At 42.2% G+C, this 144,179-nt stretch overlaps 4 protein-coding genes across 7 annotated transcripts in view; 3 read left to right on the top strand and 1 right to left on the bottom strand.

Moving 5' to 3' along the window:
* GCM1 (glial cells missing transcription factor 1) overlaps nucleotides 1-4,233 on the top strand; it is a 10,924-nt gene extending 6,691 nt beyond the window's left edge. The window contains exons 4-5 of the mRNA XM_077811580.1: nucleotides 1,252-1,380; nucleotides 3,481-4,233. Of these exons, the coding sequence (XP_077667706.1) occupies nucleotides 1,252-1,380; nucleotides 3,481-4,233 (882 nt within the window). The remainder of the gene's footprint in view (nucleotides 1-1,251; nucleotides 1,381-3,480) is intronic.
* A 19,759-nt stretch (nucleotides 4,234-23,992) lies between these two features.
* On the bottom strand, nucleotides 23,993-63,946 carry FBXO9 (F-box protein 9). 2 transcript variants are annotated; one of them, XM_077812640.1, is made up of 13 exons: nucleotides 63,584-63,946; nucleotides 60,997-61,074; nucleotides 58,353-58,502; nucleotides 55,689-55,746; nucleotides 38,498-38,597; nucleotides 35,398-35,528; nucleotides 31,406-31,520; nucleotides 30,113-30,231; nucleotides 29,721-29,811; nucleotides 28,591-28,686; nucleotides 27,416-27,509; nucleotides 26,111-26,265; nucleotides 23,993-24,582 (listed from the first exon to the last, which is right to left on the bottom strand). In XM_077812640.1, exons 1-13 carry the CDS (start codon nucleotides 63,584-63,586, stop codon nucleotides 24,474-24,476), a joined length of 1,299 nt encoding a protein of 432 aa, XP_077668766.1. In that variant the 5' UTR covers nucleotides 63,587-63,946; the 3' UTR covers nucleotides 23,993-24,473. The 2 variants fall into 2 exon arrangements, with proteins under 2 accessions (XP_077668766.1, XP_077668767.1); XM_077812641.1 differs by lacking the exon at nucleotides 58,353-58,502.
* Nucleotides 63,947-66,445: 2,499 nt separating this feature from the next.
* CILK1 (ciliogenesis associated kinase 1) lies at nucleotides 66,446-114,961 on the top strand. Of its 3 annotated transcripts, XM_077812637.1 has the most exons (15): nucleotides 66,446-66,996; nucleotides 67,744-67,793; nucleotides 76,027-76,286; nucleotides 81,006-81,060; nucleotides 82,585-82,706; nucleotides 85,002-85,081; nucleotides 88,886-89,018; nucleotides 90,211-90,382; nucleotides 90,999-91,166; nucleotides 93,118-93,432; nucleotides 94,411-94,601; nucleotides 98,541-98,692; nucleotides 100,930-101,058; nucleotides 109,947-110,060; nucleotides 112,520-114,961. In XM_077812637.1, the coding sequence occupies exons 3-15, from the start codon at nucleotides 76,186-76,188 to the stop codon at nucleotides 112,672-112,674; spliced, it is 1,887 nt and encodes a 628-aa protein (XP_077668763.1). In that variant the 5' UTR covers nucleotides 66,446-66,996; nucleotides 67,744-67,793; nucleotides 76,027-76,185; the 3' UTR covers nucleotides 112,675-114,961. The 3 variants fall into 3 exon arrangements, with proteins under 3 accessions (XP_077668763.1, XP_077668765.1, XP_077668764.1); XM_077812639.1 differs by lacking the exons at nucleotides 109,947-110,060; nucleotides 112,520-114,961 and adding an exon at nucleotides 102,201-102,286; XM_077812638.1 differs by lacking the exons at nucleotides 66,446-66,996; nucleotides 67,744-67,793 and adding an exon at nucleotides 75,488-75,607.
* Nucleotides 114,962-130,659: 15,698 nt separating this feature from the next.
* Nucleotides 130,660-144,179, top strand: part of LOC144262362 (glutathione S-transferase 3-like) — a 17,018-nt gene continuing 3,498 nt past the window's right edge. The window contains 6 exon segments of the mRNA XM_077812122.1: nucleotides 130,660-130,746; nucleotides 131,768-131,819; nucleotides 134,572-134,704; nucleotides 140,488-140,629; nucleotides 143,248-143,320; nucleotides 143,323-143,378. Of these exon segments, the coding sequence (XP_077668248.1) occupies nucleotides 130,660-130,746; nucleotides 131,768-131,819; nucleotides 134,572-134,704; nucleotides 140,488-140,629; nucleotides 143,248-143,320; nucleotides 143,323-143,378 (543 nt within the window).

Below are 144,179 nucleotides of genomic sequence, written 5' to 3'. Positions count from 1 at the left end.
AGGAATCTTATATTATCATTACTTTGTAATGCACCATAAACCATGAGGGCAAGTCTACACTGCACCTGGGTGTGTGCTTCCCAGCCTGGGTAGACAGGTATGGACTAGATCTGCTTGAGCTAGCGTGCTAAAAATAACAGTGTAGATGTTGTGACACAGGTGGCGGCATGGGCACGTGGGTGGGGGGGAGAGGGGTGTCAGGCAGGCTTGTACTTAACATCCACACTGCTATTTTTAGCATGCTAGCTAGAGCAGAGCTAGCGTGTGTCTATGCAAGCAGGGAGATGCTCTCCCAGCTGCGGTGCAGACATAGTCCTATACTTTAGAGTCTAGACTAAGCCCTGACCCTTACAGCTTCAGACATGCTGTTTTGATGTTACATCCTTCCCAGAATGCACCATCCAGAAATAAGGATTTCTTAGAGCAGTAAGGAGTCAGACCTAAGCATTTGTCTGTGGTAGCCCATCGTATACACACTATATTTTTTTAGCATTTAGTACAAATTGCTCAAACAGTTAGATAATCGGCCAGATCTTGACTGGTGTAAACAGATTTTTTGTAAAGCTTTACTATGACCCTTTGGGAAATTTGCAAGGGGGGTTGTTTTGTTTTTTTGTAAGTATTTATACTCCCATAAACATTGTGAAGTGCTCATATACTATGGTAAACATATTTGTTCTGACAACACTACGCTGTGTGGCAAGGTAGTGCTATTATCCACATTTTACAGATGGGGAACTGAGGCACAGAGAAGCTAAGTGACTTGCCTCAGGTCACAGAGGAAATCTGGGGCAGAACAGGGAACTGAACACATGTCTCTTAAGTCCAAGGCTAAGTTCTAGACTATCCTTCCTCTCCTCCAGGTCTTTGCACCTGCTGGGGACCTGGCCAAACATATTTTGTTTTAATAACTAACATATTGTATTTACAAACATGCTTATATCAAGTTAATTCTCAAAGAAATAGAGGTGGAAATAAATTTTCTGATTGATCATACCATATATATAGTCTTAGTTTTGAAAGATATGTGTGTGTTCATTAAAGAACTAATGGAACTGGCTACTCACACCATCAGCAGACCATCCTATTCCATTTTGCTGAGTTGAATACACCATGTGAGGTGAAAGGGTCTAACCCACTGGGCCACGCAGCCCCTACGTGGATTTTAAATATGTACCGTAAGTGCTGAACGCTTAAAGTTATTGCATGGGCTCTGTTTTTAACTTGAACTTAACCCATTCCTTTCTAAAGTCTAAGGGGGCCCATGATCACCCAAGGCCAGAAACAAAACTAGAAGCAGAAGCAAGAAGATCAATACAGAAAGCACATACAGCTGTTTCTCCCACCTCTCCAAGACTAAAAAGATGCCGGGAGGCTGAGGTAACTTTTATTATTAATATACAGAGGGCTCAACAGTCGCTTGTCCTATGTGCCATGCTGCTCAGGTTACCTGGATCTTGGGTGTGGGAGTCAGCAACCTTGGCACACGTACCACTGAATAAAAACTATGGCCAGATTCTCCCCTCCCTTAGAAAAGCCCACAGGACAGGAGACATCTGTCGTTTCAGCTTTCCCCTCAGAACTCTCCCCAGACTGTTGTGTTGTGGGGACTCTAGAGTGACCAGATGTCCCGATTTTATAGGGACAGTCCTGATTTTGGGGTCTTTTTCTTATATAGGCTCCTATTACCCCCGCCCTCTGTCCTGATTTTTCACACTTGCTGCCTGGTCACCCTAGGGGACTCTAACCCTGCAGAATGAGCTGGGTTTTACCAAAATAACCTGCAAATCCCCATGATTTGTAGCTATCAAGGATCCACTAGAGGCATAGGATTATCCATGTGCAGACTGTGCAGTAGCTCCAGGTCCCCTTCCACCACCACCACCTCCATCTATCTGCCCATGCTACTCCAAATGGGAGTTGTACTGCCAAGACATTCCCCACTTGCTGAAAGAATAGGTCTTATTATAACATGCCTGGAAGGAGAACTATAGAAAATATATGATCTAGAAATAAAATAATTTTCAGTAGAATGTTTTCAAACTTTTCCATATGGTATCAGCGGGTCTTTAACTAAGGCAGGGCTGGGCCCTAAAGAATGTACAGTCAGGGGAATTTCTTCATGCAGATAGTTCCAGAATACGTGAAGGGAGTTTCCCTGCGGCTGGGTCCATCAAGTCATAAAGTTGCAATAATTAAAAGGATGCAAAAGTAAAATGACAAAGAACAGAGGCCTGTAAGCACTAATAATTAAATATACACCAAAAGAAGGTGTTCTGCAAGGAATTAAACCTTGTAAAATTATAATCCAATAATTAGAGTATTTAAAGAGATTGCAAAACACCCAGAAACTCTGCTTAGCAGAATACTTCCAGTGTGCTGCACCTTCACTGAAGGAAACTGACATTTGTGAAGCTCTGAATTTTAAAGAAATAAAAATGTCAGCTAAAAATTAGGGGAAATACTTTTACAAATGTGTGAAGAATCATATTTACTGGGGTGAAAAAAAATCAACTTAAAATGTAACAACCATTTAAAAAAACCATCGTATCCAACTGCAGCAAAGCTCCATAGAAATAAGTAAATTAGCCTCTGTGATAGTAAATGTATTAAAACAGCAATTTCATTCACAATTTCATTAATTAGTATTATTTCAATACACTCTAGTATTTGATTCTAGGTACATTTTCTAGTAAGTCTTTGGAAGGACTTTGGAGGCTGAACTATCTATCATACTTATCTGGCCCCCATCAGCATAGCATCTGAACACTCCACCTTTAACGTATTTATTTTCACAACCCCCATATAGTACTATTACAGGGATCGGCAACCTTTAGCACACAGCCCACCAGGGTAAGCCCCCTGGCAGGTCAGGCTGGTTTGTTTACCTGCGGGAAGCGGTGGCCAGCACATCCCTCAGCCCATGCTGCTTCCCGCAGCGCCCATTGGCCTGGAATGGCGAACCACGGCCAGTGGGAGCTGCGATCAGCCAAACCTGCGGACGTGGCAGGTAAACAAACCGGCCCGGCCCACCAAGGGGCTTACCCTGGCGGGCTGTATGCTAAAGGTTGCCGATCCCTCTACTATTATCTCCATTTTACAGACAGGGCAGAGTGATTATGTGACTTGTCCAAGGTTACACAGGAAGTATGTGTCAGAGAAGAGAACCAAAGTCTTAAAAGTCCCAGACTAGCATCCAAACACCAGGGCCAGCCTTCTTCTTTCTCTGAACTATGATTTTCCTTTCCTGTTTATCATTTGGGGCCCCAGCTTGCTAAGATTCACCATTACAATCCACAACATTAACATAACGCAAGGAGAGAAGACATATAAACTCAGATACCTTTGGTACTCTGACTGGATCTGTTTTATTGTTTGCATTAAGAGAATTAATTGTTCTGGGTTAGTTATAAGGGTTTCTTTTTCTTTTTTGTTTGTTTTTGTTGAGTTAATTATTACATTTTATTTTTCTTTCTTAAGTCCCTGACAGGTGAGATGCAAAGTCAAGAAGCTTTGCCTTTACTTCTTTCCAATCAGGAAAATTACATATCTCCCTGTAGTTTTAATGGACATTTAATAGACAAAAACCCTCAAGAGCAAATAATAAATAATTGTTTGTCTCTTGCCAAAAACTATGGGTTTGGAAGATCCCCTTACCTAACAGAACACTCTCAGGACACAGGATCTAACAAATACTACGAGAAGTGCAAAGAAATTGGCAGCAGGGAGCATGGTAGCGGAGACCTGTCTGGACCGTCTGTGTGCAATATGTACGCTGACTATGGAGAGCCACAACCCTGGAATAAGAACACTGCCCTTGAAAGGAATCCATGTACTGACAAGTGTTGCAATGGTTCTGCTTTATCTTTGGCTGATCTGCATTGTGAAATCGTTTCTTCACAAAACTGTATGGACTCCAGTATCCAACATGTTCCCAATATACCACCTACAACAAAGGCTGGCTACCATCCTGCCAGGCCTAACACAGGCCTGTCTGGAGATGATTTTTATGAAGGGAAATTGCATGTGAATTACAACAGCAGCTACATCCCTTCCTCTTTCTACCATCTCTCTTCGGAGGATCCCTACCTCATTATGAACTCTGCACATCACCATCAACAGCCTTTGCCACTCACAAAAGGAAACGAATGGGACTTTGAAGAAGAAAGAAAATATACCAATCTGGATTACTGCAACAATGAACTGTTTTTTAGTCTCTGTCCTTTACGATGATCATGTTTATCATTTCCCCTCTTCCCTGTACCTGTAAACGTGGGCCTGATTCTCTGCTCTGTGTAACATGAATATAAAATGCAGCCTTTCTGATTGGGCAGCCCTCTACCCCTCACTCTACATAGGCATACAAAACTGTGTGTGGGGGGGTAGATAAGCAGGCTCAGGGAGCACAGCCACCCTGCACCTCCCTGCAGGCCTCTCCTCTCCCTTGTGCAGAAGGGAAGGGGAGCCATAATCCATCCCAGTTAAGTTACACCCCAGGGAATGATGTAGGGGATAATCTACTCCCTGTTTGTGGACATGTCCATTCATGGAGCCTCACTGATCTCTTCTGTCACCCTTGAATTGTTCTTAACATTAGCCATATTTCTTTTGCAAAACTTGCCCTACTTTTAGTTTAAGGTTGCAACAGTCCTTGACTACATATGTCCCTTATTCTACCCCACATTTAAATTATGCAAACTTGATTTTAATGGGAGCTATCAGTGAGCAGCACTCATGAAAAATCAAGTCAAGTATGTAAGTGCCTAAATATGGATTTTGCTGCCTACCTTTAGGTGACCAACTTTGAAAATTTTGGCAGATTTCTTTAAACTTCCTTTGGAGCATGTATCTTTTCAGCAGTTATATAATCTCTGTTGCTTTTTGGATTCTGTTTCATTGTTCTCCATTCCACAGCAAAGTGTACAGTATTTCAAAGCACTGTACTAAGCTGGAATTTAGCAGTGATCACTAGAAGAGACTGCTCTGGACCCAGATACTCTGAGGAAGTTCAGATCTAGATCCACATTTCCTGCTGGCTCCTGTTAATATAATGGGCTGAACCAAAACCCTGGATCCACAGACCCTTGGGCTTTGGGATCCAGATCCAAACTGTGTACTTTGAGCACATCTCTACTCTCTAGTCTTCCAAGCAATGCCCTGACAATATGTTATGATGTAAGATGCTATAAAGTTTTTATTGGTACTAGCTTGGGTCTAGAATATTACAAAATAAGTGGTAGTGAACATGTTATAGTATTCCACACAATGAAATACTTGGTGTCTCTCAAACAGGTTCAGTCTAATCATTTGTCTTTTGTTTGCATGTTTCCTTTCATTAGATTCTCTCTGCCTTTTCTACTTTGAAGTACTTTAGTTGCTATGGAAATGATACCATCAGCAGTAAGGGTGGAGTTTAGTGACATTTACAAGAGCAGGATAAAGTATATTTATAGAATGTTTCAAAATGTATATTGTGGTTTGTGAAATATAAGGGTCTGCAGCAGCTTTCATGGCCAGGTATGTTGTATAAATCTAATATATATCCCAGTGTGGTAGTCATCTTTTTAGGTGTTGGCTAATTCAGCAACCTCCCTGCTTAGTCTGTCAACCATTATCACCCCAACATATAATCTGGCACATTTTATTTTTATTATTCATCAAGTCTATCTGAAGATTTCTATGCTAAGTTTCATTAATGACAATAGCCACATTTATATTCAATAAGATAAAAATATTTAAGAAGGGTTATAAACCCTCCTGCTTCAGGACATAACCCAACAACTAATTGATGAGGATGAGGAAGGAGCTTTCTCTTGAGCTGGTTATTCTTTAACTGTTTCTACTGGGAATCTTCTTCAAAAGCTTCTAGTGCCAGTCCTTGCCAGAGTCAGAATACTGTGCTAAAAGAACCACTGGTCTGATGCTGTATTGCAGTTCCTGTGTTCTTTGCCACATCCTCTAAATTTGCTTAGTCGTTAGTACTACTCTTGTTGCTATAGCTAATACTTGGTATTGATACAGTGCCTTCCATCTGATGTTTTCAAATGCATCACAATATTAAAGACTTGGATTTCAGAAGATGCCTGAAGGGAAGTATTATTAACCCCATTTTACAGATCAGGAAACTGAGGCACAGAGTGGTTAAGTGATTCTCCTAAAGTCACACAAAGTCTGCTCAGATCTGCAAGCTCCCAGTCCCAAGCCATTCACTCAGCCTTTCCATACTCCTAGGTTGGCAGTCACACCACTTTCAGAATGATCAGTACCTGGGAGCACTACGCTGCCAACTTTGCAATTACTTGGCTCACAGTATGGAAATACGAGTCCCATGGGTGAGCCTTGTAAAGCACCATTTAATAGGGACATATATTGCAAAAAGAAACACATATTTCCTTGTTTCTACTTCCTTGGCCAACTGCCTCAGAGTTGGTTGCAAGTAAATTTAAATTTTCCCACACTTGTAGGGATCCAGTAGTGAAAATGGGAGCAAAATTTATTTTTTTGTCCTGCAACTAAAACAAAATATACTAAATGTTAAAGTTGGTCTGACAATAGAAATAGAGGCACCATGAGGACACCTGCTTGGATTGCATTCACCAGGGAACATCACAGCACAAGCCCTCTGCAACTTACTGTTTTTTACAGAAAATTGTTTTAAAGCTGAAAGGGATAGCTACATTGTTAGTAAATACAGGCAACAGAAATACAAGGAGGTTAGGGACATGGGTGTTTTTCAGGGACAATGCTGGGTTCCAGCTTACTGGGTACTCTTAGGATCAAAGCATTGAGCTACAGAACTGCTATTTAAGCTTTAATAAACATGATTATGTTGCAAGAATGCTCTCTCTGTGCTGAAATCCCTTAGTCTTATCCAAGAATGCATTGGACTCAGTATAAAACGTAGAATGGATTCTTTGGGTGCAGTCTCTTCTTTGATTGCTCCAAAGCAAGTTCTGGTCAGGACTATACAGAGGCTGTTCTAAGGATATTACAGACACCATCTCTACTGCCACAACACAGTGTGCCACGTGTTGCATACAGTCAGACTGTGAGTATCTTATAGATGCACAAATCTTTCACAACTTTTTAATCTTATGCAGCATTTAAAGATGAGACCCTAGGGACCAATTTGTTAGAGGGATCGATCTATCGTAGATACTTACATGACCCCTACTATCATAGTAGGAGTGCCTCACAATCTTTAATATATTTATCTTCAGGATACCTCTCTGAGGTAAAAGTACCGTTATCCCATTATTTACACAGGGAACTGAGGCACAGAGAGACTAAAGCCTAGATCCACAAAGGGACTTTGGCATCAGGAGTGGCCATTGCCATTTTGCCAGTCAGCTGAGGGGGAAAAAATTACACATCCAGCCAATCGGACTGGAGCAGAACCAAAAAAGAAAAAAAAAAAGAAAAAGAAAGGCAGAGTGGCAAAGCAGCTGGGCACTCCGTGGAAGTTGGCACCCAGGGCATCCACCCCTAGAATCAGCCCCGCTTGGCATTGGGACACTGAGCACTGTGACACCTAACTTTTAGGCCCCTTGAAAAATCACTGGACTCCACAGAGCCTGAGTTAGGTGCCTAGTCTACCTGTACAATGCTTAGGGGGAGAGAGACAATTCACAAAAGCCAGCATGCTAGGCAGAGAGCTGTCTAAAATACCCAATGGGAGCTGCTAACCAGAGGGGTGCGTTCTAAACCCCACCTGTCTCACAGAGCTAGGTGCCTAAATCTAGGCTGCAAGGAGGCACCTGTCTCCGCTTGCAGTCCCTAAACAGAAACCTCTTGCCTATGTTACCATTTGCCTTATAACTTTTAGCCCCAGGGTTAGAGCACTCACCCTATAGGTAGGAGACCCAGGTTTAATTCTCCTCCCACCTGCTGCGTGGAAAGGATTTGAACAGGCATCTCCCACACCTCTCAGCACTCAGCTAATCACTAAGCTATGGGATATGCTGATGTGGTGCTCCTTCAGTCTTTCCTGTGAAAGCTGGATACATTATTAAATAGTCATTGGAGCAGGGGCACTGGACCCTGGCTCTCCATGCTCTCAGATAGTGCCCTAACCATCAGGCTACAGAGTCATTCTCACGCTCTCTCCCTGGCCCAACGAACACACCTACCAGATCAGGCCAGGAAACACGATAGGCAGGTTTGAAGATCCTACTGGGCCTTAGGTGTGAGATAGGCATCCAGATGCCTAGAGTAAGGCAGCAAAGAGCATGCCCAGAGGCAGATATGTAGGCACCTAAGGGACTTTTACAGCCAAAATTTAGGCTCCAAGTGAGTTTAGGCTCATACAGAGCTAGGCAGCAGCTGAGCAGGGGGGTTTGTGGCTCCTATTCAAGCCTAGAACTGGGACTTGGGTGCCTAAATCTGGAGTTTGGGCACCTAAGTCCCTTCATGGATCCAGGCCTAAGTGACTTACCCAACGTCACACAGGAAGTCTGTGGCAAAAGCGGGATGTTGCTCCCACATCCTAAGCTAATGCTCTAACAACTGGACCATCCTTAACCTGATATCTACTTTGCACTTGAAAACAATTGCTCATGCAGCTGGATGCAATCAGGTGATTGGATTTAGAAATATTGCCCTGTGGAATGGCCACTGAGGCTGCAAACTGCAGTTGATTCTAGGGATAAGTTATAGGCTGCTTTTAAAATTTGGTCCCATTTCTGAAATTTTTGGAAAGAAACAAAATGTATCAATTTGCTGCTGATGAAAGGGAGTCTAACAGCACCAGGTGTACTCTGTCACAGCGGTTCTCAAACTGTGAGTTGTTAGATTTGCTAGGGCTTGGGGCTCAAGCAAAAGCCTGGGGGCTTCAAGCTGGGGTGGGGGCCTCAGGCTCTCCCTTTCCCCCCTGGGGTCATCTAGTAATTTTTGTTGTCAGAAGGGGGTCGCAGTGCAATGAAGTTTGAGAACCACTGCTCTACCATGTAGCTTGATCAAAGCATTTTACTCATCATAGCCTTTGAGAGCCTGGCTATTTCCATTCTGTCTGCAAATTGTGCTAACCATCAGTTCACGTGGTGGTTTGTCTTTTAGGTAATTGTGCACAGGGGATCAGGATAGGACCATCAAATGTATTTCACTTACGACTGTAAGCAAAGTTTAAAGTGACCCATGTGGCGTGTTTCGGAAGTGAAAGTGACTGGCTCCAAAACGAATACCAGCTAGTTCTTCTTGGGTGGGAGGATGGTGACTAGAATGTGGAGGGGAAGGTTGCATAGTGTTTAAGTGGAAAGGACTGGAATGTCTGTAAGTATAATAATCATTTGAAGCAAAGTAGAGATGGGCTTTTATTGCATCACCTAAGAACATTCTCAGTGGTTAAGAGCCTGATCTTGCAAGGTGCTGAGCACTCTAGCCCTGAATCAGCAAAGCACTTAAGCAGCTGGTTAATTCTACAGAATTTCAAGAACTGCTGCAGACCCCAAATACAATGGATCTTCTTGCAGAAAGAGACATTGAATTATCAAATCTACTCATTCAAATAGTTGATTAGTCAGAAAGACACAAGCAGACCCCTTTGCCTCATGACAGTACAGGTGCCTTTGCCTGTGGCAACTCTTTGTAGAACTATGTGTGATATGATGAATATTGGCAACTCTTCCATAACCATTGTGTAACATCAATACTCCACAGTTACTGCAAGTGATAGATCAAGTCAGTAAGTGTTCTAAATTGCATTTTCTGCACTGAATATAAAGGAATGGGGGTTTCATTGCTTCATTTATTACTAACTGAGGGGGAAAAAAAGTGGTTGTACTGTATTAAAGAGTTTGAAGGGTTTGTTTTAGGTGAGCCTGGTTTTCATTGCTCAGAACCAGTTACATTATAAACCAAACTCACCACTATGTGTATTACTTGGTAATTGTATCATAAACAACATTTTAAAGTCTGGTGTAGCTGAGGCTTGCCCAATGTACTTGTTTCTCTGAAGACAACTAGTGATAAATAAAGTTACCTGTACCACTAGGAATTTCTACTCACTGCCCTAACTTTTTATTTTGACTAAAAATGTTAGAAAAGCCAATCCCCCTAGGTCCTGGAAGTTTGCAATACATTTGCACTGAAGAGTAGGTTCCTCAGATTCCGCATACATGAAGAACAGTACCATGTCAACCCTGAAGTGGTGGTTGAGGCCAGAAACACCGTCCAGTGAACTGCTGATCTTGTTTGACTCTACAATAAATACTGTAAATGTACATGCCATTAAGAAATGATCAAGTGTTTCTCTCACCAACTCTGCAACTTCTCGGGTATTTGTGGAGACAGAGGCAGCTTTGTTGGCTCCTGCAGTCATATGCTTATTCAGGTACTCCCCAGGCACATTAAGAAAACAGCTGCTATGTGTGAACAGCTGTGAATTAACAAATGTCTATTAAAATTATTTTAAAGGCCTGTATATTTATCCTATCCCCATTGCCCAAACCCCAGACACATTAAGGTCAGGGGAAGGGTGTGGGAGAACTCTAGGCCAAGGAACCATGTGATGCTAGAATCCCAGTAACTATCTTCTGTGAAAGGAGGAGCCTAGTTCCCTGGGAGGTAAAAATTCCCCAGCTGAGATCAGCAGAAGCAGCACTGACTGCAATGGTCATTACACACCCATTGCCTCAGGACGTCTGACAGCAGCACCTGATGGCTGTTTGCTGAGGGAAAGGAGATGGGTGGAGGGCTGAGAAGAAGGCTGGAGGACACTCTGTAGAGAAGAGGCAGGAGACAGGGAGAGATTGGTTTGGGGGATCACTGAACTCTGAGACTAGGTATGGGTAAGTCTTCAATGGCAGGTGTAGATGAAGGCTAGAAAGACATTGTGAGAGTGTATGGGCACATATTGTGTGAAACCTTGGATGAATAATCAGGGCCTGTTTTAAATGGGTATAAAAAAAAGCAAGTCAATGGAGTTATGCCAATTTACAGCAGCGAAGGTGCTGGCCCTATCATTCTGTTACACATCCCCAGCTATGTACACTTCAGAACCGCCTCCCACCTCATTCTGACCTGCCTCATTTTCCCCAAAGTAGGTGCTCCTGATACCTCTACACTTCACCACTGAAGTGCCTCTGTCACCTCAGCACCCCCTCCTGTGTCCTGTCTGGCAGGAGATGTCTCTGGAGGAATGGAAAGTCCAGGCCCCTCCCTTCAGGAGCTGATGTCAGCAGGGAGGTGAGGAGACAAAGAGCAGCAGAACTGACCTGCTTGTCCCAGGCTGGGGGAATATTTTGTGGGTCCAAATGATGACTCTCTCCCTCTCTCTGCAGAGTCCGTTTGTTCAGCTAACATCATTCAAGGTATTCAGCACTTGAATGCAGGAGCCAGGTCAAGTTGCAAAGATCTGCAGAGAAGTGTGGGCCATGCACAGGGGATGCACATTGGTTCCCTGCTGGTGTGGGGTTTGCAAGCCCCAGCAGAGCATGCTGAAACAGCTAACTGAAGTATGATATTAAAAAAAATAATAATAATAAATATCTCCCACACACCTCTAGGGGCTACATCTAAAATTGTAGAGAGAAGTAAATCAACAAAAAGTAAAACTTAGCTGAAGCTAATTTTTAAGAAGCTTAATTAGCTGTCAGAAAGCTGCTCCTTAGCAGCCTGGCTGTGTGGATTAGGACACAGGAAAGGCAACACACCCTTGGAAAAGGCAGGAAAGCCAGAGACTTGCCCAGCTGATGTGAGCTAAGTTCTGCTTTTTTGTTTTGATTTTAAAGCATTTTAATTAACAGTAGGCTTGTTGCTACTTTAACAGAGGGGTCCTGGGTCATAAAACAGCCTTCAGCTAAACATACTGAGCACACATAGAAAGCCTTAATCCAGGTAGTGTTAAAGTTGCTGCCACACAACAGTCTTCTTGAACCTTTCTGGTACATAGGACTTCAAACCCCTAAATGTTAGAAAACCAGGTGAGGCTGAGTTAAGATCTCCCTCTCCCCAAAAAATGTTAGTGCTACAAATAAAAATCCAAAACCAAGTCTGCCCAGTTAACTGTTGTTTCACACACAACCCAACCTTAACCCTAACCCTGCTCTCTCCCAGGCGGAATGCCAGCATCTTGTATCAGTCTTTTGGGAGTGGAGAATATTTCTATTGCCATTTCCACACGATCAGAGTGAAGATTGGGTTGTATGTGAAGCAGCACCTTACCAGAGCTTTTTCTAGTGTGTATTCTGGCCTTTCCTGTCACACTAACATTCTTTCTGGAGCTTTGTGGGAAGATGTTCCTAGATCCCAAGGCCAGAAGGGAACATTGTGATCATCTAGTCTGACCACCTGTATAACAGACTATAGAACTCCCCCTCAAATAATTCCTAAAGGAGATTGGATATTTTTCTGAGCAATCTTGGTTTTAAAATGGTCTGTGATGAAGAATCCACCACAACTCTTGCTAAATTGTTCCAGTGGTTAATTACATTCACTGTTAAAAATGTTCACCTTATTTACAGTCTGAATTAATCTAGTTTCAAATTTCTAGTCACTGGATCCCGTTAAACCATTCTCTGCTAGATTTAATAAAGGAGCCTTCACTCATTGTTCCCCATGTATGCACTTACAGATTAAAGGGTGGCTTGATTACAGACTCAAAGAGAAGATGATCACTAAGCCAAGTTTTCTAATCCTTTAATCAGTCATTCTCTTGGCTCTTCTCTGAACCCTCTCCAATTTATCAACATCCTTCTTGAACTTTGGACACTAGAACTGGACACAATATTCCAACAGCAACCATACCTGTTCCAACTACAGAGGTAACATAACCCCTTTTACGAATCCAAGAATTGAATTAGTGCTTTTGGCCACAGTAACACCTCCAAGCAATGAGGTGCAGTATTGTAGTCCTTTTCTCAGCCCTGGTGCCCCCCTGAAGGCTGACCTTGGTAGGTCTTCAGTGGCTTGACCCTCCAGCAACGTCACCAAGGCCGAATGAACTCCATCAGGGGGGTACCAAAAAGCGCAATAACTAAATGTGCTATTTTACATTGCTAACATCTTCAGTCCCAGCTCTGGGCCCTTAAAATTCAGCACTTTGTTCAGGCTCCCAGATAAACCCTGTCCCCTTTTGGGGGTTCATACCACTTTACCTGTGGGGGAAACCCAGACCCACATACTATGTCAGGTTCCAACCCAGGGACCCCACACACAGTAGTCATATACTGCTTAGTCCCATCCATCACTGCAATTTCCCTGGGCTCCTTCCTACCAAGGCCCTTATTTGTAGTCCTGGCTTAGGGGCCTCCAGTTCTTCTCTAGTGCCAGGCTAGAAAGGAGTACCCTTCTTCATTCCTCTAATCCCAGGTAGGAACTGACCTGCTAAGCTCCTGCAGCTACTTTTATTTGAGCCTGCTGGGCTCTGATTGGCTGTTGCTAGCCCTTCTGGCCCTGAGAGGACCAGGTCACTCTAGCTCCTAAAATGGTTGCTCTAGTGAGGCCTCTCTCGGCAGGCCTAGAAAATCCAACTTTACTGCTCTTTTGCTCCTACCTCGCTGCTTCCCGAGGTGGAATGTGGCAGAACAATGCAGCCTCTATCAGGGAGCCAGAAAGGCCTGGCACATCCCATCCCTGTTGCACCAGGAACTCATGTTTAGCTGATTATCCACCATGACCCCCAAATCTTTTTCAGCCTCGCTGTTTCTTGGGATAGAGTCCCTCCAGCCTGTAAGTATAGCCAATTTTCTCTGTTCCTAGATGTATGTTTAGTTACCCCTATTAAAATGCATATTGTTTGCTTGAACCGAGTGATCCAGGCCGCTCTGCATCAGGGACCTGTCCACTTCCTTATTTATCCCTCCCCCAGTTTTTGTATCACCTGCACACTTTATCAGTGATGATTTTATGTTTTCTTCCAGGTCATTGCTAAAAATGTTAAACAATGTAGGGCAATGAACTGGTCTCTGCAGGACCCCCTTGGGGTCAATGATGAGTCCCCATTTACAGTTACATTTGAGACCTATCAGCCAGCTTTCAATCCCTTTAATGTGCGCTATGTTAATTTTATATCGTTCTAGGTTTTTAATCAAAATGTCATGTGGTTCAAAGTCAAATGCCTAACAGAAATCTAAGTATATTATGTCAACACGATGCCCTTTATCAACCAAACTTGTACTCTCAGCAAAAAAGGTATCAAGTTAGTTTGACAAGATCCATTTTCCATAAAGCCATGCAGATTAGCATTAATTACATTACCGTCTTTTAATTCTTTATTAATCTAGTCCTGTATCAGTTGCTCCATTATCTTGCATGGGATCAATGTTAAACTGACAGGTCTATAATTACCCAGGTCAGCCTGTTTACCCTTTTTAAATATTGGCACAACATTAGCTTTCTTCTAGTGTTCTGGAACTCTATGGTTTCCTAACATTTGGGGGTTTGAAGTTGTTCCTTCCAGAAGGAGGTGGGGAGGAGTAGGCAGTACTGAGCAGCAGTGATCTTAACTCCAGTGTTTCTTGTAAGTGAATGCATATTATAACTCATTTATTCCAGCCCCCTGGACATTTTGCTATTGTCCTCTAACTACTTTCCTGTTTGTGGTAATCTTTCTGGGAATACAGTGCCCAAAACTGAATGTAACATCCCTAGCATGGTTGCACCAAGTGACCTACTTTTCTCAACCTCAGTCATGCAAAGGTTAACTTTCCCATAACAACTGATGCAAACTCCTAGTTCGCTGATGTAAAACATTGTCAGGAAATAAAAAAGAAATATCCGCAAATAACAACCAATCTGGTGGCAAGCACAATTTGATGACATTTCACTTGCATTAGCAAGGCAACTTAAGAGAGGACCATGTCAGGGTGGACTCTAGACTGGTCTCAATATTCAGTCGTCCTTCAGACAAGTCATACATTTTTGTAGTTTTTCCTCAAAACAGTCTCCCATTCCTTAATGATTGTGCTTATGCTATGTGCCAACTAGTCTTCTCTTGCACTGAGAGGTGAATGGAGATTTCTAGAGAACACTCAGAGGGAAATATTGTCAGAATCCTGGGACAATATCTCAGTTTTGTGACAACATTCTGGCAACCATATAACTGCAAAATACCAGTACCCTTGAACTTGAAGCCTAGTCGAGAAACAGGCTCCTTAGAAAGTCACTTAGCCTTTCTGTGGGTAGAATTTTGCAAAGTGCCCAAGTAATGTAGGAGCACAAATCCCCATGGAAGCTAAGGGGGTTTGGCACCTAACTTCCTTAAGCTCTTCTGAAAATCCCAGCATGTGCCTCTGGTTTCTTGTCAGTAAAACGGGACTGATAATACTTTCTTCCCACTTCTGGGTGCTGTGAAGTTTAATTCATTTATATTTGTCTAATGCAAAGAGATCTTCAAGGCCTCATGGGGCAGCAGAGCAGGACACATTCTTAGTGTAAAATAATCAGAAGTGTTGGTTTCCAAAGCTCAAAGATCACAAACTGATTAGCATAAACAGTGCCCTTAAGATGAAATTTTACACTAGTGAAGTGTGGTAATCATATACATTTACTGTCCAGTGTATGATCTTGCTACCATAAAAGACCTCTTAATTAGAGCCCCTTGAAAACAAAGAAGTAAAACCTGATTCAAAACCTCCCTGTATAGTTACATACCCAGACAAACATTCATCTTGTCTTCATATTTTCTGTAGTTTTTCAGGTTCTTCAAGATTTTTTTAATCTATCTTTAAAAGGCCACACTACAGAAGGGAACTAACTTCAGATTGAACTTCACTTTTTGGCAACTTTTTATTCATATCATACAGACAGTTAAAAGAACAACCTTCCCACTGTTATTACCAGTAGAGCTGGGCAGGAATTTTTCAATGAAATGGTTTTATTCATCTCATAATGCCAGTTCATTGAAACTGACGCTTTTCAAGGAAACATATTGGTTTTGATGACAATTTTGTGGGGAAGGTTTCTCAGGTCCAGAGTAGAATTTCTGGAAGAGAGGGAAAGAGGGGAGCTACGGGGAGAGACCGACTGACTGACCGACCGACCGACCGCCCCGGAATAGCCAATAGCTCAGTAGTCAGAAAACTCACCTAGGATATGGGAGACCCACATTGAAGTCCTGCTCTGCCTGAGTGCTATAACCATCAGCCAAATTACTATTCTGGGCTACGTCAAAAGGTGTAATATTCATTCCATTGTGGATCAAAATAAAATCTTGAAAGCTCATTTTTTTTTTTTTTTTACAAAACAATTTTTGTTTTCTAGTCAGTTCTGACAATTTTTGCTGGGAAATGCAATATATCTTTAACTTAATGCTCTTAACTTTAACTCTCCAGCAGACCTGTACCTGTTTAGACACTCTCAGTTACTAATAGGAGCAACTAACAACAGGTTTGGGATATTGGACCCTCCCACCTGTACAATATTAAATTTAGAGGTTGAAGGGGATGTAAATCCAACCCACCAATATTCATAATGTTTATGTTTTCATGCATTGACATTGTATAGTGCTAATGCTGTATTGCCCAAAATAAATTCAGGATCTTTTAATTAATTTGACCTACAGGCTAGGCATAGCAGATGCTGGAATACTGAGTCCAGTTCTGGGTGCCATATTTTGAGAATGATGTGATTGAATTGGAGAGAGTACAGAGGAGAGCTACAAAAATGATAAAGGGTTTAGAATACCTGACCCAGAAGGAAAGGTTTAAAAAAACTTGGAAAAAGAAGAATGAGGGGGAAAACCTGAAAATAGTCTTCAGATATGGGAAGGATTATTATAATGAGGACGGTGATCACCTGTTTTCCATATTCATTGAAAATAGGAAGCACTGGAATAGATTTCCAACTGAGTTGTGGAATCTCCATCACTGGAGGTTCTAAGAACAGGTTAGCCAAACACCTGCCAGATATGGTCTAGGTATACTTGGTCCTACCCCAGTGGTGGTGGCTGGCCTAGATGACCTCTCAAGGTCCTTTTTAGCCCCACATTTCTATGATTCAGAGTGAGACAGGCCTCTGAGGACTGGGACGGCTGTGAAGATAGTGGGACAGATGGTAAATCTGCCTTGGGTGTTCATGGATTGTGGGGGCAGTCATCTGAGCTTTTTATGGGAGAATACTTATAACTAAATTAAGAAAATGGAAAAGCTTTAAGGAACAATCAGCCTGATAGCTAATTGCCCCAGCAATGTGTACTAATCCTTAAGAGAGACACGATGTGTGAGGTAATAGCTCTTATTGGACTAACTTCTGTTGGTGAGAGAGACAAGTGTTTGAGCTACACAGAGCTCTTGTTCTGTATGGGAAACCTACTCAGAGTGTCACAGCTAAATACAAGGTGGAAGAGATTGATTAGCATAAGTAGTTAACACATATTTTAAGGGAACATTCAAGGTGAAGAGGCCCTCTACACCCCTCCAGTCATAGGGGGGAAAGGGAGCAGGGGATGGGAGGAGGCACCTGAGCAGGGGAGTTTAGTGGGTGACAGGTTGTTGTAATAAGCCATAAATCCAGTGTCTCTATTCAGGCCATGATTTTTAGTTTTTAGCAAAATTATGAATTTAAGCTCCCAGACTTATCTTTTGAAAGTGTTATGCAGGTTGATTTCTGGGGGTAGGACTTGACATCCAAGTGTGTGGGCTGGGAGCTCTTGCTATTAATATAATAGCCTGGGACCAACATGGCTACAACAACATTATATACTAATCCTTACACCTATTAAGTCTACTCTGGGCTTTTACCCATGTTCTACCACTGGTGAAAAAGTGGGAATTGTGTGTCTGAAAAAGTCTAATGTAGACACTGTTGGTGGCCTAGTGCCCCGCCACCCCCAACCTCATCCTTTAACTTTTAAAAAATGTTTGCTGTTTTTTGCAATTAGGGATTTCTGTTTATTTGCTCCTTTGTATTCTGGTTTCTCAGCAGCTCTAGTATCTCTGCCTAACTGTGCATATTGGACCCGATTTGCCTCTCTCTCACACAGTTTGACAATGGTGTAACCCCACTGCCTTCAATGGCAGTTTCTCTTACTTTATACTAATGCAAAGGGAGAATTGTGCATTAAGACTGTGTTGGACTGACCCAAAATTTTGTTGCACTATATGCAAAGTAAAGTGTGGAGACCTTTTTGATTTCTGTAACTGGCTTAGCGGACTTTCGGGGGAAGGGCTTGACAACCAGAAGTCTGGGCTGGGAGCTCTCACTATTAATATAGTTAGAAGAGGGAGAATTTTGGCAGCTGCAGGGAGTTGTAGCGTTTTATATTTATTCCACTCCACTAAGGAGGAATGATAAGTAGGGAAGGGGTAGTTTTGGGCTGAGGGGGTTGCAACACCATGAGTACCCTAGCCATGCATTTTGCTCTCCATCTGGACACTTGGCACTTGCCTAGGGTTAGATCAGACACTAAGCCATAACTTGCTCTGTGATATCACTATTAGTGGAACATTCAATTATTTTCAAAGGAGGGGGGCATGAACAAATGTATATTTAGACTTTATCAAGTACCCTACAAAACAGAATTTCAAAGTTTGGGGTGCCACCTAGTGGCAGCAAAACCATATGCTCGGTTTGCAATGGCTCAGGTCAAAAAACAGCAGAGAGGGCAGTGTCCACTGCTGGATTGCAGCAGATGATTAAAACAGGACAATGCCAATTTACAAGTTGTGTATTGTAAACAAATTTCTTTGCCAATAACGTCATTATTAAAAATAAATAAATGTAAACTTTCTATCAGTCACTGGCTGGCTGTTCACTTTCTGCACTTCTTTCAGCTTAGCCAATCAAATATCAAGGAAAACAGTCTCGCTCTCAGGTCCTCAGTATGTAATGTTTGGGCTGTAAACAATCTAGGCGGGTGTTTAGTTTAAACAATATATGGATGGAAACATTTGTATTAGGTTGTATTTAACTAGATAGTAGGGTGACTGCCCTTCTTATTTTCCATCTAGGTCCCCCTCGCTCCTGTATCTGGGTACTTCCCATGCATTAATTGAGTTGCAGAACACCTCTGTGTGGTAGAGAAGTATTATCATCTTCATTTGACAATGGAATAGTGAGGCAGGAAGATTAAATAGTGTTCCCAAGGTCACCCAAAAAGTCTATGGCAGAGCTGCCTCCAGATTCCCAGTCCAGCAACTTAATCACAAAATCGCCCTTCTTTTCAAATACACAATGTCCCATGACCTATATCTTTTAAGGCTTGATACATGTGAATAGGTGAAAAGTATGTTTTCAAATGCAGTTATCTTTCAATTTGTGATTTTTGCTATAAACACTGTGTAATAGTTCCTTAAAACTCAGCTTTGTCCTTTATTTCCTTGAAATATAGCTGGTTACCCTTTTGACAGTGTCCCTTTTAAAGAACACATTTAGACCTTTTCTGACTGTGTATGGGTTAGGGTAAAGGGTTCCTAAAGGAATTTCAAACAACTTAGACATCTAAAACTATCTTGAGCTAAATCGTACAAAACCAGCAACATGTATTCATGTCCAAAGACTCCATTTAATGGTAGCTTCCAGCTTTTCTGTCCCAGCTGAAGCAACAGAATTGCTATTCCTCAGGATGGACTAGCAATTTTGAATTGATTTTAAAGGCTCAATTAGGGGCTACATAACAGCCCCATGGCTAAATTCCCAACAAGATAAAAGTTTACAGCATAGCATTAACTGCTCTCTTTCTTTTAGGTCAATTCTTGTGTAAGAGGTTATTTTACCTTGAAAAGCAGCCAGATTTATCCCGAGGCAGCAAAGCTGCCATTCAGAATTAAATGGAACCTGGAAAGTACTATCAAGTTAAAATTCACATTTAATTACATGCATTATTAACCTTATTAAAGTAGACCTAATTTCAAAAATCTTACTGCTCACTAGTTTTTAGAGTTTTTGCATTTTTTCTCCACTTGGGCAATGAAAATAAATAGTCTAGTCAGTTTTACTTTTGTTTAGTCGGTTTAATCATTTTCATGTCCTCTTGCACTGGTGAGCTGTTGCAAATGTTGTACTTACATACATTGCAGGGGAATATTTTTTGGTGGGTTTTTTTTGTTTTTTATCAAAACTGATTCCACTGAAACTTTTTTTAAAATTATGTATCCATTTCTATTGCTATTCTGTTGCTTGCTTTTAAAATTTGAAAGTGGGCCAAAGTAGACTTGATAATGCTCCCTTTAAAATGTTTTCATATTGATTTTTTTTTTTAATTGACTCAATACAGGATCTATGGTGCATCCAATTTCAGAAAGCTTTTGCCTTTTAATGCGATAAATTTGATTGGTACATAATAGTTGAATTAGCTTTTGCAATAAGTGTAATTTTTTATGTACAGGAAGTAACACTTAGCACTACTACTCAATGCTTAACATTTCACAAAGCACTACTCATATGTTAACTAATTAACCCTTGCACCATCCACTGAAGCAGGGTAACACTGCATATTTTACAAATGGAGAAACTGAGACAAAAGGATGGGATCTTCAGAAGAACTCCGCACTGGCCTAATTCATATCACATTACTTCCCAACAGTAAGTGGCAGAGCTAAGAATTTAGAAGTACCTAGGCCTGAATCCATAAAAGGCCTTAGGTGTTGTGATGCAGAGCATTGCAATGCCAGCTAGGTACCTAGAAAAATCACAGGGACACCACTGCAATACACAAAGTCTGAGGTAGGGACCTAAGAATGCAAGCCACAAAGCCAGTGTGCAAAGTGGGAGCTGCCCAAGGCAGCCACAGGGAAATGTGCACAAAAGGGATGTGCCCTAACTCCCACTTCTGACATGAAGAGAGGTACCTAAGTCTGAACTAGTGATCCATGAAGTGGGGGAAGATGGACACTTCACTGCCTAAATTGTGTGTAGGGCCTGAACTAGTAGGCTAGCCATATCTACAACAGCTAGGGACAGGCTGATGCAGGATGCCCAGTGGTTAGCGCACTCACCTGGGATGTGGGAGACTCAGTTCAAGCCCCCCTTCCACCTGATAAGGAGAAATTATCCTTTCAACAGGGATCTGCCACCTCTCAGGCGAAGGCTCTAACCACTGGACTATGAACTATTCTACCGTGGGTTTCTTCAATCTCTCCTATCAACATTGTTCCACTTAAATTAAATATTAATTGAGCCATCATGAATGACTCTACAATGAAGTGCAGTGGTGCCTAAAAATCTGGGGATTAGGCACCCAAACGCTTTTATGGATTTGGGCCCTAAAGTGGAGTCCTGTGCTCTAGCCATTAGAACACACTATCTCTACACTCTAAAGCAGTGGTTCACAAACATTAGCAAGCCAAGGACACCCATTTTGATTTAAAATTTTTCATGGACCTCCACGCCCCACACTCAGCCCCAGTCCTGTCCCCACCCCACCTCTTCCTGTTCCTGCTCTACCCCTGCCCCCCCACTTTGCTGCCTCTTTCCATCCTTCCCTCTGCTCCTTCCCCTCCTGCCCAGCGCCTCCTGCATGCTGCTGAACAGCTGTTCCCTGCTGTGCAGGAGGTGCTGGGAAGAGTAGTTGAGGAAGAATGGAGGAGCTGATCAGCAGGGCCCACAGACCCCCTGGAGTACCCTCATGGACCCCCAGGGGTCTGCAAACCACAGTTTGAGAAATACTGCTCTAATGGATACAAAGTATGCTGACTGTATAACAGAGTGGGACCACTAATTCATTTTATTCTCTATTAGATCTGTCAGAAATAGGGGAAAAAAAGCACTATGCAGCAAACTGTGGACAACCAGAGAACTTTCTCTAACATGTTTGAGTTTACCTATCAGGTTAACCAGTTGAGATTCAGTCTTTGCCCCCTGTGGTAAAGCATTAAGTATAAGCTTCCAGGCACTATAAAAATCCAGGTTCTTGTTCCTTTCTTGAGGAGAATCTTTTTGTGGACTAAACGCTGAAAAGCATAGATTTCCTTTAAGATATTGAATGTGGGTGTCACTGATCCAACCCATAATGATATATTCATAGGCACATGCAACAATATGTTCATTATCATTGTTATAACTGTCATCCCTCTGTTTGTTACACCCACTTATCACATCTTGACTAAATTCAGCTGGAAAGCCCACTGGGGGATGGCCCCTGTCTAGATGCTACTGATGTATAAGTAAACTTGAAAACCACATGTCCCTTCAGCATGTGGACTACATTTACTATTGTCCCTAACTGCTTATTTAACACATGAAGCCTTGAGGGCCAACTGTTTTGAAATACTAGATGTAAGAGCATATTGCCTTAATAGCTGGAGACCACACCATTGGATGTCAGAAATCTGTAGACAGTCAATAACATTATTGATTATTAAAAATACAGGACCAAACAGTCAGTATCTTTGCTTGAGTCACATATATACTTTAAATTCTAGCATGTGAACAAATATTAGTAGCCTTTGTTGCTGGCAAACCACCTTGACCTTCCCATATTACTAAATGGGGTGTAGCGGAGGCAGTACACTCCATTTCCCAGCTAGATGGAGAGAAGGGTCCTGGGGTTTCCTTAGTATGGAAAAAATGAGAACCTCTGCTGTAAAGTTGCACTAGTGATTAGATTCTGAAACTACACCAGGCTGTGGTTACGGTGCAACAGGACATGTGCCAGCCTTGAAATTACCCCCAGACTTAAGCCTCAGAAATGTATGTATACAAGAAATCTAACAAACAAAAGACCAGAAGCAGCAGGTAAATGTCAGATACAGGGTTTTTAAAGCCTCAGACTGTAAGCCTCAGATTGCTTTTATTGTACAGGCTATAAGACTCAAATAGGGTTAGGTTACATACGTTATTACACAGAGCATATGTGTATCAAGCTTGAAGTATCACTAAGCTTCCAAATCAAGAACTATTGAATATCACCTAAATAAAATGTTGGTATCATCTTTAACCTTTTTCATACAAGTCAAACTGATATTTCTTTATGTACAGATAGTATTTGCGGACCAGTTAATCAAAAAATCAGAGCTTTAACCATAACCCCTACAATGGATAACTTCATAACAGGCACTCCTAGTTTATGTACTGGACAGAACTTCATTATCTTGAAGACCAAAAACTGAGATTTTAAAGCAACTGATATTTTTACTTCTCTCAATCATAGTGTAACACAATGTCCTCCTGACTGAACAAAGTGTATTGTAGTCGCCTTACTGAATGCAGAATGTTTTACTATGTGAAAAAAAGTTAGTGACTTATGGGTACATTAAGAAATAGCAATTAATTGTTTGCAAAATGCTAATTTATTGATGTATTTTAACTGTGTAGCTCCATGCAAGGGTACACTTTACAAATTATGGAAGAAGTAAAGTTCTTTCAACAGCTTTTTTTGTACTTGCATCCTCTTTAATTCGTAGTCAGTATTTTAAAATGAGTTGTTCATAAGGTAAACTTATAAAGAATTACTTTTAAGAAAAGAAATCTTATATGAATCTAGCAGAACAAAAACATTTAGAAGCTTTAGTTGTTTGAGAACGCAAAGTACGTATTTATCATAAGCAGCATACAATATCTGCATCAAACCCCCAAGTTATATATGCAGGAGAAGCCGCATACAGTACCTGCATGAAAAATCCAAGGAACATATTTCAGGTACACATGGTACCTCAAAATCTGTAGCAGCCCCAGAAATTAACTTAATAAGAATGACAAATGCCCACTGAATTTACAGTTTCTGTAGCAGAGCTAGATGAAGAATTAACAACAAAATACAAACATGTTTGAGGGAGCCCTGTTCTCATTTGCAAAATTAAATCTGTACAGTGCGTACTCAAATTCAGCACACTAGTGACATCTGCACTATGACACCACCCCAGCAGAACCATGCACTAGAGGAGCCCTTCCCTAGACCACAGAGGAGAAAGCCAGCCATTTTCCCCTTGTGGCTGGCTTACAGATCCTGACAGTGGTCTGCCACCCTGAGATAGTAGGCTCTAATGGGCTGGTATAAAGATCAGATAACAATTATGGTGCAGTATCACCATGGTTTGGCTGAATTTTATGGTTGAACTTCACACTTTTTCAGGTTTCTTTGCACTTAATTTGTCATTTCTTTAAAGGCAAACAAAATACATTTACTTTAAAAGAAATTTATTTTCTCAAGTCACACACAGTTTTAAACAGATGTAGGACAACTTATTTCACATTTTGAGCCTTCACCAGAGCACGCACACACTAAGTCACATGTACAGTAAGTGTTTTTCTATTACAATTCTTCCTGGACTGAGATATCATTAAGGTGCATAGGCAGATGAAGACTCGCATTTTAGAGAGAATGGTTCATAAATCTGTATGAAAAATGACATGTAAAAACTTTTCATGTTATCAAAGTCTTTTCACAACATAAATGTGTTTAAAACAATTCATAAGCTTGATTTCAAAACAACAAAAACCCAGCCACCCTAAATCAAATAGAACATATTACCAGTATATATTCTTCCAAAAAAGATTCCCAAACTTTAAAATAAGTTTCAAATATATACAGATTTATAACTTAAGTGCTCATTTGCTCTAATCTTTTATCCATGCAAGAGTTGCAATAGGAGAGATGTTTCTTACAGAGGCTTTTCTGAAAATGCAGTAAAACTCTTCACTCGTGCAAAGAACAAAGGGGTGTACATCTTGTCAATGTCAAAAGCAGAGACTGCTGTCTCACCAGTAGATCTACAAAGAATGTTACAAAAGTGAGTTACGTTCATCAAATATAAACTGCCATTTAAATCCTTCAATCCTGTATTCAGGCGAGTGATTAGGAGTAATCCAGTATTTTCATAATGCGAAGTGTGCACAAAGCCCCAGACACACAAGCTAACCTTGTATATATAATGCCACTTCATGTTGAAAGTACGACTTGTATTTTGGCCATCTCCTGTTTATCCAGTATGTGCTTGTATTATTAATAAAATTATCACGATAAGCAATGGCACTCCACACTGAATTATACTTTCTACTCCTGTTATACGATTCATAATTTGGAATACAAGGAGGAGGATATTGCACTAGTAAAGAAGCCAGAGCTAGGAATGTTTGAAGTAAAAATACCATCTTTGCATGCTTCAGTGAGAATCATTAATCTATACTACAGTAAATATCTTATTAGCCTATTTAATGCTCATAGGGTTAGATTCCCAGTTATGTTCTCTAGCACATGAGGCTAGCCTCCTGACCTATACAGATTGATTTGTGCAACACTGTTGTTCTGCACCAGTATGAAATTTGCCTTTTGGCGGAAGTTAGGTATAAGGGCTATGCACCATGTAAGCCCTGTTTGGAGGGTTTAATTGGGAGCTAAATAGTGTTTAGCCACTGTGCTGTCCAACAAGTGAACAACTCCAAGAAAACACAATGTCACAGTGTAAGAGTTACTATCTTTAAGGATAAATCAGGTTGAAAATATCAACTACTTAACTTCCCTGAAGTGGAATTCCCCCCCACACATACACCATGGAGACAATCATTCTGCTCATTCAAGATCAACTGCAGGCTCACCGCACTAAGAATTGGTTCCTACACAAAACCTGAGCAGAAAACCTATACATGGGGAAGTATGGAAAGAGTTGGGGGGCATCATTCAGCATCAGGAACATCTGGGTAGCCAAGCTATGGCTACTGCTACTGTAGTCAATAGGCAAGAGTAGTGACCACAGCCCTCTGTGCCCCCACAACTCGAAAGTCTGTGTTAGTGGGTATACCACTGGCCATCTGCCCATATCTCTCACAGCCAGACATAGTAGTTGGGCACATTACTCCACAGCACACAGGGGGTTGGAGAGTATCCTTGCAGAGGCTCTTTGCAGCATACCCTGCTTTTAAAGATTCAGAAGCCCAAAGAAAAGGAGTAGCTCCAGAGAGCAGAGGTTTTCCAAAACCTCTTTACTAGGAACAAAAATATTGCTGCTTACGATCGCCGAGTACAGTAGATCAAATACTATTCACAAATCTTACTAAACTGCAAAAACTCCATGCCTTCATGTTAGGATATTTTCCCATACTTGACACATTGCCAAAAAGTAGTGATCCTGTAAGTTCTTAGAATGCTAACAAAATGCCAAACCAAGACCGTAATTATTTTATTTTAAAGTCATTTGTTTAAACCACAAAACTTAGCACATTTTATCATTGGATAAATCACTTCTTGCCTTATTACAAGCAAACATCTTTCCTTGCTCTTGTTCTCAGTTTATTAACTTACTTGTAAGTTATGTTACAAGAATGATGTATCCAAACAAGCTTGTTGAATCTCTGGCGGCCACTGGAACACAGCTGTAGTCCTACATGAAAACTGTGCTCTGTTTCTTGTACAGAAACACGGCGGAAATACCTGTATTTGTGGTAGTCAACTGGTTTCTGTACAATGAACATAAAGTTTAGTGACACACAAAGAACATACAGCACTACCATGGTTTACCATAACATTTTAAATAAGTGTGAGTACAGATCCTGAAACAGCAAAAACTCCATGCCTTCATACATAGGATACTTCTATTTACATTGCCAAAAAGTAGTGATCCTTTAAGTTCTTAGAAGGAAAGAGTGATAATAAAATGCCAAACCAAGACCATAATTATTTTATTTTCAAGTGATTTGTTTAAGCCTCAGAACTCTTAACACCTTTTACCACTTCCTTATTTAGTACACATCCTACACTATGTCTCATATATAGGAAACACTAGAATTAAGTAGTAATATTACTTGAAAAATTGTTTAACTTATACCAAGATACATATGGAGCAAGCTTTCATGGAAAATAAAATTTCTCAAACTCAATATAGGGTTTGAAAAAAACTGAGACTAAGTTACTTAGATGTACAACACCACAACCCTTGTAATTACTCTGACGCTACTTACTATAGGTGTTTCTTTTTTTGTGCAACATCTGTTGTTGCAAGTTATTCCCAGTTAAATTCTTGACCAGGTATTCATTATTTAGATTCCTTTATCTAATGCTGCAGAAATAAGTTTCACACAGATGAAAGGTGATGTCATAAAAAGGTCTTTGCTGCTCCTCCCACCTTTTTTCTTCTTCCTCTGGCTTAATTCTCATGCCACCATCTTGTGAGCTAGGGATATACATCTCTTTTTAAATTTAGCAAGGCTGTTATAAATTAACAGGCCTTGTGTAGCAATCAAGCTTGGGGAACAGTTGGCAGAAGAGGGCTTATTGGGGGAGAAAATGGTGTCTAAGAGCGAACAAGGTTATCTTACAGCAAACAAATAGCTCTGGCACGATATGTTGATGCAGAGAGACTGCTTTCTTGCTTCAGAAAGTAATATATTTTTGGAAGGAGACAAGTAAGTTGTTATATTTTACAAGTGCTCTAATGTGTGGTAATTTATCTGACATCACTTCATGCACCAAGTTGATTAGCGAGTCTTTGGTACAGTCACATCTCCATATGCTCTTTAAAGATACAATTGTGGGAAGCCTTAAGAAAAAAATCCCACTCTCCTTACCCTCTTGTTCTCTTATTTCTCTGTATTTTACTTTGGTACCTACCTCTTCCTTCTTCTTCATTAATACAGCAAATACTTTGGTTTGATTGTCCGTATCCTGGGAGAGGCGATAATGGCCAAGCAAGATTGCATCAGTTCTGGAAAGTTAAAGGGATGGTGTCAAGCATGTACTGTTAAGGATACTAGTTTTTATCTACGTTACAAAAACACCTAAGCATAAAGACTGACAATAGTTGTAAGATCTATTTTTCCTTCCTTTACTGACTTGCGTGTCCATTTTAAGGATGTGAACTTTTGGACCAGGGAATATTTCTGTGTTTTGTAAAGCATCAGGCCTGTTATTGGTGATGAATTATAATGTTGTTCATAAAATTGTTTTTTAGTATTTCTCTTAGGTAGGACAGAGTAGACCAGCTAGTCAGTTTTTTTACCCAATTTCTAGTTATTTTCACTTTCAAATTCTTATGCAATTGCTCAAAACTGAATTTTTTTTTGGAAATGCAAACACGTTTCCACAATAATTTAACAAGTTCCTGGGAACATTTCAAGGAGGAAACATCCTCCTTGATCCAGAGAAACTAATATATTTCCTTGATTCCTTCAACTCCTTCCTAAACGTTCACTTCTGTTCAGACAGCCTTTCACTGTTTGCCCTCTTTTCCTACTTCCTTGCCTTTCTTGGGGAAGAAGAAGAAGAAGAAGAAGAAAAAATCCTGAAATTACATGACCAACAGTGCATGTTTCTTATATCTATTCACTCTGAGTTTGTCCAGACATTGTCCAAGGTCTTGATCTTACAATCAGATGTCTGATTCCAGAATCAGGGTCTTAAATTGTAAGGTCCCTTGAAGCATGGACTCAGTCTTGTATTTCCCTGTAAAGAACTATGAATATCTGTGGCACAATAGACACAATAAATGATGTTTCTTTTGATCTTTTTACTAATCCTAAATTTAGAGGCTAACATGAGTGAAAACATGGTTAAGCACTGGAATAAATTGCCTAGGAAGGTTGTGGAATCTCCATCATTGGAGATTTTTAAGAGCAGGTTGGACAAACACCTGTCAGGGATGGTCTACGAAGTCCTGCCTTGAACGCAGGGGACTGGACTAGATGATCTTTCGAGGTTCCTTCCAGTTCTATGATTCTACGAAAAGCGTCCTTTTTCTGCAGGGTAAAAAACGGAGTGATGCAGACAAATGTGCAGTTTCAACATACCTTGCATTTTTAGTCCGTAAACGAGGAACAATAGATTGAGGATCCTCAGGAGTTGTTAGCATCATTACTTGACCATCTGGGAAGAATCTCATGTATCTGCAAAAATACAATTATACAATAAAAAACCTGGAAAAAGTAGTAGACGTTCTATGTTTTCCCATGGGAGCCCTTCACATAAAGGTGTAGCATTACAGGTGTTAATTCCAAGCATTTAAAAACAGATTTTCACGTTTTCAAAAACATAGAAACAGCTCAAACGCAACCAGAAGACCTGGTTTGGGAGACCACATGACCAAACTATGCAGACTTTTGCAAGAGCACAGAAGTTAAGAATTTTTGTTTAGACGAGGAATACAGGAAAGGAGCTACTGGCCAGAAGTCAAGATGAACCTTATATAAACTTTGGGAACCTTCTTCCTACCCAGTATTCACTGAGATAAATGTAATTAGCTCTTAACTCTCATTAATCTGAAGATGTCTGTTTGATAGTGCTTCTCTACCGTAAGTAGATGCTAAGATCAGATACCAAATCTAGAAAGACAGGCTGATACTTTCCAGATCATATGAACGATCATGAGATTGACAGATATCCTGTAGCTCATTTTAGACTCAGGAGGGGACAGCAGAGTAGAACAATTAGTTATATGAATAATGGAATGGAAAGGCTAAGAAAGGCAGTGAATGAGTAATTCGAAAGAGTTCAAAGGCACATTTTAAAAACCAGCCTTTAAATCTACTTGCTTGGTTATGAGTAAATTTAAAGGCAATTTTTATTTAATCTCATTTTTTTCTTTCTGAGCACTACTTTGATGGACACAAAGGAAGGAATGATTTGGGGAGAGGGAGAAATCTGTGGCATCTTTAAAGTTCCAGTTTTATTGACAAGAGCAAAAGGTACAACTGAGGAGGAAAATTAGTTTCTAAACCTACCTCTATTGACCAGATCTAACTGTATTCCTTATGGCCTTGATCCTGGAAATACTTACACCCAAGTAACTTTACAAACTAAGTAGTTCCCCTGAGCTCAACTGAACTATTAAGTGTTTGCAGTATTGAGATCTGTATTTGAATGAACAGTACTTGGAGAGAGGGGGGAAATACTTCCCTCACTCAGTTTACTACAGTTCTACCTGTAATATTCCACTTGGTGCCATGCCCTATAGAAACCATCAAGAGACTGCTCTCCTTGACGTATGTATGTTGTCTTGCTGATATACACACCTACAGAAATGAAGCAAATAAGAAAATAAGTACCTAAAAATGTAAGCATCTTTTAAAAGTGCATAAACATACAAGATTAAAAATTATGGCTGTATAGGTTTTCAGCTACATTTTTATTACCTAAAGAGGAGGAAGAAGTTTCTTTTAAAGATGACTGCATATTCAAAACCAAACTGAATTCAGATAAGGCCTAATATTTGTGGCACTATATAATTAGACAGAAATAAAAGATTATGCAACTTTTTTCTGGCAAAATCATATGTAACAATGAAGACATCTGTTTCCAAAAAATATTCCTTACCATCAAATCGAACACGGGGCCTTTCCAGAAACATTTCTCTCCAGGAGGTATAAGGAACAAGTTTATTACAGCTTCTGCCCCAAACCCTCAAACAGGCTTGATGCCAGATTTCAGGATCCCTAGTGAAGATATAAAAGCAAAAGCCACAGCTTTACAGTACCTTGCTGAACTCCAATATCAAGGCACAAAAGACAAGTGGGGAACTTTTAACAATGTAGTGGTAGATGGGATCTGGATAGAGTTAAAGGCACTTTTCTTAGACTGCTCAATTACTAAACTATTAAGCCACACAGAACTTGGAATCATTGAGGAGCTAGAAAGCCATTTTCTCATCACGAAGTACAACATATGATGCAGTGACAATACAGCAAAGAACTTTCTCTCTGTGGCAACCTGGCATTGCTCTGTGATGTCTACATGGTGAACAAAGTCACGCGATTATTATTTTAGGACTCCTCAACTCCATTTCACAATACGTCCTCTCTTTTGCGAGAAAAGCTACTCCTTGCTTATAAACATCATTCAAATATTACCAAAACATATTAGCTTAAATTAGACTAATAGCTTCTATCTATCCAGACATTTACACCACAATCATTGGTGTATTCGAGCACCTGATTAGTATTATCAGGAGTTTAACAAGGGACTACTCATGAATAAGGAGAGCAGGATTTAGCCCAATATATAGATTTAACAGCCTAAAAGCAAAAACATATTCTTAACACAGGCAGCTTTCCTCTGTGGATTCACTATCAGTCTTTATATAGCAATACTAATGCCACCAACCTCTTTTGTAGTGCTTTTTTATCAGCAGATCTCAAAGCACTTCACAAAGGAAGTCAATATCATTATTCCCATTTTACAGATGGGGAAAGTGAGGCACAGGGAAGCAAAAAGACTGGGTCAAGGTCACCAACAGGCCAATGGCAGAGGCAGGAATAGAACCTAGGGATCCTAGTCCCAGTACAGCACTCATCCACTAGGCAGCATTTTTACACACAAAATTGTATTTTTTGGCAATTTTAACTGTTTATACAGCAATATACAGTCTCTGCTCACGTTGCTAAGGTAAATTTAAACTGTATTCTCAAGAAAAATGACAATTTTATTAAGATAAGTGCCACCAGGAATTTTTAAATTTCCACATGACTTTTTCTACCTAAATAAATGTCTACACCTATAATCTTATACTTGTAACCAGTTTAAAGACTAAGATTAAGAAAAGCTCCTTATTCTCCACCCAAAAGAACATAAGGTGAATATCTCATTCTATGGATAAAGTTTCAATTATACCTGGCACAAATGTAAAATCCTCTACAGACCAGAGATAGCTGCTCTAATGACCTTAGGTCCAGATCACTGGAAACCACCCATCGAAAAATGTACATTAGCACTTCCATAGGCAGCACTGTGAACAGAAAATAATTAAGTGATCACATGGTAACATGACAATAATCAAAGAAATTATTTCCCTGATCCTATTTTTGATAGCTACCAAAATCTTGTTCTTCACAGAAAATTAGAGAACAAGTTTGACTGGGAACAGTCAACCAAAAATCTTACATAAAAATACATGATACACTATAAAAAAAACTTCACATAATATACAAATGTAAAGACATAACATGGTAACAAAATATTTTTTAGATGTGGTCTTAAAGACTACACATCTACATCTCTTTTCAGAGTACAACAGGTATATCATTGATTTTATGACAATTATTTCTCCAGAGGCTTTAATATATAGAGTTCTTTGTGCACATCACACATGTAAAGTAACATTTTATTTCTTAAACAACATTTTACATCTTGCGTGGAAGCCAAGCTGTGATGCACTCTGACCTCAAAAGCTAAGCAGGTTCAGGCAATTCAGTACTTGGATGGGACACCACTAGGAACATGTATAACCTGCAGGAAGTAGTGCTGGTGAATCAATACTGTATCACTTCTCCCTCTGTCAGTACTGAGCCAATAGGACCCAGGTGTCAGATGGCATGGTACTGGTGAGGACCCTTTCCAATGACGTTAAAAATAAATACATCAAGATCCTGACCAAAGTTACCGACAAGTGAGATACTAGGAAAATTCTCGTAAGAGTAAAGGTAGAGTAAGAAAATCCTGGGGTTTTAGCCAGAATTCCATCTACTTGCATTCCACCTCCCTAAATTTTGTCTGCCTTTTTAGCTGGATATAATCTTCTTTACTATTTAACTGTTACTGTTTAGAGTGTTGCTGTACACTATTAAGCAGTTGCTGCTTTCTACTGCCGGGGTTGAATGATTCTTAAATAACCTTTACACCTATTTCACAAAAGGCAAATGTGAGATTTATTCAGTCTAAACTGCCCTGAGATACTTTAATACAAATAGGTAGAGAAGTGTACCATTCACCAGTGACAGATGCTGTAGTTAAGGCTACAAAACTGTTTCCACTGAATTATAACTGTTTTTATATGTTAATTGCTTTTTTGGAAAAAAATTCTTTTGAATTGAAGTTTTTTGATATTTGGTCTCAGCCCTGGAAAAAAAATTTCTGGAAAATCTGGGCCAACAGCATTTAGCTATTTGAATAGTGAGATGGATAGGGAGAAAAAAACCACATTTTTATGACACCAGATTATTGGTTCATCTGATACAAACATCTGAACTTCGGAAGTTAAAATTCAACATGGAATTATTCCTAACTGAGGAGTCATGCCTTTGCTCCATTTTGAAAACTTTTCTTTAATTTAGTAGCACATACTTTCAAAATACCATTTGAAGCCTATGCAATTAAAAAAAACAGATATGCTAACAACTATACTGCTCCTATACCATTGATAGCTGTACACACATGCATGCTATAGATATACATGCATAGCAATACAGTACATAAACAGGCTCCAGTCCATCTTTGGCAACTTAAGTGCTTAAAGGTGCATTAGCTATAACTCCTTAGAATGTAATATGCTGCTTACACAGCTAAGATCTTAAAGAAGCTTAAAAATCTTGAGCCTTTGACAAACTGGTGCCTATGAACTTGAACAACACCAATGGTTATCATTTGATAGTCATCAGTCAGCCAAAGCATGTGAAACTGGATACTTATATTCTTTTCTAGTTTAGCAAGATCTAGGAAATCTAATGCAAAAACTTAAGATCGCACAAGTCAATTAAAAAAGATTGGAAATGTACATATCTTCCAACAGCTATGTTAATGCAGCCTTGTTGTAAATACGTAGTAATTTTTTTATTCCTGTTTTCTTTAACATGTTGCTGATTATGTTAAATATATGCTTTATGTAGACTATGCAACATGGTCAAGTGAACATGGTACCTTAACTTTTGACTTTCCAGACTTCTCTCTATTCAGAATTGTACAGCCATAACATTGCATTAATGCTGGTTTTGCATTTTGTTATAGAATTCTTGCTGCTTGCCCCTATCACAATGAACATCTTCACCTACTGTAGAAAGCTATTATTTCAAATGATGGGTCTACTGTTGAGAAAATGTACAATATTAAACTAAAGCTTTTTTAGACTTCTGGTGAGGAATGCTGTCCAGATCATAAATATCTTATTTGCTAAAAAAAAAAAAAGTCACCTATACTCTTGATGGGAAATAAAAATCTAGCATTTACGTTAAATAGTAGAAGTTTGATCTTCCCCTGCTGTCTTGCACCAAGAACTAATCATCACTCCAAAAAACAAAAACACACACAAATATATCTGTATGCTACTGCCATCCTTGATTAATCTAGTATTCTCTCATTCTCTGGGTCTCACTCACATTCTAATTTCTTTCTGTATGCCAGACACCAGTTATGGAAAAAATAATAGAAATACAGCTAACGCACTCTTCGCTGGCATTTCAGTGTTGTAAAAGTAAGGAAGTAGTGTTAGTTCAGGGCAGCGTCTTATGCGTTTACAGCATCTTGCAAACAGAGATCCTGAACTAAAGATTTTAGTTACTTTCAACTCTACTACGAGCAGAGCAGCGCAGCGCAGGAGAATAGTAAAATGCAGGAATAGCATGGAGACTGAGGTAGAAATACCAACAGGAGAGGAGGGCTTGAGGCTTTCCCCTACTCAGGCAGGGATCTCATGATAATATGGTATACAAAGTGCAAACTTCCAAATTCATTTGACAAAAAAAAAAAAATCAAGAAAAATGGTCTTTCTAAACGGTCTGAGTTAACCACAGAAGACAACAGAAATAGTGCCAAAGTTCTGCTGAAGTTCCATAAATTTACTCTATTTTGTTTCCTTAGGAGAAAAGAAGTGAGGCTAAGATTTTCGAAAGCTGACGAGTGATTCTGGGGAGCCAGAATGAGATGCTTCATAGGGATCTGATTTTATGAAAGTATTGAGCACCTACCCACTGAAAATCAGACCCCTCCTGAGGTGTCAAGCTGGGTGCCCCAAAATGGAGGCACCCAAAAACCACTGGCCATTTTAAAATAGCATGGCCAAAGTTTTTTAATCTGTGTGTGAATGGATTCATTTATAATAACAATTGTGAAAATGTTTGCTTTCACTGATACTCTCCATCAGCAAATAAAAATATCTACTTCCCATAAAACAAATCACTTTCATTCACATAATTGTAGCCGACTCATGTTTACCAGAAAAAGTGAAACTGTTCATTTTTCTAAACGCAAATTCACTGTTAAGGAAAGGTATATGGCAGCTTTTAAAAAAATATGCCAGAGGTACAATAATAAATGTTAAAAAAGCAATATTTAGGACCCACTCCTGCAAAGACTAATACATGTACTTACTTTTATGCACTGGATCCCAATGAAGTCAATAGGACTACTCACAGTATGTAGGACTGAACACCTGCTTATGTCTTTTCAGGATTGCAGCTTAAGACAGTCCTTCCATATTATATTCAAAAATAAATCAACATGTCAGCCTATTCCCTCTCCCAATCCCAACATACGGAACATAACTGTTAGAGGTAAGGAAGACAAGTAGCATGTGAACATTCTTCCCAGGGAACAAGCTAAGTGAATTTCAAAGTGAAGATCTGATCCTGCAAGCCTGCATGAGTCTGCCTGCATGGAGTAGCCTACAGAACAGACCAGAATATGTATGAAGAAAGAGCTGTTAAAACAGTAGATGAGACTGTTATACATCTGGTTATAATAATGAACAAACAGATACCTTGAGTCATTCACAAGAAAGTTCTTTAAATTTATATCTTAGAATAATAAGAAAAGACATTTTATTAAAGATGAGCTCAAAAATTTACCTCTAAGAATTCCTTCCTTACAAAGTTATGACATAATTAATCTCACACCTGAGATATGAGTCTGACTGACATCAAGATCAGGCTGACAAAGTTTGACTGAGGATTCCTGAAGAGCGAGCTGCTGCTGAAAGTAGGACAAAAGATCAGCCATCTTGCCATCATCATCACCATCCTCAATGCTAAAGTAAAGAAAAATAAAACAAAACCTGAGACTGGAACAAAACATGCCAACATCTAGTATTCACACTAACCTTTTCTTCACATTTAATATGGTTTCTGATTTGTACTTTGTAATTACTGTGTTTCTTAAGATCAAAGTATGCTACTAGATGACTGTTCATTATTATAACTAGATGACCTCCTGAGGTCCCTTCCAACCCTGATATTCTATGATTCTATAGTCATTAAGATTTCTTATCACATGATGATAATCTAATTTGCCAAGAAAAAAAATTAGAGGCCTAATCAGATTTATTTAGGTTTTGTTAAAACAAGGATGTCTTTTTAAGAGAGTATATTAATCGAAATATTTCTGTAGTTATTTTTCTTTTAATCCCAAACCAAGCAGTTTCGCTGTTTGGATTTTTACATTCACCTGCCGTACTTGCAACACAATCACTGAAGAACTGTACTAGTCTATAAACAGCAAAATATTTAAAGCAATTAATTTATTTTTGTCATCTAAGATGAACAGCACATAAGAAATAAAAGAGCAGCATTACCAGTGAAAAGTAAATTATATTTTTATAGAGCTCATTATAGTAATTATTGTAAGTATTTTCTTTTTTTGGGGGGGGGGGGCGGGGGAGGCGGGAAGAGTCACTTTTTACTTTTTAAAACTGATCGTGTCCCTTTGTGGCTTTCCTCATCAACATATTGATCTTGTAGAAGAAGTGGTTTGGACAAATCCTGTTATTTGGCATTATTTGGGAAATTAGTTTTATGAAGTAGTGAAAAAGATGGCAACAAAGACACTATGGCCAAGATCCAGAAAGGGACTTTGGTACTATGACACTGAGCATCTAACTTATGACACCTAACTTTTAGGTGCCTAGAAAATCACAGGACCAACACTGATCCACAAAGCCTGAGTGAGGCACCTGGGCTTCTATAGAAGCAATAGGGAGAAGCAAGTACCTTAAGCTTGAAAGCTTGTCTTTTTCACCAATGAAAATTTGTCTAATAAAAGATATTATCTCACCTACTTTGTCTCTCTAACAGACTAGAATGTCATTCTAACTCTCTCTGGCCCAATTAATATTATTCAATTAATGTGGAATAACTTCAATGATTGAGGGGGGTGAGGGAGGGGCATCAAAATACCCCATAGCCCAGTGATTAGGCAACTCACCTGAGAGGTAGCAGATTGCTGCTCCAATCCCTTCTCACCCTCAGGAGGAGGGGGTACGTGAACCAGGAATCTCCCACATCCTGGATGAGTGCCTAATCACTGGGCTAAAAGTTACAATGGAGGTCCTCCTACATGCCCCCCCCCGCAACCTGAGGGGTCCAATCCAGTAGGCACCCTCTGAGCATGCTCACTAGATCAGGCCCCACATGCCACTCAGGTGGCTGAACAACTATTTCCTCAGTTTGTAAATCAGAGTGCATGCTCAGAGACAAAAACTTAGGCACTGAGTGAGTTCAGGTGCCTCTAGGGTACTATGGGAGTTCTGTGGATTGTAGTGGTGCCTAAAAACAAGACTTAGGAACCTAAGTACCGTCATGGATTACTCCCTATGCTGAAGGGCTAATGAACATAATTTAATATGTTATAAAATGACATTACTGCAACATAAAGATTAAATCTGAGTTCTCTACAACAGGTGCAACCATTCTACACAGGTGTGTAAATACCCACTCAAACCACATGACTCTACCTAACCTTACTCATGAAGCGCTGCATATATTATTTTTGATTGCCCTTAAGACTAACAAGCTCTCTGTGAGAACACACAGTTTGTGTAGAACTTCCAGAAGCTTACTTATATTTCAATTTTGCATGTTTAGTTTAATTGGGTTTAATAAGAGAAGTGATGGAATTAAAAAAAACTCCAACTCCAGCTGAAAGAGCTAGAAAAGGATCTTTAAAATACTGTAAAGAGAAGACAGAACTCTGTTTTGGCCTTCTAGGCTTAAGATGGTATGGAGAAAGGGAGTGCTAATTGATCAAACAGCGTTCAATACTTACTTGTATTACTGGAAGAGATGACAATTACTACAGAACATTGTTAGAGTAGCTTGTTATACTTTTTTGCTGATGTGGCATAGAGAACTTTTTAGTTTAGAGAGCAGAAGCACTAATATTGCTAACAAATATTTCTAGAAAGGCATACACTCTGCAGATGTTACTTTAAAAAACAAATAAGGGGGCAGGATAAGAAAGTTGGCTCCAGCTGTGGTATCACTTGGAGTTGGGAAGGGGCAATAAGAAAAAAAACCAATCATTTGAAAGACCACATGGAAATTCATGTACTTATCAATACACTGAACTGACTAAAGGGGAGTCTCTCAAAGGGGAGGGAAAATACTAGGAATATAAAAGAACTTTATAAAACTCTACTCTATAATCTAGTATTTTTCTTACCTCACTGATGTGATGTTAATGGGGGTTCACTTAAATACCCAGATAGTCCTATACTTGGCTATTACCCTAAGAGGAAAATAAGTCTAACTGCTATATATGTACAAGCCTACAAGTGCAGAATCTTTTGATACTACAGTGTAACTTTCAAGAATCAATATGTCAGCTCTTACTAGCCTAAAAATGATCCTGCCTGTATAGCTTATGGATCTGAATCTCAGGGTAAAAAGTAATATGGTGGCTTCTGTATTTTTAAATCACCCACTAACTATTTTCTGCTAAATTATTTTAATCCCTCAATTTAAATTTGAACTGGCTCCAAACAAATTAAGAACTGCATCTCATTGTATTGTTTGGTATAAAATGTCTTCCCAGGCTCTATATAACTTTCCATAATGCATGCTACTAATTAAATTTAAGTTAAACAAAAAGATGCTTCTCAAACATAAGGTGACTATATTACAAACAGATAGGTGGCACCTTAATGAATGTCTTTGGATTAAAAACAAAATGTGTAAATTTGTGCATTCCTGTGCTGCTCAGTGGTAAACTTGTCATACTTACTAGCTCTTTCCAACACCATCACCTTCCGGAGACCACGTATAGGTGATCTTAAACTCTATATCAGGTACAAGTTGCATGGCTAGACGATAAAACTTGATGGCTGAAAACAGAGGTAATATTTACAACTTGGAACACATTTAATGCCTACTCTAGTGATCAAAATTGAGCTTCTCCCGAGAAATGACTTTAGCTGTAACTGTACTGTAACTAAGGCCAGGAAGGCTCTGTATCATTACACTTTTAAAAAAATTGTTTTTTTCTAAATGGCAAAGTTGCTCATCAGGGTGCCAGATTGGACACTAATCCCATCCCTCCCAGTTGTTTCTTTACTATCAAATTTAACCTAAAACAATTAGAATAAAAATGGTAATATTAGCAGGGAAGATAGGACCTATTTGACACACTTATCAGGGCTTGAAAATCCACTTGCCCCTTTTGTGGAGAAAGCTTTCCCAGACACATACCATCAGCTTCTACATAATTAATTTTAATTCAATATCTTCTATGGGCGTGCCACTTAAGGCTTGATAGGTAAGGGTGTTTTATACACTTAAATTTGATAAAGGCCTGATTTTTTTCCCAAAGGTGTTGGGCACCTAACAACTCTCTTCCAAGGTCCATAAAGTTTCTGTCTTTATGGCTGCGAAGAACTTTGCCAAATATGAACTGTGTGAAAGGATGACAGCAGGGCACTCGAAGTGTGCAGATAGATGACTCCAGTATCAGATGCTTTCAGATGCTCATAACTTTATCAAGCTACAGCAGAGTGAAAAGGGCTCCTATTCAGAACCCTGTAGGTATCAGTGACATAGACAAGGATCAGGTCAATTTCACTTTGTGGCTCAGTGGCAAAGCAACAGCAGTGAAGGCAGGCACTGGAGCTAGTCACTGGGAGGGATATCTCTTTTAAAAGTGCAGAGGCAGAAAAAAGCTGAAAGAAATAGAGAGGAGCAGAGACCATCCCAAAATCTTTGCAAGCAGCCATAAGGCTCTGCAATGAGATGGGGAACAGAGAATTCTCCATCTGTTTCTAGCATCCAGAGAGGATACTTCTAATTTCAGATATTTTCTAACCAAAGGCTCATAACCAAATTGAGTGTCCCTGAATATGAGTTGGGAAAAGCACCCTAGTAGGAATATTAGAATCTGCATCTCTTCTATTAACGGGGCATGGGGAGAGAGAGAGAAAGCAGGTTTATTTTTCAAGTGGGTATTGCCCTTAGGGAGTAAGGACCAACTCTAAAGGGACTTAGGTGTTGCAAGCCAGCATGGTAGCAGGGAGACCCCTAAATTAGCCAATGAGAGAGGTGGGTCCTAAGCCCCACCCTGCTCCTCTCACAGAGATAGGTACCTAAGCTCAGGCAGCAGGGAGGTGCCTATCTCTGCTTGTGATCCACACCTGGGAACCCTTCTCTTGGAATCAGATAGCTTATTTCTTGTGAGAACAAGTTAGGTGTCTGCCTTACTCCACACAAAATGGCTGAAGGAGGAGGTGCTGCTGCACACCTTATAACTTTTAGCCCAGTGGTTACAGCACTCCTCTGGAATGTTGGAGACCAGTTCAATTCCCCACTCTACTTGAGGGGGAGAGAGGATTTGAAAAGGAGTCTCCTACCTCTCAGAAGAGCACTCAAAGCAATGAGATATGGGATATTCTGATGTTGAGCTCCTTCAATCGCCGCCGTTGAAGTTGTTCCATTTTAAATAAATAAACGTCACTGGAGCAGGGGGACTGGAACATGGGTTTCCCACCTCCCTGGTGGGTGCTCTAGCACCAGGCTATAAAGTTATTCTCTCTCTTTCACACCCCACTCCCCTGATTTTGAATGGGACTCAATTGCATAGGTGGCCTCTGAGCATACCTAGCAGATCAGGCCTCATGGCTAAAACAGGTGCTACTCTGCCTATCTTCCCCCACTTTGTCACATTGGGGCTCAGGTAGTGAGGTAAGTGGGATTCAGGTAAGTGTCTAGACACCTAGTCTGAGGCAGCAGTGTGCATGCCCAGAGTCAGAAACTTAGGTGTCTAGGGAACTTTTAAAGTTAACATTTAGGTGCCTGCAAGGATTCAGTGGATCACAGTGGCTCCTAAATCTGAGGTTTAGGTGCCTAAGTACCTATGTGGAGCTGGGCCCAAGGCCTCTATATTTTGTATTTCTCTTTACCTAGAGGTTTAGTCTTTTAGCTACTGGGTGTCTGAGAAAATTTCCATGCCCTGGGTAAAAATGGACAGATGGAAAGAGAGAGCAGGGAGACTGGGTCTGGGTGGGATGAAGGGAGAAATAAGGGAATGAAGAGGCAGAAGGAAAAATGTTAACAGACATTGAAGACAAAGCTCTCTTCTTGCGTTAGTGTCTGCTTACAGTGTGAGAGATGGAATGCACCGAGCCAAAAGTGATTGACCAGTTAAGTTTAGCACATGTATATTCCACTTGTTTCTATTTTAACATTTCTTGAGTAAAGGACCAGGATTTATATAGCTCCACTTCTCTCTGGGGCTTGAGAAGGTGAAAGCCAGAGAAGGAAAGCCTGGCATGCAGGAGAAGGGAAGGAAAACATTGCTACTAAAACAACCTAGGAGGATATCCCAAAGATCAGAACTTCTCTGAAGTCGATGGAGAGATTGCAAGAACATGCTTTAGAGCAGACCTAGTCTTGATTACCTTGTGCACTATATCCATAGAGGGACTGTGTGGCAATGCTGAGCATTGCAAATCTAACTTTTAGGTGCCCTGCTGCCCAGTGTGATCTTTACCCTAGGTGTAACACCAACAGACTTTGGTTGCTGGGGGGCAGGCTCGAACCTGGAACCCTGGAGCTAAATGCATGAGCCTCTACTGCATGAGCTAAAAGCCACATGGCCCTTAAGTTAAGACTGTAGCAGACTCATTAATCTCTCTCTAAATGGCCTCGGTTCTACTAGTTGGGCCAGAGCACCACACCCAGGAGGTGTGTGGGTTACACAGATACCCAGGCTCCCTATACAATACATGGCGAGAGTTAGGTACATAAGGGATTCACAAAAGGCAGCAAGCTGAGCTGACAACCCGTAAGATAGCCAGTAGTTAGACGCCTAACTCTGGACCAGAGGGAGGTGCCTATCTCTGCTGCGGATTCACAGCTATGACCCCTCTTGTGGACGTAGATGCCTAAGCCAAGTCAACCCTCTTTCATCAAAAATGAGAGTGAGGGAGACCCTTTACTTTATTATAGCTAGGCTTGACAGGATTCAATTTAGATATATGTTGGTAAATGTTATTTTCAGCTGACATACTGAAATCGATAGAAAAAATATCCATTGGTAACAGCTGGCATGAGTGCAGCCTTCCCTGCACCTTGCACCTCCGTATCACCACCCCACTCTTTCCCTCATTAGCTGGGAGCGTGGGGACCATCCCCATTCAGGAGCTAACAGCAGAGTGGCCTCTCCAAGGGGCTTGTCCTCTTCCTCCTCACAGTCCTGGCTGGGGATCTCTGCTCTGCCTTACCATGCCTGCAGCCTTCCCTGTACCTTGTGCCTCCAGACATCAGGTGTCACTGGTTCTAAGGTCGCACTGTCATGGCCCCATTCCCTCATTCACCAGCTGAATGTATGTGGGGGCAGCCCCCAGACTGGAGCTGTTTAGCAGTGAGGTGGCCTTCCTAATGGCAGGAGGTTCATCCTCATCCATCATGATCCTGGGAGGACCAGGACACCTTCCTGGTGAGGCTGGCCATGTGGCCAGGCCAGGATCATTCAGGTGGGAAGAGTAGAAGCTTGTGTGGCAAAGTGCTACAGCAGCTGCCAAACAGTGCTAGAGTTGCAGATATGACTGATTAACACAGTGTATTGGAGTCAAAGTTCAGGAAGTGCACGAAAGCAATTACATTTATGATAAGGGCTCAACTGCACCAGTTCACTAACAGAGGGAAGGTTTGTCATTTTATGTCAGTAATGAATCAAAAGAAAAACCCTAGAGGAATACTGCACTGTATACCCTGACCTCAGATTCAAAATGAAAGTCTGGAAAAGAAGAGGAATTTTTGCACTGCAAAGTTTGTAAAACAGAAATCTCTGGAAAGGCAGATCATATTGTTGAACATTTGAACAACGTCTCATATGAAACTGAATGAAAGTCAAGCCATGCTTCAACAGAAGCCTGTTTGGAAGAATGAGAACATAGGAACAGCCATACTGGGTCAGACCAAAGGTCCATCCAGCCTAGTATCCTTTCTACCGACAGTGGCCAATGCCAGGTGCCCCAGAGGAAATGAACCTAACAGGTAATGATCAAGTGATCCATCCCCTGTCACCCATCTCCACCCTCTGACAAACAGAGACTAGGGACACCATTCCTCACCCATCCTGGCTAATAGCCATTAATGGACTTAACCTCCATGGATTATCCAGTTCTCTTTTAAACTCTGTTATAGTCCTAGCCTTCACAACCTCCTCAGGGAAGGAGTTCCACAGGTTGACTGCGCTGTGTGAAGAACTTCCTTTTATTTGTTTTAAACCTGCTACCCATTAATTTCATTTGGTGGTCCCTAGTTTTTATATTGTGGGAACAAGTAAATAACTTTTCCTTATTCACTTTCTCCACACTACTCAGGATTTTCTATACCTCTATCATATCCCCCCTTAGTCTCCTCTTTTCCAAGCTGAAAAGTCCTAGCCTCTTTAATCTCTCCTCATATGGGACCCGTTCCAAACCCCTAATCATTTTAGTTGACCTTCTGTGAACCTTTTCTAATGCCAGTATATCCTTTTTGAGATGAGGGACCACATCTGTACGCAGTATTCAAGATGTGGGCGTATCATGGATTTATATAGGGGCAATAAGATCTTGTCCATCTTATTCTCTATCCCTTTTGAAATGATTCCTAACATCCTGTTCGCTTTTTTGACTGCTGCTGCACACTACGTGGACATCTTCAGAGAACTATTCACGATGACTCCAAGATTTCACAAAAGAAGATAAAAAAAGGAAGAAACTGCAGATTTCCCACACAATCTGGTACAGGCACTGTATTTTAACGTGATTCCACTGAATGATGTCTGTGGTTTGAGCTTTTTATTAGTTCTGCTTCACAAGCCTGCACTTGCCCAGAACTTCCGTAGCTGGAAAAAAAAAATACCTGCCTGAAGTTTTCTCTCAGCCCCAAGCTTGCAATGAAGGATCTTTTGAGGGGTGAGAAATTCTCTTTAGTAACTGATGAAACCCCAGAGTTTTCTGGACAGCCAGCAATGAACATCGTTATTCTACACTGATAGGAATAAATCATTAATACTATTCTACTGAAAGCCTCTGTTTTTCTTCAGTGAGGATCGTTTGAATTTGGATCCAAGATGTTGCAAGAGTACAGCCAAATGTGGGAAAACAGTGTTAATCAACAGTGACTCTGTGATATACATGCAATACTTAGTAAAGGACATGAAAGAAATGTATCCGTATACGCTGCACATTCCATGTATTACTCATTGTCTCAGTTCTGGGTGACTACACCTGTTTTCCCCCTCAGTAGTCCAGCAAAGGCATCCACTCTCAGGCTTCCAACTCTCCTGGCCATCACTTCTAGTGGGTGGAGACCCCTATGTCACTCCCTTCTGACAGGAGTATGTCCAGGATGAACAATTCCCTGCCTTCACTGTATTATCCCCAGCAAAGACAGTTTGCCTAAACAGACCTGCCTGCTCTCTCTTCAGAGATAGTTAACAAGAGTAATTGAGACCAGTTGGTCCTTTCAATTCTTCCCTAAGGACTGGTGTCCTCCAGAGACCAGAGATCCTGTGTGTTTTTGCTGGATCATGAAGACCATAAATCAGTTTAAAATTAGGCTATTTATCCAAAAATCCCTTGTCTGTTGGTCCTTGCACAATCCAGTTTGAACTAGTATATGCGCACCTCTTCTAAGGAGTGGCTTCAAAGGGCTGATAACGGAGGAAGTACATTAGCATCCCCCTCCCTTCTAAAGGAATATACTATACCAAAACACCCATACACAATTGCATTTTTAATATAATCTACCCTGAAGATATTACCCATAATTCAATAAGGTTTAACTTAATTCAGTAAAATTTATCTTAATCCCATAAACTCTGTTCAGGACATTCTCATTCTGTCACAGGCATCTTTTGCATGTACCCATTAATCATGCAATCAAAGCTTACACATTCCGCATACTCAACATATTCATGGAATGTTTTCCAGCGATACTGAAAAATGACAGCAAGCATGAGCCCAATGGGTTTGCGGGTGCCCCTCATTTGTGTCATTATGCTGGTTTTCCTGGCTCAAGGCTGCAAAATTAATTCATATGCATTGGGACTGCATGACAGACTTTCTCAATAAAGAAGATGATACAATTACCTCAAAGAAAACAATGAAACTATGCCGGATGGTCAAAGACGCTGGAAACCAGTGAGATCTGTGCTGCAATTTACCTTGTCTTTGTTTATTTTGCGGGGGGGGGGGGGGGGAAGGAATCGATAGAGCTCGCTGGGAAATGGAGACAAATGCACCATGATACACTGCATTGATACACTGCTTAACTGTGATTTACAAGTTACTTCTGATGTAGATAATGCCTTAAAAGAAGTGGACCTCAAGTCAATGGGATTTAAATGGCAACTTCTTTCATCTGCAAAGCTGGCTTTTGCATCAGAATTTCAAAGCAAACTGAAGGCAACCATATCCACAACGTAGCCAATGGACTCTATGGAAAATAATCTCTTTTTGCCAACCATCTGTCCAGGCACAGATGTCATGCAATTTTAGCAACTATAAAAATATTCTGTGCATTTTTCCTTGCCTAGCAAAAGAGTTCAAACATGATTTTGACTTCTACATGACATGTGAAGTGCCCTTTGACAGTATAACAGCACTTGAATACTGGAAAACTGAAACCCAATCATTGGATTATGTGCACTAACAGTGCCAATAACTTCAACGTTTGTGAAAAGATCATTGTCTGTTCAGAAAAGTTCAAGACAAACGTTGCATGTGCCTCTGAAGACCGCCTTGATTGGCTCAATGTTCTGTACAACGGTAAGGACCTAAGTTTAAATTTGGAGAAGTTTCAAAATCCAGAACTGTCTGCTGCCTGTAGCAAAAAATAATTTTGCAGTCCAATACCTGTAACATAAGCCTGAGACTTTTGTGTGTGTGTGCACATGCTCAAACCTCCTAACTGTGGGAACTGAAGATTCTGGGCAAAATTCTGTGATTGAGGCCTGTCTACATCTAAAACTTAGGTCAATCTAGCTACATCTTTTAGGACTGTGAAAAATTTCACACCCTGTGCAATATAGTTAGGTTGACCTAACCCCCACTGTAGATGCAGCTGTGACCCAAGAACTTCTGGATGCCAACTGCCAGAGGGCACAGGGTACAAGTATCCATGAGTTCACCAAAAGAATGTCATAAGATCTCTAGTGAAAGCCTGTGTCACACTGCTCATCAGTATCATTGCAAACCATATGGACAGATGCTGTGGAAGAGGTTGGCTGGGGTGTGTGTGTGTGTGTGTAATACTGAAAAATACATTTTTCAGGTCTGTAACTAGAGATTGTTCACCAGATAGGTAAAAAGCAGGTTTTCTTTCAGGCAAGTAATGTTTATTTATCTGTTTAAATATAAATTAAATATTGTATGGTTCACAAGGGACATCCATTTACAATCTGAGCCAAATGCTCATGAAGGATTGTGAAATCTTCGAAGAGAAAATTTTACAGGAAGAAGTGAACCAGCAATGGAGAGCTGTTTACAACAAAGAACAATGAACTTTTGGGGGTATAATAAGGGGTATGGAGGTACATCCTCATTCCTTCAATCTGTGAAGACAAGCTGCTGGCAAGCTTGATCTTATGAGAAGGGATCTCAGTCAAACTGGTTGAAAATATGGGGGGAAAGGACTTGGGGTAAACTATCTTGTAGGAGATAGAAAAATGCCTTGTTAAGTTTGAGCTCTAGAAAGCATGTTTTGATTTTGTTTTATATGTAACCATTTGTTTCCACTATTCTCTTTATATCACTTGAATTGCTTTTCTCTGATAAACTTATTCTTGTGTTCACTATATATGTGCTGTGTGTTAAGCAAAGCAGTGACCCTGAGTTGAATCTCACAAGCTGGTATGCCTTATTCCTTTAGGAACAGTGGATCTAAGAATGCTGTGAGTACTCAGTGAAAGCGGGGCAGAGCACTCCAGAGGGATGCTCAGAGGACTGAAGGGTTGATGTGTGCCTATTATTAACCTGTACAGAGAGAGCAAGGCAGTGCTTGTTGCCTGAGGCTGGTGGTTTCAGGGAGGTGATTCACAGCAGGCACAGACAAGACTTCCTCATGCTAAGTGCAGGGGGTAGCAAGGTGTGTCACAACCCTGACTACCCTCGAGAAACACTGCAGAAGCTAGGTCTATGGAAGGATTCTTCCATGGATCTAGCTGTTGCCTCTGGGAGAGGTGAATTTACTACAGCAACAAAAAAATCCCTTCTGTAGTAACTGTCTTCGCTATTGAGCTTTACAGCAGCAGCACTGCAGCTGTGCTGCTGTAGTGCAGACATATCCTTAGACCAGTGGTTCCCAAACTTGTTCCGCCACTTGTGCGGGGAAAGCCCTTGGTGGGCCGGGCCGGTTTGTTTACCTGCCATGTCCGCAGGTTCGGCCGATCGCAGCTCCCACTGGCTGTGGTTTGCTGTTCCAGGCCAATGGGAGCTGCTGGAAGCAGCGCGGGTCGAGGGACATACTGGCCACCACTTCCGGCAGCTCCCATTGGCCTTGAGTAGCAAACTGTGGCCAGTGGGAGCCGCGATCGGTCGAACCTGCGGACGCGGCAGGTAAACAAACCGGCCCGGCCCACCAGGGGCTTTCCTTGCACAAGCGGCGGAACAAGTTTGGGAACCACTGTCTTAGACTTTTGAATTAGGCTTATTTTTTTTCCCCTGGACTTTTACTAGAAGGTTGTCTTCTCTTCAGTGGGTATTGGCATCTGGCCAGAGAAAGCTAAGAAGTTATATTGGACTGAGTCTCCTATCACTTACACTGATTAGCCTATTTTTAATGGAGGCAACAGAAAGGTTTGGAAAGATGGGAGTTTGATTGGGAAAAGCCAAAAGGACACAGTGGCAGGGGCCTTTACAACAGGGGCCTTTACAACAGAGTCCAGTTCAGATGTCAGCCAGTTCAGGACTTTAACTAGATTGTACAGCTGCCTCATGAACTCTTGCCTTTAAAGTGCCATTAGACAGTAGTTGCTGATATTAATACCTGAACTAGAGAAGGGTTATGTTGTTCAACTTCTTAAAATGCTATAGTACTTCAAAGAAACACTACTTCTATAATTAAAGTAGCGGGTTGCCTAGTTGCCATCCTTGCTTCTCACCCTGATTCAGGCTGAGCCCTCAATGCCACAGTTCCCAAACTACATTAGTAGTATGGTAATATCTCACCTTACTGGAACGAACGTAAACCTGGCTGTTACAAGAACTCCATGTGACACTACTATGCAGAACTGAGGTTTGTTACCTCTGCATGAATTAACTTTACCATATTTGGTTGGCATATAACCCACTAAACTACAGCTGAGATGAAGTTTGTCATTTTGACATGGTTCCATTAAGCAGTTGGCCAAGGAGCTGGAGTCAAAAGAAAAACAGCTAGCCCTATTAAAATAGTTGGACTTTTGACTGCTTTAGGGGGAAAATGCAATACTCTTCCAACAAGATTAGCTGACCAAAGGATCTTCTTAGCGTAAAGTATGGCAATGGCCTTTTAAAAAACACTACTTGATGTAAAACTCTTATACCACTCACAAAATAACTCTGAGACCTCTGGTGCCTGCTAGCAACACAACCCCTAACAATGAAGCAGGAGCCTTCTCTATTATCTCTGATGGAGAGGCTCCTGGAGTTCCCAGCAAAGATTTCCTTTACATACTTTCAGTAGGAAGTTACACAGGCACCATCCAATTGGAGATCTTTTTCCTTTATACATGCTTATGATGATCCAGAATCTCTCTCTAAAGTGGGCAGGACACATGGAATAAACAATAGTGATACAGATCAGCCTTGACCTGTAAGATCACAGAGGGCTAGGGAAATATTGTTAATAAAACCTCATCCATGTACCTTTAAAACTTATTGCCTGAGCAAAGCAAGGTCCTACACACACATCAAAAGCATTTCTCTGTTTGTATGTATGTAAGCCAGGGGTTCTCATACTTTTGTATTGGTGACCCCTTTCACACAGAGCCTCTGAATGCGACCCCCCCCTTATATATTAAAAACACTTTTTTAATTAACACCATTATAAATGCTGGAGGCAAAGTGGGGTTTGGGGTGGAGGTTGACAGCTCACGACCTCCATGTAATAACCTCATGACCCCTTGAGGGGTTCTGACCCCCAGTTTGAGAACCCCTGATGTAAGCGGTAATTTTAAAACTGCATCAAATCAATTCCAGAATTTCAGGGAATGTTCTAGGCACTACTGGTCAGAACTCCCTTGATTCTGGTGAAAATCAGAAAAGCCTGATTTCCACTAGCCCTGCAAGAGCAGAATTAGATCAGGTGGGCCCAATCAGTTAATTAGGCTGCAAACAGGGGCGCTTTAGGCTGGAGGCAGCTCATTAGAGATGCTCACCTGTGCAGGAAAAGATTGGGAGAGCCTATAAAGTCAAGTAGCAGGGTACAGGCTGGGGCTGAAAAAGGGCAATCAATCTCTGGGAAGAGTTAGGCGTGTTTGGGGGCTGTAGGGAAAGGCAGCAGTCACTCCCTGGGAAGAGTGTTCTTGGAGCTGGTACACCCAGGGAGAGAAGGGGAACCAGTCCAGGAAAAGAGCACTGAGGGCAAAGAGAGGAAGCCCAGAACTGCTGAGCTGAGGGTCCCTAGACTGGAACCCAGAGTAGAGGGTGGACCTGTGTTCCCTTACCAGCCACTGAGGTAGTGGTACCGGGGCAGTGAATGGGAAGACTGCCTAGGACTGTTGATGGACTGAACCCCAGAAGGGGGAATAGTGAGTGACCTAACCAGAGGGCTGAGTCACAAAAAGGATGCTATGGGTCCTGGAGTGAGAGAGGAGTTGCTGACCTGAGAGAAAGATAGTGATGCCTGTGACAGCATGCAAATTGTGGAAGAGCGTACCTACCTCTAGAGTTAATCTGCAGAGCAACTAGGAGGCAGCACTGGACCAGGGGTGAGTGGTGTACCCCATGACACTTGGATACAGGGGTGAGGCAATGGTCTCAAGTATAGGGTTAGTGGGCCCTTTGCTTCCTCCCATTTCCTCCCCTCGCCAGCCCCCTCTAAATAGAACCCTACTGATTTTGCTGAAAATTGAAAACATACTCATTTTCCACTCTTCACCAAAATCAATAGGGTTCTGACCTGTGCATCTCTTCCTTTGTTCATGCAGTACCCAGATATAGTTGTGCTGTGTTAAGGTTTTATGGTATGGTATTTGAACACCTCAGCTGGGGATCATATCCTGATTGAAGCATCTGGGTAATCATTCCTATGTTAAATAGCAAGAAGGATAAGTTACTGGAGCATTACTCTCCCTGAACATAGGAGCTAAAGTTACAGCAACCAGGAATAGAACTATAACCTATGAAACTTGAGGTCAGGTAAATCAAGTGCTGTATTAGATAGGAGCTATACTAATTACATGACCAGCAGTATGGGCTGTACAGGATTTTTTTTCTAACCTTTGCTTGTTCATGTTTATTAGTATAAACTCATTCTCTTCTGTTATTTGAATTTATTACTCAGTCTGGAAAGTATGAAGTCGGGTCAAAATAAAGACAACTATTATAACCTATTTATACTAGAGGAAGCTTGCTGGGAACCTGCCATAAAGCCCTGCTACTGTCTAGTATTAGAATCATGTTCTTGCAACAACCTAATAATCATTGTTTTAAATATGTCTTATTCAAATAGGAATGTCAAGCCCTAGTAGATTTTTACTGAAGGAATGCAGAGGAAAACTTGGACATACCAACTCAGGCTAAGTTGGAAAGTACGAAAACTTAGTAGATTTATAGTTGACTCTAATCAACTATTTTGTGGTTTCATTTGTGTACCAACCTTAGACCACCATGAGACAGTAACTCCTCAGTACATCTGAAACGCATTTTGGTGAGAGCTGCAGTCGACTCTTAACATTTCAAGGGCAATGTCACACCCCATACAAGCCCCATTTCAGGACCTCCTCCCCTAGTTAGCACATAAATGCTTTTCTTAATCATCCTGCCTTACGAAAACTAAAGAATGCACTGTCCAAAATTTCCCTTTCTTAGTGTAATACAGTAACTCCTCTGATTTGATTATCAACATGTATCCATTGACTGAGTCTTGAAAATTAGTACTCAGATCTTTAACTGGACTCAATTCAATAGGGTGTGAGTGGAGACAGCAGAGCACTGCCTGCTAGGCAGACAGGTTGCTGCATCTTCTGTCAGTTGAAGCTATCTTAGGGCAAGGCTTCATTCCTACATAAGTCACTGATTAGTTACAGAGGAAAGCATGAATTTTTTTTAAATTAAGAAAATAGGATTAAGAAGTACTGAATTGATAGCCTACACAGCTTTTTATCCACAGCAAATGTAGCATGGTCACAGGTTTGTCTTCCAGTGTAGCTCACGCTTTACCTAGATTCCTAGAGCAGGGGTTCTGAAACCTTTTACATGGCCTGGGTCACTTGGTGTGTTTCATGAATACTTCTAGTCATAATAGCACAGACCTCTTCTCCCATTATCAATCATAACATGTTTGTGGCAACCACAAAGCAGCTGCTTACTGGGAAAAGTAATATAGTAAAAAAACAAAGTGAACCAACACCAGCTCTCCAGTCTACCAGCAAGTCTTCCATTGACTGGTTATGGTATGCTGTTCTAAGTGATCCACTCAAGTTCAAACTTCTTGATCCCTTGTATAGCTAGAACTGTCAGAACCTAAGTAATCAATGTACTTTAATCAGTACCACAACTAGTTAAGGTTTTAGTGTGCTGTAGTGAAGTCTCTTTTCTAAGCATCTGGTAAAATATTCTACAGTGCCTAATCAAAAATCAATTACAATTGTCAAAATAGAAGTACACTTTAAAACTTCTCAACCATGGTTTTAATTTGCTAATGTGCAAAACTAACTTGCAAAGAGTCTCCTACTTACAGATCATTAAAGCTCTACTGTGACAGATGTGACCTGGATATTTGGCAACTGTTTAATGGTCTTACTGTGTTACCAGATGATATCTAAAAGATGTTGTTACTGACTCTACAAATGGCTCCAATTCTTATTACCAAGCTTCTGAGCAATCTGGCCCCCTGCAGTTATCTTGAGTCACTTACACTAGTGTAAATTCTCTAATGCAGGGATCTCAGAACTTTCAACACTAGGCATCATCCTCCATGTTAAATTGTTTCACTATTCCCATTCTCCCCCCCCCCCCATCTTGTTATATGCAGAAGAAATTGTTACAATAATCAACTGCAACTGCTAACTCTCAAGTTCTGAAGAGTAAACTAAGGCATCTTATACTCACCTCTTAAGAACTCATGAGCTTGTCTTTCGGAGGTGAGATTCCACGAGGTTAAACTATGTTATCTATCCACAGGTGATAGCCACTATTTTTGATCACCACAGAGAAACCTCGCTCAGAGCTACAAGACGGAAAGCTTTCAAGGTTTCTGCAGCTAAAGCAGATAGTCTATCAATGTGCTAAATTCCTCTTCAGTTAGGTGCAGGAACCAGTCTCAGGTCTGTCAGACTATCCTGCAATGGCACATTCAGCACTGATAAAACAGTCTTGTGAATAAAGGGGTTGATGGTCCACCTCTTTACCCTCTGTTGGGTACCAGGCTAGTCGTGCCATTGCTGGGCCTGAGGTTCACTCAGATTCTGACTGAATTTGATTGTTCCTGACCAGCTCCTCAGTTCCTTCTAAGTCTGAAACCAGGCTTCAAGTTTCAGGTTCACAAGTTTCTTCTTTGTGTCCAGAAGGCCTATTTATAAGTGTTAATGAATACTTCTACCTTCTCATGCAGGGAAAGAACAGTCATATTCTGCTCCCAGAGAAGAGTTCAGCTCATTTAGGTGACTGAAGATTCGTATGCAGTCATCTTCAAAAACTTCATATCTGGTATCCGCAAAAACTTTGATAATTGAGATAAATTTTTTGATAATTGAGATTAAAGATAATCCCTGCCCCAAAACACTCAGTCTAAGTAGCCAAACATAATGAAAGGTGGAGCACATGTTTTATTGTACAGAAAACCAAAACTCTATCTCATGAGTCACCTCACTTAAATGAGAGTTACCAGTAAAAGGAACCTGTCATCAGAACAATTCAAAGAGTCAATTCACTGGACAGCTTTTGATTATGTTTGCAATGCTTCCTGAAGGTCCAGGTATGGCTTTACAGGTGCTATTAGTAGCAACAGTTCAGTGTAGAAGGGGACATCCTGGCATTAGTTGCAATGGGTTGGAGCTCTCTGATCAGACTGCTGTTCTCACCTGTCATCACCATGACAGCAGCTGTAGAGTTTACAACAAACCATTCTCCTTGAATGTGGAAAGCTTTGACTGCTTCTTGGTACAGCTTTTCAAGAAAGGAAGTCTCCAACAGAACAGTCAAACATACCAGTACGGCAAAGACTGAAAGCTGTGCAGTACCAGATAGTGATTAAATCCTCAAACTGAATTCTTTAGTCAATTTTCCTAAGCTCTGAAAGCAACTGCTCAGGTTAGTTAGCCACATCACCCATACAGTGCAATTATATTAACAACATACACTTTTCAATGTGGTAGTCACTGTAAGCCCTATAGCTTATGAAGCCATGGCTGTTGCACAGGGAAATGTAACTTTCCGCAATAATATGCGCCTCACGCCAAAGGGGATGTGTGTGACACTTAGTTTAAATCAACACTTGCTGACTTCTGTCAAGGCCTCACGTTTATCTTTCAGTGAGTTATTTGATTTTAAATGCTGGAAAAATTTTGAAGGCTTCATGTTCTGAGACAACTTCAGGACAGTGTGTGCTGTAGTTATGAATTAGTGTACTTTGTGTCCTGATGTTCTGTCTCAAAGTGTGAAGACTTCAAAGATGCTGGGTCAACATAAAGCAGTTTTGGGGGGTTTTTTTGTTTTTTTTTTCTTCCCTGCGCTGCTCTTAGCTAAGGTGACCAGACAGCAAATGTGAAAAATTGGGACGGGGGTGGGAGGTAATTGGAGCCTATATGAGACCCAAAAATCTGGACTGTCCCTATAAAATTGGGACATCTGGTCACCTTATTCTTAGCAATCATTAGGACAAGCAGCAATGGGCTTAAATTGCAGCCAGGGAGGTTTAGGTTGGACATTAGGAAAACCTTCATAACTGTTGGGGTGGTTAAGCGCTGGAATAAATTGCCTACAGAGGTTGTGGCATCTCCATCATAGAAGATATTTAAGAGCAGGTAAGACAAAGACCTGTCAGGAATGGTCAGATAATACTTAGTCCTGCCATGAGTGCAGGAGACTGGACTAGATGACCTCTTGAGGTCCCTTCCAGTTCTATGATTAGAACAACTGTCACTGTCCTTCATGAAACTATCTTTAATTTGCTTGTTAGGCAGAACTTATCTCTACAGACTGAATGACAGATGCAACGGTAAAGTAAGGTTTAGTGTCCTTAGGCCTCAGCAATTACAGCTGACAGACTGTCTGCATGCACAGCTTAGATGCAGCAGAATGCAAGAAGTTTAATAGGACCTGTACCTTTTTTTTTTTTTTTTTGAGTAAATTCAGGCACACAAAAAATATAATTATAATACTGTTGGGAACGGAGGTTTGAGCAGTCTCCTAATCACTCATCCTGCACTAGACTAAATTGCAAATTGGAGTTCTCAGATTACAGTAATATTGTGGCCTTAAAAGGACATCACTAAGGACTAGTCTACACTAGAATTGCTACAGCAGCGCAGTTGTACTGGTGTAGCTGCAATGCTGCTAGTGCAGATGCTTTACGCCAATGGGAGAAAGCTCTCACTCATCAGCATAACTACTTCATCTCCCCAAGCAGCGGTAGCCATAATTCGGTGGGAGAACTTCTCCTGCTGACATAGCGCTGTCCATGCCAGTGCTTACGTCTGTGTAATATACATCGCTCATGGGGGTGGCTTTTCCACTCCCCTGAACAACTTAAGTTATACCAAAGTAAGTGCTCGTGTGTACAAGCCCTAAGGGTTTATCCTTTAAGCGTACTAAATAACTTTTGCAAAGTTTTACTGTCTCACCACCTGTGAGGTCCCTTTGCCCCAAGCCATTACATAATCTCAGAAGTTGTGACCCATAATGTAGGGAACCCTGACTCAAGTTCTGACACCCTAGTTGAGCAAGGTACTTAATCAGGTGCTTACCTTTAGGTATGCGTACTCCACTGACTACAGTGGGAATATCCGTGTGTTTAAAGATAGGCACATGATTGAGTACTTTATTTAATTGGGACTCAGGTACAGCTCTTTCCCTCCAACTATTCTGAACCTCCATTTCCAGAACTGTGCCAATAGGGGCAGGAACAGGATGGAAGGCTGTCTAAAGGTTGCCTAATTCCTTTAATCTTTCGTTACATGGGAATTTTCAATTTTGGGGGCAAACCTGACAAATTAAAGATTACCAGGTTTAAGTGTCAACCATTTAACACTAAGAAGGCATCTACTAGAAAGCTGTGAACATGTTAAATGTGACATCAGTTTTAAAAATACAGAAGCTAGTTTATGGTTAAACTGAAGATGTAACTGCATAGCAAAGAAAATAATTATTATGAGTTTTCCTGTTAAAGAAGCTGTACAGGGCCCTGGAAAAATTGCTCTAGATAAATTTTCTGTCTATTGAAACTTGTATGGATACTGCTAAAGATGGCAAAACATTTCCTTGCCAAAAGACAGGGAGAGACTCAGTGTTGTTTTTAGTCTGCTTGCATTCATAATTTTGCTTAATCTTAACTATAGTAATGAGCTTCTTTAGCATTACTGTCTGTTCTTTCTTAGGTTAATTTAGTCTTGGGAGTGCTTGAGTGACTCAAGGACTCCAGTTCTCAAATTGCTACTTATAATTCTCCAGCTATTAATTAGGAGCACACAGCTCTCACTATTTTACTAGCAACTAATAAAAAATGGCTCCTGATCAACCATATAGTAGTTTTCTAAGCACTAGATTTGTAATCTCAGAATTGCATGTTACCTTCATAAAGAGCCCCATTTTGTTCTTGTTCCACAGCCTTCAGGAACAATTCTCTTGCCTGTATAATAAATTACACAGAACATTTAAAAAAATTGTTACAAGCACCCAAGCAAATCCAGTTATCAGAATTTACATCCAAGTTGACAACTCTATACTATGAGGTGGTAAGGAGAATAGTAAAAGCACAATTGCATATAACACGGAAGTGACATTCAGGTTCTACTAACAACAACTGAATTTCTGAGCCAACACCAAGTCTGATCCTAAATCTTGCTTACACCAGTTTTAATTAAATCAAGGCATTACGCCCTTATAAATAAGGAATTACGTAACTTCTAGCACCACTATAGCTATGGTTGATATAGTACTCACATTATAAACCCATTTTCATAGGTTTCTAAACTAATAATTCCTTTTTGTTTTAAAAAGGAGTAACTGTGCCATATTTAACTTACCATTTGAATGGAAGCTTATCTCAGGAATGGACAAGCTTTCTAAACTTTTATTGCTTTGCAAAGAAGGATTGATAATTTGTCCATGTCACCAAAATTGGCAGGGGAGGATCTTCATTAACTTGTTTTAAAGTATCACACTTTTGCCTAGAGACACTTTGGCTCTAACTCAGTTTTGTTCTTAAAAACTAAAAAAAGTACAGGGCAATTCTGGAGTGCAAAGCACTTGTGAAAGCAATGCTCAGGAAGTGAGGCAGAAAGCATCTGGCTGATATTCAATATTCAAATCCATGGAGCTGACCTACAGGAGCAAAAGCACATCAATTGCAAATCCAGTCTGCAACAATAAAAAACAGTGGGAACTGCAAAAGAGTACTAAGTGATCCAAGAAGTCAAGAGTATTGTGGGAGCCATACGGCTATACTATGCTTGGAAAGAACTTTCACAAACTCAGTGAATAGCCAGAGCAAAAAGGGAAATGTGTGGAAGAAGTCAGGAGAGGCAGGGGAAGGAAGGCAGGAGGGCTCTTATTTTCTCTCCCAGTTAAAGAAAAAGGAAATTCCAGTTGAACTTGACCAGAACACATTAGTGATTGACCTAGTTTAGAAACTCTTTAGCTTTCTTAGCGTTTGTACATATTCATTACAAGATGATATGATTGACAAACTTCATGTCATTTTACCTCTGACTTCATTCAACTGGAACACATACATAACACCCACTGTTAAAGGAGGTAGGCCACTATCACTTCACAGTACATATATTTGGTGAAGGAGACAAAGCCAGGCATGAGAAGGAGGAGAAAAAGGGGATAGGGTTTTGAGGAAAGGTGGCAAAAAGTAAGGAACACAGGGCTAAATTCACAAATGGACTTAAGTGCCCAACTTCAACATTTTGGCACCAGTGGCCCTGCTCAGCTACCACCTAACCCTGTAAGTGACTAAACTGCCCCTACATTTTTGTAGAATAAGTCCTCTGGGTGCCTAAGTTTCTGCCTCTGTGCATGCATACTGCTGTCTTACTAAGCATATGGACACCTAAAATCCACAAAGCATGGGAAGATAGGAGTTCCTCTGCAAGGCCCAATCCAGTAGGCTGAACTTGGAATTCACCTATCAGACCAGGGCCCATTCAAAATCCTAGCCAGAGAGGAGGTGGTAGCAGCAGTACTCACCTTATAACTTTTAGTGCTTAAAGCATTCACCCAGGACATGGGAGGCCTTGGTTCAATTCTCCCCTCAGGCTGAAGGAAGAAAATGCCCTCAGTCTCTCCTGTTGAAGCAGGTGCACTTTGTATAACTAGTCATTGGAGCTTAGGTACTGAAACCCGGGTATCCCTCCTTCCAGGTGAGAGCCCTAATCACAAAACTATAGAGTCATTCTCTCACTCTCATGCAGGAGAGGGTTCACAGCAGAGAATCCCAAGCAGGAAGCAGCACATTCCTGCAGCCCAGACTTAAGCCTTAACTCCTTGGAAGGAGTGAGGCTTAGGACATACCCTGTCCTTGGCATCTCCCAATTCTTAGCTAAGGTAGCTCCTCACTCAATAGGTTGACTTTTGGAAATCCCATTCTTTGCATATGACTACACTTACAGCAGAGTACAGACACCACACACCCAGCTAGCATGAGTATAAACAGCACTGTAGACTGAGAGTACAGTTTAAGTGAGGAGAATGCCCTACACACCTGAACCTCCCCCTCCTCCCCCATGGTTATGTACCCTATGAGGGCTCGCTATAAACCCAAGCAGTGCCTCCTACATCTAAAATGCTATTTTTAGTAGTGTAGTGTCCCACTGCCAGAGGCTTTCCCTACTGCACTGAAAGGCTACAACAGCTACCCTCTGCCACAGTCCTTCTCTGAAGCATATAGCTCCACTCCACAGTGACAAGTGTGGATGCAGCCTGCCCTTCACTGTAGCAAGTGGCTACATGTGTAGTGACTGTACTCTACATAGCCTTAAGTACCTATCTCCCCTATGCATTGCATAGAGAACTTGAACACCTAACTCAAGAGTTTGAGAACCCCAAATCTTCTAGGCTCCTAAAAGTTAGGGACCACACCATCCCTTTGTGAATCTAGCATACAGAGAGGAAGTTATCTAACTGATCTTTTTCAGGTTTAACCAGAAACTAAACATTCAATGTTAAAAGCTAATGGAATGCTAACTTAAAGACAGCCCATTAGTAAATAAGTGATCTCTTTCCTACCTTCTCCTCTTTTGCTAGCTCCTGCTTTCCTTTGGTATCTATAGCCTTTACTCCAGGGCCTCTTGCACGTGGCACAGTTTCCAAACCACCAGAACTCATGCCTGGGGCAAGTTCAAAAATCCACTGAGCTCGAAACATCTGGAGCTCTGCCTAAAAATGCAGAAACATTAACTCCTAATAGGCTCTGATTTAGCATCTTCTGGGCAGACAGTACATCTCCTGCACAAGAGATTACATAGTCTCTACAGGTCTAATCTACAAATAAGAACTTTGAATATACCTTACACATACAACACTAGCTATATAAGGGTAAATATAGGGACTTCATTTAGCAAACTCAGGTGCAGATTAGAATTGGCATTTCCTTTAGCTTCACTTACGGTGGAATTACCAGAAAAAAAAAATCACACAAGGAAATGCTATGGCTTATGGACAATTTAGTTCCAACAATGCAATTACTTCTGTTTGGACAATTCAGTATGCAGAAGAAAATTTAGGTTGTTGCAAGAAGTGATCATGATGTAGCTAATTCTGGCCTAAATTCATAGAAACCATCTCACTGTCTTCTTTCTGAAGATGTTAGAATAAGTTTATTTGCTCATTCATATAGGGCTTAAGAAAATGTCAGCTCAATGTTTTAAATTAATCTCAATTTTATATAGCAAAACTGGTTTATTACACTTGTGAATACATTACTGTAAACTAGCTTTGATTACAATTAGGGCTGTCGATTAATTTTTTTAATTGCAGTTAATTTGAGTTAATCGCGATTAATTGTACTGTTAAATAAAATACCAATTGAAATTAAATATTTTTGGATGTTCTACATTTTCAAATATATAGATTTCTATTACAACTCAGAATACAAAGTGTACAGTGCTCACTTTATATAATTTATTAAAATATTTGCACTGTAAAAATGATAATAGTATTTTTCAGTTCACCTCATAAGTACTTACTGCAATCTCACTGCAGATCTCACTTACTGCAATCTCAACTTGCAATTTGCAAGTGTAACTTACAAATGTAGATTTTTATATTTTTTTTGGTTCTATAATGCACTCAAAAACAAAACAATGTAAAATTTTAGAGTCAGTCTACTCAGTCCTTCTTCTTGTTCAGCCAATCACAAAGACAAACAAGTTTGTTTACATTTGCCAGAGGTAATGCTGCCTGCTTCTTATTTTCTTCTGAAAGTGAGAACAGGTGTTCGCATGGCACTTTTGTAGCTGGTGTTGCAGATATGCTAAACATTCATATGGCCCTTCTTGCTTCAGCCACCATTCTGGAGGACATGCTTCCATGCTGATGTTGGTTTTAAAAAATAGTGCGTTAATTAAATTTGTGACTGAGCTTCTTGGGGGAGAACTGTACGCCTCCACTCTGTTTTTACTCACATTCTGCCATATATTTCATGTTATAGCAATCTTGGATGATGACCTAGCACGTGTTGTTTGATTTACGAACTCTGTCACTGCGGATTTGACAAAACGCAAAGAAGGTACCAGTGTGATATTTTTAAGATAGCTACAGCACTTTAACCAAGGTTTAAGAATCTGAAGTACCGTCCACAACGTGAGAGGGACGAGATGTGGAACATGCTTTCAGAAGTCTTAAAAGAGCAACACTCAGATGCAGAAACTACAGAACCCAAACCACCAAAAAGGAAATTAAACCTTCTACTGGTGGCATCTGACTCAAATGATGAAAATGAACGTACATCAATCCATTCTGCTTTGGATCATTATTGAGCAGAATCCATCAGCAGCATGGATGCATATCCTCTCGAATGGTGGTTGAAGCATGAAGGGACATATGAATGTTTAGCATACCTGGCATGTAAATATCTTGCAACGCCAGTTACAACAGTACCATGCTAACGCCTGTTCTCTATTTCAGGTGACATTGTAAATAAGAAGAGGGCAGCATTATCTCCCATAAATGTAAACAAACTTGTTTGTCTGAGCGATTGGCTGAAGTGGGACTGAGTGGACTTTGTAGGCTCTAAAGTTTTACATTTTAATTTTTTAACGCAGTTATTGTTTTGTACATTTGTAAGTTCAATTTTCATGATAGAGACTGCACTACAGTATTTATATTAAGTGAACTGAAAATACTTTTCAGTGCAAATATCTGTAATCAAAAATATAAAGTGTGCACTGTATACTCTGTATTCTGTATTATAACAGAAATCAAATATTTGAAAATGTAGAAAACATCCAAAAATTTAAATGAATGGTATTCTATTATTGTTTAACAGTGCGATTAATTTTTTTTTATAGCTTGACAACCCTAATTACAATCATGGTTATAATCTGAATTTGTAGTTTGGGGTATGCATGGGGTTTTGTTTGTTTGTTTTTAATGGGGAGGGCAATGTTGTATAAAACAATCGTGAAGTCACCATATGATGCTTCCCTCATTGAAGTGTGCCTTAAGTGTATATTTGAAAGTATATTTTAACCTTAATTCCAAGGTTTTTTTGTATTAATATGTGGAAACCAGTACCATAGGAAAAAGTATCATATTGCAGAATGTGCTTTTACTCATAGGATGGCTTAACCTGCACCATATCAGCATTCTACTATGGAAGAAAATGCCAACTGAACTTAATTTCAAAATGAGAACATAACTTTAACCATACCTGAAGATTTGCTTCACCAGGCCCTTCATTGTCATCAGCTCTTATCAGATCAGAGTGACAATCTTCTTCAGCTTCTGCCTAATAGAGAACAGTTAGACATGAACATGTAGTCTGTATATGTACATCTACTATTCTGATCTGTGCAAACTGCACAAACTCGTTACAAAAAACATGTTCCCCCTCAAAACGTCACTATTGACATCAATATTTGGCTAAATTACTTTTTATGTTTATTGGCATTACCTGTTACACTAAGCTATTGAAATGGATAATGAAATAAGCATTTTGCATTTCACTTAAACTGGGTAATGCAGAGTCTAGCTAGATGTCATTTGCAGTTTTACATGCATCAGTGCACTGCTGCAATGTTTGGACTGAAAACACTGTAGGGCAACCTAACTCAATAAAAAGAGGACTTTGAAATTTCACTTATAAAAACATGTTTTAGACAATTGACTGCACCTTGTACTGCCTTCTCCCAGGTAAAAATCAAGAGTTCAATATAATGGAGCCACTTCTTATTTAAACTTTTGTTGCTGAAAGGTGTGTTACAGAAGCAGTTTCTATATTAAAGAGAAAAGGAGTACTAAATGCATCCGATGAAGTGAGCTGTAGCTCACGAAAGCTTATGCTCAAATAAATTGGTTAGTCTCTAAGGTGCCACAAGTACTCCTTTTCTTTTTACTAATAACTAAGACATACAGAGTTTACATTAATCTTCCATTTCCTATAATACTGAAACAAACAGCCACAAGGAGAAACATGGCACTAGTAAGTCAATTTGTTACTGGCTGTACAGGTCAAAAATCTAAAAAATACCAAAAAAAACAAAAGACACACAGCTGGGTCACTTTAACTCCCGTTTGCTTACAAAGAACATGCCACATTCCAAAAGCTTGTTCACTTTCAGAGCTCAGTTATCACTGTCCTGCAAACCAGCACTATACAGTGCATTCCTGAGATAATACAGCAGACTACCAGTTACTGAGGAAAGTCCACTGAAGTTTTATTGTAGCCAAGATCTGAATGAAGACCTTCACAGACCCTGTATTAACCATACAAAGTGAGCCTCCCTGAATCAGTAAGTGTTAACATGCTCAACTAATCTACAACAAAAGTCACCCCTCACACCTTTTCATAGCTAACATACCACCTTTGGGTTTACACGGACTTTAGGCAAAAATGACATCATTAGTCTTCAAACCGGAACAGGCAGGATTTTTTTCCCTCCACCTATAATGTCACAGATTTTAGAGACAGGAAAATCTTTGACCTTGCCCTGTCTATTATTTCTGCTGGTTAATATTTTTACCTTTCTCCATGTATCCAATGAGCATTATAATTCATATCTGCTTAGAAAGAGCTCTGGGAAGATTAAGGACTTTTCACAGGATATTTCCTTACAGATAAGACCTGTTACGCACAAATATTTTTCACTCCTTAGCCATCAGCCAAAACCAACTAGACCTCAGATCAGATCCAGCCAAAGGGCATCTCTACTGTAAAGAGCCAGCTAAAGAGCACATGGGAAACATACACAAGTTAGTGTAGACTATCCACCCAAAGGTGAGGTTAAAGCACAGAACTGAAAGCCTGGTGCATGGGTTCTTCTTAGCTCCATAAAACTATAAAACCTTGCCTGTTTCCAGTAAAATGGAAATAATCTCTGCTCTGCAGAGATACAAAAGCTTAGTTGCTGGGGTAAAGTGTTTTAAGATCTTTTGATTGCTACTACCAGCACAAAGTAATGGCACGTCTAGATAATCTGATCATTGGTGTCTTAGAAATTCACATGGAGGTGCAGCCATCTTCCCTGAGAGTGAGGGGCAGGAGGACCGGGAGCAGCCGAGACCCTGGCCCAGACGGATCCCTACTGCTTCGCACAGAGCCATGCAGCAGGCTTGACCTATGCAGCAAATAGTTCCACCAAGCAGAGTCCTGGCGTCCTCGGCTCTTCAAAACAGCCCTGAGACTTCATAGTCTCTGTAAACCGTTTTATTGATATCATCATATACACATCCACGGATAATTCTAATGAATACTCAGCCGACAGCTGTGAGTATGGAGGAGCGGGGCTGTCCTGCTTCAAACTGGGCTTGCAGGGCCCCTCCTCTGCTGCTTTGTGGCAGGCGCAACAGCCTGACGCCACACTGCTGCCCTGGGCACAACGTGATGCCACGACGCCACCGTCCCCCAGTACGTGGCACTGGGATTTCCCCCCTCCGGGTGCGCCTGGTCCCCGGGGAGCTCGTCCGACAGGACACACCCCACAAGAGCCAGGAGCTGCGGGGCGAGGCCAGTGCAGCGTTAGCCCCCGAGACTCACACGGCGTCACGACCCCAGGGAGAGGCAGGGGCCCGCTCACACCGGCGCTGGGAAGGTCCCCAGTGGGGCGGAGAGCGGGGCCGGGCTTCCACCGCGAAACACCCGCACACCCACCGTTGACGGTTGCCAGGGACGACCCCTGCCCTCCGGCAGCCAATGACAGCGGCCGCCTCGGGCCCGTGCCCTGCCCCCAGCTCCCTCCCGCCCCAGGGCCCGCACTGCAGCAGCCGCCAGGGAGCAGGCAGGGCCGGGCGCTGCTCACCATGCTGCAGTCGGTCAGGCGGCGCTGTCCGGGGGTCCTTGCCCCCTGTTCGGTCCGTGTCTCCCCCCCGCAGGGTGACTTAGCAGAGTTCTCGGTCGGAGAAGCGCACCACGCAGCGGGAGTAACTGCGAGCCCTGCGTACGGCAGCCATCTTCCCGGAGAGTAAAGGACAGGAGGACCGGGAGCAGCCGAGACCCTGGCCCAGACAGACCTCAAGAGCACTGAGAGAAAGGACAGAGCGTCGCCCTCACGACGCACGGGCCGCTTCACTATGGGGCGTCAGCCGTGAGGACTGCAAGTCCCAGCATGCAATACACCATTCTGCCTGGTTTCTCTCTTGGATCAAGGTGGAGCGTTTCCTCCTGGGCAATGTAGTCTCCTTGGGCCACTCCGCTCGAGGAGAAGCATTGCATGCTGGGAATTAAATTGTTTTTAACAGGCCAATCAAATGGAGAGGAAGCACAGACTGCTAGGAAGTATAGTCTCTCATGGGCTATTCAAATAGAGATGGGAGCAGTGGCTGCTGGGACTTGTAGTTCTTGCGGGTTGTACGTACCCCTGCAAGTAGATTTCAGAGTAGCAGCCCTGTTAGTCTGTATCCGCAAAAAGAAAAGGAGGACTTGTGGCACCCTAGAGACTAACAAATTTATTTGAGCATAAGCTTTCGTGAGCTACAGCTCACTTCATCAGAGGCATGGTAGGGCGCTAAAGACGGGCGCTGCTGTTTGCTGCTCCGTGTTGTAATGACAGTGTGTTTCTGCTAGGCCTAGCCTGGTGCATTGTCTGCCTGCCCAAAGATCAGGCCCAGGCATTATTGAAGACTATATGTAGAATTACTCAGTGTGGCCCAAAGAATAAAGTATAATACCTTAGTAATACAGCATCAATGTCAACCAGTAGAATCTAACGGATATAACAAACTTTATGATTGTATATGGATTGCTTCACCCACCACTGACATGCAGCCATCTCTGGGGTGAAATAGGCAGCTGTCTGACAATGCTACTCAACAGTGTAGTATCCCACTCCTAAACTGGTGTCAGATAGCCCTGACATCTGTATCATGTGAACTCCTCTCCTCCTCTTCTGCACAGGAGCAGAAGTCCCTGTTTTCTAATAGCTTCTGATGCAGGATCATGACCAAGCAGACTTGTAAACTTCTACTTTAAGTAGCATAGGGAATCTTAGGGAGGTAGAAGTGACTATCTGTTCACCACACAAGCATAAACACTGTATACACACATATATATGTCTTCCCAAACCCATTTCACTTGTGGTCTGGGAATAAGGTTGAGAAGTTTCCACTTTAAAGGAAAATGTTATCAAAAGTTATGAGCAAGTAAAAATATTAATTTAGAACCTGATCATCCTTCAAATTGCAATCCACTGCAAAACTTAAATAGGATACAGGGTTCTAGGACTAAATTTTGCCCTTTGTTGTACCAATGCATCTTAGGGCAAAGTTTGCTTTTTACAGTGGAAGTTCTTTGAAACCCAAATGACCTAATTATATCATTACTCTAGCTGGTAATACAGGAAGCCTTGTCTTTAGCTCTGACTCAAAATCCTATCCTGCTTCCCTCTAAGTCAACAGCAAAACTCCGAAGTCCTCAGTAGGAATGTGACTGAGAGCCTAAAGCTTATTTCTAAGGCTCTGATCATGTAACTTTTTTCATGCAGGATGACCCCTATAACCGCACACAGCCCCACTGACTTCTCTGGGGCTCCATATGGGCACCAGGATGTATCCATGTGGAACAAATTGCAGAATCCAGGCCTAATTTTGTTAGTGCTAAGTATATTTAGTAATAGCCAGGCTTTATATGGATTTTCTCTCTTGAGAACTTTAAAAAAAATTTCAGCAAAACTCTCCAGGTCACCTGTTATTTAAAAATAATAAATGTAGTGGTGTCTCAATTAGCCAAATGTCAAAATGAGTAAATTTGGATAACAGAGGTTTCTAATAGCTGTGGAAATTTTCAGAGTAAGTGTAAATAGACCTCAGGGGATATGACACTGTTTTAGACAGCTGAGAGTTTTGGATAACTGAGGAGCAGATAACAGCTTTGCAGAACTGTCATGAACATATATCATCCCACACACAAAATATACTTGTGTCCTTCTCAATAATAAATATGAAAACATTAATTATATTCTTATATTCTTTTTACAGATTACACCAAGTGAATGGGCTAGTAGAATTTTGTAAAATTGGGGTATACAATTATATACATAGTTGTGAGACATTACAACAATGATTTAATGCCAGATTCTTCCCTTCAATAAGCATACACTACTCCTATTGGCTTCACTAAGAATTATGCATGCTTATTTGCAGGCAGAATTTGACCATTTTTTGTTTTAAATAAAATAAAATTAAATGCCGCAAATATGTTGAAATCTGTGTCTGGGATAAAATCTAACTTCTCAAATCTTTAAACCACTTTTCTGGAAGTTTTATCACACTTTTAAATTAAGGCAGTTTGAGAAAGCCACTGTGAAATAACTATTACTTCATGTCACTGAGTTATATTAAGTCAGACTTTTTGAATGTATGTATTCCACTACAGAATATATTGTTATGTAACAGTGAAAGGCCGAGCAGGTGGCATTTCTGAGTTCCAAGCCCCACTCACATACTGTCTTGTATGTTTGGGGGGTGGGGGAATAATCATTATGTGCCTCAGTTTCCCCCATTTTAAAAAAAAGTATAAAATGGAGTGAGGGAGGAGGGGAGAGAAAGAGAGAAGACATCCTCTCCTGGCAAAGATGTTGGTGCTTAAGTACTTGGTGTCCAATTGATTATTCTCCTCCATGTCCCAGTTCTTAATTCAGCCCTATATTAAAGTCAGTGGGAGCTTTGGGTGCACAAGGAATGAAGGATCAGGCCTTGATCTCAGTTGCGCTGTGTTGATGAATCCTGGACAGCTCACTGTAGGATTAGGGCCTAGCTTATCATTATAAATTATTTATGCTTACTGGCTCAATATGAGCTTGGTAACAATTTATTAATGGTTTTTCTTTTTTTTTTTTGCATTAGCTTGTTATTTTTTTATATTTAAATTTGTCTTAAAAATTATTAGATTCTTTCACATGGAGATTGTTTTTAATGGAAAAAAAACCTAACCCTGTCTATATAGTAAATGAATCCCATGCTGTTTGGCTACAGTGCTGTGGAGCGAGTGCACTGTGCAAAGGAAAGGCCAGAGAGGGGAGCTGCTGGGTAGCTTTCACCAGGGAAAGCTCCTGGTTGTCCCTGATTAGTAGCCACATTGTCTTTTGTTTGTTTTTCTCCTGGTTGGTGAGTGGAAAACTCCTTTTTTCTTCTCCGGCCTCAGTGCAATGATCCTCTGGCAGCTAGATCAGCCCTGGCTTCCCTCAGATGGACTTGCCGCATGGCTTCTGGTAGCTGGGTGTGTACTGTGTTTGTTGTGATTTACTAATGCAGTTTTCTCCTAGATGTAAACAGCATGTTGTACAAACTGTCTGACTGCTCCTCTTACCAGGTTTTCTATTACTTTCAAATTGCAAGAAATCCTCTTTAAGGGCTCTACGAGCAATTAAAAATTGTCTTTTGGAGCAGTATTGGTAGGTTATAACATAAATGTCCCTAGACATGATGACAGATTTAGAGGCGCCTGAGAATCAAGTTAATCCCCTGTGTTTTTCTTTCCACTGTCGTGTGGATCTTGCCCTGATTCTAATAGCTGGGTTTAAAATAAGAATATCAGCTGCTTTGGATTGGTGTTCACATTGTGTTTCTTTAACGTCATTTGTCTACCCTCCTCCCCACACCATGATTTTAGACCTTTTCTTGTGACATTTAAAATAGAGCTGTACATGAAAGTTTTCTCACTAGGCCTGCATGGGAGGGACTTCAAGATACTAATTTCTTGTTTAGTAGCAACCATCTTTTATTTGATTTTCAGATGGTGTTTTGGTTTAGTGTGACTTCATTTATGTAAGCATATATGAAAATTATTCTATGGGGAACATGCCGTGTGGCCTACAAATATGACGAATTGTCTTTCATTTTTGCTTTGAAAATGATAGTTTAAGACTGCATGTACACAAATCATAAGGCAAATGTTAAATTTGTTCTCTGTATAGACAGCATTACAGTAAACTCTTATAATGGAGTTTAATTATTCTTTTGCTAGAGCTGTGTAATACTGAGTGATTACCATACAATGGGCTGGATTCATCAAAGGTAAATAGTTTTTATTTTTACTAATAAATGGCATGCGTGTTCATGGAAAGTGCTGTTAGTTAGGACGCTGCTAGCTCTCTCTGTTGCTAGTTACCAGATTTCAGATAAATCTCTTTACAGAGAGCCAGAATTTCATAAATACTGTGCTATTGCCTCCATCCTTGCAGGGTTTAAAAAATAATAATAATACAATTGAAACTCCGTCATAGGGATTAGCAGTGTCTCATTTGCTTTAGATGTTGTGTTGTTTTTATTTATTTAGAAGTAACTTTTGTTAAACAGAAAAGAAAAATCCATTGATACATACCATCATCACATGAATCCAGCTCGGTATCATACATGTTTGTAAAATTTCCCTACTCTTTCTAACAGCCTGACCTTCCAAACATTGTGCATATGGGTAAATTTACACATGAGTAGTGCCATTGAAGTCTGTGATTTCAGTGGGATTACTCACCTGCGTACACATTTGCAGGATGGCACTCTGAATCAATCCTTGTCCTTCTTGTGGGGGTGATGGTAGGGGTGAGGAGCCTACCAGTTGCAGGATGTTTTTCGCATTGTGGCTTACCTACTGTTGGTAGCCAGAAGTTTTAGAGGATGTGACTCATACTTAAACTTCTATGAAGCTGTCAATAGGAGCTTTTCATTCTTAAGAGATTCTTTCAAGCTAGTTTATTATATTTCATATTATATTTCAAAATGCTTTACAGATACAGAACTAAACCGTGTCAACTTAAAACAATATATTCTAAGCCAACAATTTCTTTGCAGATTACTAACAACAAATTAGATTATCACAGTTTAAAATTGACAATGAAAATTAATGAAGTCAGTTTCAATTTGTTTTATAGTCAGTTTCACTTTCAGATTCTCAGTGCTGTAATGTTTGTCTTTCAGACACTAGAGGGGAATATTTTATTTGCTTAAATACTATCTCAATGACATTTTTAAAAGTGTTGTAGAATCATTTCTATTGAGTTTACAAAAAGTTGTTGGGCTGAATTTCAGTTCACAATGCCCTGTAAATAGTAATTAACATCTTGTTTTCAGGGTGATGTGCAATAATTTTGTTTTTAAGGGACTCTGTACTTTTGATTTAGGCCAAAAATTTATGGTTTGTTTTGATGTAGGGGGGAAAAATGATACAAAACTGAAAATCCTTACTCTTTTTTTTTTTAAACAAAACAAAAAAACCCCACTATTTTGTTGAATTTCAAGCCAACCCTAACCCCCCACTCTCAACATCAAAAAAATTTCCTGTAATTTTTACCTAGGGCATGGCAGCCAGAAAGTAAGCAAAAGTGAAACTGACTAGGGCTGCACTACACAGGCAGATGCTCCTGCTACTACTGCCAGGTCACACTGAGGTCAGTAGGAACTACATCTGCATGGAGCATCCTGTAGCATTTGGGGCTAGGCTGTCTCCATGATCCAAACTGAGAGAACCATAAAGTGAAAACCGAGCATAAATGGTGAACAGGAAATAGGATTACTGGAAAAAGTTTAAAACCCTAAGGCCTCTTTAACAAGAAAACTGTACTGGTTGAGATAAATCAGCTTAGAAATTGACTTCCTTAAATGGGTTCAATATTTTCATGTTGAAAAGGCCTACCTGGTATTAGTAATGTAGGTATGATCAAGTTTAAAAACTCAAAACCAGCAGCTTATTTCAATTTAGAATCATAGAATATCAGAGTTGGAAGGGACCTCTAGAGGTCATCTAGTCCAACCCCCTGCCCAGAGCAGGACCAATCCCAACTAAATCATCCCAGCCAGGGCTTTGTCAAGCCTGACCTTAAAAACTTCTAAGGAAGGGGATTCCAACACCTCCCTAGGTAACGCATTCCAGTGTTTCACCACCTTCCTAGTGAAAAAGTTTTTCCTAATATCCAACCTAAATCTCCCCCATTGCAACTTGAGACCATTACTCCTTGTCCTGTCATCTGCTATCACTGAGAATAATCTAGATCCATCCTCTTTGGATCCACCTTTCAGGTAGTTAAAAGCAGCTATCAAATCCCCCCTCATTCTTCTCTTCTGTAGATTAAACAATCCCAGTGCCCTCAGCCTCTCCTCATAAGTCATGTGTTCCAGACCCCTAATCATTTTTGTTGCCCTTCGCTGGACTCTCTCCAATTTCTCCACATCCTTCTTGTAGTGTGGGGCCCAAAACTGGACACAGTACTCCAGATGAGGCCTCACCAATGTCGAATAGAGGGGAACGATCACATCCCTCGATCTGCTGGCAATGCCCCTACTTATACACCCCAAAATGCCATTGGCCTTCTTGGCAACAAGGGCACACTGTTGACTCAAATCCAGCTTCTCGTCCACTGTCACCCCCTAGGTCCTTCTCTGCAGAACTGCTGCCTAGCCATTCGGTCCCTAGTCTGTAGCGGTGCATGGGATTCTTCCGTCTTAAGTGCAGGACTCTGCACTTGTCCTTGTTGAACCTCATCCGATTTCTTTTGGCCCAATCCTCCAATTTGTCTAGATCCCTCTGTATCCTATCCCTACCCTCCAGCATATCTACCACTCCTCCCAGTTTAGTGTCATCCGCAAACTTGCTGAGGGTGCAATCCACACCGCCCTCCAGATCGTTAATGAAGATATTGTACAGAACCGGCCCCAGGATCGACCTTGGGGCACTCCGCTAGATACCAGCTGCCAACTAGATATGGAGCCATTGATCGCTACCCGTTGAGCCCGACAATCTACTTAACTTTCTACCCACCTTGTAGTGCATCCATCCAGCCCATACTTCTTTAACTTGCTGACAAGAATACTGTGGGAGACCGTGTCAAAAGCTTTGCTAAAGTCGAGGAATAACACGTCCACTGCTTTCCCTTCATCTACAGAACCAGTTATCTCATCATAGAAGGCAATTAGATTAGTCAGGCATGACTTTCCCTTGGTGAATCCATGCTGACTGTTCCTGATCACTTTCCTCTCCTCTAAGTGCTTCAGAATTGATTCCTTGAGGACCTGCTCCATGATTTTTCCAGGGACTGAGGTGAGGCTGACCGGCCTGTAGTTCCCAGAATCCTCCTTCTTCCCTTTTTTAAAGATTGGCACTACATTAGCCTTTTTCCAGTCTTCTGGAACTTCCCCTGATCGCCATGAGTTTTCAAAGATAATGGCCAACGGCTCTGCAATCACATCCGCCAATTCCTTGAGCACTCTCGGATGCAATGCATCTGGCTCCATGGACTTGTACTCGTCCAGTTTTTCTAAATAATCCCGACCTACTACTTTCTTCACAGAGGGCTGGTCACCTCCTCCCCATGCTGTGCTGCCCAGTGCAGTAGTCTGGGAGCTGACCTTGTTCGTGAAGACGGAGGCAAAAAAAGCATTGAGTACATTAGCTTTTTCCACATCCTCTGTCAGTAGGTTGCCTCCCTCATTCAGTAAGGGGCCCACACTTTCCTTGGCTTTCTTCTTGTTGCCAACATACCTGAAGAAACCCTTCTTGTTACTCTTAACATCTCTTGTTAGCTGCAGCTCCAGGTGTGATTTAGCCTTCCTGATTTCATTCCTACATGCCCGAGCAGTATTTATATACTCATCCCTGGTCATTTGTCCAATCTTCCACTTCTTGTAAGCCTCTTTTTTGGGTTTAAGATCAGCAAGGATTTCACTGTTAAGCCAAGCTGGTCGCCTGCCATATTTACTATTCTTTCTACACATCGGGATGGTTTGTCCCTGTAACCACAATAAGGAGTCTTTAAAATACAGCCAGCTCTCTTGGACTCCTTTCCTCCTCATGTTATTCTCCCAGGGGATCCTGCCCATTGGTTCCCGGAGGGAGTCAAAGTCTGCCTTTCTGAAGTCCAGGGTCCGTATTCTGCTGCTTTCCTTTCTTCCTTGTCAGGATCCTGAAATCGACCATCTCATGGTCACTGCCTCCCAGGTTCCCATCCATTTTTGCTTCCCCTACTAATTCTTTCCAGTTTGTGAGCAGCAGGTCAAGAAGAGCTCCACCCCTAGTTGGTTCCTCCAGCACTTGCACCAGGAAAGTGTCCCCTACACTTTCCAAAAACTTCCTGGATTGTCTGTGCACCCCTGTATTGCTCTCCCAGCAGATATCAGGATGATTGAAGTCGCCCATGAAAACCAGGGAGAGCGATTTAGTAGCTTATGCGAGTTGCCGGAAGAAAGCCTCGTCCACCTCATCCCCCTGGTCCGGTGGTCTATAGCAGACTCCCACCACGACATTACCCTTGTTGCTCACGCTTCTAAACTTAATCCAGAGACTCTCAGGTTTTTCTGCAGTTTCATACTTGAGCTCTGAGCAGTCATACTGCTCCCTTACATACAGTGCAACTCCCCCACCTTTTCTGCCCTCCCTGTCCTTCCTGAACAGTTTATACCCATCCATGACAGTACTCCAGTCATGCGAGTTATCCCACCAAGTCTCTGTTATTCCAATCGCATCATAATTCCCTGACTTTGCCAGGACCTCCAGTTCTCCCTGCTTGTTTCCCAGACTTTGTGCACTTGACCATTGCTTCTGTGGGTGTCTCTTTGTCCAAATAGTTGGACCAAAAGTTTCAACGTATCCATTAATTTTGGTACTTAAATTCCTGTTTAGCAAACTTGAAACACCTAGGGCCAGATTTTCCAAGGTTCAGAGAACCTAGGACTCCAGTTGACTTCAGGTTCCAAACCTCTTCAACTGGCATCCAAAACTAGGCCCTGATCCTTCATTGAGCAACATGTGGGCGGACGTCTGTGACCATGTGGAGCCTCATTAACTTCCATGCAAAACAGTGTGATTTTTTTTTTTAACATGTATTTTTCACTTAATTTTCTAGTCTCATGGTTTGAAATTTGTATCTAATCCTGCACATTAGGCATGTAACTGAAAGTTATTGCAAGAGGTATATAGGGATGCTGTCAACGACACCATAGGCCTAACAAAAGCAAAGGGAGGCAGATGGTGATTTAGGCCCCAAAAGCCTCTTCCTTCTCTCCAGGAAGAGATGAGGCAGGAGCACAAAGGAGAGGAAGCATCAGTTCTGCTGAATGATCCTCCTCCTCTGGGAGTATTCACTTCTGCTGTGTCAAGGCTCTTAGGCCTGGTCTACAATTAAAATTTAGGTCAACCTAGCTACGTCACACAGGGCAGGTCTGCACTATGAGGTCACGTAGACGTAAGTTCTGCAACTCCAGCTATGTGAATAACGTAGCTGGAGTCTACCTTAGGTCAACTTATTGCAGTGTCTACACCACGCTGGGTCAACGGAAGAAACTCTTCTGTCGACTTACCTTCTGCTTCTCGTTCCAGTGGAGTATCTGAGTCGATGGGAGAGCAATCGGCTGTCGATTTTTTTAGCGGGTCTTCACTAGACCCACTAAATTGACCCCCGGTGGATCGATTGCTGCAGCATCGATCCACCCTCAAGTGGAGACAAGCCCTCAGAATATGAAGAATTCAAACTCCTGAGCTCCATATTTAAGCTGACCTAAACCCCAGAGTAGATTATCTGTCAACCTAGCTACTGCTGCTCAGAGAGGTGGAAAAAAACCCTTCTGTTACTGTAGAAAGCATCTGTGGTACAGCACTGCGACAGCACAGGCTGCTGTAGAACCAGTAACCTAGACCTAGCCTTAGATTCATAGATTCCAAAGCCAGAAGGGATCATTGTGATCCTCTGTCTGACCTCCTGTATAACACCGGCCATAGAACTTCCCCAAAATAATTCCTAGAGCACATCTTTTAGAAAAACATCCAGCCTTGCTTTAAAATTTTTTCCTGAGGTGGAGGATCCACCATAACCCGTGGAAAATTATTTCAGTGGTTAATTACCCTCACTGTTAAAAATGTATGCCTTATTACCAGTCTGCAATTGTCTAGCTTCGGCTTCCAACCAGCGTATCCTGTTATGTTTGTCTGCTAGATTGAAGAGCCTGTTATTAAATATTTGTTCTATTGTGTAGGCTAATGCATCATGCTAATACATCATGACCCTTTCATGAGGAGAGTACTTCTACAAAGTCTACCAGATTTTACCTGTGTTTAGTTCAAAATTGTACAAAGTCCTTTCTTGTGCCATTATTATTTATTACCGTTTCATTGATAGAAAAACACAAGGAGTCTTGCTTTGTTGTCTAAATTTGATATTGAGAGACCTATTGATATTGAGAGATCTACTGGTCCGATCGCAGGTCTGGGAGCAAGGAGTCGGAGTTAAAATCCTGGGTCTGCCATTGACTCCTCAGACTTTGGTTAAATCACATAAGCTTTCACACCGGAATACCCAGTTACCCAATAAGGTGGCCAACAAGCAAGTGGTACTCCAAAGCTCCATAAACTGCTGCTGCTATGGACCATGTCTTGCATGTTCCATGGCAAGTCATCAGGCATAACAGACCTAAATTCTGTGACAATGTCCCTTGATTCTGCAGTATTCTGGTATGTCTGCGGGGAATTCTATGGCATCTTCATTTAAATTACTGACAAACCTATAGTATTTAATGTAAACCTAAAAATAAATAATACAATCAGTACAGTAGCTCCTCTTTTTATTCTGTTTTAAATATATCTTACACTTCCGACCTTTGAGGGAGGCTATGATTGTGAGCTATACATATTTACTGGATATTTCTTCTCAAATTATAGAGTGAAATACCCTGTTGACATTTAAATTACTATCTTCAGGTTTCAGTTAGTAGTCTATTGGGATGAATGGGCAGTTCACACCTCTCAAAAACATTGGTTCCGGCTGTGCAGCCCGTCTGCATTGTTTGCATTTGGTTTCCATTTCAAGATTTAAAAAAGTTTAAGAAGCTTTGATGCAGCACAATTGTTCATCAAAGTGTGGATTTTGAGGCAAATTCTGATGAATCAAGGAGTATAAGTGGCTTCTAGGTAGGGAAAGTGATTGTCTCCTCCGTAGATGATACATAAACTGACAAAAGCTGTTTTGACATTAGCGGATTTCTTTCCCACATCCGTGCATTAGGTTTACAGATTCCCAATGGCAGTGCTTAACTGCTAAGACAAAGGGAAAAAATTGCCAACATCTAATTCAATTGGACCATCCCAACTTATTGTAACATACTGCTGTTGATGCCAGCATCATTGCACAGTATATCTTTATGTACTGGTGACATTGATAGCGGTTGGGCAACCTGTCCTATTTGTTGGGAAAGGAGGATGCAAGAGATTTATTTGCAGCTTAGCTCTCTCCATCACTAAAGCGGTCATCTGTTTTCCCAGTTAAGTCAGCACAGGGAGCATGTATGGACATATTGCTACTGCAGCAAATCTGTTGACATGTAATTCATCTATACGCACAGTTTACAAAGGCAAAAGCCGCTGCTCTTCTGCTCAGAGATGATATTAAGTTTTTAATAATGGAGGAGTAAGAAGGCATGGAACTGACCATAACACAGACAAGCTTGCAGATGTGATTCTTGTTCCCACTATTTAGCTTAATTCGAAGGGTATGACTAATTTACATAGTATAGGTCACGTTTTGTTCCTTTTTGTAAGTAAGTTGATTTAAGCATAGGGGCCATTGGCAAGGGTTGAACTAGAAAAGCTAATACTCATTTTTATTTTATATGATTATTTTATTTGCACTGTGTCAGGGTGATGGGTCTGGTAGGTAATTTGGATATATAAAGTATTCCTAGAGCCAAACTTATCCCTGGGGTAAAAACCTTGAGGTAAATGTGGTCTTGTCTGTCTTGAGTATCTTTTCCCTTTAAAGGATATGTATGACTCTACCCCTTGCACTGAGGGACATCTTGGAAAGTTAGGAAAGGTGGTTTGTCAGAGCTCTGCACTGACTGCAGTATGACCTGTGAGTTACTGATCCATTTGCTAGTTAATTTTGCTAAAACAGGTACCCTGCCACGTAATTAGAGATGCTCAGTTCCCTTGCTGGGGCTGCTATTTCCAGACCTTGAGAACTCATTCTGTGCTTTTGGTAACTGTAGTGTTGCTTATTGCTATCCATTGGGGTTGCCATCAGTCTGATGCTAATTACAGGCCCTGCAATTGCAGCAGGCTTCTGGGAAGGGAGGGTGTAAAGGAGTGGGAGGTCTCCGTGTGCACATGCCTTTTTAAGGCCAGACCCAATCTGTCTCTTTTGTTTTAGACAACCAGGAAAAAAGCCTGTTTGTGCTCCTGGATGTCTTTGGGAAGAAAGGAAGCTGTAAACAAGACAACTTTGAAAAATGCAAATAATCCAGATCCACTGGATTGTGTTCTGTATTTCAGACCAGAGGCTGAGCCTTGAAAACATGACTCTTGTGGCTATTCGTGCAGTCCTGAGTACTGCCACAGAAAGAACTGGTTACGCTCAGAGGAGAAACACATCAGCAGCAGGGAAGCATGTACTAAGGACTGAAATGAATTTGCAGCCAAAGGATCAACATCATGAATAGATACACTACTATCAAACAGCTTGGTGATGGGACGTATGGGTCCGTCCTCCTAGGGAGAAGCATTGACTCTGGGGAGCTAATTGCCATTAAAAAGTGAGTCACTTTATTCCTTGATGTAATAGTATTACACTGGTATATATCTAACTAATATACATCATGTGTTCAGTGTATATACAATTGGTTTTGTAACAAGGTCTGAGAATATACAATTCTGCATCTTAATTCTCAGCCACTAAATATGGGACATAAAATGAATGGTCTGATCACCCAGTGACAGTTATTGTATTGAGGAGTGAACTGATTAGGTCACCTTTGTCTGTTACTTATGTCCCATTGTAATACACAGCCCTCACATTTCACTCAAATTGTTTGAGAGGCCTACTTAATTTCCAGTGCCTCACTTAACAGCTTCAGAGACCACTTAGTTAGTTTTTAAATGGCCCACCTGTCTAAGGCCTGATCTATACTTAAAATGTAAATTGACATAACTGCGTTGCTTATAAGTGTGTAAAATCCACACCTGTGAGTGCCAGAGCTATGCCAATGTAACCCTTGGTGTAGATGCAGCTAAGGTGATGAAAGAATGCTTCCATCAGTCTAGCTACCACTGCTCAGCGAGGTGGATTACCTAGAGTGATGGGGAAAACCCCCTTCCGTTGCCATAGGAAGCATCTACACTACCGCTCTACAATAGCATAGCAGGTCAGCTGTGCTATTCTCATGGCCGTTGCAGGGATCGTGAGCAAAGATTCATGCTAGCGAAAGGCAGAGTTACTACTGCAAATCTGTCATGGGAATAGATGCAGGCAAAAAGAGCATCTTGTGATTAAATCAGGTATTTGAAAGTATGTCTACACATGGTTTTCTAATAGATTACATTATCTATGTTGAGTGAAATGGCACTTGTAGACACTCCCCAAATGTTTGTGCTAGTCAAAACTAGCCTTTACTAATGTGTTAGAGTATATCTACGCTACGGAGACTATAATGGCATAACTATGGTGGTGTAACTATACCAGCATAATCCCTTAATGTTGACACAGCCTATACAGATGGTAGGGTTTGTGCCCTCAGTGTAGGAATACCACCTCCCTGAACAACGGCCAGTAGATGTATTTTGCCCTTGACATAGCTGTGTCTACACTAGGGGGCTAGGTTGGTCATAGCTATGTCAGTTGGGTGTATATTTTTCATACACCCAACCGAAGTAGCTAAGTCAACCTAACTTCTAAGTGTAAGCCAAGCCTTCGTTTCCTCAGGTGAATTGGCAAACCCTCAGGTGTACACAAACCCTTGAAAGGGTAAGACTCAAATGAATTTACCTCAACCCTCCCTCTCCCCCCACACCCACCTCCCAATATCATAAATGCTTTGTTTCCTGTTTCAAAAGGGGTATGTGTGTGTGTGTGTTTTCTCTCTAACAGATGGAAACATTCTGTCCTGAACATTAGCCCTTATTGTTGCTGCTTGGGTATCAAGACAATTCATCTGGAAAGCATTTCTTACTGTTTCCATAGCAGAACAATCCAATCATATAGACTCACTGCGCCAAATTCTTGGTATAACCGTGAAGTAACTGTTTTTTGACAAAGGAGTTATTCCGTATTGACACACTGGTGTAAGTCTAGTAACTGAGGGCAGAATTTGGCCCCATGTTCAAAAAGCTCCTATTGACTTTGAGAGTTTGTGCGGAGCAGGCTTCTGGTTCTGGGTCAGATGTTTTGTTGCTTGTAGAACAGTGGTTCTCAACCGGGGGTCCCTGAGCCCTTTCAAGAGGGCCATGGGGCCCTGTGGCCAAAACTTAGAGCCACAGCTCCAGCATCCCCGGGGACCCCCATGGGGCTGAAGCTGGGAGCAGCAGGTCTGAATCTGGGGCCCTAAGCCCTGGTGCTCCCCATGGGGCAGAAGCCCTGAGTCCCTGGGCAGAGTTGGGGGGCGGGGAAGGAGAGTGTTGCCCCCAGAAACTGCAGCAGGGCAGCCCCTTGGGCAGCTTCCCCTCGCCCCCGCACCAGGTCAGAAGAGGGAAGCTAGATCCAGGGAGTGCAGGGTGGCTGTTGCTCTGGCTGGTGCTATGGAGCAGGCAGTCGCAGCATCCTCTTGTCTCCTGGTGCCCAGGGTTGAAGCTGCTCCTCAGCTCCCAGACCCCTTTGCTCATGCTGAGGCAGCCGGTAAGAGCCGCCCGGGTGTGGGGACCTAGCTCTGTGGCTGTCAGAGCTCTCCAGGAGCCAGGACCTCTCTCAGCACACAGTCCCTAGCTACCTCTCCCTGCACCCTACACTGTTTTCAAACTTTTTGTGCTAAGCACCGCCCCCCTACCCCCCACACCTTTTTTGAGTTATGATTTTTGGTTGCGCCTCCCCAACCCAGACAGGTTGGGTGGCTTCCTGAGGTGAATCAGGTGGTGGAGGTGGTACTCCCTCTGTGGACCCCACCATGCGTAGCTGGCTCAGGCCCTGCTGGCCCCTGCACCCCCCACCCCCAAAATAGAAGTCAAACTACATCTTATGCTCAAGGTCCCTGCCCCGAGGGCCCTACCCCCCACCCCTGCTGGGCCCTACAGCTTTTATAGCATGTGGGGCGGAGGGCTCAGAAAGAAAAAGGCTGAGAACCTCTGTTGTAAAAGACCAATCCACTACTTTAATAATAATAATAATTAAAAAAAAAAAAGTGTTGCAGCATAGACACAGCTGGAGGTTTTCACGGTGCTTGTCTAGCCATGTTAAAGACTGCTGATGCTGTGTTTTCACTCGGGGAAGAAAGGTGTATTTTTAAATGCGTTAAACTAACCCATTTTACATTCTAGTGTAGACACATGGTAGCTCTACCTAGGGGTTTACCTCAACCAGCTAATGCGGATTAAAACTACAGCTGTCTTGTCTTCACTACAGTATAACCTAGATTAGTTAATAAGGGTTAGAAGCAATGTTGGACGGCTGTTTTCCACCATTGTTGTAGCCACCACAGCTGTAGCATGGTTTCCACGTCCAACTTGTGCAGTGTGCTTTTTGCTATCCAAAACCTTGCTAGCAACCACTTCCCTTTGAGGTTTCATCATAATGCCAAACAGAACCTGTGGAACAAACCAGCACCGTAGAAGTGATAGCCAAAAGCATGGCATCTTCAGGCATGGTGCAGTCACTGCAAAACAAAACAAAAACCAATTGGAATGATTTTTTTTAAAATATCAAAATACCAAGGTCATTTCCAAGTTGAAAAACGCTTGCAGTAGCAGTTAGTGATTCTGTATTGAGGTGAGACAAAGCTCTTGTGCGCACACACTATCTACTATGGAAATTAACTGCATTTTAAAGAAATGAGCATGCTTTACTTAGGTGGTGCATAACACACTATGTTTACACAGTTGTAACATGATAAATACTATTACAGGTTGGAAGTAAAGAGAGACCCATCTCTATGAAACTGGCTGTGTTAGAGGAATGTTGTTTAATAGGTTGGGGAGAGAGGCCAAAGTGGACAGGAAAACAGGTCTCAGTTGGTGAAGTTAGTGGGGGAGAGAATCTTTTCAGGGGAGGGGGCAATTAAAAAGGGTGGAGGAAACCTGGATGCTGAAAAGTGAAGGAATTGAGGAATAGAAGAAGGGAAAGGCATAGAAGGCACAAGAAGAAATCAAGGTGCAGAAAAGGAGGAAATAGCAAGGGAAAGAAGGAACAAAAATAGACCTAGTTATACAAGTATGTTGTTTTTGTTTTTTTATAATAAAGAACAGGAGTACTTGTGGCACCTTAGAGACTAACAAATTTATTTGAGCATAAGCTTTCGTGGGCTACAGCCCACTTCATCGGATGCATAGAATGGAACATATAGTAAGAAGAGTTATATACGTACAGAGAACATGAAAAGGTGGAAGTAGCCGTACCAACTGTAAGAGGCTAATTAATTAAGATGAGCTATTATCAGAAAAACTTTTGTAGTGATAATCAAGATGGCCCATTTAGACAGTTGACAAGAAGGTGTGAGGATACTTCACATATTGAATCTATTTCCTCATGTTTAATGCCCAGCCACTCCCAGTCTCTATTCAAACCCAAGTTAATGATATCTAGTTTGCATCTTAATTCAAGTTCAGCAGTTTCTCGTTGGAGTCTGTTTTTGAAGCTTTTCTGTTGCAAAATTGCCACCTTTAAGTCTGTTACTGAGTGATCAGAGAGGCTGTAGATGAATACTTAACTCTCATATAGCACCTTTCATCTATACCAGTGGTTCTGAAAGCCGGTCCGCCGCTTGTTCAGGGAAAGCCCCTGGCAGGCCAGGCCGGTTTGTTTACCTGCCGCATCCACAGATTCGGCCGATCGCGGCTCCCACTGGCCACGGTTCGCTGCTCTAGGTCAATGGGGGATGCGGGAAGCGGCGCAGGCCGAGGGATGTGCTGGCCGCCCTTCCCGCAGCCCCCATTGGCCTGGAGCAGCGAACTGCGGCCAGTGGGAGCCGCGATCGGCCGAACCTGCGGACGTGGCAGGTAAACAAACCAGCCCGGCCCGCCAGGAGCTTTCCCTGAACAAGCGGCGGACCAGCTTTGAGAACCACTGATCTAGAGTTTTTATAATTTATACTCAGGTAAAGGAGAAAATCCCTGGAAATATTCATTTTTAGGAGGGGGTTCATGAGACTTGACATTTTAGTGAAAGGGGTTCATGGGTTGTTAAAGTTTGGGAACCACTGATCTAGAGATGTAAAGTGCTTTCTCAGATGGAGAAACTGAGGTGCAGAGACTTATGGAGCTCAGACTATAATGGCACTGACTGCTATATTTCTTCCCCCTCTTCCCTTCCCCCCCCCGCCCCGCTTCCACAGGATGAAGAGAAAGTTCTACTCTTGGGAGGAATGCATGAATCTTCGAGAGGTTAAGGTACTTGTTAAGGATTGTTACTTTTCAACCCAGCGTTTACAAGGCCTTTTACATTCGAACAGTTCTTTCTGGTGTTTCTAGGTAACAGACCCATTCCAGCTGTCTTGCGAAGAGCATCATTAGCGGTCCCTGCAGTAAGAGCTGTGGAGTACCATATATACTCGTTCGTTACCCATTCGTTTATAAGTTGACCTTGCAAGATGGATAGGTAAAAATAGTAAAAACTGTATGACCCTTTTAGAAGCCGACCCTATTTTTCAGGGGTTGGCAAACTTTGGCTCCCGGCCCATCAGGGTAAGATGCTGGTGGGTCGGGATATTTTGTTTACCTGGAGCGTCTGCAGGCATGGAGCACCTCAATTCCCTGTCGCCGTGGTTCTCCGTTCCCAGCCAATGGGAGCTGCAGGAAGTGACTTCCCAGATGCTCCAGGTAAACAAAACTACAATGTATTAGATATTCAATGATTTCATAGAGTTTAAAATAATCATCAAATTTTGGAGTAGACCCGTTTATAAGCCAACCCTTGCTCTTTGATGCATCACTTTTTTACCAAAAATATTCTGGTTATGAATGAGTATATACAGTATGTTCGTGGTAGCTTTGCCGTTTCCTCATTCTTCCTTAACACTATCACATGCTGTTTTGCAGTCATGTAAAAAACTATTGATTGTAGACTGCTGGTGCCAGATTGTAGATGGTGTGGAGCGGGCTCCTGCCAGGATACCTGTAGTCAGCAGCAGCCCAAGGGAGCAGATAGCTATCTGAATTCTGGCTGTTCCTATGGCAGGGCTGCACTGCAAGAACTCTTAACAGGAGCTGGAAGTAGCATTGTACTATGGATTTTAAGGCTTATGTATATATGGCCTTCATTACCAACCGCATCTGTACATACGCTCCTTTCCACGCAGGGTAGTCCTGTTTCCGGATAATTAGACCAGAGACACAAACAATAAGTGTGAGGTGTTCCTTAACTTCCCACTGTTGCTACCACTAGTTCAGCTCCAACAGCAGTAGTGTCAGTGGGAGCACAAGTGTAGAAAACTTTAATCACTTCTCTTCTAACCCTGCTTAAAGCAGGATTTGTCTATGCTGTTGCTACCACTGGTTATTGAAAAGGTGGGAAATTTTAGAGGGAAAAGACCTACAGGTGAATTGGACTGAGTTCATGCCAAAATCTCCTCTTGCTTCTAGCAGAATAGGCACAAGTAGAGTGGATGGTCCTCCAGTGAGAAGATGCAGCCCATCAGATGTGTAACAGTGAGCCAGTTGGGTGTGTCTAACTGCAAGCTAAGCACAATTAAAAACTAATATGTTGGCACAAATCAGCCTGCACACCTAACTCGGACCACTTGCAAATGTATATGTGAATTGCTTTCTTTGGAAATCTGGTCTTTAAAGCTACCTTCTGCTTAAACAATTAAACAGCATATAAGTTTAGCTTGTACAACAAGGGCTTCAAGGTAAGTGAAATGGAATACTTCCTTATAACAGTGTGTTACATTCTTTTGTATTTTGTGCTTCTAGTCTTTGAAGAAATTAAACCATGCCAATATAGTAAAACTGAAAGAAGTTATCAGGGAAAATGATCATCTTTATTTTGTGTTTGAATACATGAAGGAAAATCTTTACCAATTGATGAAAGAAAGGTATGTAAGTTACATCATTAACACCATTCCTAATATAAACTTAACTATAAAGGTAATGAGTTCGTTTCTTAGCGGTCTTTGACATCCATATCTTTTAAAGGTTGCAGTTATATTTAGCCTCCAAACACAATCTTATTTTAAAGTTGTATATTACAGAAGAAAATGTGGCCCTTGCTTTATTCTGGTGACTAGCTACATCAGGGATTTTTGCATCAATGTAACTATATCTGATGCAAACCCCTAGTGTGCTCACATTGCACCAGTGTAAAGCAAAGCAAGTCACATTAGTATAAGCCCCTTTTCATATGGATGCAGCTCATCTGTACTAGGGATTTTCATTGGTATAGCAAAACCAGTGTAAAACTCCCTCATGTGGACTAGCCCTTAGAGTTCAGCTGATAGGTCAGGCTTTCATAAAGTGAAGACAAAGGTCTAGAACATATTTGTCTCTTTGAATGTACAGGTACTGTGATTGCATACACAAACTAGGCATTTGTGCATACACAAATGGATATTTAGATACCAAAATGTTATTTTGGTTGTACATGTGGCCAATATGCATGCACAGGTGTGGTCAGGTGCACTAAATCAGATGGACAAATGTGTTTTAGACCTTAGGTCTTTTATTGCATGAAGTTCTGAACTTCAAGAAAATGAGTACTTGTTTTACAATACTGTCATAGGCTACCCTCTTGTGGCTCCTCTCTCTGATGTCCTTTCCTGAATGCTGACATATCTGTAGAACTGGTTTGGGGGTGGTCCTCTAGCTGTATGTTTTAGAGACAGCACTCTCTTCTGGGGGTGTAAAACAATCCAAATGAAACAGGGAAACAAAATAATCCTCTTGCTTTCAAAATGGTCCACTGCTGTTCTACGTGAGGCAAAAGGTGAGTAGTCTCAGGTGGTTGGAAACCCACATCCCCTTCAGCGTGTCCATAGGCCAGCCCAACCACCCTAGGTGCTAAAGAATACAGCAGAGCAAAGATGGCCCCTCTACTTCTTCAGAGGCTCTTCAGTAGCTTTGCTGATAAGCCACCTGTGCTCTGTGGTCTAGCTCAGCTTACATCAAATTGCCACCCTGCACTGGGCTTGGATCCTCCCTTTTAGGAACCTGCCCATCTCCAAGGTTGGCAGGCCTTACAGGTGTGTTGGGTTGTGGCTGATTGTGCTCCGAAGAGCTCTTTATCCTCTTCCTGACTGGGATGGGGACCTGCCCCACCACGAATACAAATTATTCGTATATGGTATCTCAAAATATTTTTTAGCAAGGGTCATGGATGCTACATACTCATGGAAACAAAAGGGCATGAGACTGAATTGCGCATGTGCATTCAGGGATGTTATAGTGCAGAAAATATTTCATGGTAGAAATCCTGCAAAATGATTAAGAATTTTAAACATAAACCTGTTAAACTCTAATGATTTCTTTAAACCTAAGCTAAAACTCAATTTTTACACATTGGCGGGGAGAGAGAAGAAACTCAACTCGATTCCACTACAGTTTAAAAGGAAAGTCCTGACTAGTTGCTGACCTCACTTTTAAAATATGGGATGGGCTGAATGAGTTTAAGGGAGGGATCAAGCACAGGGAGTTAAAGAATGTCCAGGCCTCTCGTTTCACTAGTGGTCGGCTCTTTCCAGTGAATCCTGTCACTGAGCTCTTCAAGGCCACTGCCCTGCCTACTGAGATGCCATGGGGCTGTAGGTGCTTATCACTTAGCCCATGGGTCTAGATCTTCCTTTCCTCAATAGCAAGGGCTATTCCTAAACCTGCTGCCCTGGCAGATCCTCTTGGAGGCGATTGCAAGGGGGATTGCTCTGATATCAACAGTAGTAAGGAGGATTACCTTCATGAAGCCAGAAAAGACCTTAAAGAGGAGCCCCATACCAAGTAAAGCTTAAAGTAAAATGTCTGATCTCACATATGACAGAAGTGAGCTCATCGGCAAAAGAACAGTGAAAAGTGTTCTACTGAGATGGGCTGTCTCTGAATCCTTGCAGTGTTGTGGGATGTGCCTGAAGCATTCTTCTTTGTTTTAAGTCTTACCTCATGTTGTTCAATTTATTGACTAGCTTTTTTTACTTGCAGCGTTCCATATCAAATGTAGCTTAAATACCCCAGGATATGGCAGTGAACATAAAGACTGCACAGTTCTTGCTGAAAAGCAGAGTACACTGCTTACAATTGCTTTTCTAGCTGTTCTAACTGTTCCTTTTCCTATAGGTGCCGAAGAAATGATAAGAAACTGATGCAGTGACACAGCGAGTAACTTTTCTGTACTTTTTACTCTACAGAAACAAACTGTTTCCTGAATCTACAGTTAGGAATATTATGTATCAGATCCTGCAAGGGCTTGCATTTATCCATAAACATGGTAGGCTGTATTTTGGCTCTAAATATTTTGAACTGGAGCAAGATAGTGTCTGTTAGTTTTAAAATAAATAATAAAATTCCTCTGTTAAATGGAGTGATGGGGGCTATTAATAGGAGACGGGCTGTTCACTTTCAGGTCACGAATTCCAAGTTGGGCAAGAGTGCCAGTGACCACAAATAATTATCTGCTTGGTTGCCTGTAATGTTCAACTAACCTGGCAGCTTCTCCAGCTCCTTTAATGAATAGGATTCCACATCACAAAACTACCAGCACAGCTGGCACTAATGGGCATTCTTGTTGACCATCCCAGAAAAGTCCCCAAAGATTGGGCATGGAGACTAAATTATCTTTTTGCCTCTCTCGGCGGTCGTTTTCAGGTGAGGACTAAGGCATCTTGGTGGAACAGTGTGATAAGATTTGCACTGGTGCTATCTGTGCTGTACCTGTTCTCTGGACAAAGGAGGGTTTCCACCTCCAGAGTTTATAACTTGGCATTTCTCATGACTGTTAAATTATGTAGTGTGTGTATATATGTGTGTGAAATGTATCCACACATTATTACACTTATGGTAAAATATCCCTGTGATTTAATAGCTTTGATAGCCTTAGGATAACAATAAGAACGGACTTTGTTGGCCAGCCAGCACTAATAAGATCTACCTAAGAAAACCAATTTTGAATCAAGCAATTATTTCTTTTAATTTTAGAGTTTACTCTTAACGTTCCCTATGCATTGTAATACTGTCTTGTAAGTATATTAAAATGATAACAGTGGGTTTCAATCCTGCAAACCCTCCACAGGCAGAACACCCATAAGTGGAGCTATTTGTGGGTGAAGGACTTACAGGATCACAGTCCCAATGGGACAAAATGGCTTATAGAAAATAGCGAGTTAGTTTGAAAGGATCTATCTTTTTTTTTTTTTTTTTTTTTAATTTTTTTAATGAGATTACAAGTTTGATTGCTAACAATAATAGTGCTGATACAATATACTTGGAGTTCTGTAAGGCATTTGACTTGGTACCACACAACATTTTGATTAAAAAACTAGAATGGTATAAAATTAACAAGGCACACAGTAAATGGATTAAAAACTGGCTAAGTGTAATTGTAAATGGGGAATCCTCATCCAATGGAAGTGTTCCCAGTGAGATCCTGCAGGGATCAGTTCTTGTGCCTATGATGTTTAACTTTTGTAATCAATGACATGGAAGAAAACATAAAATCATCACTGATAAAGTTTACAGATGACCCAAAATTTGGGAGAATGGTAAATAATGAAGAGGATGGTCACTGATTTATCAAGTGATCCAGATCTCTTTGAAACTGGTCTTAAGCAAACAATATGCATTTTAATATGGCTAAACATAAATGTACACCTTTTAGGAACAAAGAATGTAGGCTATACTTACAGGATGGGGGATTCTATCCTGGGAAGAAGTGACTCTGACAAAGATTTGGGGATCATAGTGGATAATCAGCTGAACATGAACTCCCAGAGTGATATGACCAAAACTGCTAATGCAGGCCTGGCATGCATAAATAGGGGAATCTCAAGGAGAAGTAAAGGGTTATTTTACCTCTGTACTGGTCACTGGTGTAACTGCTGCTAGAAAACTGTATCCGGTTCTGGTGTCCACAATTCAAGAAGGGTGTTGATAAGTTGTAGAAGGTTTGGAGAAGAGCCACAAGAATGATTAAAGGATTAGAAAACATGGTTTATTGTGCTGAGCTTAATCTACTTAGCTCAAGAAAAGGTTAAGGCATGAAGTGAGTACAGCCTATCTGTAGGGAGAACAAAATATTTCATAATGGGCTCTTCAGTTGAGCAGAGAAACATCTAACATAATGCAATGGCTGGAAGTTGAAGCTAGACAAATTCAGACTGGAAATAAGGCATAAATTTTAAAGGTGAGAATAATTAACCATTGGAACAAGTTACAAAGGATAGATGCTCCATCACTGACCAGTTTAGAAAAATATCCAATCTTGATTTAAAACGATCATAGAACCATAAGGTTAGAATGGACCTTGAGGGTCGTCCATTGTAAACCCCTGCCAAGATGCAAGATCATCCAAGACTGCTGGATATCCAGATTTCTTTTGAAAACCTTCAGTGAAGGAGCTTCCATGACTTCCCTGGGCAATTTACTCTATTGTCCAACTGTTCTTACAGTTAAGAAGTTTTTCCTCAGATTTCATCTAAATCTGCTATGTTGTAGTTTGAACCTATTGCCTCTTGTCCTGCCCTCCGTGGCAAGAGAATAATTTTTTTTCTCCATCTCTAGGAATGCTAGATATACTCTAGGAACTACTTTGGAGAAGTTCTCTGGTCTGTGTTATACAGGAGGACAGACTAGATGATCACAATGGACTTGGAATCTATGAAAATTACTTAACACTGATTTTACTTTTATAAAATGTGTTCCTGCTAATGGCTTTATTCTCCTCAATTCACATTAGTGCATCTAAGACATACTCAAAGAGAACAAGAAATCTCTATCTGTCACAACAACAGAAAATCAAATATTTTAAAACCATGTTAAATGAGCTGTAGACAAATCTCTAAGTCCTCACTGGTACAACCTGGCAAAGAAAGCACAAACAAAACATCCTGAATGCATCCCGGTCCTGCATATTGTTGCTGTGCAAAATGTAACTGATCAGTTTTAGACAAACCACTAGATTTTTACGCTGATCTCCTGCACTCTGGATTGTAAATGATTTCTACCAAGACGTTGTGAATCACAGCCACAAGGAAGAGTTGGAAGATTTTGCCACAACGGAGGCAATATGGTCTTGTGGCTAACAGCATAAGCCTGCAAGTCCTGAGACCTGGGCTCTCTTTGTACTTCTGTCAAATGAGTCACAAACTCTGTCTCTCGTTTTCACCAACTGTAAAACACACACACATACTTGATGTTTTTATATCACAGTACACCAGTGATTTCTTTTTTTTTTTTTTTTTTTCGTTTCTTTGGTGCTTATCCAGATCCCTAAGCACCTTCCAAAACTTAAAACCCACAAATCAAAATTTTCAATAGTAAACTTTAATCAGTTGTTCTAGCTTCAAGTTTGCCAGTGAATAGACTGTATCCTAAGCCATTCCATCCAACCATAACACAAAAATCCTACCTAAATCCTCCTTCAACCTCCAGCCACTCCATCTCTGAGATGACCTCCCCCCCCATCTCCCCTAATGCCTGCAAGAAAAGACAGATTTTCCAGCATGCCCAGAAGTTTAAGAAGTCCAGGCTCTGGCAGAGCAAGAAGGGAAGCAAATTCCATAGTGAAAGACTGCTTATGTTGAGCACTTTTCTAGCAACTGCCTTATTTGTATCCACTGTAGCTCAAGTGTCCCTTTCTACCATGGCTGGGAAGACAAACTTTTGTAAAGCATTTAGAAATGCTTAGGGGAAGGAATTGTAGAAATATAAAGAATCATTCTTTTTTTTTTTTTTTTTGCTTAAATTAACCTAAGGGGAGATTTTGCTATTTAGGCCACACCTATTCAAATTAAAACAAAATAAAACTAACATTAAAATTGCACATCTTCCATTAACATTAAAGGAAGATGGGCAGGGAGTTGGCCACACTACTTTGAAAATCTCAACTTCTATGTACTTACCCTCATGGACTGACTAAAATATGTAGACTAGCAAGGTTAAGATTATTTTAAACTGTTCTGACCTGCTGTTGGACCTGCAATAGTGGCAACTGAAGTGAAGGAATCTAAGTAGGAAAAAATAAAGACTACAAATGGGTGTTAATGCAGTGCAGACTGATGTTTAATTTGCATTGCAGGGTTCTTTCACAGAGACTTGAAACCTGAAAACCTCCTTTGCATGGGACCAGAACTTGTGAAAATAGCAGACTTTGGCTTAGCCCGAGAAATCCGATCTAGGCCTCCTTACACAGACTATGTATCTACAAGATGGTAAATGCAATGTTAATGTTTGTCTATATTTTATGAAATTACATGTCGAAAGGCATGACTTCTAGACAAGACAAAACTTTAACTTAAGTGAAGGATGATGTCATTGTTGGTCCATAAAACTAGTGCATCACATTTATTTAGCGTAACTAAAAGGCTTCAAAATGTGTAAGACAATGGATGTACTGACAAATGACAGTAGCATAGTTGAAATGAATGGATATTACTTAATCTACTGTGCATATGAAGAATAGTCTCCAAAACCAGCAGTGGTCCGGGGCCACCATAATCACTATAGAGCTACTGAAAAGACTGTTACAGCACTCGTAGTGCTGCTCTGGTTGGGCACTGAGAAATAGCGTGGGGGTGGGAAACAGCGTAAACGCAAGCAGGGAAAAGGAAGACAAAAGAATCAAGTTTAATCAATGATTCGTGCCATATGCGCACCTAATACTAACAGATGACTCCCACTCATCCTTCTAATCTTAAATCAAAAGTATCCATACTTTGTTGTCAGCTTTCTTCATCAGCCCATATGGGTGGCTGAGGCAAAACCGAACTTCTTGCCTCAGTAAAGAGGAGTTGGCCCAACACATCTCTGAACTTCCAAATTTATTTCAATCTGAGACAAAGGACCAAAGGCGGGAACACTGGGTCTTTTTCCTTGTCAGTGATGACCTAAATCTTCAGCATAGTTTGTGTTAAGTCTACTTTTTTTTTTTTTTTTTTTTAAATGTTCTCACTGAAAATCAACTTTAAAAAAAGCAATGAAAGTGCAAGGAAAATTGCTACACAACTTCAGTTGCTGAGAATAAATCTGTACTTTCGCAGAATGGGGCTCTATGCACAAGTGCTTGGCCCTCTCTACTCTCATTGACTTTGTGGGAATAGGGGTGCTGAGCATTACCTCACAGGTTTGGGCCTTCAGCTCTTAAAGTGCTTCATTATGTGCAGTGTCTAAGCAAAAATGGAAGTATCTGATGGGGCATTCTGGGAATATTGTGTCACTTCAGATCCTGACTCTAAAAGAGATACTGTCTTGTGCATTGTGTGGGGGTTGCTGGGAATCCTTTAAAGGATGCTTTCTGTCTCCAGAGAGGCAGAGAATGAAAAATCACAGGCTGTCCCACTTGAGGTAACGATGTTATGCAGTACTTGTTTGATTTGTGAATGCTATAAACTGCTGTTTTTATAGGTATAGGGCTCCTGAAGTTCTTCTGAGATCCACCAGCTATAGCTCTCCCATTGATATCTGGGCTGTCGGCTGTATAATGGCAGAGGTTTACACGTTAAGGCCTCTCTTCCCTGGTGCCAGTGAAATAGATACTATATTCAAGATTTGCCAAGTACTGGGGACACCAAAAAAGGTAGCTAAGTGAGATCCACGTCTTCAATGTGTATTGCTTAGTGCATCAATGATACTATGCCTAAGATATAGGATAGAATGTCTCTTTATCCTCTTCATACTTGTTGTTGCCATAGTCTAGTACTGATCTCAGAGGTGAAATAACAAAACTTGTATTATCTGGGAAGTCAACAGTTAAAAATTATACCCTTGAAAATTGTGATGTTAGAAAAGACATGTCCAGAAAGGAAGAATTTTATCAGATAACAATTATTTGAAATTTCCAATGTCCTCAGGCCCTTTCTATGGAATTAGAGGCTTATTTACAGTTGGGGCACATGTCTGTTCTGGTTCAGTGGCCAGAACAAACGGGGGGGATGGACAGTCTCTTCTGCCCCCATTTCTGGCATTGACTTGGTGTGTGATCTGTATGGCAGGTTTCCTGGTGTGTGGTTTTTCTGTTTTTGTTTTGTTTTGTTTTTTAATTGTCACAGCAGTGCTTTGAGGTTAATTAATTAAACCTGTAAAGAACTCTAAGATGGTTGATGAGAGGAACTGAAAGTGAACAGTATTGGTACTTAGACATCAGACCTCTTTATGGTTGGGTTTTTCAGTGATCAGAATACTGATTCTTTCAGAACGACTGGCCTGAAGGCTACCAACTTGCAGGTACCATGAATTTTCGCTGGCCCCAGTGTGTACCTAACAACCTAAAGACTCTAATTCCTAATGCTGGCAGTGAGGCAGTTCAGCTCATGCGAGACATGCTACAATGGGACCCCAAAAAGCGACCAACAGCTAGTCAGGTTTGTTTTCCTTTTTCTTTACTATGTCTTTGTGCAGCTGATAGTTAGTTATATTCAGTTGCGCTCTACCTTTGCCCCAGACTGTCATTAATTACCCTTGTGGCTGTAAATTGGAGAGGGTGTAGACAAGAGCCACAAGAATGATTAAAGGTTTAGAAAACATGCCTGATAAGACTTAAGGAGCTCAATCCGTTTAGCTTAACAAAGAGAAAGTTAAGGGGTGACTTGATCAGTCTAAACAGGACACAGAAATGTATTAACAGGATCTTTTGGTCTAGAAAACCAAGATATCTAACGAGGTCCAAAGGCTAGAAATTGTGGCTAGAGAAATTCAGGCTGGAAATAAAGTGTACCTTTTTTTTTTTTTTTATGATGAGAGTAATTAAACACTGGGACAATTCACGAAGGGTTGTGGTGGATTCTCAGTCACCGGCAATTTTTAAATCAAGATTAGATGTCTTTCTAAAAGATAGATGCCCTAGTTCAAACAGAAATTAATTCAGGGAAATTCTATGGCCTGTGTTATTCAGGAGGCTTGACTAGATGATCACAAAGCTCTTTTCTGGCTTTATAATCTATTAATTTAATCTTAGTAAGGGCTTTCTTTTGCAAATCAGAAGGAGGTGAGGATGCTCAGCAGTTTGAATGATGGGCTTTAAATAGTCAATATTGCAGATAATGAGTTAGTCCATTAACTTCAATGGCAGTTAAGGGAATTCAATGCTGTGCACGATAGGTCCCTATGTTATGAAACAAGCATTTGGTGGATAGACCCAACCTTAGGTCAAAGCTCCCAGGGAGTTCATTGGGAGCAGGATTGGGCCCTTATTTTGCATAAAGTCTTTCATTCAAAAATCTGTAGACTTAACTAGTGCAGTTACAAAGTAAAATTGAGGGAGAGGGGAAACTTGAACGGGAGGACAAGCTAAACTGTTTTCAGACGATTTAGTATTAATAATTACAAGCAAATGGCACTTCTTGCGAAACAAATGAGACAAGATTGTAATGCCGTGGGGAATTTGTGAGGAAGGGAGATGTTGAAAGCCTGTTCTAGTTGGCAGAAGCTAGGGAGAAGAAGACTATTGCATCCCCAGCAGCAACTACTTAATTACCTGTAAAGCAGATCAAGACTGTCATAGCTACATGACGTAGATTTCAAGAATTCGGAATGCTGGTATCTCCCAGAATCAAATACAAGTTGGGCATGTGATTGAAAAAAATCTGCTAGCACAAAGTGACAATTATTTGTTGATTACAGCTACACATTTAAAAGTCTTCAGTTCTGGAGGATGTTATTTCTCTTACTTACTGTGCAGTGCCTGATCCTTCCTGGGCCTGTGCACACTACTGCACTACAAACTAAATATTAGTATATTGCCACTGTACCAAAAAAGGCTAGTATGAAACCTTTTTTTAACTACTCTTGCATTACATAGACAAGCTTTTGCATAGAAGTTAAGCCGTCACTAGAACTTACTCTAACCTGAAGCAGTAGGATGTGTTGTACAGAGTCCTGTCTCGATAGTCTCTAACACAGGGGTCAGCAACCTTTCAGAAGTGGGGTGCCGAGTCTTCATTTATTCTCTCCAATGTAAGGTTTCGCATGCCAGTAATAAGTTTTAATGTTTTTAGAAGGTTTCTATAAGTCTGTAATATATAACTAAACTATTGTTGTATGTAAAATAAATAAGGTTTTTTAAATGTTTAAGAAGCTTCTTTTAAAATTAAATTAAAATGCAGAGCCCCCCCCCCCCCACCTCACCCCCCGGACTGGTGGCCAGGCCCCGGGCAGTGAGAATGCCACTGAAAATCAGCTCGCGTTGCCTACCCCTGCTCTAACACGTGGGAAAGGGAAGAAGGGAAGGTAACATGGAAGCTGTCCCATATGACTAAGCTAAGTCAGCGACTCTGGCTTCCCCTGTTGAATACTGATGCATTTATTGTATTTTAGGCACTTCGGTATCCCTACTTCCTGGTTGGGCATGCACTGGGCACCTCTCTCTGCATTCAAGAACTGGGCAAGCAGCCGAAAGAACTCCATGATAAAGCAGCACTGCACCGTGTTAAACCTGTTCCTCCTGCACAACCCCCTCCAAAACCCCATGTCCGTCTCTCATCTAGACCATTCCAGCAAAGCCAGTCTTCCCAGTACCTCACGTATCCATATAAAGCAGACTCCTTGGTGACTGACCACGTGACCCAGTTAAGAGAGGACGAGCCTGCTCAGGTGCATCTGCCAGCACTTTGTAGTCAAATTCCTCAGCAGGTGAGGAGGAGTCTGGGATAAGTGATAAACTTGCTCATGACTTTGTGCATTTTTCCTTAATTGGATTTTTTTTTTTTTTTTTTGTGGTACCTTAAACCAACAGTGCCATCTTTTTAATAAAAGGAGAGAAATAGGAATAAAGACTAGCTTGGCTCTCATCTCATGCTGGTGTAAACTGAAAGCAGCTCCACTGAAGTGGGTGGAGTTTTTTGGTGTAAAATAAATAGGTGGGCCCAATTCTTTCTTACTCCAAGACCACTTTACGGTGTTCTGGCATTGTAAAGTGGCCTTAAAGACGATGTAACTGTAGCTTACTCACTTCAAGCCATTTTACACCAGGTGTAAATGAGAGGTGCCAGGTGTAAATGAGACTCAGGCCCAAGTTAGAAGAGAATTGGGCCCACGAGTATTGAAACTAAGAGCCAAGTCTTCAGCAGAACTTATACGTGACCTTCACCTTGTGCATATGCAACATTGCATGAAGTGCAAACATGCATATGCACCTTAACAGCTGCAAGGACACAAGTGTCAGAATTTTCACCTGCAAAATCTGTTAAGACAAATAGGTTTTGCTGGCACACATTTTAATGCAGGCACAGGCACTGAAGTGCAGGCACATGAACGTACATGCAGTTTTGCACCCACAAGTTGAGTCTGGGGCTAAAAATTCAACATAAGCTGATCACTTTTTGTAGGCTCTATAGTGAAAGACGTATGGAAATTAGAGCTGAAAGAGACTTAAGAGCTCCATTCTTCTGTCAGTGCAGGACTCTCAATCAAGGCAGGAGGAGATGCAGAAGCTAGTATGAACACATGTGTGTTACAGAGCAGGTCCTCGGTATATTAGTGGGGCGGGAGGGGATTTATGCTGCTACAGCAAGATCACCACTTGCTTTGTGAAGGAAAAACTGTGTTCTGATTTCCCTCCTCATAATTCCATAGCTCTGTATGACAAATGTTTTTTCTTCGTAATAACAGAAAATACCGGTTGGGACAGAGAACACAAATGGTGAACTTAAACCAAAGACTAGGCGAAGATGGGGACACATTACTAGAATAATGAAAGGTTCTGAAGAGTGGGATGACTTGGAAGACTTTGATTTTAGCTCTTCCCTCACCAGAACTGATATGAAAAACAAGAGGCGACAGAGTGATGAAGCTCTTTGTAGGTAAGTTGATGTCTCCTCTTCTCACCCCATCCCAACTACTTATTTGCTTTCATTTCCCCCTACATCTCCTCTTGCTCCTTAGCACTTTCTCCCTGTGCTCTCTCTGCCTAACTATAGTGTCGGTAACGGATTCTCTACATTTGTACTCCCTCTTGGTTCTTGACTTTTTGATTTTTTCCATGCTGTTCCTTATGCTTAGAACAGCCTCTCTGATTTCTTGCACTAGGGCCCCACACTTCTGTTCGATATTTTCTCTGACAAACATGCTTAGCTTGTGAAGGAGGAGGCCTGGGATTACTTTAAATCAAAGCTGCAGAAGCTATCGGAAGCCTGCATCCCAAGAAAGGGGAAAAAATTAATAGGCAGGAGTTGTAGACCAAGCTGGATGAACAAGCATCTCAGAGAGGTGATTAAGAAAAAGCAGAAAGCATACAGGGAGTGGAAGAAGGGAGGGATCAGCAAGGAAAGCTACCTTATTGAGGTCAGAACATGTAGGGATAAAGTGAGACAGGCTAAAAGTCAAGTAGAGTTGGACCTTGCAAAGGGAATTAAAACCAATAGTAAAAGGTTCTATAGTCATATAAATAAGAAAAAAAGAAGACCGCTAAACACTGAGGATGGAGTGGAGGTCAAGGATAATCTAGGCATGGCCCAATAGCTAAACAAATACTTTGCCTCAGTCTTTAATAAGACTAAAGAGGATCTTAGGGATAATGGTAGCATGACAAATGGGAATGAGGCTATGGAGGTAGACATTACCATATTTGAGGTAGAAGCAAAACTCAGACAGCTTAATGGGACTAAATCGGGGGGCCCAGATAATCTTCATCCAAGAATATTAAAGGAATTGGCACATGAAATTGCAAGCCCATTAGCAAGAATTTTTAATGAATCTGTAAACTCAGGGGTTGTACCATATGATTGGAGAATTGCTAACATAGTTCCTATTTTTAAGAAAGGGAAAAAACGTGATCCAGGTAACTACAGGCCTGTTAGTTTAACATCTGTAGTATGCAAGGTCTTGGAAAAAAATTTGAAGGAGAAAGTAGTTAAGGACATTGAAGTCAATGGTAAATGGGACAAAATACAACATGGTTTTACAAAAGGAAGATCATGCCAAACCAACCTGATCTCCTTCTTTGAGAAAGTAACAGATTTTTTAGACAAAGGAAACGCAGTGGATCTAATTTACCTAGATTTCAGTAAGGCGTTTGATACCGTGCCACATGGAGAATTATTCGTTAAATTGGAAAAGATGGGGATCAATATGAAAATTGAAAGGTGGATAAGGAATTGGTTAACAGGGAGACGACAGCAGGTCATACTGAAAGGTGAACTGTCAGGCTGGAGGGAGGTTACCAGTGGAGTTCCTCAGGGATCAGTTTTGGGACCAATCTTATTTAATCTTTTTATTACTGACCTTGGCACAAAAAGTGGGAGTGTGCTAATAAAGTTTGCGGATGATACAAAGCTGGGAGGTATTGCCAATTTAGAGAAGGACCAGGATATCCTGCAGGAGGATCTGGATGACCTTGTAAACTGGAGTAATAGTAATAGGATGAAATTTAATACTGAGAAGTGTAAGGTTATGCATTTAGGGGTTAAGAACAAGAATTTTAGTTATAAGCTGGGGACGCATCAGTTAGAAGTAATGGAGGAGGAGAAGGACCTTAGAGCATTGGTTGATCATAGGCTGACTATGAGCCACCAGTGTGATATGGCCGTGAAAAAAAAGCTAATGCGGTCTTAGGATGCATCAGGCGAGGTATTTCCAGTAGAGATAAGGAGGTTTTAGTACCGTTATAAAAGGCACTGGTGAGACCTCGTCTGGAATACTGTGTGCAGTTCTGGTCTCCCATGTTTAAGAAGGATGAATTCAAACTGGAACAGGTACAGAGAAGGGCTACTAGGATGATCCGAGGAATGGAAAACTTGTCCTATGAAAGGAGACTCAAGGAGCTTGGCTTGTTTAGCCTAACTAAAAGAAGATTGAGGGGAGATATGATTGCTCTCTATAAATATATCAGAGGGATAAATACCGGAGAGGGAGAGGAATTATTTAAGCTCAGTACCAATGTGGACACAAGAACAAATGGATATAAACTGGCCACCAGGAAATTTAGACTAGAAATTAGACGAAGGTTTCTAACCATCAGAGGAGTGAAGTTTTGGAATAGCCTTCCAAGGGAAGCAGTGGGGGCAAAAGATCTTTCTGGCTTTAAGATTAAACTCGATAAGTTTGTGGAGGAGATGGTATGATGGGATAACATGGTTTTGGTAATTAAATATTTATGGTAAATAGGCCTAATGGCCTGTGATGGGATATTAGATGGGGTGGGATCTGAATTACTACAGAAAATTCTTTCCTGGGTATCTGGCTGATGAATCTTGCCCACATGCTCAGGGTTTAGCTGATCGCCATATTTGGGGTCGGGAAGGAATTTTCCTCCAGGGCAGATTGGAAGAGGCCCTGGAGGTTTTTCGCCTTCCTCTGTAGCATGGGGCACGGGTCACTTGCTGGAGGATTCTCCGCTCCTTGAAGTCTTTAAATCATGATTTGAGGACTTCAGTAGCTCAGACATAGGTGAGAGGTTTTTCGCAGGAGTGGGTGGGTGAGATTCTGTGGCCTGCGTTGTGCAGGAGGTCGGACTAGATGATCATAATGGCCCCTTCTGACCTTAATATCTATGAATCTATAAGTCTTTCAATGCCAATCTCTCAAAATGTATCTTTACCACTTCATGTTTGATCCATCTTAGTGTGTAACATATTATGAGCGGTATTATGTATGTCTGAATCAGGCTTCCAGTTTCCTTGGGTCAGGGTCAATGGCAAAAACTTAAGCTCTCTAAAGGCACGTCTACATTTAAAGCACTGCGTTGGCACAGCTGCACCAATGCAGCTGTAGCATTTAAGTGAAGATGCTCCTATGCCAGAGGCCCTCAAACTGTGGGGTATGCCCCCCTACAGGAATGCAGAGGAATATTCAGGGGGGCATGGCTGGGGCCTGGGCCAGCCCCCACGGGGGCGGGTGGGGGAGCGTCACCCAGCTCCACTCCTGACACCAGCCCCTAACCACTGGCCCTGCGCCTGCTGGCCAAGGCTCTGCTCCAGCCCAGCCCCTGCCCCCATCTGTGGCCCCAGCCTCAGCCCCCTTACTTTGTCTGCATCCCACACTTCCCAGAGCTGTAGCCCAGCTCCAGGGACGGGGGCACGGACAGGGGTAAGGGAGCATGAAGTAAAAAGTTTGGGGACCACTGTCCTAAACTAACAGAAGAGCTTCTTCTATCAACAGCGCTGTCTTCATGGGGAGTTAACTCGCTCGGGGTATGGCTTTTTCACACCCCTGAGTGACGTAATTATACTGATTACAGGTATGTCTGCACTGTACACTAAGCCTGGGCTCTGACTCATGTTTGAGCCTAAGCCCCCTTCCGTACATACGTACGCGCGCACACATCATTCTGACATGAATCAACAAGTACTCAGGACCTGGGTCCTAGGACTCTGCTTGGGGGGAAGGGGAGGATCAATCTGAGACCCCTAGGACTTGGGTCCAAGCCTTGTCATTCTGCAGTGCGGATGCATCTCAGGCCACAGACCGAAAGTCTGCATAATGCAGTACAGACTTGTAAGTATGTCTGTGAGCCCCAGGTCCAGCTAGTGTAAGCCCAGGTTTACAAAGCAGCATGAACACTGAAGTGCAGGCTTCGGAACATTGAGTCCACAAGCCTGGGTCTCTCAGACTCCGGTTTACAATGCAGCATAAACATACCCTTAGGCACTTTGCTGATGTTATGCAATGTCTTCCTTTATCTGTACAGCACCAAGCCCATTTTGAACAAATAATTTGTGGAGCTGAGGTGAAAGGAACACTCCGTGTGGATGAAGTGTAAGCTTTGAGCTTGGGGCTAAGCATGGTGATTTCTCTTGGTACAGGTTTGAAAGCATTTTGGATCTGAAGCTCTCAGACAATCTAGGTTCTGGCAACAGCGCCCCTTCCCATGCGTCCTTTCCACGGCAGGACACACCCACCTTGCGAGTTTCTGCAGCCAAGCAGCATTACTTGAAACATTCTAGGTATTTACCTGGTTAGTAGGAAATATTTTCTTGACCTTTCAATGGTGTGGGAAATGGTAATGGATACTTTGGGCCTTATCTTTGACTCAGAGGAAGGGCTATTGCTTTAAAGAAAACAGAGAACCGGTGGGAAGGGGATACCTTGGTAATGGAAAGAGGCTTACAACAAAGAGAGCAGGTTCTAGCATGGCAGAAACGGAGGTAAATCCTGCCCACTGGTATGCTAGAAAGGGATAAGGTGTCAGGAGCAGCTCTCCCATGCAGCATAAGAAGTCATGCAAAATAGCTCTTTAGCACACAAGAGTATGCTAGGAAATGTGCCCAGCTGATGTGCCAGGCTCTGCCTTATGTTCTTCTGCATGGGAGGAGGAGCATACCCCCAAGATGCCTTGTGAATATATAATACTAGTACTAGCAGCAGTAAATGCTAGGTGATAGCAAGTTGGCATTAACTTTCCTGCTGCCCAGGGGAGGAACTAAGTGCACCCTGCAGTGTATTAAAGCAGCCCAATGTGTGGAATCAAACCGTACTCTTATGCAGAGGAGTCACCTGCCTGTGGGTCTGCTCATCCTCAGTATACCGGCACCAGCAATGGGGCAGAATCCAAGTGTGTGGTGCATATATACACACACACACACACGCGATTCTCTTGAGGCATAGCCTTCACTGGGAATGAGATGTCCTTATTTGCGTCACTATAAGACTGGGCCCTTTCTTGTCCGTTCGTGTCACAAGGTTCCAGACAGTGCTTACTTTGTAATGAAAGAGATGCTGGGGCTCAAGCACTTTGGTTACATTCATAACTGATGCAGCAAGCCCAGAGGTGCTGAGGCTATGAACTCCCAAGCCTAGAGGTGCCAGGGCTCAGCCCTGGCAGGACCTGGTACAAATTAAGCACTGGTTCTAGGCACCTCACGTGTGTGTTTGTAAGCATCCAGCAGGAAAATAAGCAGCTCATGATGCCCTGTTTTTACTGAATTTATTTTGACTGAGTTTCACTGTGGAATTCCACAGTTATAAGATTTCAGCTATGCATCTCTGGCAGAACACAGTGCAACAAGTAGCAAGATCAGCGTACCAGGTAGTCAGTGGGACTCCACGAGAATGTTGGGGGCAAAGCTACTGTATTAGGCTTTGAGCTGAGTAATTGATTTTTCAGTTTGGAGGCCAAACGAAAAAAATTCAGTTTGTTTCAAACCACAACTGATTCAGTTTTTTCTCAACAAAACTTGTTTGGGTCGAAATGGAATGTTTTGAATGTTGAATTGGTAGGACTTTATTTTTGACATGGAATGTCATTTCCATTTTTATTCTAAACAAATCACTTCTATGTTTCAGAAAACTTTGGTTTTGTGGTTGAAACTATTTGCCAAATTTGTGAATTGTTTCGGTGTTCTTTTAAAAAAAAAAAAGCTGAAACTTTGTGCAGCTCTAATTTTGATGGTAGCAGACTGGGTCTTAATTATTTTTTTCTCCCCTTAAATACAAATGTGCGTGTAATTGTAAGATAAAGGTTACAATTTTGAACACTCAGTGTTTTAATGGAATTTTTGGGAGTACTAGTTATGATGCCAAATGTAGATCTTAACACAATCAGCCCTAACCTTTTATTGTGTAGAATTTATTGTATCGTGCCCAAATGTGCATTAGGCACCCCACATAAAATTATATATACACAAACAGACCCTGTCCCAAAGACCCTAAAGGGGCGCACAACTCTCACTGACTTCAGTGTAAACTACACAGATAGCAAAGTAGAATAGGGTATTGTGAAAACCTTAAATTGCCTTTCCTAATTTGAGTGCTTAAAATGGTAACCAGATATTAGCATAAAATGCTGTATTTAATAAGAATAATTTACATTTATGTAGCATTGTTCACCCACCAGGATACCAAAGCTCTCTAGATCCCCTTGTATGATTAGGACAAGTATGTAAATATCTGGATCCTTATTCTGAAATGGACTCTCACTGACTTCAGTGGGACTCAGTACAGTAGCGAGGGCCTAAACATGTGGTTATCTTTGCAGGAACAGGGCCCATGTAACACCAGTGATAAGCAACTGGTGTGAGAGGATAGGAAGTATCCCATGTATAGTAGATGCTGAATAGTAGAATATGGAGAGATTTTTGGCTAAGGTCACTGGGGCAAACACCTGCTCCATTTAGATACAAGGGCAAAGCTGCATAATAATTGTGTATGACAAGGATTTCTTAATGGTTAATTATCTCTTTCTTTCCCCAACAGGGATAAGCACAAGGAATAGCATAGTCTCCAGTTCAAGCAAGGATTCTATTATGTCTAAGCCATGGCCCACTTCTAGTTTGCCTGGAAAAGCTTCAGGTGTGGGAGGAGGGGTTAATGGAACGAATTCAGGTAAGAAGCGGTGTTCAGACATTCTAAGGGTATGTCTACACTACGAAATTAGGTTGAATTTATAGAAGTCGGTTTTTTAAAAATCATTTTTATATAGTCAATTGTGTGTCCCCCCACACAAAATGCTCTAAGTGCATTAACTCGGCAGAGTGCTTCCACAGTACCGGGGCTAGTGTCGACTTCAGGAGTGTTGCACTGTGGGTAGCTTTCCCGCAGTCTCTGCCGCCCATTGGAATTCTGGGTTGAGATCCCAATGCCTGATGGGGCAAAACCCATTGTCGCGGGTGGTTCTGTGTACATGTCATCAGGCCCTCTCTCCCTCTGTGAAAGCAACAGCAGACAATCGTTTCGCGCCTTTTTTCCTGAGTTACCTGTGCAGACGCCATACCAGGGTAAGCATGGAGCCCGCTCAGCTCACTGTCACCGTATGTCTCCTGGGTGCTGGCAGACGCGGTACTGCATTGCTACACAGCAGCAGCAACCCATTGCCTTGTGGCAGCAGACGGTGCAATAGGCCTGAAAACCATTGTCATTGTGTCCGAGGTGCTCCTGGCCGCCTTGGTAAGGTCGGTCAGGAGCGCCTGGGCAGACATGGGCTCTGGGACTAAATTAGGAGTGACTTGACCACGTCATTCTTTTAGTTCTGCAGGCAGTCCTATTGTACCATCTTATGGTGAGCAGGCAGGAGATGAGGATGGCTTGCCGTCCTCCTGCGCCATCTGCTGCCAGCCAAAGATCTAAAAGATAGATGGAGTGGATCAAAACAAGAAATAGACCAGATTTGTTTTGTATTCATTTGCTCCCCCCTCCCTCCCTCCGTGAAATCAACGGCCAACAATTGTTTTGGTGAGGTCTGTCAGGGGCACCTTGAAAACTTTAATGGAGATTCAACCGTGCCTGAAATACCAGAGGCAGGGATAGCTTAGTGGGTTGAGCATTGGCCTGCTAAACCCAGGGTTTTGAGTTCAATCCTTGAGGGGGCCATTCTGTGTGACGGTTGTTTTTGTTTCTCCTTGATGTAAAGTCACCCCCTTTGTTGATTTTAATTCCCTGTAATCCAACCCTGTAAGCCATGTCGTCAGTCGCCCCTCCTTCCGTCAGAGCAACGGCAGACAATTGTTCTGCGCCTTTTTTCTGTGCAGACGCTATACCACGGCAAGCATGGAGCCCGCTCAGATCACTTGGGCAATTAGGAGCACATTAAACACCACGTGCGTTATCCAGCAGTATATGCAGCACCAGAACCTGGCAAAGCGAAACCGGGCGAGTAGGCGACGTCAGCGCGGTGACAAGAGTGATGAGGACATGGACACAGACTTCTCTCAAAGCACGGGCCCTGGCAATGTGGGCATCATGGTGCTAATGGGGCAGGTTCATCCGGTGGAACGCCGACTCTGGGCCCGGGAAACAAGCACAGAGTGGTGGGACCGCATAGTGTTGTATGTCTGGGACGATTCCCAGTGGCTGCGAAACTTTTGCATGTGTAAGGGCACTTTCATGGAACTTTGTGACTTGCTTTCCCCTGCCCTGAAGTGCATGAATACCAAGAAAAGAGCAGTTGAGAAGCGAGTGGCAATAGCCCTGTGGAAGCTTGCAACGCCAGACAGCTACCGATCAGTCGGGAATCAATTTGGAGTGGGCAAATCTACTGTGGGGGCTGCTGTGATGCAAGTAGCCAAAGCAATCAAAGATCTGCTGATATCAAGGGTAGTGACCCTGGGAAATGTGCAGGTCATAGTGGATGGCTTTGCTGCAATGGGATTCCCTAACTGTGGTGGGGCCATAGACGGAACCCATATCCCTATCTTGGCACCGAAGCACCAAGCCAGCGAGTACATAAACCGCAAGGGGTACTTTTCAATAGTGCTGCAAGCTCTGGTGGATCACAAGGGACGTTTCACCAACATCAACGTGGGATGGCCGGGAAAGGTACATGATGCTCGCATCTTCAGGAACTCTGGTCTGTTTCAAAAGCTGCAGGAAGGGACTTTATTCCCAGACCAGAAAATAACCATTGGGGATGTTGAAATGCCTATAGTTATCCTTGGGGACCCAGCCTACCTCTTAATGCCATGGCTCATGAAGCCAAACACAGGCAGCCTGGACAGTAGTCAGGAGCTGTTCAACTACAGGCTGAGCAAGTGCAGAATGGTGGTAGAATGTGCATTTGGACGTTTAAAGGCACGCTGGCACAGTTTACTGACTCGGTTAGACCTCAGCTAAACCAATATTCCCGCTGTGATTACTGCTTGCTGTGCGCTGCACAATGTCCGTGAGAGTAAGGGGGAGACGTTTATGGTGGGGTGGGAGGTTGAGGCAAATCGCCTGGCTGCTGGTTACGCGCAGCCAGGCACCAGGGCGGTTAGAAGAGCACAGGAGGGCACGGTACGCATCAGAGAAGCTTTGAAAACCAGTTTCATGGCTGACCAGGCTATGGTGTGACAGTTCTATTTGTTTCTCCTTGATGAAACCCCCCGCCCCTTGGTTCACTCTACTTCCCTGTAAGCTAACCAACCTCCCATCCTCCCTTCAATCACCGCTTGCAGAGGGAATAAAGTCATTGTTGCTTCACATTCATGCATTCTTTATTAATTCATCACACAAATAGGGGGATAACTGCCAAGGTAGCCCGGGAGGGGTGGTGGAGGAGGGAAGGACAAGGCCACACAGCACTTTAGAAGTTTAAAACTTTAAAACTTATTGAATGCCAGCCTTCTGTTGCTTGGGCAATCCTCTGGGGTGGAGTGGCTGGGTGGCCGGAGGCCCCCACACTGCATTCTGGGGCGTCTGGGTGAGGAGGCTATGGAACTTGGGGAGGAGGGTGGTTGGTTACAGCGGGGCTGTAGCGGCGGTCTGTGCTCGAGCTGCCTTTCCTGCAGCTCATCCATACACTGGAGCATATTAGTTTGATCCTCCAGCAGCCTCAGCATTGAATCCTGCCTCCTCTCATCACACTGCCACCACCTTTCAGCTTCAGCCCTCCCTTCAGCCTGCCACTTACTCTCTTCAGCCCGCCACCTCTCCTCCCGGTCATTTTGTGCTTTCCTGCACTCTGACATTGTCTGCCTCCACACATTCGTCTGTGCTCTGTCAGTGTGGGAGGACAGCATGAGCTCAGAGAACATTTCATCACGAGTGCATTTTTTTTCTCCTTCTAATCTTCACTAGCCTCTGGGAAGGAGAAGATCCTGTGATCCTTGAAACATATGCAGTTGGTGGAGGGGGAAAAAAGGGACAGTGGTATTTAAAAAGACACATTTTCTAGAACAATGGCTACACTCTTTCACGGTAAACCTTGCTGTTAACATTACATACATAGCACATGTGCTTTCGTTCCAAGGTCGCATTTTGCCTCCGCCCCCTCCCCTCCACCGCATGGCTAGCCCCTCCCTCATCCCCGTGGCTAAGAGCGGGGAACATTTCTGTTCAGCCACAGGCAAACAGCCCAGCAGGAAACGGCACCTCTGAATGTCCCCTTAAGAAAAGCACCGTATTTCAACCAGGTGACCATGAATGATATCACTCTCCGGAGGATAACACAGAGAGATAAAGAACGGATGTAGTTTGAACGCCAGCAAACATACACTGCAATACTTTGTTCTACAATGATTCCCAAGTGCGTGCTATTGGCCCAGAGTGGTAAAGTGTCCTACCATGGTGGACGGAATAAGGCTGCCTTCCCCAGAAATCTTTTGCAGAGGCTTTTGGAGTACATCCAGGAGAGCCGCGAATGCCCGGGCAACTTAATCATTAAGCATGCTTGCTTTTAAACCATGTATACTATTTTAAAAGGTACACTCACCAGAGGTCCCTTCTCCACCTGGCGGGTCCAGGAGGCAGCCTTGGGTGGATTCGGGGGGTACTAGCTCCAGGTCCAGGGTGAGAAACAGTTCCTGGCTGTCGGGAAAACCAGTTTCTCCGCTTGCTTGGTGTGAGCTATCTACAACCTCATCATCATCATCATCTTCCTCGTCCCCAAAACCTGCTTCTGTGTTACCTCCATCTCCATTGAAGGAGTCAAACAACATGGCTGGGGTAGTGGTGGCTGAACCCCCTAAAATGGCATGCAGCTCATCATAGAAGCAGCATGTTTGGGGCTCTGACCCGGAGTGGCCGTTTGCCTTTTTGGTTTTCTGGTAGGCCTGCCTCAGCTCATTAAGTTTCACGTGGCACTGCTTCGGGTCCCTGTTATGGCCTCTGTCCTTCATGCCCTGGGAGATTTTGACAAATGTTTTGGCATTTCGAAAACTGGAACGGAGTTCTGATAGCACGGATTCCTCTCCCCATACAGCAATCAGATCCCGTACCTCCTGTTCAGTCCATGCTGGAGCTCTTTTGCGATTCTGGGACTCCATCATGGTCACCTCTGCTGATGAGCTCTGCATGGTCACCTGCAGCTTGCCACGCTGGCCAAACAAGAAACTGAAATTCAAAAGTTCACAGGCCTTTTCCTGTCTGCCTGGCCAGTGCATCTGAGTGCTGTCCAGAGCGGTCACAATGGAGCACTCTGGGATAGCTCCCGGAGGCCAATACTGTCCACAGTACCCCAAATTTGACCTGGCAAGGCCAATTTCAGCGCTAATCCCCTTGTTGGGGGTGGAGTAAGGAAATCGATTTTAAGAGCCCTTTAAGTCGAAAAAAAGGGCTTCATTGTGTGGACGGATGCAGGGTTAAATCGATTTAATGTTGCTAAATTCAATCTCAACTCCTAGTGTAGACCAGGGCTAAGAGAATTGCGAATGGGGCAGGGTGAGAATTTTTGTAATGGCCTCCCAGTTACTCCAAACCACTTTTTGGATCTTAGGCTACCAAAGGCAAGTTGATCTATCCAATGTTTAGCTTGACTGACAGCTTGAAATCTAATCAGTTTAAGATCTTTTCACATACTACACCAATCCCTGAGTTCCCTTGCCAGTTTTTGTGAAATCATCATTTTCTTATTTCCAATTTTTTTCCCTCTCCCTGTTGCCATACAGTGGAGTCGCATCTTATGTGGGAGTTAGATTCTAAAGTCAGCGCGTAAGGCAAAAATTCTGTATAGTCAAAATTACCCTTGAAAATCCCTTAAATCGCCCATAAAGTCTACTGTACAGTATACTGTACATGGTTTTGTGTATACAACCCTGTAGAGTAATATGTATATAGTAATATACAGTATATTATGAGTACACAGTCTTCATGTTTTTGAGGTTGAAGCAGTTCCTAAAACTGTTAAGCCAACCTTAGCTGGCTTTGAATTCTTTCTCATCAGAAGGCTGTCCCCCTACGGCAGGAGGTTTGAACAGCGCATAGAGGCTAAGAGCCTTTTCTTGCAACGTGTTGCCATCGATAGGCACATGTTTACGGTTCATGTCTTCCAGCCATAAGTTTAATCCCTTTTCAGTCTTCACTAAAGTCTTATCACGCACCTGGTTCATCACCTTAGCAGTTATTGAAGCACTTGATGCTACGGCTTGACGAATTTCTCTCTTTCGAATCTTGAGGGCATGGATGCTAGATTCATTGAGGCCATATTTACGCTCCACGTTGGAGACCGACTTACCGTCTCTCAATAAGTCCAACACAGCCAGTTTTTCCTCCAGCGTTGGAACAGATCGCTGTTTCTTCGGTTGAGCACCAGACGAAGTAGTTGGCTTGCGTTTAGGGGCCATGTTGTACGAAAAATACATACAGTATCTTTAAACACTAGAATCACACTCAGCACGGCGAGATGCTCACACTATGAGAGTCACGCGGGAACTGAGACCGACTGAGGGAACAGCAGATTCATGTCTCCCATCTCACGCTCACTCCAGGGCATATGCTCATTGAGTGGAATGGTGGGCGGAATCGCCTGCACTATTTACAGGTATCTTGTTTTTCTTTTTTTTTTACTGAGCGCGTATAGTTGAATTTGCGTAAGTTAAATGCGCTATGATGTGACTCACCTATATAAACAAGTTTCAGAGTAACAGCCGTGTTAGTCTGTATACGCAAAAAGAAAAGGAGTACTTGTGGCACCTTAGAGACTAACCAACTTTCCACAGTATGCATCCGATGAAGTGAGCTGTAGCTCACGAAAGCTTATGCTCAAATAAATTGCTTAGTCTCTAAGGTGCCACAAGTACTCCTTTTCTTTCTGTATAAACAAATCACACAAATGGGGAGAGCTGACTATATAGAAGAATGGATTAAACTGACTATACAAAGTGATGTCAAATACATAAAGTAATCAAACAAATTTTCTCATTAATCTTCTTTCAGTACATTAGATACTATTGTTCAATTGTAGCTAAAAAGAAAAATCCAGAGGGAAGCATGATTTTAAGTTTGTGGTTAGAGAGAGGTGGGTGAGGTAATATCTTTTGTGGCGAGAGACAAGCTTACACAGAGCTCTTCTTCAGTCTGGGAAACAGTTAGGGTTTGTCTACACTGACTGCACTATAGCACTTTCTGAAGATGCCACCTATGCCCATGGGAGAGGTTCTCATTGATGCTTGCAAAGTTGCCATTGAACAGAGGTTTTCAGCAGAAAGCTTTACATTCGCAGTAAAATTGGATGAGCATATAAGTGATGCAGCAAATGGCTAAAACCAGGACGTTGTCCCAATAAATGAAGCTTTCCATAGTAACATTAAAACGGAGAGGCTATCTCTTCATTTAGAAATGTTAAGTGATATTTGCAGATCGAGAAATTGCCAGCTTAATTCGGTGAGCGAAGTGAAGCAATTTCTGAAACAAAACGAAGGCTTGATTGACATGTTGTCAGAAGTTACAATTCTCCTGAAATTATTCTACACAATTCCAACTCCAACCTGCACCGCTGAGTGATCATTCAGTTGCCTGCGCAGACTGAAAAATTATTTGCGAACGCAGTGAGCCAAGAATGTCTAAATCACTTGGCATTTCTACACAGTCATAAGAACTCTACCTCTGAACTGGATGTTGCAAGTCTCCTGGATGACTTCATTTCAAGAACCAAATGATGACGAAAAGTGTTTGCTACCTCCTGAAGAATATCGCAAAAGAAGGGGCTACATTTTGTTTTAATTTTAGAAAGTATTTGCTTTTGAGGGTTATTGATCCAAGAGTGCTTGGTTGTTTCTGTATTCAAAAGAGTATTATTAAAGTTGATAGGCTTAGTTAAATACGTTTTTCTTACGATAGTGATATTGTGCAATATAGGGAAACTGTTAAACGCTTACTGTTTCCAGTCCATTTTTACATTATTTTAAAAAATATACATCTGCTTACAAGGCAAGTACGGAGGGCCGGACTTGGACCCATTCTGGGCACCACCAAACATTATACCAACCTCCCACCCCTCTAAGTAGCTTATTCTAAGTGCTAGAGTGGCACAGCTGCAGTGCGGTAAGTGTAGACAAGCCCTCAGAGTATGGCTGCTAAATACAAGCTGGAAGAGATTGTTAGCATAAGTAGCTGGCACATATTTCAAGGGACTATTCAAGGAGAATTGGCCTGTTAACACCCCTCCAGTCATAGGGGTGAAAGAAGCAGGTGGGGAAGCTGTTAGTGGGTTATAGATTGTTGTAATAAGCAATAAATCCAGTGTCCCTTTTTAAAAAAAAAATCTTAAAAATAATTCTTCATGGTTTTATTTTTTCCCTTTCAATCCCTGTTACTTTATTTGTAGTAAATAATGAGGGAGTTCTTAATATTTTTTTAAATGTAAACAATTACTGTGAATTACCACTCTAAATGATAGTCTCTGGGCCAGGGAAAGAGAATGAGAACGACTCTGCAGTTTGATAGACAGGGCACTCACTACGGTTCAAGTTCCTGCTCCAATTACTATTTATAAAAAGTGGAATAGTTTCAAGAGGAGAGGCTGAAAAGGGACCACACTAAAATATCCATTGGCCCACTGGCAAGGGCACTCTCCCGCAATGCGAGAGAACCAGGTTCAAATCTTTTTTTCTCCACATCAAGCAGAAGTAGAAATTGAAGCCAGGTGTCCCACATCTGAGGTGAGTGCCCTAGGCCAAAGCTTATCCAGGAGCTGTCACCACAACAAATCCTCCACCTGCTTGTGTCTGAATGCCTGAAAAAGTTGGTGATTATATTACCGTAACATTTCACACACAGATTTTTTTTTTTTTTAACTTTGATTTGCTGAAAAATTATCAAACCCATTTCAGGTTGAAACATACATTGTTTTTATTCTTAAACAGCAAACCAAAAAAATCTGTTGCCCAACTCTGTTTTGGGACACGCTTCTTCTCCCCTTAATTTGGTGTAACTCACTGATTTCTATGAGAATTTTGCCGGGCAGCAAAGGGCCTAATCTTGCAAGGTAATAAAAGGCCCCTAATGTAGATGCTCAGCGCATTTAAGCTCAGCTCTAAAGGAAAGACTGCAGGAATTGGGCCCCCTCAGCTGGGTCTCTCTTCTCTGGGAGGCCATGTCTACACTACGGCGCTACGGCAGCATAACTATAGTGCTGTACTGTACTAGTGCCATAGTGTAGACACTTTCTACAGTGACAGAGGAGGAGGGTTTTCTATTGCTATAGGAACGCCACTTCCCCAAGCAGTGGTAGCTAGCTGTGTCTATGCCGGCAGTTAGATCGGTATAGCTGCAGCGCTCAGCCGTAGTTGTCTCAACCTCATGTCCAAGTGCAGACCAGGCCTTAGTGTTTCATGCAGTGTGAGGGTGCCAGCCTTCCAGATAAGTACGTAACAGGCCAGATCCGCAGCTGGTGTGTATCAGCGTAGCTCCATTGACTGACTTACACCAGGTAAATATTTTGTCCAGTCTTCAGTGTGCCCCACCAATACACCATTTTTGAAATACCTTCACAAGAGCTACAGTAAAGTAGGGTGTGTGTGTGTGTGTGTGTTTCATTGCACACTGACTTCGTGTTTCTGATCACTTACAAATTCTTTCAGGGCACTCAGGATCGAGCAGATTGACGGGTGGTTATGTCTCTTCATTTCTGAAGAAGGAAATAGGCTCTGCTGGGCAGAGGGTTCAGTTAGCACCAGTTGCAGATCCATCTTCTAGTAAGTATAACTCTGAGTTTGGTTGTTTGCTTGTTTGGGCAATAATGCTGTCTGTTGATAAACTGTCTAGTCAAAAGTGCTTGACCACACTTTATTTCATTATGAAATATACTCAAGAGACCAAATAACCAATGTCAGTCAGGTTTATTAATATGATACAGGAGAGAGGTTCTGTACGATACCAGTCTCCAAGGAGCAGTCCTGTGCAGCAGTGTTACATTCACCTTGCACAGAAGGTGTGCTCCTCAAAATTACATTCCAAAAGCCATCTTCTTAGACCCTGCTTGTTTGCCAATAAAAAGGTACTACGTATATCACCTGAAACTAGAGTCAATTAATCAGCTTTTTTTACCTTGTTTCTGGTACCATGATGTACCCCTTTATCTTTTATTCTGAACCCACACATTCCAGGTCAGGATGCATCCTTATCTTTGTTCTGGGTGCATGCCTTCCAGGTACTAAGAAGTGTGAAGACCCCTCCTAGGTCTGTACCAGGATAAATAGGTTTGTGAGGGTAACTCCCTTTCTGTGGCTGTGAGGAAACAATTGTATGTCCTGATACTGACAGTTTTCCTATCTACTTAAGCCAAAGTTTACTTCAGCTAATGCAAGCTAATGTTATGGGATACTTAGCATAGGTGAACAAGATTGTGGAATAGGCCAGTTTAGGCTGTATCACGGTTACAATATTTGTGCTTAATGTATACTAATATATGGTGAGGATAGTGCATATTATGATATATGCTAACCAGCATATTAGACAACTCAGTGTCTGCAGCATTAATCTTCAGTTTTTATATTTGACTTTATTGTAAAGAAGTGAGTCATTAGAGCTATAGGTCCTGATCTTGCAACTCTTACTCATGTTACAAGGGTTGCAGGATTAAGTCTATTCTGACTTCTTTAAACTGTTCTAAAACATCAGTTTTACCAATTAAACAAAAGTATAGCCTGTACTCCGCAACACAGCCATCCCAGAATGCACAGCTGCTATTACCACCAAAGGTGGGTGTCACCGTGCACATCACTCACCACTGTATCTCCCCGGGGCACTTCTCCATAGCCCTACCATCTCCTTCACTGTCCATCAGGGCCTGCAACTACCCAGTCTCAGTAGCCAGCCAGGAGCTCCTCTTGCTCCCTCAGTCCCTCCCAGCAGTTGCTCTGTCCAAGGTGCCGCAGGTCTCTCAGCCTGCTAGAGAGACAGACTTCACTCCTTGAGCTCCAGGCAGAGGCTGACACCGCTCTGCAGCTTTTTTAATGTGGGACTGCTGGGCCCAGATTGGCTGCTCCCTGTGCAGCCTCCTTAGGCTGCTTTTAACCCTTTCCCTGCCAGCATGGGGTAAACACCTCATCAGAGTGGGATTTTCAGAAGCACCTTAGTGATTTAGGAGCACAAGTCTCAAAAACCCCACACTAAATTGTCTATTCATTATAAAAAAACAGAGTTTATTTGCAGCTTGAGTAAGGACAGAGTAAACACTGGGGCACAGATTCACACTCTGCTCCATCCCTTCTGTACCCCTTTTGGCAACTCAAAGGGGCTGGAGAATAACCACATCTCCTCAGCCTGGGATTCCCTCACTGGGGGGGACTCTACTGCTGGTACAAAGCCCGAGTAGTCCACTTCTGTGCCACCCCTCACTTGCAGCCCCCAGTCAAAGGGCTATTATGCTCCAGATATTCTCTGCTAGCATGTAGCCCTTTGTGGTCATATCTAGTGAGGATATTTTAGTGCAGCCTTGAGGCTGCTTTAAAGTATGCTGGGGCCAAGCACAGAACTGGCCACAAAATCAGCAAGCTGCAAATTGGTTCTTTTGCACCCCATCTCTTGCTGCATCCAGCAGATACTGGGCACAGTAGAGAATCTGGTCTGAGGAGGGATCTTGGCATATGGCTCATCATATTATTATTTCACGTATCCTGATCTTTTTATTTTATTTCTTTAAATACAACTTGGCTCTACAGTTGCAGCATCTAACAGAGAAAGTATACAGTGGCTTTTTTAAAGGAGCAATTCCTCCAGCTGAACCAGTCTGTAACAGGGTTTAGCAGGGCCTCCTTTGTTCCTGCCTCTGCTGTGTTCCAAAAACCACTCAGAGACCTTCTAGCTCACCAGTGCAGTTTATTTACAGGGTGCAATCCCACCACCTTCTCACCACATACAGCTTACAGGTTTCAGCCTTAAGGGCGTCTCAGTTTCTGCAGCCAGGAGGGAAGAGTTACCCCTGTCCTGCCACTCTCTGTCTCCCCGCCCCCTGGGGCCTGTATATAGCCACGGCTGATTAGGCTGGAAACTGTTTTCCCCTTTGCCAATGAGGCATACATTTCTCTAGCCAGCTCCAATTTAACTGGATTGGGGCTGGAGAGACAGAGGGCAGGCTCTGGGGTTCAGCCCAGCACCCTGTCATACAGTCACTGAAACTTTATCTAATGGCTTTTTTTCTTCTCATTTGTAGATATCGCTTCTCTGAAGTCTGTCAGACCTCATATTGGGCGGCCATCATTTAATACACCTTCAAAAAGCACACCAGCATTAATGCCGCGTCCACCGCCAATTCAGCCAATCCATGGACGCACTGACTGGTCTTCAAAGTACGGAGCTCACCGGTGACTTGCAGAAAGCACTTTCTGTTGAAGCACTGCACATTTCTCATGAAATGTTGACCAGTGCTAGACCATTTGCCATGACTTTGTAAGCCTGTGATTTGAAAGAAACCTTATCTTCTTTGAGCAAGACATTTCAAGACTTTTTTTTTTAGTTTTATTTGTATTGATTTGAATTCAATCTTATACCTTTTTGTATAAAATTGTTTTGTTATATGATCAGGTTCAATTATTTTCTTAAAACCAATACATTTTGTATATATGGCTTGAGGTTTTGGGCATTTTATACGATAAACTTTGTAATGAACTCGATAAAAATTTAATATTTCCTTTGTCAGGTCCAAATATTTTATACAAGTAAATAAAATGTAGCAGACTGAGGCAGTATTGCAAAGGAGATACAATTGTGAGAAAGGGGCATTTGCCAAATATTGTTTTGTGGTGGAGTTTGATGTTCTGAATGGGACATATGAGGCAAGGCGGTCAATCAAACTGATTAACCCAGCCTTATTTCAGCACCATGCTGCACGAGCTGGATGCGATTGTCAGCCTTTCACCTGCTTTGGGCTGACTTAACATGAAAGACTAAGGGCCTGAACTTGCTCTCCTTGAGGTCAATGGCAGGTGGATTGGGCCCTAAGTCAATCACAGGCTTATTGAAGGGTGGTTTTTACCTTTGGCTGGTGTTTGTAAATTTGTCTTCATGCTGTTTTTGCTGCCTGTCAGTTTTACAGTTCTGGGGCTGATCCTGTAATCCCGAAGCCAAATCCCTGCTAACTACACTGGGAGTTTGGCCTGAATGAGGCCAGCAGGATTAGGCTGCTAGTTTGACTACATTCAGCCTGTTTCTAATGCTGTCTCCATTCAGTAAGTATTCTGTGGGTTTTGCTCATCTGTCCTGAAGTGCCACTTCAGACTTAACTGTTGTTGTCGTCTTTCAGAGTGAAAATAAAACATGCTGCATAGGGGGCTGCTCCTATTAGTCAATTATAACGTTCCTAAAGACTTCCACGGAGCAAAGTCAGACCATGTTTTTGTAGGGCAAGTAGGAGCTGGAGAAATATTTGAGGCACTATTGAATATGACAAAGCTGGCTCACAGGCAGACTAACGTAGTATTAGTGATGCACCAGCAGCGAAGTTTAAGAAACCATATATGCAGCTGACGTAATTTCTATGGCTTTGTTTTCCAGCCTGATTCCCTTAGTGTATCAGATGCAGTTTTCATAAACAAGTAAATTTCAATCAACAGTTACAGTGCTGATTTAGCTTACCTTCCCATGTTGTTAAATATAGATCAGTTTCCATAAACATAGTCTTATTGGCTATTTTGTTATAGGAAGCATTTAAGATCAAATTCTGGTCCCCGTGATGTCCATGGCAAAAATCTCAGTTGATTTCATTGAGACCAGGATTTGACTTATGCAGTAGGGAAAAAGTAACATGGTAGAGAAGTTACAAGGGTTACTGACAGAGAAAAGCAGCCAAATAGGCAGGTACAAAACTGAGTGGGGATTGCCCTCTCCATTCTAAATGTTTAGCTTATCAAAGTGCACTGGAAAAGGCCACCTCCCCTTTCTAGCAAAAATGTGCAAAAAGGTAAGAAAATAATCTGTGTATTTCACCACACAGAAAACCCTCCCTGATCTCTCGAGGATAAAGGCTTGGGAACGGCCTCGTATTCATATGGAGCCTGATAATTCACAGGCAGGCCTGGGCCCAACCCCAGAGTATCCGTGCAGAGTGCCTCTTTCTTTGCACTCTTTCCAAGACCCTCTTCCCCTGAGCTAGCCTAGCGGCTACATTGCTCTTCAGTTTCCCCAATCTATCTGCACACTGCCTCCCCTTCCAAAGGGCAGAAGCTGGATTATATGCCCTAGGGCAATTTCTCTGCCAGTCCCGTTCTGAAATCAGCAGAGCACCAAATATGATTTGCTTATGTAGAGAGAGAGGAGCAGCTGCTGGCTCAGCTGTAGGAGAGAGCGGGATGGATAGTGGCGAGTGCCTTTGTTCTATGCGCTGTGACAACAGGTGGGCAGCATATGCTGCTCTCCACACAATGCAATGAAGGAGCAAAATGGTCTATGCATTATTTAAAAATTAATATGTACATCGGATCTTCACAGAATCGCATCATGGCTCTCTAATCCTCACCACCCAGGCTTTGTTACCAGTTAACTAGCAAACACTCATTTTCAAACCTATAGGTACTTGCTAACAGAGCTGTGATGTTGGTTTACACACAAGGAAGTAAAACAGAGCCATTTTGAATTATGCAGCACTAGATGCATGTACTGGGGGAAGGGGTGGGGTGGGGTGGGGTGGGAGGAGTGTTTGCCAAGTGGAAAGGGAAAAAATTGTGTATTTACATTTTTTAAAACCATATAGAATAAGAACTGACTGTTTCCTGTCTGGAAATCAAAATCTTCATTTATATTTAGAGATCGTTTTAATTTATTTATAATGAATGAACTGACACTAACAAGAGAGATGTTTGGACCTATACAATATCTAGCTAGGTGTTTGTAAATAGTCTATTCTGCTGTGACCATATGCCCCTAATTCTCATAAATGGTCGTAGTGCCTATCATTGTCAGAATAGAGTATTTAGAGCCCAATCCTGCAACCCTTACTCAGGCAAGCAAGTAATTTGCTGGAGTAAGGGGTTCAGAATCATGGCTAGTCCTGCCAAGGGGTCCACAAGAAGGGTCATAAGGTTATTCGGTGCAGGAATAAGGATCTGCATTCAAACCCCTTTGCAAATGTGGGGGCCTTTATTTGTCAAACCTAAACAGCTCACATTCAAAAATTGTCTACTCAAGTTTTAAATTAAACAGATGTAATGCATAGATTCACTCAGTAGCAAGTGTATCGTGGGCACAATCCTGCAGTCTTTACTCAGGCAAACTCACACTGAGCTCATTGAGAGTTTTTGCTTGAATAGGGACTGCAGGGTTGGGCTATATCATTTTTATTTTTATTTTTATTTAATGTTTTCTTTGATTTGTTCTGTTTAGATGGGAAAAAGTAGAGAATGTACATTGCATTGAAAACCTGACCAAAAGCAATATATTTGTAAGAAAACATATCACATGCAAAATATTACCTATCTCTTAGCAGGTTCTGCAGCATTTTTATGCTAAGTATACGATTCTGATTTTTAGAATGATTTTACCATTTACAGTTTCTCATACTCATGTGTAATATGTAATAATGACCTTAATATGAAGGAGTCAGACCTTGGGTTGACATGTTAATCTGTATTATCTTGATTTTTCTTAAATTATGTGCAGAGAAATAAAATGAAATTAGTACAGAAACCCTCCCCACACTGTTTACAGATTCATTAAAAATGCTTTAGCAAAAGTACGTACCCTAAGATGGGGAGAAAAATATTTATTGAAAGAAATGAAAACCCAGAAGATTTTCTATTTGTTTTTTTTTTCAGTGTGTGTGTTATTGGGGGTGGATGTTTAAACTGTTTAATTCCTTCTGTGTAAAGAGCCTGCTGCCCAGAATAAAGTTACTCTTGAAGAGATGTTGACTTAAGTGTTGTTTTTCATTCAGATGCTAATATCTAGGGATAGTTAATTATATTTTTAAATAATAACCCTTGCATTTAATCCCTTTTGAATTTTGCTTCTAACAAAGATCTTTTTGTCTGCAAGTTCCGGGTTATGATCTTCATCCAAATATGTGGCATTTTGTCAGCTTCTGTCCCTTACAGTTAAACACTGAGATCCTCTCCATTAAAGCCACTAACGGTGTTGGAGAGTTAGAGCTTGATGGCTGAGCCAAACCTGAGTGGCTCTGCAACCCCAATCACCCAGCAGCAATGCCCAGAGTATGGAAGTGGGCTCTGGAGCCACTGCTGTGACTTTTGTGTGGGGTGAGCTTGCTCTCCCACCCCATGGCCTCCTTGAGCATGTAGCGTGAGACTTTGCCTTAAAACTATTCAAAGACTGAAGCTGGTGCAGAACCGTTATTCAGTGAGGTATACTGTTGGCAGTATAAGGTACCAGTGTGCCTGCCTAGATAGAGTTTCTAAGATGTTCATCATGCCTTATAAAGCTCTAAATGACCCGAGACCTGCCTATAGGAGATCACCTCTCTTCCTGTGACATGCTGCCACAGCTGTGGTCAATAGAGATGCTCCAATTGGATCTGCCTTATAAAAGCAAAGGAGACTGCTGATGGGGGATACTCTAAGAGCCACTGGGTGCTGGAACTTGTTTCCCACCTCCTTCCACCCTTTTGGTTCATAGCCTGAAACTAATTTCCTTCTAAGTATGCTGCCAAAGCCATGTAGTTGAGAGAGATTGTGAGAAAGGTTGAAAGGCTTGTTCCTGGGGGAGAGGAAAAAGGGCTTTTCTGGTTTTGAGTTGCTCATCCACTCAATTAATGTTGAGTATTCAGTGCTGCTGGTGGTCATTGTTACTGCAAGTTTGGTTATTTTTTAGGACACCTAGAGCTGTCTGAATGGTTCCCCCCCCCCTTTTTTTTTGTTTCTAATGTTTTTACATCTAAAATTGCCTAATGCAAAATATTTTTAATAATGCAAAAACCTGTTTTGCAGTATAGTGAAATAAAACATCCTAGAAATATTTTACTAATAGAGATTATTACTGTTCCATCGAGGGGAAAAAAATACAGCAGCAGCATGTTCCTGTGTCCTGATTAAACACTCAAGCCAGGAAATGACACCTAAAGTTGTCCATGTATCTTTAACAACACCTATCTTCATATGCATTTTAAACAGCCATCTATAGACCTACAAGGCAAACGTAACAGACTTTCAATATTTCTCTGTGCTGTATTGTTTCTGAATTGGAATTAATTTGCAAACTGGACACCATTAAATTAGGCTTGAATAAAGACTGGGGGTGGATGGGTCATTACACAAAGTAAAACTATTTCCCCATGCTTATTCCCCCCCCCCACCCCTCACTGTTACTCACACCTTCTTGTCAACTGTTGGAAATGGGCCATCCTGATTATCACTACAAAAGTTTTTTTTTCTGCTGCTGCTAATAGCCCACCTTAACTGATTACTCTTGTTTCAGTTGGTATGGCAACACCCATTTTTTCATGTTGTGTGTGTGTGTGTCTATGTATATGTATATTATATATATCTCCCAACTGTATTTTCCACTGCAAGCAACCGATGAAGGGGGTTTTAGTCGATGAAAGCTTATGCTCAAATATATTTGTTAGTCTGTAAGGTGCCACAAGGACGCCTGGTTCTTTTTTGCTGATACAAACTAACATGGCTGCCATTCTGAAATTTGCAAAAAGAAAAGGAGGACTTGTGGCACCTTAGAGACTAACCAATTTATTTGAGCATAAGGTTTCGTGAGCTACAGCTCACTTCATCAGATGCATACTGTGGAAAGTGTAGAAGACGTTTTTATACACACAAACCATGAAAAAATTTGTAGTGATAATCACCCATTTTTTCATGGTTTGTGTGTATAAAAACGTCTTCTATACTTTCCACAGTATGCATCCGATGAAGTGAGCTGTAGCTCACAAAAGCTTATGCTCAAATAAATTGGTTAGTCTCTAAGGTGCCACAAGTACTCCTTTTCTTTTTGCAAATACAGACTAACACGGCTGTTACTCTGAACCCTGAAATTTGTGTTTCTGTTACTCATGCTTTTTGTGTGATTTGTGTAAGACCACCATAAGAAAACTTTTTTTTGGTACCTAGAGCGGCAGTACCATGATACAACTAAAAGCCAATCCTGAGCAAAACCTTGTTTGAACACGGGCAGCAGCAGCATTGCTTTCCAATTTGAAACAGATTTTAGAAAAAGAAAGGCAGACTGCCACATGCAGCGCCTCACTTGGATGTGTCTGGAGTCTTGGAAGCTTGACTACCCTACGTTCTCCTACAAATGGACCTTGAGCTTGTTTGGAGGTTCTAGCAGGGGAGCGCAGCTACCGTAAACCCTTGACCGAAGAACGGTACTCCTCTATCTGGGAGGTCGTCCTCTTCGACCGAGCGCGCAGCTTCGGGAGGGACGCACATGGAGCGGTGAGGGAGGAAGGGGACACCCGCCTAGCCAGCCAGATCAGCCGAATCAACCCTGGCGATCAATGGGGTGACAGATGTCGCAGCCAGATCGCCCTCACATCCAAAGCTACTTGGGACGAGTGCGCTATATAAAGCTTGATCGGTTCGATGATTTTTCCCTTAGGGTGACTACCTAAACGGGGAGCTATGGGACCAATTGACTACAGCTAGTGGACTTTACTGTGTAATAGACACCAGGACTGGAGGAAAGCGATCCTACCCCAAAGAGAGCCCCAAATGTTTTGCACTGTATTTCTCTCCCAAAAGCCTCTGCAGCATTTGCAAATTACCAGCCTCTCTACTGGCGGTTCTCCCCGCTTGCCCCCGCCCACTGGTGTCGCGAGGCGGGAGTGGGGCGGGGTCGGTGCGCGGGAGCTGGGTTGGGGCGCGCGCCGCAGGGGAGCGTGCGCGGTGCTACTCTTCCCGCCGCCGGGGCGGGGTTTTGCCGCCTCGCCCTCACCCCGGGCGGGGCTAGTCCTGCTTTCAGGTGTAACCCCCTGTGGCTTGCGTGGGGGCTGGGCTTGGTTCGGGAGTAAGGGGGTACGGGCCCGAACGGCCTACCGGCCCGCGGCGACGCTTTAGTGTCGCTGCCCCTTTTGCCCCCCCGGGGCAGAAGTAGCTGCCCGGGGGCAGTGATTTAAAAGGGTTGTGTTGCAAATCCCTTTCGTTTTAATAGGAGTTGGATTAATGCAGCTTTCCGTGTCGGGGAGAGGGGGGTGTTTAAATGCAGTTGGGGGGGGGGTGGACGTACCTTTCTCCATATAAAAGCAAATCAGGCTCCGCCTGTAGCTTTGAGGCTGCAAGAACTATTTTGGGGGTGTGTAAAGTGTAGTTTTATCCTTGTTTGATGAGACAACGGGAGGAGAGAAGGCACAGAGCAACACGGGTGTGACTCCCACCCCACCTCTGAGAACATCTCCAGCTGTTACATATTTCAAGAAAAGGCCCAACAGCTGTTACTTCTGGCTCTGTAAATCCCGCTATAACACTGACCCTAGGAAAGCTGGTGCCTGGAGCTGGCCCTGTGGGCTCCTGTACAAGGGAAACTGCCTGTTTGGTGTCCTGAGCTAGAAAGCAACCTAGCAGGGAACAGACTGCAGGATAGAGCTCTGCTCAGTGCTGAATGGTCCTGCTGTTGGCCATATGTGCATAGGGACCACCTGCCGTAACAGCTGGCAATCCTATGTACAACTGGGGTTCCTTATTTAAATCTGTAGCAGCCTCCTTGGGATGTGCTGTTTCCATCCACCTGAGAACTGCATTCCTGGAGGGGGGTTGCTGTGCCTCAGTGGGTCACAGCTGAGAGTGCCAAACTCAGGACAAACTGCTGAGAAATAGGGCAGACTCACCCTAAACTGGTGATTATTCTATCATTAGATTATACCAGTCACAAAAGTGAACATCCTTCTCACCACACCGGTTAACAAGCATAAGTGCTGGAACTAGGAGTGTTGGGGGAGGGGGTGCTGCTGCATCCACCCCCCTGCCCCCTGGTTTGAAGTACTTTCGATTATGTACAGTGTTTACATTTTGATTCAGTGGCTCTCAGCACCCCCACTATACAAATTGTTCAAGCACCCCGTTAAGAAGACAAAAAACAATTTCCTTAGGCATTCCAGCTCTTAGCTCACTACCCAGATACTAGACTCTCTGATGACGGGGTACTGAAACCTAATTTAATCAAAGAGTTTCTTCTAATCTCAAGAGATCAGCCACTTAGCCAGGTCAATATATAACCCCAATCTTACCCAATAATCACACTGATGCCAATCCTTTAATAACTTAAGGTTTAATAATAAAATAAAAGAATGAGTTAATAATGGTTATTAGATCATATACATACAAATCATTGCAAAGTCCTTATATCAGGTTTGTAGCAGTGATGAAATAGACTTCCAGATTATAAAGTCTCTCTGGTAACTTCCAAAAGATTGGAAGGTCCAAAGTCCATAGTTCAAAATGTTCCTTTTTGATGTAAATCCACAGACCTGAGAATCAGGGCAGGAAAGAGGCAAAATGGAGGTATCTCAGTGGTCTTTTATATCATTTGCCATTGTTATGCTTATAAGAAGCTCACAGAATCTTTTAAAAGGGGATAAGGCAATAAACCACGTCTATTGTACTAATTTAAAGCTAGCAAAATGGAATACAATTTTACTTGAGACAGTTTCTTTTGGCCTACACAGTGTGCCTGAAAATTTACTGTTTCAAAGCTCGCAGCCTTTGTTTGTGGAAAATTTCTGGCCCAAGATGGAGTCCAGGGTCACATGAGCATATCACATGTCCTTATGTGCTTTGATTCACAGGTGCAGTCATTGCATTGTCCATTCTTGTTGAGGCATCCACAGGAAAGATTACTGGGTGGGATGAGTTTCCTCTGTGGCCCATTGTTAGAGCGAAGTGCCCTTAATGGGTAATTAACATACAGCTATCTGGCCTTGATGGAAATCTTATCCAGTAATATAACATATGTATAAGATACAAGTCTATGGCCAATGTTCATAACTTTAGATACAAAGATGATACATGCATATAAACAGGATAATCATACTTAGCAAATCATAACTTTTCCATTGATAACCTTACGACATACTTTGTACATGATTTGTTACAATTGTATAACAGTGGTAATATCAGTTATATAAAGAGCCATAGTCAATCATATAGCATCACAAAGGGAAAGAAATCAGAAAAATGGCAGGTAGGAGTGGAAGGTCAGAGGCGTATCCAGCTTACAAAGAATGATGCTGAAATGCTACTTGGAAGTGTTTCCTTTTGTTGTAGGTCAGAGGATGGGCATTTTAAGGCTCCCTTCTCTGGAGTTAGTGTCTGATATTTGGTACTCCCTATGTGCTTTCTTCCTAGTGGCATTAGGAAGAGCAGAAGCAGAATCAAGATTGCTATGTGACTCCAGGCTCAGAGGACAGAATGTTGAATCTAAGCTTTATTCATTTATATGTACACTATCTCTCTCCCCCACCCCTTTCTCTGAGTAGTCCTAGCATCTGGTGTTCACTCTCCCTCACAAACACATATGGCCTTTGTTCCTTCTCCCACACAAACAAAATCCCAAATCCCTGTGGCTTCAGTGGTCTGGAACTCTTGTGCCCTTGAGCAGGGAACGGCATTTAGAAATCACACTGATTAGGTATTTTGGATATCCTAGATGAGAAATCCTTGCCCCAACCCTGCTGATCTCTAACCTGAAGGCCTCTTTTATTTTGTGCTGTTGCTATGGGCCATTCTCCCATGCAGTTCTAGCTCTGCTGGCTCCTAGTTGTGCTGCCATTTGTTGGGCACAGCTCAAAATGCTTTTGATTTTGGGCTTTTGAATACAAGGAGCAGTAACTAAGCCTCTTCCCCCTAACCCACCTTCTTTTTCTTTTTCGCTGCTTATAATCTGTGATGGCAATAGCATGACCAGATGTCCTGATATTAGGGGCTTTGTCTTATATATGCAATTATTACCCTCCTCCCCCTCCAAAAAAAGTGTCCTGATTTTTCACACTTGCTATCTAGTCTCCATAGATGGCAACAGGGGAGATGTACAGAATTGTTTACCTGACTCTTTCCTGCCCACCTCTACCTTCCCTTCAGGTTCCTCTCCGCTTCTGCAATTTAGCTGCTCTTCCTACTGAACAGTTAGGGCCGGGGGTGGGCCGGGGGGGGAAGGAAAAGGGAAGAGCTGCCCCGTCTATGGCCTTGTTTATGGGGGTGGGGGTTGGGGTTTTTTCAACCAAGTTAGCTCAAACCAGCTAGACTAACTCAGTTGAAAACCCCACTTAACCCCTGTTAGTGTCCTGACATCACATCTTACAATCAACGTAAGGAGATACAAAACCCTGCTAAATTCAGGCTAAGAGGTTATCATAGAATCATAGAATATCAGGACTGGAAGGGACCTCAGGAGGTCATCTAGTCCAACCCCCTGCTCAAAAGCAGGACCCATCCCCAATTAAATCATCCCAGCCAGGGCTTTGTCAAGCCTGACCTTAAAAACTTCTAAGGAAGGAGATTCCACCACCTCCCTAGGCAACGCATTCCAGTGTTTCACCACCCTCCTAGTGAAAAAGTTTTTCCTAATATCCAACCTAAACCTCCCCCACTGCAACTTGAGACCATTACTCCTTGTCCTGTCCTCTTCTACTACTGAGAATAGTCTAGAACCATCCTCTCTGGAACTACCTCTCAGGTAGTTGAAAGCAGCTATCAAATCCCCCCTCATTCTTCTCTTCCGCAGACTAAACAATCCCAGTTCCCTCAGCCTCTCCTCATAAGTCATGTGTTCCAGACCCCTAATCATTTTTGTTGCCCTTCGCTGGACTCTCTCCAATTTCTCCACATCCTTCTTGTAGTGTGGGGCCCAAAACTGGACACAGTACTCCAGATGAGGCCTCACCAATGTCGAATAGAGGGGGACGATCACGTCCCTCGATCTGCTCGCTATGCCCCTACTTATACATCCCAAAATGCCATTGGCCTTCTTGGCAACAAGGGCACACTGCTGATTCATATCCAGCTTCTCGTCCACTGTCACCCCTAGGTCCTTTTCCGCAGAACTGCTGCCTAGCCATTCAGTCCCTAGTCTGTAGCTGTGCATTGGGTTCTTCCGTCCTAAGTGCAGGACCCTGCACTTATCCTTATTGAACCTCATCAGATTTCTTTTGGCCCAATCCTCCAATTTGTCTAGGTCCCTCTGTATCCTATCCCTGCCCTCCAGCGTATCTACCACTCCTCCCAGTTTAGTATCATCCGCAAATTTGCTGAGAGTGCAATCCACACCATCCTCCAGATCATTTATGAAGCTATTGAACAAAACCGGCCCCAGGACCGACCCCTGGGGCACTCCACTTGACACCGGCTGCCAACTAGACATGGAGCCATTGATCACTACCCGTTGAGCCCGACAATCTAGCCAACTTTCTACCCACCTTATGGTGCATTCATCCAGCCCATACTTCCTTAACTTGCTGACAAGAATACTGTGGGAGACAGTGTCAAAAGCTTTGCTAAAGTCAAGATACAATACATCCACTGCTTTCCCTTCATCCACAGAACCAGTAATCTCATCATAGAAGGCGATTAGATTAGTCAGGCATGACCTTCCCTTGGTGAATCCATGCTGACTGTTCCTGATAACTTTCCTCTCATGTAAGTGCTTCAGGATTGATTCTTTGAGGACCTGCTCCATGATTTTTCCGGGGACTGAAGTGAGGCTGACTGGCCTGTAGTTCCCAGGATCCTCCTTCTTCCCTTTTTTAAAGATTGGCACTACATTAGCCTTTTTCCAGTCATCTGGGACTTCCCCCGTTCGCCACGAGTTTTCAAAGATAATGGCCAATGGCTCTGCAACCACAGCCGCCAGTTCCTTTAGCACTCTCCGATGCAACTCGTCCGGCCCCATGGACTTGTGCACGTCCAGCTTTTCTAAATAGTCCCTAACCACCTCTTTCTCCACAGAGGGCTGGCCATCTATTCCCCATGTTGTGATGCCCAGCGCAGCAGTCTGGGAGCTGACCTTGTTAGTGAAGACAGAGGCAAAAAAAGCATTGAGTACATTAGCTTTTTCCACATCCTCTGTCACTAGGTTGCCTCCCTCATTCATTAAGGGGCCCACACTTTCCTTGGCTTTCTTCTTGTTGCCAACATACCTGAAGAAACCCTTCTTGTTACTCTTAACATCTCTCGCTAGCTGCAGCTCCAGGTGCGATTTGGCCCTCCTAATTTCATTCCTACATGCCCGAGCAATATTTTTATACGCTTCCCTGGTCATATGTCCAATGTTCCACTTCTTGTAAGCTTCTTTTTTATGCTTAAGATCCGCTAGGATTTCACCGTTAAGCCAAGCTGGTCGCCTGCCATATTTACTATTCTTTCGACACATCGGGATGGTTTGTCCCTGTAACCTCAACAGGGATTCCTTGAAATACAGCCAGCTCTCCTGGACTCTTTTCCCCTTCATGTTAGTCCCCCAGGGAATCCTACCCATCCGTTCCCTGAAGGAGTCGAAGTCTGCTTTCCTGAAGTCCAGGGTCCGTATCCTGCTGCTTACCTTTCTTCCCTGTGTCAGGATCCTGAACTCAACCAACTCATGGTCACTGCCTCCCAGATTCCCATCCACATTTGCTTCCCCTACTAATTCTTCCCAGTTTGTGAGCAGCAGGTCAAGAAAAGCTCCCCCCCTAGTTGGCTCCTCTAGCACTTGCACCAGGAAATTGTCCCCTACGCTTTCCAAAAACTTCCTGGATTGTCTATGCACCGCTGTATTGCTCTCCCAGCAGATATCAGGAAAATTAAAGTCACTCATAAGAACCAGGGCATGCAATCTAGTAGCTTCCGCGAGCTGCCGGAAGAAAGCCTCATCCACCTCAGCCCCCTGGTCCGGTGGTCTATAGCAGACTCCCACCACTACATCACTCCTGTTGCTCACACTTCTAAACTTAATCCAGAGACACTCAGGTTTTTCTGCAGTTTCGTACCGGAGCTCTGAGCAGTCATACTGCTCCCTTACATACAGTGCTACTCCCCCACCTTTTCTGCCCTGTCTGTCCTTCCTGAACAGTTTATAACCATCCATGACAGTACTCCAGTCATGTGAGTTATCCCACCAAGTCTCTGCTATTCCAATCACATCATAATTCCTTGACATCACCAGGACCTCCAGTTCTCCCTGCTTGTTTCCAAGGCTTTGTGCATTCGTATATAAGCACTTGAGATAACCTGTTGATCGCCCCTCGTTCTCAGTATGAGGCAGGAGCCCTCCCCTCACAGACATTCCTGCCTGTGCTTCCTCCCGGTATCCTGCTTTCCCACTTACCTCAGGGCTTTGGTCTCCTTCCCCCGTGAACCTAGTTTAAAGCCCTCCTCACTAGGTTATCCAGCCTGCTCGCAAAGATGCTCTTCCCTCTCTTCGTAAGGTGGAGCCCGTCTCTGCCCAGCACTCCTCCTTCATGGAACACCATCCCATGGTCAAAGAATCCAAAGCCTTCTCTCCGACACCACCTGTGTAGCCATTCGTTGACTTCCACTATTCGACAGTCCCTATCCAGGCCTTTCCCTTCCACGGGGAGGATGGACGAGAACACCACTTGCGCCTCAAACTCCTTTATCCTTCTTCCCAGAGCCACGTAGTCCGCAGTGATCCGCTCAAGGTCATTCTTGGCAGTATCATTGGTGCCCACGTGGAGAAGCAGGAAGGGGTAGCGATCCGAGGGCTTGATGAGTCTTGGCAGTCTCTCCGTCACATCGCGAATCTTAGCCCCCGGCAAGCAGCAGACTTCTCAGTTTTCCCGGTCAGGGCGGCAGATAGATGACTCAGTCCCCCGGAGTAGAGAGTCCCCGACCACCACCACCCGCCTCCTTCTCTTGGGAGTGGTGGTCGTGGAACCCCCCATCTCAGGACAGTGCATCTCATGCCTTCCAACCAGCGGAGTCTCCTTCTGCTTTCTCCCCCCAGACATATCATCTGGTCCACTCTCCGCAACGGTACCTGTGGAGAGAACATGAAAGCGGTTAGTTACCTGTGTCCGCGTTGCTGGAACCCGGACATTCCCCCTTCTTCTTCTGGAGGTCACATGTTGCCAAGCTTCTTCACTGGCCTCTTGGCTCCGCTGTGCAACCTGCTCTAAATCTTTAGAGCTTTGTGCCCGTAGAAGCATATCCTGACTTTTGTCCAGAAAATCCTCCGTTTCTCGTATGCAACGCAGGGTTGTTATCTGTTGCTCCAGACCTTCGATCTTCTCTTCCAGTATGGAGACCAGCTTGCACTTCGTACACACAAAGTCGCTTCTGTCCTGTGGAAGAAAGACAAACATGGCACATCCAGTGCAGGTCACAACAGCTGAACCCCTCCCTTCCATATCACCTTCTTACTATGAGCTTCCTCAGAGAAGCTCATAGTTATACCGGGCGTGTGCTGACCGCTGCTTTCTGCAGTTCCCATTGACCAGGAACGGTGAACCAGGGCCATGCCTGAGGATGGTCAATATAAGCGAAATGTCTCACGGTCCACCTGCGGATTACCCTGATGGGCTGTGTGCTGAAGGTTGCCAATCCCTGGATTATACTGTGTCTGTGTTGGTGGTAAGTAGAGCTTTCAATCAGGTTAACAGCTGGGAAAAAGGCACCTTTCCCCCCCTAATCTAAATAAGGCCTATAACTTAATTTTATACAACAGATGTGCTTTGATGCCCATTTTGTACCCATTGTTGTTATGTGAGTGTTAGGCACCTGATCCAAAATCTGTTGAAGTCAATGTGACTCTTTCCACTGACTTCATTGGGCCTTGGATCAAACTGTGAGACTGTTTGTGTTTTAAGGGGCTAGCATCCATCGCTTTGAAAAGGTTTGTGTTCTCTACTGCACAGCCTTGTAGGCCTGGGCATGTTAAAGTTAAAACCTTTTTTATAAAGATTATTAATTACTCCGCATTTGGTCATAAGTGTCATAGTTCACTTTAGGAAAAACAAATTTGTGTAACCCCTTAAGCAACTTTAAAAACTTGTTTGTTTGTTTTTAACTGTCTTTATCTGTATTACAACCCACACCATAAATACCACACCAGCAATACTCAGACTGTGGCTGACAAGCTGCAAGTGGCTATTTAATGCGTCTCTTACATCTCTTTGCAGCGCATGATATTAAAACACTGATTTAATTATTAACCAACCAGGCTGCTTTACTCTCTTATTAACCAATTAAGTTAGTTGCTATGAGAATAGTGACTAATTATTTCCCCTGTCATACTGTTCATATATGAATAGTACTATAGCAAAGGAAACAATGAATTCACGCTGCTGATCACTCATTTGGCTCCTGAACCACTGAGGTCTGAGTATGACTGCCTGAGGCCATTAAAACACACTGAAACAGCATAAATAGCGAAGACTCTTACTTTTGCATTTTGCTCAGCTTAGGCGGTAGAATAATCTCTGGTTCTCATGCACTGAAACAAAGCTGCAATATTAGGGTTGCAAATATTATCGGGCAATGTTTGTTTTCACTGACTAAGAGAATAGGAGCAGACCCCTGACTCTGTTTGCTGCAGCTGACTAGCTTCAGTCATTTTTATTCCTGGGACATCAGTAACCAGCTGGAGTCTGGCATTTGTCTTTTGTTTTTATGCCCATTAACTAACAAGCAGTTAGCTGTAGTATTGCACAAGACATCTTCAATGCCGTTCAAAGGCCTCTTTTTTCCCTACTCATGAGGGACACTGCAACATTGAAAACTGTAGTCTATTATTCACATGCAAACATACACTTTCCCAGATCACTGCACCTGTGGTTCAGAAACCCCTGTACAGATGGAAGCATTCGCCACACCAGCAGAGACTTCCCATTATGCAGTTATATGCACTGTTGATGTAGCCATGTTGGTTCCCGGGTAATAGAGAGTCAAGATGGGCGATATCCTTTGCTGGCCCAACTTCTGTTGCTGAGAGCAGTTATTTAGCTGACTTACTGGTGGAACTGGAACTCTACGCTCTCTTGGCTTACGGCTGCAGAATGGAATTCAGCTCCTACTGAGATCCAAACACTAGTCTATTCAGCACATAATGTAAAAAAAAGAGTCCTTCTCCTGGCAGCACAGTCTAGCTCAGCAATTTAAAAAGTTTGAATGGTTACATGCTGCTATAAGAGCTATTCAGAGAAAGAAATGAGACCCTATTCATGGACCCAAACTTACACAAGTCAGAAATCTCCTTCTATATTAAGTCTTAACCAGTGTGACAGACTGCTGATCCAAGAAATCATTTAAAGTTCCAGCAAATCTTGAATCACCAGGGTTAGAAAGGGATGTTCTAGAGCAGGGGTGGGCAAACTACGGCTGGCGGGCTACATCCGGCCCTTGAGCTCTCGCTGGGGAGTGGGGTCTGGGGCTTGTCCCGCTCTGGTGCTCCAGCCGGGGAGCAGGGTCGGGGGCTGCTCCATGTGGCTCCCAGAAGCAGTGGCATGGACCCCCTTCGGCTTCTACGCGTAGGGGCAGCCAGGGAACTCCACTCTGCATGCTGCCCCCACCCCAAGCACCACTCCCGCAGCTCCCATTGGCCGGGAACCGCAGCCAGTGGGAGCTGCAGGGGTGGTGCCTGCAGACAGGGCAGTGTGCAGAGCTGCCTGGCTGCGCCTCTGCCTAGGAGCTGGAGAAGGGACATGCTGCTGTTTCCAGGAGCCACTTGAGGTAAGCACCACCCAGAGCTTGAGCCTCCACCAGCACCCCAACCTCCTGCCCCAGCCCTGATCCACCTTCCACCCCCCAAACTCTTTGATCCCAGCCCAGAGCACCCTCCTACACCCCAAACTCCTCATCTCCAGCCCCAACTCAGAGTCCACCAGCTGGAGCCCCAGCCCGGAGCCCCCTCCTGCACCCTGAACTCCTCATTTCTGGCCCCACCGCAGAGTCCGCCCCCCCTCCCGCAGCCCAACCCCAATTTTATGAGCATTCAGACCTGCTGTACAATTTCTATTCCCAGATGTGGCCCTCAGGCCAAAAAGTTTGCCCACCCCTGTTCTAGAGCATTAGAAAATGGATTCCCAGGCTTTCATTTTTTTATGGTATATAGTATTCATCGTCCGCTACCATGCAGTTCTGGTACATAACTAATGGAATCCCATATTTCAGATTACCATCTTGCCTCCTCTTTGATTCAGATATGATTTTTCATGGTATTAGCTTAGAAACATCTAGAGCATTTAACCTATTTTCCCAACTGATTTTTTTAGAGTTTGATTAGTGCTCATTTATTTCTTCATTTGTTTCCCACTAATTAGGGGCCTGGAGAGCCCCCATTCAGGCTGCACCCTGAGACGCTCCTGTGTCCCTGGGGTGAGGCACCTTTATTCTTTCTTGTTTTTAATGGTCATCTTTTTAGTATGTAGTTCCCATTTTCCAGCAAGAGGGGGAGCCATGGTTAGGGCATATCTGGAGATGCTGAGTATGTGCTTGTCATGAGGGTGCATACGTAGCCTAGAACAGTGTTTTTCAAACCATGGGTTGCGACCCACTTCTGGGTTGTGGCATGTAAAGCACTGGGTCACCTTGCTCTGGTCAGCACCGCCAACCAGGACTTTAAAAGTCTCATTGGCAGTGCTGCCCAGCTAAGGCTACCTTTTCCGACACCGCACTGTGCCCCAGAAGCGGCCAGCAGTGGGTCCAGCTTCTAGGTGAGGGGCCACGGGACTCCGTGTGCTGCTCCGCCCCAAGCACCGGCTCCACACTCCCCTTGGCCGGCAACAAAGATTGTTTGGGGTGGAGAAACCCATGCTACGAAATTCACTGCAGAGGTATTTGATGTAGGATGACTGTAATGTTTATATATCATTTGTGGAGGGGACCCTGTATATTAGTTATAGTACACACTGTGCACTGAGAATAGACCACTATAAGAATGACATTCAGCATTGACCCTCTTCTTCCTCCCCTGCTCCCCATGACTTTTGCTGCAAAACCCCTATACCGAGTAAAGTTGTTGGTTTTGGTTCCTTTTCTCCAAAAGGGAGATGTGCCAGAGACTCCATGAAATCTGCTAGGGACTTTGCTATTGCAATTAATTTTTATGTGGCTAGCACTCAGACTGCAGTGATTGGCAGGAGTATAAAGTCCTAAGACGGCTACATATTAGAGCCATTGCTGCAGCTTCCAGCTCTAGGAAGTCAGTACTTATACTGCTCATACCTGGCTTTTTCTTAAGTTCTTGGAGTGAAGAAAAAAAAATCCTCAATTAAATGCTATACATTGATAAAAACTGCTCAACTTAGAAAAAAGTACTTGAAGAGATGCTGAATTAGTTCTAGAGAAAACATTTCATCCTCTCAGACAGGCATCCTGGAAACTATTACTCTAAAAAATAACTTACAGGTGATCCTTGTAGTAACTCTTCATTTCCATGTATTTGTCAGGTGACTGAAGATTTGAAGTCATGGCTGGAAAACCCAAACTTTACTACTTTAATGGGAGAGGCAAAATGGAATTGATTCGCTGGTTGCTAGCAGCTGCTGGGGTTGAGGTTTGTTTTGGTATCTTGAACCACCTGTGTATATACCTGCCTCAAAGCTCAAACTTAAAGCTGTGTGGGGTAAACAAAAAATAAAGTGGAATTAACTGAGTATGAACAAAACAGAAGTTCTTCGTACCTGCACTAGATGCTACGTTAGTCTGGGTAGATAGAGGGGTGTGACCACGTTTTGGCAAAGCCACTTTAAATTATGTTAAAAAATAAGTTTGATTCTGAATATTTGCTACATTAGTTGTCAGTGAAATGTTTAATATCCAGCTCATCAGTTATGGTGGTAACATGCACAATCTGGGGCAGGCAGGATTGCCATCTGTCTGCTTTATCTTCTTCTTTATCTTTTGGGCTGGTCTTTCCACTTTCATGGTGTTCAGTTTTTACCAGTGTAACTCCTACTCAACGTTTGTAGTTTCAGCTGACTAATTAGTTCTCTGGCAGAGAATTAACTGTATCCTAAAAGCATTTTGTCTTCTTTGGTATATATGAGGCTGAGCAGGGAATATTGAGCAAACTGATCAGGATCTGCTGGAAGCTATGCAGATGTTCTGAGCAGAGGGGGAAAGACAGGCAAGTGAAATGGAAGGAAACCGACATTAGCCATAGTCCTTTCTAGGGTGATGTCAGATTTCTAACTTCATAGAAGATTAGAGTTGGAAGAGACCTCAGGAGGTCATCTAGTCCAACCCCCTGCTCAAAGCAGGACCAACCCCAGATAAATCATCCCAGCCAGGGCTTTGTCAAGCTGGGCCTTTAAAAACCTCTTAAGGATGGAGAGTCCACCATTTCCCAGGGTAATCCAGTGCTTCACCTTCCTCCTAGTGAAATAGTTTTTCTTAATATCCAACCTAGTCCTCTCCCAACTTCTTAAGAGAGAGCTTGAATGAGCACTTCCATAACATTTGCCTCTCTGCTCTCCCTCCCTTATAGTAACCATCCTGAAGTCACATTTAACTGACTTCTTGGTTCTAGAGCTCTGAAAAAACTCTGTTCATATCCTGAGTGGCTCTTTTTTCAGTTTGAAAAAGAATTTTTGGAAAAAAGGAAACAATATGAGAAGCTCTTACAAGGTGAGTCTGGATGAAATCTGAAATATTTGACCAAGTTTTTCTTAATTTATGAGAAGGAAGGCTAAGGGAAGATTTGGTAGTTTGGGATCAATCAATTGCATACTAGCAAGGTGAAATGGAGTACTGACATCTGTAGATGGGAACGTCGCCCTGAACAGACAAGCATGCTCTTCAGTCACAGTGACTTACTGAGGATTAATAGACCTATCTGAGCTCTAAAGGCTAACCTGGCAGAAACAAATTCCCCAGAGCGTGAATGTTCTGTCCCTCTTCACGTCAGCCAGTGCCTTTGTAATGGACATTAATCCTTTCTGTCAGCAAAAAATCACACAAGCGGTGAATCCAGAATTGTCACTCTAATTGCATCCGATGAAGTGAGCTGTAGCTCACGAAAGCTTATGCTCAAATAAACCGGTTAGTCTCTAAGATGCCACAAGTACTCCTTTTCTTTTTGCGAATACAGACTAACACGGCTGCTACTCTGAAACCTGTCTAATTGGCCTGATTTTCCACTCTTCCACCTTGTATAGTCATTCAAACCTGTGTGAAATGCTACCATGTGGCAAATCAGGCTCTGTTATTTTTAGTATGTACTTAGTGTTGAAACTGGACATAGTGAGTTTTGTTTGTTTGGCTCACAAACCATGCAGCTCTCCTCATACCAGAACTGATGATAGCTATTTGGATCCCTTAATACCATGATGATAGGAGTCTCTTGGATATTTTCCTAACTCTCTCTAGAACTGTATGTCAGAATTGATGAGACTTTCCTATTAATAAGAAAAGCAGTGCTATAGAGTAAATTAGTATTTTGAGATTTGTTCCCTTCCTGCAAACACTTTTATATAATTTGTCTGAGTTTAACTCCCTGCAAAAGCTTATAGAAGCATACACTGTGCCAGCCAAACCTACGTTGCATGTGCTAGAAAGTTTTAAGTTTCTGTGCTTCAGGGAAACATCTTTGTGACGGATTGCATCACAGAAACTCCCTTGTGACTGCCACCTGAGTCAAAACCTCTGAGCCTGTTTTCCCTGCCAGCTTGGGACTTCAATACCTTGCAGTGTTTAAGCCAGACACGCTTGCCTGCTGCAAACACAGATCCAAGTCTGAACCATGTCCCCCACAAGCTGCAGGCTTAACTGAAAACTGCTTAAGAAGTGCTCCTGTCTCCAGCACTCAGATACCCAACTCCCAATGGGGTCCAAACCCCAAATAAATCCGTTTTACCCTGTATAAAGCTTATATAGGGTAAACTCAAAAATTGTTCGCCCTCTATAATACTGATCGAGAGAGATGTACAGCTGTCTCCCCCTCCCCCCAGTATTAATACTTACTCTGGTTAATTAATAAGTAAAAAGTGATTTTTATTAAATACAAAAAGTAGGATTTAAGTGGTTCCAAGTAATAACAGATGGAACAAAATAAATTACCAAACAAAATAAAATACAATACGCAAGTCTATGTTCTTGTCAGTAGCTACAGGTGTGGTGCTCTGCTCTTGTTCGATGATAACAGTCGGCTTCATGCATGTTCCCTCTGTGTGCTGCCCCAGCTCTGTGCAGATAGCTGACACAGCAGACCCCGAGAGAACTCCCAAAGACCACAGATTCTAGTAAGGTACGAAGGCACCTGGCCAGGTCTATTGTCAAACGAAGCACAATAATAGTTTCCTATAGACTCTACCAGACATACCACGAATATGTGTCCCCTGGCAATAGACACAGCTCAGTCAGTGGCGGGACACTCCACTGCCCCCTAGGCTGGACGACGATGTGCCCTTCCAGACCTATTCTTATATAGGTGCAGAACAGATTATTCATCCCTCCTGTCATATTGAGGTGCAGCCCCTTTACCCATTAGGGTGCTGCTTCTCCCCTGTTACATGCTGGTTCAAACAAATCTATCCATCATGTTGTCCTTTTGACCCTGTATGTACATGCATACAAATAGGATGAATATATCCATTAGATCATAACCTTTATAGATATGTTACATGGCATATCTAGCATAAAACATATTCCAGTTATGTCATATTTACACTCATAAGCATGTGTCTATAAAGCATTATGGCGTGCAACGTCACAATCTTATTTCCTGGGAAATCTTGTGTTTAATACAAAAGCTAAGTCAGAATTTTGAGCAGTTTATCTATTTTGGTCATTTTACTGGTATTTAATCCTAATGTGATAAAGCATAATACAAGACACATGCATATTATCTAAACATAATCCCTGGGTTGTTCGAAGACCCCTGTGTAGAACAGTATTAACTGCCTCTCCTTTGCTCCCACTCTGCTGGAAAAAATACATTATGTAGGTCACTTTAAATGTTGGCATTTGGGGTGTCACTAATGCATTAAATACTTCAGTCTTGTTGATGCTTTTAAAGTAGCTATTCTCCTCGGTATTGCAGTGCCAATCTAAATGCTGATGTGTACAATCAAGGCTTGGCATGCTGAGGGGGAACTTATTATTTTTAAAACCAGGTTTGCTGAACCAAAGTAACTTTATTTCCTTCATCTATGAAAATAGCTGGGGTCCTTCCTGCAATTAATGATTTTGTTATGAGTGCCTCCACTGGTACAATTTTGTTACTGACTCCCATTGACAGTTCACATCAATTTCATTACCAAAGTAGCAGTTCTTCTGAAAGTAACTGGAAACAAATCAGAGTGTTATTGGACCCCATTTCCAGGGCAATATAAAAGATTGGGGTGGGAGTATGGGACTGTTTCCTTTTTCCTTTCCAAAGATGGATTTCTGCTCTTTCAACAAGTGCCCTTGGTGGAAATTGATGGGATGCAGATGGTGCAGACCAGAGCAATTCTCAGCTATATAGCAGCAAAATACAAACTCTATGGAAAGGACCTGAAGTAGAGAGCAATGTACTGTAACAACACTATTCTTACTCAGTCTTCTGTAGTAACCAACTGATTAACTAGAGCTTATCTAGCAAACAGATGTCGGTGCCTCAGTGGAGTTACACTGGTGTAATTGAGATCAGATTCTGGCCCACTAATTCGTTGTATTCTAGTGATTTATATCTAACAGATCTGAGCCAGTAAGTTGCTCTGCTCTGATTTTAATCAGTCTGGCTAGGCAGCCACCACAGAAGTTGGCAGGTGATGGGGTTAAAATCCAAGTCTCTTACAAAGAAAAATGGTATTCCTGTTGCTGCAAAAATCAGACTTTGCATAGTGTGATGTTGCCTTCAGGTAGGATCACATTACATAGCAGCATTGTAAAGAGTACATTTTCAAGTATTCCTTCAGTAGCTGTGGGGAAGGGTGTTTAATCTCTGCTGGTCGATGTTTGGATTAATTTGAAATTACATCCAGTCTAATTACATCCTGTGTGTCTACCAGTCTAATTGTGACCTGTTTCTCTGGGGTCTTGGAACTGTGGGTATTCAGGCTTTGCGTGCCTGTCTGTCTTCAGCAAGTAGTTGCTGAACTGACTAGAGGGGATGCCATTTTAGATTTGGTTTTGGTAAGTAGTGAGGACCTCATAGAAGAGATGATTATAGGGTATAGTCTTGGCTCAAGTGATCATGAGCTAATTCAGTTCAAACTGAACGGAAGGATTAACAAAAAAAAATCTGCAACTAGGGTTTTTGATTTCAAAAGGGCTGACCTTCAAAACTAAGGAAATTAGTTAGGGAAGTGGATTGGACTGAAGAATTTATAGATCTAAAGGTAGAGGAGGCCTGGGATTATTTTAAATCAAAGCTGCAGAAGCTATCAGAAGCCTGCATCCCAAGAAAGGGGAAAAAATTAATAGGCAGGAGTTGTAGACCAAGCTGGATGAGCAAGCATCTCAGAGAGGTGATTAAGAAAAAGCAGAAAGCATACAGGGAGTGGAAGAAGGGAGGGATCAGCAAGGAAAGCTACCTTATTGAGGTCAGAACATGTAGGGATAAAGTGAGACAGGCTAAAAGTCAAGTAGAGTTGGACCTTGCAAAGGGAATTAAAACCAATAGTAAAAGGTTCTATAGTCATATAAATAAGAAAAAAAGAAGACCGCTAAACACTGAGGATGGAGTGGAGGTCAAGGATAATCTAGGCATGGCCCAATAGCTAAACAAATACTTTGCCTCAGTCTTTAATAAGACTAAAGAGGATCTTAGGGATAATGGTAGCATGACAAATGGGAATGAGGCTATGGAGGTAGACATTACCATATTTGAGGTAGAAGCAAAACTCAAACAGCTTAATGGGACTAAATCGGGGGGCCCAGATAATCTTCATCCAAGAATATTAAAGGAATTGGCACATGAAATTGCAAGCCCATTAGCAAGAATTTTTAATGAATCTGTAAACTCAGGGGTTGTACCATATGATTGGAGAATTGCTAACATAGTTCCTATTTTTAAGAAAGGGAAAAAAAGTGATCCGGGTAACTACAGGCCTGTTAGTTTAACATCTGTAGTATGCAAGGTCTTGGAAAAAATTTTGAAGGAGAAGGTAGTTAAGGACATTGAAGTCAATGGTAAATGGGACAAAATACAACATGGTTTTACAAAAGGTAGATCGTGCCAAACCAACCTGATCTCCTTCTTTGAGAAAGTAAGATTTTTTAGACAAAGGAAATGCAGTGGATCTAATTTACCTAGATTTTAGTAAGGCATTTGATACCGTGCCACATGGGGAATTATTAGTTAAATTGGATAAGATGGGGATCAATATGAAAATTGAAAGGTGGATAAGGAATTGGTTAAAGGGGAGACAACAACGGGTCCTACTGAAAGGTGAACTGTCAGGCTGGAGGGAGGTTACCAGTGGAGTTCCTCAAGGATCGGTTTTGGGACCAATCTTATTTAATCTTTTTATTACTGACCTTGGCACAAAAAGTGGGAGTGTGTGTAGCCAGACAGCCAGCCCCCCCCCACCCCCCAGACCAGCATTGCTGGAAACACAGGAGGAAGCCGGAACAGGGCACTTAACATATATTCCAGCACAGCCTTTGAAGCTGTGAAAAGCACAGGTGTGCTGCTACAATGTGCCTCTGGGAACAGATATAACGATTAAGCTCACAGCAGGCAGAGGCCCTGTGACAGACATGGCTCTTAGCCCCTACTAAATAGCGTGATGCACACACACCAACATCCTAGGTGGGAAAATATTTACCCTGATAAAAGAAATGTCCATTAGTCGAAACTTATTGTTTCTCTCCCTTGCAAGTGTAAACTACTCTTGCGAAAGCTGGCATCACCCCGACAGACCAGCCTCAATTTGGCATAAGAAAGGAGAAAGAGAATAAAGGAGTACAGAGGTATAAGTAGGGGACCTACAGCACCATGATTTTTGAGTGCTTTTCACTATCTATCTGCTGGTCAGATAAGTGACAGCCTCCCAAGGCTTCTGCAGCTAAGAGGGTCCCTAAGCCTTGTCCCTTATTCGTCTTTCCACGGAATTGAGTGACCGATCCTGGCTTGGCACCGCTGGAATTGAGAGATGCAAGGAGGGTAAGAAGCACCCACACCTGATCTCCTATCTTTAGTGTACACATATTTTGAAATAGAGCTCTATACTTTATTTTCTTTCTTTGGGATTGTGGCTTCAGTTTTGTAACTTTTTTGTGTGTGTAACATTTCTACATTTAAATAAGTAGGCACTAGCAATTTTGTAACCACATGATTAGAATCTGGCTTAATAAATTTTGGTAACCATTTGTGCATAAGCCTGACTTGTTTTCTCTGGTTTACTGTAAAGCAGCCAACACAATTAAAGAACCTCAGCCGTTTTGGCTCTAAAGCCTGGCCATTAGGTGAGAGTAGTAAGAGCCTAGCGTTGAGTTGTGCCGCCTCCACGGGGCAAACTCTTGGGGCACCTGTCAGTCAATCCTGGCTGCCCGCTGCGAAGGAGCTCTGAGCTCTAGCAGTTAAAGTCACGGGTGTGGAGAGGCTCTTAGTGCTGCCATTGGGGCACCTGTCAGTCAGTATTGACTGCCCGCTGCGAAGGAGCTCTGAGCTCTAGCAGTTAAAGTCACGGGTGGTTAGGACCTTGGGGCATCCGTCAGCCTAGCCCGGGCTGCCCGCCGCGAAGGGACAGTGCGTCCTAGCGGTTAAAGTCACGGATGGTATAAACCGGCATAGCTGGCACCTCACCAAACATCCTTGGCCGTCGGCTAACAGTGTGCTAATAAAGTTTGCAGATGATACAAAGCTGGGCGGTATTGCCAATTTAGAGAAGGACTGGGATATCCTACAGGAGGATCTGGATGACCTTGTAAACTGGAGTAATAGTAATAGGATGAAATTTAATAGTGAGAAGTGTAAGGTCATGCATTTAGGGATTAATAACAAGAATTTTAGTTATAAACTAGGGACGCATCAATTAGAAGTAACGGAGGAGGAAAAGGACCTTGGAGTATTGGTTGGTCGTAGGATGACTATGAGCTGCCAATGTGATATGGCCATGAAAAAAGCTAATGCGGTCTTGGGATGCATCAGGAGAGGTATTTCCAGTAGGGATAAGGAGGTTTTAGTACCGTTATACAAGGCACTGGTGAGACCTCGTCTGGAATACTGTGTGCAGTTCTGGTCTCCCATGTTTAAGAAGGATGAATTCAAACTGGAACAGGTACAGAAAAGGGCTACTAGGATGATCCGAGGAATGGAAAACTTGTCTTATGAAAGGAGACTCAAGGAGCTTGGCTTGTTTAGCCTAACTAAAAGAAGGTTGAGGGGAGATATGATTGCTCTCTATAAATATATCAGAGGGATAAATACCGGAGAGGGAGAGGAATTATTTAAGCTCAGTACCAATGTGGACACAAGAACAAATGGATATAAACTGGCCACCAGAAAATTTAGACTAGAAATTAGACGAAGGTTTCTAGCCATCAGAGGAGTGAAGTTTTGGAATAGCCTTCCAAGGGAAGCAGTGGGGGCAAAAGACCTATCTGGCTTTAAGATTAAACTCGATAAGTTTATGGAGGAGATGGTATGATGGGATAACATGGTTTTGGTAATTAAATATTCATGGTAAATAGGCCCAATGGCCTGTGATGGGATGTTAGACGGGGTGGGATCCGAGTTACCCAGGAAAGAATTTTCTATAGTATCTGGCTGATGAATCTTGCCCATATGCTCAAATTTGGGATTGGGAGGGAATTTTCCTCCAGGGCAGATTGAAAGAGGCCCTGGAGGTTTTTCACCTTCTTCTGTAGCATGGGGCACGGGTCACTTGCTGGAGGATTCTCTGCTCCTTGAAGTCTTTAAACTACGATTTGAGGACTTCAATAGCACAGATATAGGTGTGAGGTTTTTTGCAGGAGTGGGTGGGTGAAATTCTGTGGCCTGCGTTGTGCAGGAGGTCAGACTAGATGATCATAATGGTCCCTTCTGACCTAAATATCTATGAATCTATACTCCCTCCTTTAAGGCAAACTGAAAGTTGGAAGTAGCATTATTGTTAAACACTTATATAGTTGTAATACCTAGAAGCCAATTAGTTCAGGACCCCATTTTTGTGGGCATTGTACAAAAATAGGAAATGACCATACTTACCCCAAAGAGCTTAACCTAAAAGACTCGAAACTGCAGCTGGGATAGACGCATACACATGGGCCACGGTGGAGGTTCAGGAAGGCAAGGTGATAAATAGGGTGTGGGCAGGAGCAGTAATCACAATTCACTGGTTGTCTTACTACATACATGAACCAGGGGATATTATGTAAGACACAACTTCCTATAACTTGGCTTCCCTGAGAATCTTTCTTCTAGCAGAATACCTCCTTGTTAATTAATCTAGGTTTAACTTGAGCCACAGTCTTTACATTTTAAACCATTTCCAGATGATTTGATTCACACTTGTATGGTAGTGTGGTAGCCAACCTTATATGGTAGCTAACCTTATTACTTATTGCATGTGGCTGAAAGTTTTTGAAGTGCCTTAGAATATATGTGGGGAAGGTGTAAAAGAGCTACCAGTGATTGTTCCAGAGTAATCTGCTCTAGATAGTCATAATTTTTGAACTGAAATAGGACCCCAGTTGTGAAGCTGACAGAGGCTAAAGTTTGCACTGATATCTAAAAATGTCTCCTAATGAATGAATTGGGTCCTTCTGAGAGAGCTTTTCAAGAGACTGTCTCTTTAGAAAAGAGGGTGGGATTAGAGTTCGCATAATTGAGTCATAGTCTTGTGTGATGAGCCTCTAATTTCTAGTGAGACAGGCTGAATGGATGCAAGGAGGCCATCTCACCAGGTCATCTTCAATTGTTAAATCCTCTTGGTATTATGTTTTGAGTCAATGTCCAGATATCTCCGATTCAGAAAACTGAATAAAGGGGGATATCTGAAAATTGCTACACTAAATCAAATCTGGCTAGGTACTGCAGTCTACTACAAACTAAGAAATTGCTCCCACTCCATTTGAAGCAAAACTTTGATTGGCATCAATGTAGTGTTGTTTAAAAAAGCCCACTATTACTAAGATCCCTAAGATGAGCTCATGCAATGCGGGCAAGAGGAGCAGCAGTGTCAGGGCCATCGCATGAATCCAATAGCCTCTTTATAAACACTAAATTCCCTTCTTAAATTGGAGAATCAGCTTTTCCTGCAGGAAAATAATTATACTTGTACTACAGCAAAACAAAGCTGACTAGTGATGCCTCTTTAGCCTAAATAAAAGTGCACTTTAACTGACAATCTCTATTTCTCTTTAGGATTGACATGTATGTGGAAGGAACAACTGACCTAATGGGGTTAATTTTAATGTGCCATTTCTTATCAGCTGAGAATAAGGAGAAGCAGCACACTGTAATAATTGAAAAGGCCACAAACAGATACTTCCCAGCCTATGAAAAGGTGTGTGGCAAAACGCATTTGCTTACTCATGTTACCCTTGAGACTTCAGTAATGATGCAAAGCAGGATCTTAGAGTGGGCACAACAGGAAGCAGAAGAACAGGACCCGCTTTTTTGATCAATGTTGTAACTAGTAAATCACAAGACAAGAGACTAGTGGGGGACTGTCAGACCCAAAGTCAGATGAAGGAACAGGATGAGCAGTACTTTACCCATCTGTCTATAATGTTTAGAAAGAACAGTTGTGTTATAGTGACGAATTTCAGGCTGGAGGACATGCTGCCACTTAAAAAAATCCTTAGAATTTCTAAAAATTATAGATTGCGATACTGCATGACAATAAATTATAATCTACTGGAGGTAATTCTATAAAAGATTTCATTCTGACCGATAGAGAAATTAGTCATTCAACTAAAAACTGATGGTTGTGGAAACACAATATAGTCCCATCCAGTAAGCACCAACTTCCCAAAGCTGAAAACAAGCATGAGCAAACTTGAGTGTGAGGAAAAACGTAAAACATAAAAATGTGAATAGTTGGAAGTTGACTTAAAATGCTCTATTAGATGCTTCCTGCCCAAAATCATGAAAGAAGGCTTCTTCAGGTTGGCTTGTTCTTCAAAAACTTGGTTAAAACATTAAATGAGTGAAATAATAAATTTCCATATATAAAACAAATAGAAAAATGGGGAGGTTGATAGCAATGAGCAGAGATTGGCAGTTAAGGAATTGACAGTTGATAAGGGAAGCTTAAAAAGCAGACAAATGAAGAAAAATCTATGGTCAACAGAGGTTTGAAGACCGAAGGAATTCTTCAAATGTAGTAAAACAAACTAAACCTTAGCAGGGGTTTAGGTCTGATATGAAATAAGGTTGATAATTGTCAATCACGATGTAGAACAGGCAGAAGTAATCAGATATTTCTATTTTATTTGGGTAAAGAATCTGAATGATATATTAATATTTTACAATGATGAAATACTTTCTATTCCATCATTAACTAGGGAGGATGTTAAACAGCAACTATTAGCCAGTACTGGAGACTTAAAAATATTTAACTGTGATCCAAAACTGACTGACTTACAAAATATTAACATACCTGTTTCACAAAGCAGCTGCATATTAGTATCTCCCTATCTAAGGTACTTATGGCCCTGACCACTGTAGTATCTGAGCACCTCACACTCTTCATCGCAGTTACCTCACAGGCATGTTGTGAAGTTAAGGGAGTACTATTTGTTCCTATATTACAGATTGGGAACTGAGGTACAGAAAGGGTAAGGGTACAATCCATAATGATGCTTAGGTGCCTGTGTCCCAGTTTTAGGCTCCACTGTGATCCACAAAACCTGTGCTTGGCTATAGAGACATTCTAACTTTTCCTGGCCCAGTTAATATTTACTTCAATTATTTAATGTGGAACAACCTCAGTAGGACAGAATGAGGGAGTCCTATGTCAGACTGTCCTTTGGTTAGGGCACTCCCCAGAGGTGGCAGATCCATATTCAAATCTCTTACCTGCATCAGGAGCAGGGAAATTGGAATCAGGGGTTTCCCACATTCTGGGTGAGTATCCAAGCCACTAGGCCAGCAGTTCTCAAAATGTGGGTCCGAACCCCAAAAATGGGATTGCCAGGACTGGCTTACACGTTGAATGGGCCTGGGGCTGAAGCCTGAGCCCTATTAGCCGCAGCTGAAGCCAAAGCCCGAGAGCTTCAGCCCTGAGTGGCAAGACTCAGGTTGCAGGCCCCCTGCCTGAGGCTGAAGCCCTTGAGTTTCAGCTTTGGTCCCCCGGCCTGGAGCAGTGGGGCTCAGGCTCCCCCCACCCCAACCCAGGACAGTGGGGCTTGAGCAGGCTGAGGCTTCGGTCCCCCCTTCTGGGGCTGTGAAGTAACTTTTGTTGTCAGAAGGGGGTCGCAGTGCAATGAAGTTTGAGAAGTCCTGCGCTAGGTGAAAGGTTTTAAAGAAGCACCTCCTCCCTTCTTCCAGTTTTGTTTTGGGCCCTGCATGCAAGTTAGGTGGCTGAACCCCAATCTTCCCCAGTTTGTACATTGCAAGCAGAGCTAGGTGCCTCCCTGCAGCCCTCACTTAGGTTCCTACCTCTGTGAGACAGGCAAGGCTTAGGACACACTCTTCTCTTCAGCATCTCCTATTGGGTAGCTTAGGCAGCTCTCTGCCTAGCTGATTTTTGTGGGTCGCATTGTAGTGCACCTCTCTCCGCACGCACTGTATAGGAGCCTACATGCCTAGCTCAGGTTTTGTGGATCACATTGTTATTCCTGTAATTGTTTCCGCCTCTCTCTCCTAGCCACCTAAACCTTTTATGTGGCACTCAACATTGCAACATCTAAGTCCCTTCATGGGGACTAAGTCCCTTCCGATGTACCTTGCCCAGGGTACACAGGATATTCATGGCAGAGCAGGAATTGAACTGACTTCTCCCATGGCCTAGCTAGTGTTAGTCCTCTTGTACAGTAGAGAAAGAGAAGCAAAGAGGCCCAGCAACTTCATTGGAGGTTGGTGGTCTAGATAGTGAAGCTTTGGCTCGAGCACTTTAAAAGGTACTAATTAGAGTTCCCTGTGTCCACACTGTGACATTTTTGTGCATGTATCTTGCAGATCTTAAAAGACCACGGACAGGATTTTCTTGTTGGCAATCAATTCAGCTGGGCGGATGTTCATCTGCTTGAAGCCATTTAATGGTAGAAGAGAAGAAGTCCAGTGTTATCTCGGAGTTCCCTCAGTTACAGGTAACTACACTAACACCTAAAACAGACACTTGACAGAAATGTCTCAGAGCCATTTGAAAAATAAACCTTTGCACATATAGCACGTTTTTTGTTGTTTTTTTTTTAAACACTGCACAAACATGAACAATGTTTCTCTAACTTTGTCATTCTGTGAATCCTTTATCTGATCCCTTTTCTTTCCAGTCCCCACTGCTTCCCTCTGGAAAACCTCGTCATAGATTAAAAACCAATAAAAAGTGATAGCCCTGTTATAGGAATATATAATTTGTCTTAAATTCTATACAATGGCTTTTCATTCTCCTTTCAGTTCTGTGGGGCTATTCAGTAGACAATAGCTCCAGGTGACAAGATGTGACTTGTATGAGGTGGTATTAAAATTATAGATAACTGATGCTTTCCCTTCACTCTGTGTCAATACGGGACAGGAGATATCCCCTGTGATCCCTTTACCATTAGTGAGAATAATGTGATGGAGTTGGGCGGGAAACAGGGAAGGCTGGTTGCTAGGCTAACTGTTCCTTTTGTGCCATTCTCTAGTCTCTGATGACTAAAAGCTTAAATTGCATAGTTAGGATAAAATAAGAAGAAACATGTTAAATTACCCTAATGACTTGGTCTAAGAGACAGAGATGAATATAGGAGCACAATTTACATAAGCAGTTAGAGGACCCATATACAGGAGAGTACTAACGCGAAGCTATTCTGAGTCACAGCACCGATGCAGGAGTGTCTTCAAGTTCCATAGAACTGCATTGACACTCAAGATTTTTGGGAGCCCTTCCTTTGTTGCACTAGCACCAG

The sequence above is a fragment of the Eretmochelys imbricata genome, chromosome 3, assembly GCF_965152235.1.
Source record: "Eretmochelys imbricata isolate rEreImb1 chromosome 3, rEreImb1.hap1, whole genome shotgun sequence".
NCBI classification, from domain to species: Eukaryota; Metazoa; Chordata; order Testudines; family Cheloniidae; genus Eretmochelys; species Eretmochelys imbricata.
Note: the sequence above shows the minus strand (reverse complement) of the source record. Positions and strands in the feature narration are given on the sequence as shown.

What these genes read in the sequence shown, in the direction of transcription:
- FBXO9 (XM_077812640.1), bottom strand. An exon ending in CACCAAGTGGAATATTACAG is followed by an intron (nt 28,687 to 29,720) that starts GTAGAACTGTAG and finishes GTATTTTTGCAG; the next exon opens with ATACATGAGATTCTTCCCAG. An exon ending in TCTTGTAACATAACTTACAA is followed by an intron (nt 24,583 to 26,110) that starts GTAAGTTAATAA and finishes CATTCTTTGTAG; the next exon opens with ATCTACTGGTGAGACAGCAG.
- CILK1 (XM_077812637.1), top strand. Translation starts at nt 76,186, where the DNA reads ATGAATAGATACACTACTATCAAACAGCTTGGTGATGGGACGTATGGG. An exon ending in TACTGGGGACACCAAAAAAG is followed by an intron (nt 90,383 to 90,998) that starts GTAGCTAAGTGA and finishes TGATTCTTTCAG; the next exon opens with AACGACTGGCCTGAAGGCTA. An exon ending in AGTGATGAAGCTCTTTGTAG is followed by an intron (nt 94,602 to 98,540) that starts GTAAGTTGATGT and finishes CTCTTGGTACAG; the next exon opens with GTTTGAAAGCATTTTGGATC.